Here is a 144,179-nt window from a genome sequence, read left to right on the forward strand (position 1 = left end):
TTTACTTTCCAAATGTTCTACCAAAATACTCTTCCTTTATGTTTCAGAGGAGGCTGGTCCATAGAGGCAGGGGAAAGAGGGAGATTAAAATATGTATTTTACAAAGTCCATTACTGACATTCTGATTAAAATTCTTTAACAGCGACACCTGCAGGGCAGTAAAGAAAGGGGTGTTGGGGGGGCAGAGGAAGACGCATCTTAGATCAATTTAATGTACTTTGTTTTCTTTCATACTATTCTGTTGTTGGACAAAACATGTAAAATGATGCTCCAATGGAGGACGTCCTCCCAAACCAATCAACACTCAGAATATTGCTTGGTTCCTGGACTGAATGTGCTGAAAATTTTTTGATACACAGCAAACAAGCAACATGTTCCAATATTCTGTATAATATATAATAAATACTTGTTTTTGTAAAAACAGCTTCAATAACTAAACGAAATGTTTGATGAATAAATCTGTGTAATATAATCTCTGCTTCAATTTCCTCTGATTTAATGAGTTTTTTATGTTTCATGTTCTCCACACTTCCACTGGTAACCCAATGTTTGACGTCACATTGCTATGAATTATGGGTAATTCCCTCGGGCAAAGTCTGCAGAAATGCAGTCTTACGGAAAGAGTGCATAAAGGGCTAGAAAATGTCTGCAAGAGAGCCCTCAAACACTGTTAAAAGTGCATTATGCATGAGGGTTATTTTTCTACAAATCCTATTTTCCGGGGTCACTACCAGGCTAATGTGATTAAATAAAGCCATTGTAAGGTCAAGTGTTGCCAACAACACATTTTCAGTTAATGCAGGCAGAGTTCTGGGACAATGAGATGCTTCAGTGGATTTCTATAACTACAGTTAAGTGGCCTTGCTCAACTCTATTTCTTTTTCAATTTGTTGTTTTTTGCAACGTTTTCAACGGCCGCTTCATCCCATAGGTGCTGCGACTTTACACTGCCTCCATTTCTTTGTTTGCTTTTCCACAGACAGAGACAGGTAGAGAGGGAGGGAGGACTCAGGGAAGAAGAAGAAAAGCTCACGGATAAAGCACTTGTCATCCGGAGGGATATTATTTCAAGTTGTCAGAATCCCAATGATCTGTGAAGGGACATGTCTATATTTCATTGAGGTTTTGACAGAGGAAGCCAACAGGCATTTTATGTTTGCTGTAAAAAAAAAAAAAACACTCTCTCGCATGAGCTCCACTTTCTTTCTTCATTATATCTATTTTGTTTTCTCAGATACAGCTGACAGATCTAGATTGTCTATACTACTTAATGAATAGTGTGATAGAAGGAGGGCGTTTTAGCTGTGCAGGAAGGTTTCTGTTACAGATATAATTGCAAAATAACTGAAATTGGAGCTTAGAGGTTTCTCATATAACAACAGCTATATGCAAATAACTGTTACTGTCTGGTTTGACCTGAACTGTAAGAAAAGCTGTCATTCAGGGATGTGTACGCTGAAGTGCCTTTCAAAAAACCTTGGTCTAATTCTGTTAATGTTCTGGCAAACATTGTGCTGTCCTAACATGTTCAAACTACAAAAAGTTGGCTTGGGAAAGAATCAGTTTACCCAAATCCCCAAATAACAATTCTTATTTACAATAGCACCATGTAGTTTTAGTATTGATAGGATATGAATGAAAGTTTAACTGTGAGAATCAGACTCTGCGTTACAAAGACCAGGTTCTTCCCTCAAAAATGATCTTGAAAGGCTGACTACAAAAACACCAGCTGCAGTGGCATTTTACACGCAAATTTAATTTAGTCGTGTCATCAAGTTGGTGATGGAATTAACATTAATTAGCTACAGCTGGTGTCATCTTCTACTGGCTCCATGTGTCATTTTAACCGGTGAAAGTGAGAGTCAGCACGGCTAAAGATGAGAAGATGCTACCTGAATGTTTTGTTCACCACTTTCTTTTTTTGATAAGCAAGACGGAAAGATAGGCTGACAGCATTTGTACCCTTGGAGATGGCCACTTGAGGCAGGCTCTAAAAGCGAGTGGATTCCCACAGGCCTCTGTGTTAAAATGCAAAAAGAGCAGAAATAAACATGATTACAGCCTGGTACAAGAAACGGCCTCTATAGCTTATATCCCCATTCATGACAACTGTACGGGGTGAACTTTTAAATGTTTCCTCTGCTTGAATAATGACAAATGACGGCCATCTTGTGATTGATAGATCGCTACCGGGGCATTATTTAGCATTTGGCTTTACTAAATGACACTATTGTTTTGTTTGCCAAATATCATCCCAATTAAGATCACAGTTAACATGAATTAGGATATATATATATAGGATATATATAAAGGCTGTGGCACATTAACATGAATTAGGATATATAAGTTAGCTAGCTAGTGCTAGTGTTAGCTGGTAACTTAGCGCTTGTTATGGTAACAATGCTCGGCCTCACTCTTCCCCAGCTCAACGCTCTCGTTCAATATGTCATTTCTGGCTTAAAAAAAACAAGATGGAGATGGCAAAAATGTCAAACTCAAGGTTTCAAAACGGTAGTCCACAAACCAGTGGGTGACCAGTGGGTGACCAGTGGGTGACTGTTGGCCTGAACTACTTTTTTACCACTTAATTAACTTTCCCTTACATTACTGAATGATTCTGCACCAACAATAGTAATTGTCTGTACCAGCTGTTGAACATCCATCTGATCTCTAAATGTGCAAAGAGAAATTTCAGAGCCTCCGTTATGCACAATATTAATTCCGAGCCATGATTGGACTCGCTGAAGTGGCCTGAAGGGAGTTGGAGGCGACACTCTGCACTCCAGTGGGCAGATGGCGTTGAGGAGGCCGGAGGCAGCAACACACACTGACAAACTCACACTTACATGCGTGCACAAGTGACACACGAGCAGGCGCACACACACACATAATGACCCCTCTGAATCCACCACCACACCAAACACAGTGCTTCATCCACTGGGTGAGAATGAATGGTTCATTGGATTAGCTATCAGTCAACCACCAGAGTATCTCTCCACATGTGAAGCCAAGGACTGGCGGTCAGACGGGCAGTGAGAGTTGGCTCGGCTCTCTGTTGACGCCTGTGGGACGACATTAAGAGGCCTCCACTTCATCCACCGCACGCTCGGCAAACCAGGCAGTCACTGCATTAGTTCACATCTTGACTTGAAGAACAGCAGTCACCCCAGGCAGCAGCACTCAGGTCGTCCCCGTCTGCAACCAAGTTTTTGTTTTGTATCATTGTAATAATGTCAGTACCTCAATTTTAAGAGTATCGCAAAAATAAGTAAAATTGAGTATGGGGTAAAAATTCAACCACAACCTATAAGCATCACAGAATAAACGAAATGATAAATGCAAAACAGAAGCTTTATCAACACCTAGGTGGCAAAAAAGGATGGAAATAAGTAGCTTATATATATATATGACACTAATTAGAATATGAAAATGCTGTATGTAGCCCATTTAAACAATGCTTTATGGAGCAGGTTGTAGTCCATTCACGCTCTACATATTAGAATAAACAAGTAAATAGAATGACAACTAAGGCCATTATTAGTTCAAACCAACAATAGTCACATCCTCACAAGGCTCCCTGGTAGCTAGCGCTGATGCTATAAATGTCCAGAGTCTCTCCTCCAAAAAAAGAGATGGGTGATGTCCATGTATCCCTTCTGTCCAAAATTCAGCCTGCTTTTTAGTTCATCCTTATTTCCCAAAGAAAAAGCTTTGTGTTACAACATGTCCTCTGTGTTTTGCTGGGTCAACCTTAATGTCATTAACGATGAAAACATGCAGTACGACATTTACTTTAATTACAGCTGACACTTAACATGTCCGTTTCCTTTTGACTTTCATCTTCCTTCGACTTTCTTGGCACTAGTGAGATACATAGAAGTTGTTTTTCAGATTACTTTTTCTGCCTGAAATCTTACCCAGTTGTTTGATAGATATTTCATTGGTATTAATGGTAGCTTTGGAAGATGCCCCCGCTGGGTTCTTGCCGTCTGCCTGCCTACTTTGATGGATTACGTCTGTTATTTTCGTCTCGTTTGTCAGAGATGAGCTAAAAGCCGGGGAAAGACTCTGGCTTTTTAAAAATAGTATACTGTCTATCTAAAGCTGTTCTGAGTAAACTGCCTCTTGTAAAGACAGAGAGAGAAATATATAGAGATGGACACAAAGGAAAAACGGAAAAACAAAAAGAAAGATTAAGTTGAGAGCTGACAACGAAGTGGGAATGTATCTTTCTCCACAGGCACTCAAACTCTATAATGAAGAGTTGTCAAAAGCTCCTTCCTCTCGGTACATTAGCTGCTAACATAACTTTGACAATATTATAAACAAAACAACGTAACTTGCTAAAAAAACAGGACATGCACTGACATCTCGGGCTGGGTACTTCTTCAAGTGCTGAATGTTTAACACCAATAAAGCAGCAATAAACCATTATATTTTCAATAACCAGAAACAAGGGGGAAGAGGCCGTTCATGCCATTCCAAAATTTCATTCATTAGGTATTTCATTACATTACCAATCATATCACGATATTCCACAACATGGGATTTAACATTTTACACAGTAAAAAACAAAACGTGCACTTTATATTGAGTTCAGGGGATATTCACCTGGAATCTGACATATGTCATCATACTATATTGATTCTCATCTACCTCCATCTACAATAAGAAATATTACAAACTGTTAGGGGGATTTAAAAGATATCATCAGAAAGATGGTGAAGCAGACAAGTGAAACCATCAAGTTTTCCATATTTAACCAGAAGCTGAGTGAAATGACTCATAACTGCTTTCAGAGTCTCTCTGTCTCCCTCTTCATTAGGTCTTCTCCTTGCTCAGGTCGACAGGGACACATACTAACCAGATGTCCCACGTCATATCAAGAAAACATGTTTTATGAGGGGAGCGGCACTATTCCAAACTTCTGAGGACATCATATTTTTTCTGGTAAATGTTTGAAAGTTTAGCCGATATGGCCACATTTAAAGAGAATGCCTGGAGAGTGACTTTACTCCCAATCTGCCGTCTGAATCAATGACTGCCAGACACATCTGCTAGCAAAAACTCTCTTCTTCATCATAATAGATTTGACATAAAACTTAACAAGCTGACTCTGGAAGAATGGTAAAAGGAATCTTTTATAGATTATATTTTAAGAGAAGGATTTGACAGCTCTGCTCTGTCTTTTCTCCATTAACACCAGGAGCAAGAGATTTTATGGTGTGTTTTGTTCGGCCACTCTCACAGATGACTTGAACAGGTGCTGATTAAACGGACGCCTCTTCGGCCCAGAAGCATCACTTTCGATAATCTCTTAAACACAGCACACACTGCTTCTTTTTACGTGGGGCGTTAAAATAGTTATCCATCTGGAAAATTGAGTATTCATTTAGTACTTCAACTTTCTTCTCTCAATACTCTTAAGAAGTATAATCCAGTCCTATGGAGTCATTTTTGATAATAACAAACCTGCTACCTACAATTCTTTAAATTTAAAAAATGATATTCTGGTTACCATTATTTGGCCACTTTCCACAGAGTGGTATCTCATTTTAGAAACGTTTTATGGATTGGAGTCTCTCTCTAGTATTTCATTTTGGACATAAAGTGGTGTTTTGCTGTGCCACAAATTTAAGTAAAGAGTGCTCCTTCTTTGGCTTATTGTGTATGAATTTAAATCTCCTCTAAAATGACCTTTGCATTCAGATTGAACACATCCCAATTACTATGAATCAATGAATAGTCAATTAAAAGATGATTATACAGTGGAACTGCTTATAGGGATTTCGGTTATAGTGATTCACAGATTACATGGACCAAAAAGCTTGAGACAGAATCATTCCTATACAAATGCTGTTTAAATAAGTTGTCTTTTTATACATGACAACATAAGGAGAAAACATGTTAAAACTACGCTAGGCAAACATTAATAATTCATTGAGCTTCACTCCATTGATGCTTTTCCTCTTCTTCACCCAATCTGCTCTCTGGCTGACTATCTGAGGCTGGTGCTGCGTGCACATAGAAATCATGACGGGAAAAGAAAGTCAATTTCCCTCAATGGAAGAGTGGGTTTATTATGTCTGGTCAGTAAATGCCCCCAAAGTCATGAGATCCCCGGGGCTAAGTCGACTAGGACTAAACCACTGCTGGAACAGATCACCAAGTTTGTGGTCCCAAGCAGCCACTTGACAAAGTATAAAAGGGCAATAAAAATCCCCCTAACTATCTGTGATTTATTTGTCGAAAAAGTGCTGAATGAGGAAACCGCGGCTCATTTGTCTCAGATAAAATCACTACTGAAGGAAAACATGAGGGCATTAAAGAGTTTAGAGTAAGACGATCCACTCCACCGGCCACACAAGTTAACAAACAGATGGTCCAAGGTTCATTTCACAAAATCAATACAACTCCTCCAATGATGTTGTTATTTCAAATGGCATTAAAGATGTTTGTTTAATGAATGGATAGCTTCAGTTCTTTGGAGTGAGTTGGTTATATTTCAGGCTCAATAAAACGAAATGTGGCACTTGCTTGTCAGTAACACGTCCACACAAATTCAATATGATGCACAATCTGCTCAAAAACATGATTTACTTCACCATGTTAGTTGCTTAGTGACTCAAATGCCACACAGGTAATGCACTGAATGTCAGACTGCTCAAGTGCAGCTGCTCACTGGACCGCAGAGGAGGACTTGGTAGCTCTAAAAGTGATGATATGACAAAGGACAGGGGTGAGCAAGTGTGCTAAAAATGTATTTTGTAGCTTTGAATATCAACGACAAAACGCATTAAATGTTTATATGGACAGTATGAAAATTGAGCATTTCACACATTAGATTTTTTATATTTATGCCAATTCAGTCAAGTGTAAAACGTTTGAAATAAACATGCTGTCTTCAGATCACATAACATGCTGTGTGCATAAAGTGAGAGTGAAAGTCATTCCCATGCAGGCAATACTTGTGTGGAGAAGACGAGAAGTTTGGCACAAATCTTGCTGTGGAGGTTAAAGGATGTAGTGGAGGTTTAAAACCAACTCTTAGTTTCATTCATAAATCATGATCACATTACTTATATCTGAAAAAGGTTTTCTTTTGTTATGTTATCTAGATTTCCAATTTTGTGCTTATTTCAGAAGTTTTGTGACACTGTGATGGCAATACACATTAATGTTGCTCTCCATGTCTACGCAGCAGCATATAGGGAAAAGATCAGGGTGTTTATCTAATGCTGCTTTGCAGCAAAAGCGAGATTAGGCAATTTATATTCAGTTCCCCTTATGTAGCATTTCAGGATGATGAGAAGGAAGCCAGCTTAAAGATGATATATGTAGGGAATACTCTGTGTGTTTATGATGCATTGGGGGGGTTTCTAAGATGGCATTTACAAAAGTATGTATAAATCATATTAAACTCTGTATTCTGCATTAGAGGTAAAGCTCGATGCAGAATGCCTAGAGTCTAATTTTATGTCTCAAATTATACATTTTCTTCACAAAGCCTTTGTAAGAATCAGCAAACACCAGCACCAGTCTGCACACAAAAACACAGGAATAGGGATGCTAACTTTAATTATTTTTCTGAACGAACCAACCCTGTGGTGAAGTGCCTAGTCAGCGTGTCAGCTGCACAACCAGGTTAAATCCATCATTTACCACCAGCATCCATGATGTTGTGTGCGTTATTGTGGATTGCTAGCCTGGCATAACATCAGCAAGTGTCTGGTCTAGACGACGATTGTAAAGTCAGCCTCGCCTTTATGGCTGTAAACGTAGCGGTGCAGTGTGTGTACAGCTTATTTGTCGGTGAATAAATGCTACCACTCTCAAAGACCCAAATCAAGTTCTTGTGTCTTGCTTTCCAGCCACAAGTTGATGAAAGTGAACGGGATCAGCCCCCCCTTTTTTTTCAGCCTGAAGTCACTCAATGACATCCTAACTCCATTACAAAAACAGATGAACACACTGCTGCACTAGCAGTCAGGCAAACAGAAAAGTCGAGCATACAGTTGCATTTCTCTGCACAGAGGGAGGCCATCTATAGCTTCTCTTGTCAAGGGGAATGAAAAGGCAGCCGGATGTCAGGATGAAAACAATGACAGCTGCACTCTGCAATTACCTGGAAGATCAACAAGAACCCATTTACGGAGACACCCCGCTGGGTCGTACCATTATTCCTCCTGTCAAGACATATGCCGCCGGGACTACCCATTATTGCCTCTGCCATCGGGGGAAGTCACATACACAATAGTCCAAGATGAAAGCAGTAGATTACAGACACCATGTTTGTCAGGGTACCTGTGATATCGTCTGAGACACACATACATACACACACACTAACAGCCTGGTGTGGAGAAATGTTGTGAAGTGACTAACATGTCTTCTACTGCAGAGATCCTCATCTGTACACTGTAGAAAACACGTTACATGGAACAGAGATGTTGAGAAGAACTAATAAAACAAGTATATTCAGTATTAAAATGATATATTGGGTGTTAAAAACATACTGAAGGATGAATATTAGAGGTGCAACAGATCATAAATCTCACGGTTCGAGTCATATCAAGGATCGGTGTCACAGATCGGATCGGCACAAAAGAAAAAAGGGAGCAAATCTAACTTTTAGAGATCCCCTATCACGTTTTTTGCAGCTGTTACTAATTGCTGATCATTGATGATCCATATTGGCAGATATAGATCCCTGTGTTTGATTATAGCAGCTTGTAAACAAGGCTCCAAACTATTTTTCTTTTGCCACTGTCCCAAAAATCATTTCAGACGCTCTGAAGTCAGTAAACCATCAAAACTTCTGAATGTTATCCTTTTACTTTGTTATAGTCATCTATAGTTTTTTTTCTTCTTCATTTAAATGAGTAGGAAATAAAAGATTGTATTTTTATAGATGAAAACAAATCTTGTCATCAGTAGTTTTAATGATGTATTATAAGCTGCCAAAAAAAAGAAAAAGCATGAAATATACTGAATATTGGAGGATAACGTTGTCAGTAAAATTTTATATCACTGTGGGATGGTTAACATTAAACTGTGTAATTAATCCGCGGTTCACATGCGTGCCAAACCGTGATGGAGGAGTCGTACTCTGCTACACCACTAATGAATATGTTATCTGCATTCATTTTTATAAGTCAGGCTAATTTTAAATCAAGTAATTTAAGTGTTTCTACTTGGGTGATTTCAAAAAAACTGGAGGAACAGGTTATTTTTAGAGCTAATTCTTTTTCATACCGGCTACATTATAGCTCACTTAAGGAGTTAATTGCACAAGTACATGATCATGCATTAGGCTGTGAGCTCTGTCAAACCTGCTCGAGTGTGCAGCAGTACTACGGCTGGCCGGATCCAAAGGAAACACTTCAGATCAACGTGGCTGCTGCTGAAGTCCAGCTCTGTCTACGCAGCCAGTAGACGAGGAGTGACACCGTGTCCACACAGGCTGGGGGCGGCTGTGGCGTAGTGGAGAGTAGTTCTCCAATCAGAGGGGTCGGGGGTTCGATACCCGGCTTCGGCAGTCGATGTGTCCTTGGGCAAGACACTTAACCCCAAGTTGCTCCTGAAGGCCATCGGTGTGGACTGGATGATGAATGTTAGTTAGAGTCTGATGGTGGCACCTTGCATGGTAGCCTGTCATCAGTGTGTGAATGGGTGAATGATATGTAATATACTACTGACTGTAAGTCGCTTTGGATAAAAGCGTCTGCTAAATGACTGTAATGTAATGTAATGAGAAATGAAAGCAGCACATTAGCAGCTCAGCAGTTTCAGTCCTTCACAGGTGTCTACACAGAATGAATACATGATGACAATGCTTATATGCCCCCTGACTGTTTATCATGCGTAGAAAACCCAACGGCAGACTCAGTCAACATGTTATCAGACTATCAGTCCTGCTGAATCAACAGTGGAAGTCTAGCAAGTCTGAAAAAACTGATATCGGTCAGGGTTCAACATTAAGTTTCTCAGTCAAGTCATGGCAGGAAAATAAATCCACTTATCTTACATAACATCTGGAAAGACAACATATTTCTGTGTTCAAAGTAAGGACTTGAAGTTAACCGCTCCTAGCAACAGCTACATGACACAAATTAGCACAGTGTGAGACTGAAAGAACAAAGTGAAATGAAATGTTAATTCAGTCTGAATACCAGGCATGTCTGATCGCACCATTATGTTAAACTTAATGATCCTCTAACAGGTTTTATCAGAATGTCACTCTGCAAGTCTAACAGGCTAAATGGTCGAAACCCACTCACATCTTATTCAAAGTCTGGACTGACTAATGAAAAGAAATCTGCGTCTGATCTCATCTAATGGTCCTCCAACCAGCATGCAGTCGTCAGTGTCAGATACTGGAGCAAGCAGTGAGTCATGCACCTCAACTGTGTGTCTTTGGTTTAAAGGAGTGGGATTAACACTGAGCACCTATATATATATATATATATATTTATATATATATTTATCTGCCTTTGACCTTTTCACATCAGTGGTGGCCAGCACATATTGAACCTGAATCCTGTATGCGTGTTTGATCAATGCTCTGCACGTCACACCTGAGCCGACTTCTCAGCGTGGGAGGAGAAGAAAGCAGATAAAGAGATGACTTCAGTTTACGTTGTTAACATGCTGCTGACCAGAAGAAAAGTTCAGTTATGACTCTTTTTTACTATTTGGTTCTAAGAAGACTAAAGAACAATGTAATTCACACTCACACTGGGCAGAGACAACATACATATATATATATAGTCAGTTTTGAAATCATCTTTAACGTTCTTCGAGTAGATGGCTGGCCTAATCTGGCTGTTTGGGTCACATCTTTATTTCTTACAGAAAGGGGCATTTAAATAAATACAAACGCTGAAGGATCACAATGGAGAGTAGCCTGACATTTAGAGCGTAGGAGGCACTTCACTTCCAACTGGAGTTTGCTGTGCTCTCAGTTCGAGACAGTCTTTCAAAAAGCAAATTTGCCAACGAGACAACCGAGCTGGCAGCGAGCGGAGGAAGCCCTACTGCTGAGTGGTGACACCCTTCATCCTTCAAGCTCCAAACACTGATTACTCACCTCTCTGGATGTGCTTACCCTCAGCTTGTTGTGTGCTTACAAATCTTGCAGATTGCAACTTTTTACTTTCTACTTACCTAGCATTTTGTAGTTGCTGAACTTCCATAAGTAAAACATCAAACACATACTGTCTCTAATGTGGTATCTTAAAGAGCACTGCAGAAACACCCAAAAGGGATCGGGAAGAAGTTCCTGTGCTGATGATTTTTCATGGATTGACTTATATGAACACCACAGAAAGAGCTGGTTACCTCTAATGTGCTCAACTAAAGACAGAGACATGAATCACAATGTGTTTAGACTCACCACTGCCAAAACCTCTGCGCTGGAAGGACATCAGGTAACCCAAACTCCACAACATAAACAAGCTACTTAAGGAATCCATGTTAATAACATTTACAAGCCTTGAGTTACTTCCAATTAACCAATTTGATCCATTACAAACCAAAAACATGCAGCAAAATAAACGTTTCCACTGTGGTTTGGGAGTGGTGGAATGTCACGTATATGAATGTGAATGGAACCTGGATCTTAAAAGGTTAGAAGAAAACAAAACAATACAAAACAGCTTAAGATACTCAGGATCCAGAGACCACTAAATACAGAACTAAATCCTAGTCTATTTGTGGGCCAATAAAACTGTTCAACTCAAACTCCTGGTTGACAGGAAAACCTAAACAACAAAGGCGAACAAACGTTTAATCTTGAACAGAAACCTTTTCTGCTTCTACTGAAGGTCTGACTTTTACTTCACCTGTTGACTGCTAATTATTCAACAGGGTGATACAAGGAAATGTTTTTTGTGGTATGCCTATTGTGAGGCAATCTTGATCAATTGCTAAAATATCAATACTGTTCGTTCAAGTGGAATGCAAGGACTCACAATAGGCCTGTGCACGTACATTCAGGCAGAGACAAAGGCAGGGAAAGCTTCTAATGACAGTCTGATGACGAATCACAGAAATAAGGGGGAGTAGGTGATTTATTTGTGTGTTGAAAAAAAAAAAATATATATATATATATATATAAAACAAATGAGTTGGAATTTGTTTGTTTCTTTTTAACAGATGGGGAAAGACATCATGGTGATTTATTGTATCTGTAATGCTCGCAAACAGACACATGTAGAGAAACAAATGCACACCGCCCACAAACTCTCAAAAGAAAACCTATTCCGACTATCATTATTTAGGATAATTACTGAACTTCAACCAACACACATACAAAAGAAATCAGTCTCTTGTGTTAAGAGCAGCTAAAAAAATCCAGTTTCTGTCGTGATTAAAATGTCTGGAAAAATCATTTCTCTCCACACATAAAAAAAAAAACCCCACATCTAACCTGATTAATGATTAAAAACACTTTCCACACAAACAGCAGCTGATGAACAGTAAAACTAAAAAAAGACTTAAAAAGTTCATAAACACATTCCTTTTTTTAACAATCCACTGTGAATTAGCGCTGATGGTTGAGTCAGCCAGGTATTCCAGTCGATCTTTAAATGACTCACTCTGAAGTTTCAGTAAATCTATTTCCAGCTAGATAAGTGTTAAGACCAGAACCATGCAATTATAACAGAGTACACAGATAGAATATGCAAAAGTATGTAAAGTATCTTGTTCCTCACTTCAGGCACAAACTTGAGACCTTTTTATTTATTTCTACACCACATAAAAAGAATAAGTCAAATTTCCACACAAGTGAGCACTGAGTTTCTGTCCAAGATCTCCGTCAGGCATGACTGCAATCTGCATCTCTAGTGAACTCGAAGAGTTTGCAGATCTGTTTGTTTTGTATGATTTCAGGTTTGTATTTGACAACATTTAGTGTTTTTTACAACTTGACCAATATTTGTACTGCTACCTAATGGCTTCTTCTATATTCTGTGATGAGATGCATGGTCATCATCACCATCATCATCATCATCATCATCATCATCATCACCACAGTTTGAAAGGTACAGTGGGATGACAACACAGACAGAAGGAGAGTGACTTCATCCTCTGCTCAGATAGACATTACACCACTATATCTTTAATTGCAAAAAGTTCTTTGCTGCTATCTTGATGTTCAGAATATAATATACAGCTCCTTTAAGTGAAACGGAAGGCGGTTGAATGATTTAGAGAGTTCCTGTATATCCTTATCATACAACCTTATGTCAAAACAGCCGGCTGCACCCAGTATGTATGATTTTCCAAAGATGCTGATGATTTACTGTGAACTTTATATTCCACTTCATGGTTTTATCTGATGCTTTCTCTGCCGTTTAGAGGTGCTGTGGATTCATGTTGTTTTCATTTGGCAGGAATAAAATGCACTCTTTCACTGATCTTGTGAGTTGCTGTTGTTTCCGTTCTATCATTACAAAATAAAAAAAATTAAATAAAACATACCAAAAGTTTTTGAAGTCTCTGCAAGGCAGGCCGTGGTGGAAACCTCTCACGAAACCATTCATGTTGTGTCTCTCCTTGGATTTGCAGTCATCAGACATAATCCATTCATTATGTATCAATTCCTGTGGACAGAAAGGATTTTTGGTTTTAGTCAAATGGCAGACATTGCATCACAGAAAACAAATACAGTGTCTTGTTAAGATTTTTAATATTCAACCTAGCTTTGCATGGCTCAAATGTGACACAGTCGTGAGGACACTCCTTTGGTAATCCTGTGAGCTTCGATCAGACGTTGGACTGAAGGAGCAGTGCTTGATTCAGACTTGAGTCTTGAATCTGATGACATAAGATATTGGAATAACTTGGGGGATATCACTCCCAAGCCCAAAGATTAAAAGTTGTGTTAAAGAAAAATGTGCAGTGATTGAAAAATTATTGAAAATATTAAATCTATACAATACATATTGAGACATAAACGTGCAGTGACAGTAGTGTGATTAATAGCAGAGTCATCAAGTCGATGATGACTGATTAAGTCGTGGAACAGTACAGTGTGTGTCTGAATTCAAATACAAATGTACTATAAATATGAATTAGAATATGATGCAAAAATAAGATTATATTAACATAATATATTATAATTGATATATAAAAAATTAAGAATGGGATATGATATATAGTATAAGGAGAAAGGTATACAACATTACTTCAATCAATCCAACAGTAGCCAATCACCACCTGAGTTGGACAACAGATGATATCTTTAATTAGCACATTCAAATTTAAAGACTTTGATAATATCAACACAAGATAAGATAAGATAAGATAATCCTTTATTAGTCCCGCAGCGGGGAAATTTGCAGGCTTACAGCAGCATAGAGTAAAGTGCACACAAGAGACATAGTAAAGAAAGACAAGATTAAAAAAAATAAAAATAAAATAAAAAACCAAGTATTATAAATAAGCAATAAAAACAGTAGAAAAACAACAATAACTGAAATATAATATTTACAGACAGAAAAAACTGTCTGTAAATATTATATTTCAGTTATTGTTGTTGTTAATGCCAAACATTCAGTTCAGAATTAACATATGATTGCAATGGAATTTATTCACATTGGCATGACAAAGCAGGCAATGCATAAAGTGTAATTAATAACATTAATATCCAAATTTAATTCCCATGCTGGCTCCCTTCAATTGTTTACAGGCACATTTATGTTAATGCATCTGTGCTATAATTAACTAAATGTGTTTCAGGTCAGAAAGTATCACCATATTCCCACAAAAGCATTAACTTTGTTGTAGGAAATAAAATGAGCTTTAATTTGACGTTTTTACGTTTGAAAAGCAACGTGGAAGATTTGCACTTGATTTACGACATGTGGGTCTGACTTACGTTAGTGGCGTAAACTCCGTATTCTTACGTAACGCTACGTTTCTTTTAATCTTACGTAAGCAACTGTACTTCCGTTTTTGTTTTTTTTTTCATATTTACATGGTGATTTAAGTTTTTTATTAAGCTCACGTTTCATTATAACATGACTGACCCATTTATTTAACTCATCAGTCAAACTTTCTTTAAACTTTTACGTAACATCCTCCGTAGTTTGACTAAGTGACGTCACGTTACGTTACGTTACGTTGCGTAACTGAAACTGCACGTAAAGCAGATGGCATTCTGGGTAAGCCCATTGGTCAGGGCTCGTCCAATCAGATCCCTCGAAGGCTGCAACCTTTTTTTAAATAATGAACTTGCATAGAAATGCATTATTAATGTATATTATTATAAAATATTAACGTTATCAAAATAAATTAAAATTATAATTATTTGTTGGAGATTTATATAAAATATATTTATTGATAAATAAATAAAAAGCCATTTCTAATTATTCACTTTGCATTGATAAGTAGAAGAAAACAAGTACTTCATAAATGAGGGGCATAAATCAAAATGATAAGAAATCAGATGAGAGATTTCCCCACAAAATGTTTCTGTTGTCTGACTAGAGTACATATTTTAATCAAGTTATGAAATCATTCATAAACCAAACAAAGGAGGGTTTACTATTTCTCCACTTGCTATGATGTATTTGATATTTACCCATTAGATCGATCATTTTACATGTGACAGAAATAGATGAGTGTAAAATATCCATATTATAAATTTGAGAAATGTCAAAAGTGGGAAGGTCATTTACCTTAAGTTATAACAAAGTATGTGTATCAAACCCAAAACCTTTTTGACGCAGGCTATGACAAAAACATTATTTTTATGTTTCGTCTGCCATGTTACAAAAGATAACATCAGCCGGAAATTATAAGAAATAAAGAAAAAACAAGTGGTAATTTGTTTTTGTTTATTATGTTTTTATCCTGTTGGGAAGCAGGGTTTATATTCCACCCTACTATTTCTACAATGTTAAAAGCATTACTACAAGTCTTATCCCTTTGGAGCCAATAGAGTCCAATAGGATCTACTTCTTTATTATGTTCCAACAAGATATTCTTGCACACAGAATAATAGCTTCTGTCAACAGTAAAAGGACTCCAGGGGTTCTTCTATACTGTATATCCAAGCCCACACTGGGCAAAAGGCTACACTTATAGATACACATACAGAGAACATAACAATAAGAAAGCAATAGGGAACCAGAATACGAGTCAGTGGGCTATAGTGAAAACATATCAAAGAAATGAACATTAGAAGTAAGAGAAGACAACAAGGGAGGAGTCTCTTGAGTCAAAAACATCACCACAATGTCAAAAACATTCTCTCAAATCATTTTCAATGGTGCACTTTGTCTGTTTTGGCTTTCTGTACTTGCATCAGGAGATATAAAGTAAAGTGCAGGCATCAGCTGGCCTCCACAAGCACAAGGCTCTCTGACATGTTGGATTGGTGGTGTGTGTGCTGGGGTTAAACATGCCTTACAATTGTTGTTCTTGAGAAAAGAGCCACAGTTTCAACAACACAACCAGACCCAGCTTGAGAGTTCTTGTTTTCCCTTTTTGAGAAAATGAAAAATGACGATGTTGGACATGAACCTATTCCCAGAGGGAAATGGAAGGTGAGGTTGAAGTGGAGCTGTGAGAGCTGGAGAGGCAACTCCCTACGCTGAAATCAATCTGAGAGGAAACTGAGAGTCTGAATCAAATTGATTTCTTCTTTTCACTTTGAGGGGGACAGAAAAAATCACTTTCAACGAATGAGACGGAACGGAGAAGAAGGGAATACTTTAGTTTTAGAAAACTAATACAATACAAATTTTGGTAAGTCTTTTTCTAAACAAATTTCATGTATCTCAAATATGTCTTCATGTGAGAAAATCATTGCTTTTGGTATGTATTCATATATATATATATTTCCTGCGGTTACAGTTTTGAATTTAGTAAATCAATTAGTTGGATATTAAGTTTTACAGAGACTTATACTCGCCCAACACTCTTGCAAATAGACATTTTGAGTGAAAATCCATTTAACACTTTGGGCTAGAAATGAAAAGGCTTTGTGTGGATGAAGGGATAATGGCCCGCTGACAGTCTGTCTGATGGACTAGCAGAGAATGTAGATTGCCTCTGCTTTTAGCTCACACGGGAAGCTGCCGGGGCTGTTTCCATCAGATGTTTATTTAAGAAGGATGAAACCGTGTCTCAGAGGATATTCAGATCTCCTTGAAAATAAATTACACTTTGTCCGTCAGGTATCCGGATGGCTCTTCTGTCACATCACACTTTCAACTGTTGTTTAAATTCAAAGGCATGCAGAGAACGGGAAACAGTATCCAAATGTGGACAAACTGAACACCATAAACACCAGAAGAGGAGCTCATTGGCACCAAGAGCACTCAGTTTAAAGTCAACATGGAGGTGTATAAAGGTAATAAAAAAAAGGCTTTTTGTCTCACAATAAACCAGAGATTAAGTGCTGATAAGTGAGGCCTTAATAGAGACACAGAAGAAGATGAATCGATGGATGATAAAGCAGCCTTTACTTGGTCAAGTGGAGAGCAAATGGGGTTCTTCAACAAGAGATCAGTCCAAACAAGCAACAGCACAACGGGACTGAAGGGAGCAGGTCAAACACAAAGATATAGGAGCTCTCTAGTGACACCTGCTGGACAGGTGAGGAACGACAAAAGGGTAACTTGCAGTAAACTACGGATAAAAACAGTTAGTACTTACATTTATTTTTTTAATAATGTTATATCAAGATCACGAGTTGATCTGGAGATAATTAACCTGTTGTCATTAGAAAGAAAAAGGTCGTTTTCTCCGTATTAACTACAATGTTTGGGTCAAATCAGCCGATACTAAATGCATTTAAAAGTTTCAAAATCCAGCAGACAGTGATGGACTTGGCGATGTCAGAGGAGGGATTCAAGTGTGAGTATACGCCCGGTTTTCAAAATAAGATGTTAACAAGGGTTTATACAAAATACATATATTGAAATAGGAACAAAAAGGCTGTGATTACAAACTGCAAACTGTGAGGATCAGGTGGATTTTCAGGGGATAGCTCTCTAGTGACAGCTGCTGGACAGGTGTGGAACAACAGGGTCTGAAAAGACAGGACGGTAAAAATAAAAGTTCCTTGTAGTAGCTTTATGTCAAAGTCTGCATTAGTATGAGTCATCTCAGAGGGGCAGTTTTGTCAAATAGAGCAAACCGCCTCCTCATGCATGTTGTTCTGTGTCTTGCAGGTGGCTCTCCATAATAACAAAGATAGCATGTGGTGTGTGGATGAGGAACAAGTGTTGCCATGAATGCTTGACACGCAATCGACCGACAGTTCTCATGAGTGAAAACAAACAAAGACACCTGCTCCTAAACACTTGAACACATTTTGGTAGCCTTTACAGGGTCAGTGTCAGTTATTGGATTTAAACAGGTGGAGATTGATTAAAGGACTTTTTCTTTAATCAACTAATACAAACTGGTTTCTGCTGCATTTGTCACTATGCAGATCAGATTTGAAGGGAAAATCTCCTGAAAGCTTTAAGGCACAAATTTGAAAAAAGACACTTTTAAGGTCAAACGGAGGTAAAGGTTTCAGGGATTCTGACATTGGCACATCATTCAAACCGATAATGCCAATTTGAGTTCTGAAATCCCTCATGTAGGATGTTCCGATCAGTGTGAAAGATACACGCTGTGGCTTGACTTCAAGCTGTATCATGATTTATTAGCGTGGTGTCTGTTCCCTTGACAGTCTGTCGCTGCCACAGACGAGGAGCAGTCAGAGAGCTGTCCTCCATCTGTAACCACATTAAGCTCTCGTCAGGAAGGATTTTTTCTTCCTAATTGAATTGACTCGATGTGTGGGCTGGCTGCTGCGCTAACTTCACCATCTCCGTCTGCCCGTGTCTCTAAGTCTCGACATCTTCTCTGTTGATCTTGCTTTTGCTGGTTATGTCGCTGTCTCTCCTCTTTTTAATGAGGAATACAGAAATGCTTCTTGACAAAAGAAAATACAAGAAATAGAGCAAGATATATAAATATACATTTTTTCCAGTGCCTACCTGGTGAGTTAAAATTTAATTCCAAGTTTAATTTTGGGAAATAAATCAACTTCGTACTTTATTTAGTTTTAGTTTAGTTTATTTGCACAATTGAGAAACATAAAAAACCTAACATTGATAAATGATATTACAGTGCAGGAAGAGGCAGACAGCCCGCTGGGCTTATTTGAAGCCTCCACCAATATAATATTTTTAAAAAATCACAATACTATTAGATCACATCATCCTTTTTGCAGCATCCATGCTGCTTCTTCTCAGCAGCCAACTCTTAAATCAGACATTTCTTTAGCGGGTGATTTACATGATACATGTAAAATTGTACTTCATGCATGTTGCATCAGTCTTATTTCTGAGGCAAAGCATGATGTAATTATATATTAAATATAGTGAACAAGCAAGGCCCTATTAAAGTACCATAGGCCCCAACGCCAAGTACCCGTTACTCAACCTTATGGCCTCAGAATGAGAGGAATCTGCTCGGAGACGACTCTCCACGTCATATGAGGCAAACTCACCTGACCAGATGGATTTCAGTAACTCGTTAAAGTGAGAAGATGTCCAGATGTTTCATCCTGAAACATGCAATGACAACACACTTTTAAAAATTGCAACAACTGACATCCTCCTACCATTTAAACAGCCTGTTTTTATCTATTTTTTGAATAACTTCATTGCAATACAGCAGAGAAAACGGGTCAGTAATGTTTGTCTTCTAAACCTTAAAATCCATAACGACTATAATCTGTCAGAGGTTGAAACTCTTCAAACATGCAATAAGTGAAACCTCACACTTGTCAGCATATTTATTCCAAAACACAGCAAAATACCAAAAGAAAGAAAAAAGTACTGCCCTTGATGACGTGTGTTTCACCGAGGAGATCCATCATGCAGGTTTTTCTATCGACGCTCTGCAGAAATTACAGTCTGTGGAGATTAATAGAACCCGACTGAGCTGAATCCAAAAGCTGCTGCCGAAGCAAAGTGAGGCTGAACTTCAAAGTCAAGGTCACTACCAGTCCAATAATGAGGAATATATATATATGTGTGTTTATTGTTTATAAGTTTGGCGCTTTATTATTCATGACAGTATGTGCATGTGTTTACGTGAATGTTTATCTGTGTGTGTGTGTGTGTGTGAACATACGTTGGCGTGGGTCGCAGTGTTGCAGCTCTCTGACTTGTTTGTTTCTCATTTTCAACACAGAAACCAATAGATTTTGATTTCTCCGTTTCCTTCTGGAGCATCCCTGCTGACCAGCAATTTACAGCTTCACCTCAACTGTCAATAAAAAACAGAAAAACAGGAAGCAGTCGCACAAAGTTCAGCCAAATGCCAAGCCAATAAATTCGGAAGATATTCTATCATAAAAAAAATAGTTATTTTCTTTTCCCTGCCTTGAAGTCCTTTATCCATTTATTCAATCCAACACTCTGTCAGGGGCTTTTCCTAATGCCAACTGATCCGAGATGTCTAGACACTGAAGGATTACGCAACTATCAACTATAACTTAACACAAATACTTATGACTTCACCAGTGAAATGGAACGAAAAGACCCATTTGATTATCTTAAGCCAGACTTCATCGCTTTAGTCCCCTATGCAAAATCTCCAACTACTGAGGAAACACATTTACTGCTGCAGTTTGGACAGTGTCTAATGTGTCACAGCAAGAGTAAGGGAGGATATGTGTAAACGCATACGAGGGATATAGTATCTAAAGATAATTTACCTAACAAAGAAGTCGGGTCAGGGGCGAAAAAAAATTAAAAGAGGCATGTTCATCATGTTTTCTCCACTGGAAGGTCACCCTGGAGGGTACTTAATCATGTTTTCTCCACCCAAAGGGCATCCTAGAGGGCACTGTATCACGTCTTCTCCACACGACGGGCATCTCTTTTCATTTTCTCCACTGAAAGGCCACCGTAGAGGGCACTTTGTCATGTTTTCACTACTGGAAGGGCAACTTGGAGGACATTTCATCAAATTTTCTCCACTGGAAGGTCACCCTGGAGGGAACTATATCATGTTTTCTCCATTTTAAGGCACCCTACAGAACACTTCTTTACATTTCTTTCACATTGGCCCACAGCAGAGCACATAATCATGTTTCATCTACTACATAGGGGCATCCAAGACGGCACTTGCTGTATTTCTTTTTTTGGCATGCAGCCAGCTATTTTTGTATCTTCTTCCCAACACAATGAGGCTTCCTAAAAAAAGAAGCCTTTTAGTTTGAATAACCTCCTGACTGTTACTCCTTAACGTAACTGTTCTTGCTATGACACACTGCCGAGGCTTCCAGGAATAAACACATCACTATGTTGTTTGTTGTATCTGCTATATATTTGTACGGAACATTTCAGCCGGCCTGTATGTGTCACTAGCAGGTTTTAGAGTTTTTACAAGTTGTTTTCAGAGGATGCATTCAGCCACATATTTTCAACTATTCATCTAAGGAATAAATCTGCTTCCATTTTAACTGCTGCACTGTTTACACCAGCCATGTGACAGCTCAGTCTTCAGCTCTCATTTATGAGCCATAACTGTGGATCGAAAGCCTATTTCCGTGCATGCACTAAGCCTATTTTTTCTGTCTTCCATATAAAACTGCAGGAAAGCCAATAATTCAGATTTTTATTCCACTATGATTATTACCCAATGGCTAGAGGGAGGAAGAAACTTTTCTCTTTCAAACCACTGCACACCTCAGGACAATACCTCTAAAACATGCAGATAAACGGATGGAAGACTCAAAACATGCAATAAACGTTGTCCCACAAGTATATTGTGGGGATCCATTTCCAATCTGATCTAAATGGTTTTTCTCTCGTTTGTTTATGACTTAAAAACAGGTAAAAAAAAGTTTTGCCAAGATAATTTTTCCAAGTTACTTTGATATAGGTATTTTCAGCAAAAATGCTAAACATTTACTTTTTTCTTCACAAATGTTTCTGCTTTCTATATTTCATTTAATAAAATTGTAAATTTAATTTAAATAATTAATGTAAAGGTTGACTGAAAAAATATATATAAATACTCTCAATCAAAAATCAATACAATTAAAAAAAAAAGCCCTAAGCATGAGATTTCTTCTCACCAAGTCCACAGAGAGCAATATCAAAAAAAAAAGAAAATTATAAAAATGATAATTTGACATGTGAGTGATTAACACAAAGAGTGAGACAAATCTGAGACTGAGTATCTCTGCTAAGAAGAAGCCCTGTAATGTGCTTTATCTTTAAGAGTATTTCTTTTCTTAATCTTCCTGAGTGCCTTCAGTGTTTCACTTACAAAACAGGAAGCAGGCAGAAAGAGAGAGCGCGGATTAAGTGTGAGCGTTTCTAATGACGCTTTCACTGCTACCGACGACACAAAGAAAGTCAACACCAGGATTAGCAACATCTCTTTAATCTTTAATTAGCCTTTATCAGAACTGTCACATAGCAACAGAAAAAAGTCAAACACATTTCAGCTCCCTGAAAGAGAAGCTTTTTTATGTTCTTTTCATACATGAAAATACCCATTTTGTTCTGTCAAAATAAATACTGAAGAGTTTTATAAAAGTTTTTTTTTTTGTGTGTCTCCTTTGGACAGTTTGTGGGAGTATTTTTTTTTTCTTCTTTATATACACATTCATGCTGTAAGCTTCAAAACATAAATGAATAAATTAAAAAAAGAGATGGAGGGGATACAGAGCAGGAATGACATGGAATACAACGCAGGAAGTTGCACAAACGGCAGCCACTGTCAAAATCCTGCTGCACATTTATATTTATATACTTCTATCTTTAAAAATAAGGTTTCAAACTAGTCCTGTATCTTGTTAATCCAAGCAAGAGCCTCTCAGTTAGAAGTACTGCTTCAAATATGTAATAAAGTAAGATTTAGACAGTGGCTGCATCTGAGACGTTCTGCAACGGACATTGAAGAAGAAGGCAGGTAAGATATTAAAAACATGACAGGCTTTTTCATTTAGCAAATAAAAAAGGCAAAGAGACTGTGCTGAGAACTTCCGTACCAAATATTACCTGCGTGGTGACATGAAGTCTATAATCCAGCATTTGAAAAAAGTCGCACATGTGCAAAAATGAATAAAACCATAAACCCTTGTTTACTGGTTTTGTTTTTGCAGAAATATTAAACCATCAACTACAGGAACAGTTTCCAAAAAAAAAAGATGGAGATGAATTGAACAGACACACTATATTATGATTCTGGGATATTTAGGAGGCAAAAGGCTTTCAAAAGGCTACAGATTCTGCTCAAGGTCAAAAGAAACAGAATGGATTTTTAATGGAATTCAAACCGAGCTTCCACCCTCCTGATTCCTCCAACAATGCAACCTACTGAAAGAGAACTTTAATGTTGTATTTAGATGGTCTGTATTAGTGGCAGTGCTGCGTTTTTGGCTCCAAACCCTCCTTCTGCTTTGAATAAATAAATGAGATCCAGAGAACTCTTCCAGTTGACCACAGCTCACCTCCGGCACTCTGAGCTCACTCCAACTTTGTGCATTGATTCCCGCTGGAGAGCAACATAAAGCAACAGGTATAAACAGGCATAAAGCTAATGAACCGAGGGGTTTGAGGACTGGCGATGGATTCTTCACAGGTGGACGGATGCTCTGGCTGTGTTTTTGAAGTAGTGAAGAAAAAAATATAGATTTTTAACTTGAAAGTATTTCCATTTACGGCAGGGGGTGGGTTTTTCTTCTGGCTTCTCTCGGTCTCACTTGGTTTTAAAAAGCTACATGACCCCTTTGAATCTCTCCGATCATTCATAACTCGAGCTCTGGATGATGTTTTTGTATCTGGTGATGTGTTTGGTACATCTCCAAAAATGTCTTCCATTTTGGCTCATTAAATTCATCATGGTGTGCGCGCTTGACTTTCCTAATTTTAGACCAGTTGAGGAGCTTCCCACACAGGCACACACACACTCACACACACACACACACACACACACACACACACACACACACACACACACACACACACACACACACACACACACACACACACACACACACACACACACACACACACACACACACGAAAAAACATCTCCACACAAGAATGGACATACACACTGCCTGGCATTCAGCGTACACAGATGTCATGGAAACTGCAGCCGTGGAAGTGGGTGGCTATTGAACAGCAAAGCGAGGAAGAAAAAATGGGCAGAATATAGGAAAAACAAAAAAAATGCATGACACTCAAGCCCCAAAGTCTGTCTCCTTTTATACTTATGGAAAAACAACAAACAGATGTTTGTTTGAAAAGATGTTTGTGGGTTTAAAGATGCTGAAAACATGAATTTTGATTGCTTATTAAAAAAAAGGCTGAATTTGCAACCTCATAGGACTGAAAACGTCTCTGTGGAACTGAGTTTTATTTAATTTATATTCTGCAGTCTTTGTTTATGGAGGCTGTGGCTTCACTCTGCAGACGGAGGTCATGTTAATGAAGGACAGAGTGAAGGACACAAGGAAACTACACCATCAGCATGTGCAGTTAATGCTACTAGAATACAAAACTCTGAAGAAAAGTTGACCAAATAAAGGCCCTGTGATGGTGGTTTTAGAGTAAATTGCTGTGGAGGAAGAATCAAACATGTAAAAATATTTGAATTTATAAATAATTCATGATTCTTTCTCTCGTTGCTCACTGATTTTAATCTCCATTTCTACAATGTTGGACATCCAAAATCATCAGGACGTTAACGCAAATTTATTCTGGGAGCAAAACATATATTAGGACACTTTTAGTGAAGCAGACTGCAAGTTAACCAATGAAAGCCGGAGTGAAATGAGAAATTACTATTCAATATTTTTATCTACAAGTTTCACAGTTAACTGATATAAGTAAACAAGTTTTAGCTTTTGTAATTTAATATGAAAAAGCATTTTTATTATCCAGGAAAAAATAAGTGCTATGACAGATTTCAAACAAACTTTAAAACGTTTCCTCCGTAATGGGAAAAGTTTCAAGATGAATATGGATGAATTAGGGGGAACATATCAATTGGTAACTGGTTCTTATGCATAATTTGCACAGTTTAATATTAAAATAGATCATCTAGAACTTAATTATCTTAAAACATTGGATATATAAAGGAAAATAAATAATATTCAATGAACCGACAAATTAAAAAACTCTATTTGCCCTCATAACTTCATAAAAAATATCATAACTATACTAAATTGATCCTTCCTCAAATCACAAAAAAGGGCCTGTGCTTTAATTACAGTCAATCAAAAACAAAGAAATGCTTATACTTGTTGATCGGAGAGTAGAGAGCATTTGAAATTATCTGTCTGCTGTTTGATGTTGAAAAATGTATTTGTACTGCCTACAAAACTAAGGCGGCCACTAACATTACAACATGTAGAGGATTTTTTCTCGAGTTTTTCACGAGTCAACGGCAGAATGCAAAAGCAGCTTTTCCAAGAATGTCACAGAGATAAAGCATCTTAAATTAGCACTTGAAATAATTGACTTTTATACAAGAATTTTTTAATTTTCACGAATTATTTGTATACATATGTAAATTGAGAAAGAAGACTTCAAGTTTGCATGATTTTTTAATGACCTATATTCACTGTCACACTGTCACACTAAGCAAAATTGTTGCACTGACACAACTGAAAAACCAGCTTTAGTTTAGTCTCCTCAAACAGCATCAAGTTGAAGATAATCATCTGAACTGGATATATTTCATATTGCAATGGAATATGGGCAGAACGGGAATGATTTTGACATTTGAGAGCTTACTGTTTTCCATGCTTGGAATGTCTAATGTCAACACCATGATGAAGTGAAGACCGTTTGGATCGTAAGATGACATTTAATTAAATTTATTCCGAATCAACTTGTATAAAAACAGAATATCCGTAGACATCTGTTTTGACCTCCCCCTGATAAAACACCAGCCCGTTACTTGGTGGGATGTCGGGTCACCAGAGCCTGGAGTGTCTTTGAGGAAAACACTGAATCCCAGAGAGATTGAAAATGATTCTGCATCCAAAATTATTACTTGGAGTATCAAACGCACCACTTGTATGCTTCAAAAGCAGTCTGTTTAAAGAGCGTTTCCCTTCTTCAGACAGGCTGAAGTCTGGATTCCAATTCTCATAGCAGGAAACTGTATCAAAACACCCACAGATACATCTCAAAACACTCCACCTTTCTGTTGTTGAGCAACATCCCGACACCACATTTTGCAAAGAACTAACTCTGGATACTTTGGATCATTCTGATCATACCGAGCCATTCAGGTTGTCACAGCAAGCAGCTTATTAGACCCATATTTTGTAATAGTTTGTTTTTTTGCTGCGACCTCTAGTGGCCGTAGCAATCATGACCACAAAGTCCACACGGGGAAGTTCAAGCTGGATGGATGGGTCAAAGAAAAAACGTGACTTTCACCCAGGAGGTCGTTGTTCGTGTCCCGCGTGACACCAACATTCTAAATCCATGTCACATTGGCTACTTACGTACATAACAGACGTACTTAATTTATTCCAGACCATGTTTTTTTCTGAAACCTAACCAAGTAATTCTCTTTCATAACATTGAATAGAAAGGTCATATATGTTAATCTGGGAGTCATTGGCAAAAAATCTAAATTTTTTTAGTTATGAGGACATTTTGGAGCAAAGAGCTGGATTATAGTGCAGATGCTTGAGACCTTTATGTGGACATTTTAAAAACTTTCAGTCAATCGTAGCCGAATAATCAAGCTGATTAATGAAACTACAAACATCTCATCGCAGTTGAAGCCTTCAGGAGGTGAATGATACTCCAAAGACAGATTTTGGATGAGTGTCTCTCAAAAACTCATGAATGTTCATGTGTTGCTCAAGGACACTTCAGCAAGATGAACAGCTTCCTGCTGATGAAAATAAACGCTTGTACAATACATAAACTGGCATTGCCGACATTTATGTTGAAAATTGTACACGGCCCCTTAAAAATAACAAAAATAAATACATGTTTATATTACAAAATATAGATTTTGAGCTCTTATGTAGCATTGAAATGTCATTAAGTTTGACTTGCTAGTCTCATAAACTCATGTCTTCTGACTGGCAGATGATGGTAAAGAACTGAAGCAAACTGAACTATGAATCATGTCTGATGGTCTGACTGCAGAAGCTGACCCTCCTCTCGATCTTTCTTTGGCTGGTCTTGGATGTGTGATGCTAATATTTATGTATCTGGAGTTACATGAGAGCTGGTGTCGTATTTGAAGTCTCAGATTGGATATTTCCTCTAAACTGTGACTTTCTAAATTGGATCAATGGGCTCGTCTCTGCAGGGACTTGTAATTACCTCAATATGCCCAGTGCTTTTTTGTTTTAGTCTCCATGCCAGTGACTCAGTGCTCAACTGTGCTTTCGACCGATTAACTGATTAGAGAGGGCTCTGTTTGTTCCTATTCAACTCTTTTTGGAAGGTTCACCTCTGTTGCTGTGCCCGCTTTGGCTCTGGAAGACACAATGACTATATTTCATTGCTGTCCTCTGTGTGATAACTGTGTGATTTAAAAAATGAATAACAGCTTTGCTTTAAAGCCGAGGTTGGCAACATTGGAGAAACCTGCAAGAGTAAGCCAGATTTTGAAACTGCCCAACTACTAACACCCAGCCCAGCGGCTGATGATTAACAATGAAAGCAGCTAGCAGCAGTAGATAAAAAAAGTAATTAAATCAAGTGAGAAAGTAGCCAACACTGACAGCTCGGACATCCAGGCTTCCCTCCAAGACCCTCTCTACATAATGAAATAAATGGACTCAGAGCATTTTGTCTATTGATTGCCAAAGAGAATTTCAACAAATATAACAATAAAGTGTTTTATTACCTTCCCTAGTTATATACTCAATAACAACGCACCAGTGAAATAATCCAATAGTTTTTAAAGATTTTTTTAAATTTATTGAAATCTGCACCCATAAAGAAGAATCTGTTATCTATAAACTGAAATTCACAGAATTTCGAGATGCATGGTCTTCACTGAACAGCAAACATTTCTGCATATTTGTGCATACAATCCGTAGAGTGTTGGGTAGCAACATTTTGTTGGGTTTTAAACAACCTTTCCATTACCCGATCTCTGAAGCTGTATTGATTGGAGAAACACTCCACAGTAAGCGGACAGACACACAGCCCTGACATATGTCATAAGTTTTTGAAGTTTGGTATTTCTCATGTTTAGCCATCAGTAGTGTATTTGCACATCCAGCAGACACAAAGAAACGTTTTCATGAATCTTAAGTTGTGTTTGTCCACCTGATGATCTGATGACTCTGCTTTTAGATCTGCTTAGGTCTCCTCCAACTGCTGAGAAATATATCTGGTTCTAGATGCTGCGTCTTACTGCTGTTTAGTGCTCGGGCAGGAAGCTTAATGTTGGTTTATTAGAGTTTGATCACTGAAAACAGACAAATGCAACTGAGTTCAATAAAGAAAAGGAGAAGGATGCATTATGGGTAAAGCTAAAGAGTTGGCTTTAGTGTTCTCCATGTCCATGAGATGATCAAATGGAAACATTTCCGGTCCATTCTTTGAAGTGGCCTTGGAGGTTGGCAGAGACGGAGGGAATAAATGGCGTGTCCAGATGAAAGCGGGAGCAACACAGCGTGCGTGGGATGATGGGAAAAGAGTTTCATACATGCGACCGTCACACATCAGGACATGTACACACACACTCACAGTCACACTTCTTTGAAAACATGCATCGCCATGGACACTCATCACAAACGCTCGTAATTATCGCGCTCAGACATCTTCACAACGTTGAATCATTCATGAGAAGCTTTTTTGTGTTTTGATCCTCTAACTTTTCCTGCAGACGGAGCCTCGTGGAGTGAGGAACACGGAGCGTGAGCTAGCAGCCTCTGTAATAATGCACTTTGACAGTTTAGGTTGGGATTTAACGCAGCCTTGCAAACACATTTTCCTTTTTCAGCTTAGTGAGGATTTTGCAAAGCCGGGAAAACTTCCACCTGTGAGACGGACAGGTTCTTAAGCTCTGTGTCAAGGCTAAAAAAAACAAACATGTGATGTTTAGCAAAATAAATATTCTTCTATAATCTTCCTCTTTTTATGAATTTAATTTGTTTGAAAAGCTCATTTCTGCCATCTTATTATGTTCATTCTCCAAGGAACAACCTTCTCAAATCTATTGTCAATCTTTCTGACTTTGTACCGGAAAGAAAACAACAGGGAGCATCATATAATAATCACAAATAAGACCTCTGTATGTAATATCAAAATAGCTTTGGCAACATAATTCACCTCCACGACTCCCAGTCAGTCATTAATCACGTCTCGCGCTGTGAAATTATCCTACACATTCCAGCAAAGCTGCCGGTTCCTCCACGAGACAAGCAGAGCTTCACAGATCGCTACCAGCGTTGACCTGCTGGTGGGTTCGCAGTCGCGTTCTGGCTCTGATTCAGTTGGACTGGGACAGCTCGGGCCCCGCAGACAGAAACGGCATCAGAAAGACAGAGAACTGGTTTAGTTCCAGTCCAATAGATCCCCCTCCCCAACCTTTAAAAGCCCACAGGATGAGTTTCAACTGAACTTTAAAAAGTCACATTCCTCGCCTGGATCCCTGAAGTCCCACCGGGACTCTGTTTTTTTTTTTAGGAGATCTGCTGGATTTGTAGCATCTGATATCAGCTGTTGAGGGCTGCGGTGTGTTTTCCGTGGCCCCCTGAGGCGGCGGTGTGAGAGCCGAGGTCATTAGAGATGTGACTGAGGAGTCGTCGTGGGTCACAAGCAGGACTCGTGGGACTCTGTGACGGTGTGCAGAGACTTCTTCTTCTGCTCCGTGTGGTTCCCGTTCTGAAGGACAGAATACCTGAGAAAAAAGGACAAAAAGTTGCATGAAAATAATTGTTAGTTGCAGCTCTAAGGACACATTTAAAAAAAGACAATTTATATGAATACTGACAGTGGTCAATTATGATGCTATGGTTGCATCTATCTTATTAATACTGCAGACAATTTTGTCTTGATTTTTGCACAGTAAGAACCAGTTGCTGTAATAAAACTATTGAAATGTCATGTTTTAGACAAATAGTGTTTTGGCCAAATGAACCTCCAAAGAAAAAACACCAAAAGTTTTACACGATAAAGTCAAAGTGCACATTCAGCAAAGTCAACAGAAACTCATTTGGCAGCCATAATGGGTCTCATTTGTAAACAGCAATATCGACTTCGCAGCATTGAATGAGAAGAATGCAAGTATCCACGTATGCATGTGTGTGTGTGTGTGTGTTGGGGATATGTACAGCTAATGATTAGGTACATTCTGTGTATGTGTGGGCACCACAGAGGCCTCACCACGGGCTAAAACCATTACGAGCTGTTTACACAAACACCCTGACCGAGGACACTTCCTGCTGCCAAACTGGCCGTGAAATTCACCTTCCAGACAGCCTCGAACATTTAGGGGCTTTTCAGAAGGAAACGGGCTGCGGATCCTCGACAGAGCGGAAACCCAAAATTGATGCCACATTGCGGCGTTAAACTCCTCAGCTGGTCTCTCTGCGGTTCTGGGAGTGTGACGTTGATGCCGCCTTTGCTCCTCGGTGGAAACAAAGATGTCGCAGGAGAGCAGGGGGGAGTTATTGATGACTATTTCTATTGATCTTGCATTAAGTAAATCCCAGTCTAGCTAATCAAACATTTTCTGATGAAGTGGTGAGATATGGTCTTTGAAGCTCACGTATTGGTGCTTTGCTGCATTAATCGTCACGGTTTCAAAACTAAAGAGCTTGATGCTTCACAACACTGAAATGATGCTATAAATGATGCTCCCATCTGTGAAGTGATTTTACAACACAGCAAATGGTGTTTCTAGGAAAGGGGATATGGCAAAAAAAATCTCAGCAACATCAAAAAGCATCAACTTTCATGCTGTCATCTGCTAATTATTGCTGTGATTTTTAAGGACCTTTTTGAAGTTTGATCACCTAAAATCTAGTCAGTTCATCCTTAAATCCGGGCCAAGGATGCCAAATCTAAAGAAATTTCATGCAGGTGTTTTTGTACGTTTTGTACATGTGGACTGACGGACAACCTGAAAACATAATGTCTTCAGCCGTCCTTAAAGCACGGAGCCCTAAAAAAATGTGTTGTGTGTGGTCACAGTCACCTTTGACCTTTCAGTTCATCCCTGAGTCCAGGTGGACATTTGTGCCACATTTGAAGAAACTTCCTCCAAGCATTTCTGAGATTTAGTGTTTACAATCTGAAAAATATAATGTCTATACAACCTCGGCTGTGTTTTTTTCTTAAAAGCTGATATTTTTGTTCTGTTGTCATGGTTTTCACAAAATGCATAACTTAAATTTCAACATTAACAGAATGCTTTTAATTATAAATGTCCCTGTTTTTTAGGTGTTTTTTCATAATGTCTTTTTAAAATTATCGCCAGCACAAGCAGAGGTGGATGTTGTTTGACACAAATAATTCATTTACACCTTATTATCATCATTAAATTGCTTAATAAATCCTGGTTGTGCTATGAAATATCAATATTAAACAATAAACCAACCCTGAACTTTTGTTCTGAGTTTTTATGTTAGAGCTGCATCAATATTCAGTGTACATAGATGAACATGAAATGATGATTCAAAACTATATAAACATTTTCTGGTACATGTAACCAGCCTGTATCTTCATATAAAGATACATTTAAATGATATGTCATATAAAGTAAACCAGATGGAAGTGTAAAGCTCTATTTCTCCTCCATAATAATCCCTAAATTAGGTGAAAGGATGAAAGCCTGAAAACAAAAAAAGCCTCATTAAAAAGCACAAACTCTTAACATGAAAGCAAGTTAAGAACACAGTGAAATCTGATGTGATATTCAGAAACATTTATAATAACGTACAGGAAACGTCAAACTGTAAGTGCGTGCTCATTTGGGGCATTTGTTTTGTCATTTTCATACTTGGATCAAATGAATATTTTTGCGAGGGACATGTGGTCACGTTCATTCTGTGTTTACTCGAGGTTTTGTTTGTACACAGCTGAGCCAACAGGCCAACTGGCAGAGCCGGAGACAGGATGGAGATCTGTTTAATGAGGCCAGGGGAGAGAGCGACAGACGGCCCGGATCACCAGCAGACTAAACATTTATGCATATTTTGGGCAGCAATGTGGCAAACATTCATCTTTGTAAAGTGCCCTTGAGCAAGACGTTGACTGCTGCATGTCAGACCCTGACGTCTGAAGGAAGAATGGAAAAGAGTTCTCAATGAAGATTAATTTGGTGTAATTTAACATTAAATATGTATTCTAGTTGGCAAAGTACAAACACTGTCTATCACACTATGAAAGCTGATAAATATCAGTTTACATTTTGCTTGTTGTTTGCCATCTGGGTTTCATTCTCCAAGAAACTGAACGCAAAAAAAAGGAAGCCAATGTTAAAACTCTGTCTCCTCCAAAATGAAGTTTTATACAACTAAATTACATTGCAGAAATGCAACAAAACTTCTTGGTTAAGTTTGGTTTTTTGCATAAAAAGATATTTACTTTTGTTAAAATATTCAAGTAACGGACATAAATTAAAATAAGTCAACGTTGTGTTTTGGTTTCACGCAGCACACAAACAGTGGTCTCCTGGGAGAAAGTCTTGTCTTTGTTTGACTCACCAATCGACCCTCAACCTCCTCACTTATGAAAAGCTATGAACTGACAAATATTTCCCATCATTTCTTTACTCAGTTAAAGACTTGAAGAGTGACTTTGGGATTTATAATGTATTTAAAAATGATTTTATTCAGTTTTGTCACATGTAATAACCTGCTTTTATAAGGTTTAAAGACATCACACATGAACTGCACCAGACATTTTAAGTAGAGATGGATTTTAAATCGCTGTAGAACATTGATATCATCTAGAAGTATAGGATGAAGAAGCTAAACACACGGGAAGGTGGTGCTAGTTTCTGTGGAATTAATGAGGACTCGATAACAAAAAATAATCATTGTTGTGTGAGATTAAACGCCACAGTCTGACCTCTGATCCTGGATATTCTACACACATTGAATATGAGGTGGATAACACTAGTAGTGAGTGATATAATAAACAGTCTCATGTTCCAGTATTTCACCCCTAAACTTTCTCAGCGCTGAGGATAAAAACCTTACAGTGCTCTGACTCCACTGGATTAACCTGAGAATTAACCTCTGCTAATGAACACGGTGCTGATACAGTGAAGAGAACTTGTCCTCGCTGTCCGAAGGAGATTTTCATTCTTTAAAAAACAAAGTAAGACAGAAAGCTTTGCCAAGGTTAAATTACAGGTTAATACCTTCTCAAATAAGAAGATTTCAGTATTAAATGTCCACCTGGAGGGATTTCTGTTCTCCATTCTTTTACACAGAGATGTAAACGAAAATAGCGCCCAGTTATATTCTAGCAGTTATTGTTTATTATCACAAATGGATTTTTACAGCCTTATCATAATTAACCGTTTTACTTTCATTTCACCAGGATATTTTCTAACTATACACTGTTGACATCCTGGGAAATGATGCAAACCAATGAGTCGGACTGCTTCATGGTAAAACAGGATTTCTGCAAGTACCTTGATTTATCAGGTATTCAATTCACTGGATACTTATTACAAAATATATCAAAATATCTGAATGTCCACATACTTATGTGGACTTTTCATCCAGTTTTTTTTCCTGGTTTGGACCATTTTTCTTGTAACGTGACGCACCAGATGGTTTGTCATCTGAGAAGTGGTCAAAACTGTTTGGAAAAAGGCCGGCACTTTATAAAAAAAGACTTGGTAGACGAATGGAAAAACAATCTGTCCATCAAACTCTTGCCGAAAGCCAATCGAGAGAAGAACGGAAACAACCATCTCCATCGAGAAAAGCCTTCAGAGTCGTTCTTCGCTCTTCTTTCAATGAAAAGAAATCTAGGTTTCATACATAATTGATGCTTTTACAGCATCAATGCTAAGGCCTTCAGGAGTCGTCATTCAGCTCCAGTTCAGAAAACATTTGTCAGAGCACATTGATGATAACTTTGGGTCAAAATAAAGTCCTTCCCTTGCCTCACATGTTACTGAAAGACAGGTTTCTTGGGATTTATGATACCGTTAAATCAATATTTTGTGATAGAAAATGACATTTACTTTACCAGAAGCTTTTGTAACAAACTCTAACACTGGCCTGCAAACAATAGAACAACTTTTGTCACAGAACAAATTCCTGACTCTGCATGATTGACAGGAGAAATGTAACCGCATGTTTTTGTCGCCCATTTTCTCCACAAGAGCTTCAATCATCCACTTCGACAGCTTTTGGGCTGCCAACACCCCCCCACACACTCTCTGTCACTCACCCTCTCTTCACTCCCTCTCATTACACACTCGGCCTCCCTCTCCACTTCTTCTGATGATCCCACTCAGTCTTTTCTGTCTGAAGTGAAATAATTGATCATCACAATCAGGAAGCCTTTTCCATCCATCTTTCTTTCTTTCTTTCTTTCTTTCTTTCTTTCTTTTCTTGTGCTCTGTGTCGGGGGTCTCTTTCTGTCCAGGTCACCAATCTACCACAACAAGTTTCCAGTTTCAGCCACTCGAGGCAAAAATAAAACACCCGACTGAGAAACGAGAGCTCACTACCCGTTGTGATGCTGATGAGAGGAGAGGAGAGGAGAGAAGAGGAAGGATGAACACAATAGACTGGAATTTGAATAGAAAGGAGATTACGCAACACTGAGGGAATGAGTATGAAATTTTATGTAAAAATGATTCAAAGTTTACACCCTCGAGGAAAGTTTGCTTGTAGCTCAGCAACAAAAAAACATGAATGTTGGCAACAGCAGCATTATTTCTTAAACTTTCCCAAATAAAGAGAAAAACCTCAATGTTTGCACTCCTTTGACCTTGAAGGAGCGGTTTGTTTGCAACCTGAAGATCCCACCAAAAGGTGCCGAGGTAAGCAAAAAGCATCCCGAGTCTTTGCTGCAAAACAAATTACTGGAGGTAAGTGTCATCACCTCAATTACAGAGAGAGTGAGTAAGGTTTTTTCTGTTGGGACGAGGACAAGGAAATTGGGCAGAAAGAGGAGCAGAAATAATTTAATACAGAAGTCGTTCGGGGAGATTTAATGTTTGCAATATTTTGCCCCCGTGAGGAAAGTTCATAGCCATGTTCAAAGTCATGACGTCTTTTCAAGAATAAGATAAAAAATAAAACTCCAAAAAGAAAGGAGTATGTTTATTGGGACTCCAGAGTCCAAACATTCGAAACGATTAACCAAAAGCTGGTCGGCGCTGAGGCAACATTGCTGACTCCAGGTCTGCTGAAGGAATCACAAATTTGGCCTTTCATGGGATTAAAATCTTTGCCGGCTAGTTTTCTTTCTCTGCTGCTGGATGAGGCTGGTCTGGAGACACGTCAGAGAGAATCAGGGAGAGCTCAGAGAGTTTTAGCCGCGGCCAAAGAAACCCAATCTGCGGCGGGCAAATAGAAACAGAGGTGGTGGGGGGGGGTTGAATTGACGGAGGAATGCGGCCGCACAGATCGTGTTGTTTCCACAGTGATGGAGCACCACGAACATTTCATATATGGTCAGAGGAATGGAGGTGGGAGGTTAGGGAATGAGAAACTGCTGTGGAGTGTGAGGCGACCAATGACAAGTTTTGGAATTTTTCTCAAAACTTTGCAAAAAAGGTTATTGAAGAAGGCTTGTGACCGAAAGCTAGCGGCATCAAAATCCCACAGCAGATAAAACAAGTAGGTAATAAAAAAACAGAATCAAAGATTATTTCTGAAGCTGACGTGTGTGACATCCGGTAAATGTATCTAGCCTGTACTCATGAGAACAGTTCAAGGATGGTCTTTTGGTGACATTGAAGGCTGTGCCCTTGGTGCACAAGAAAGTCGCCTAGTTAGTTTCCTCTAAAGCTAATTCAGACGCCATTTAGAAAATGACGCTTCCATAAACTCCCATCAGTTTGTCTTTGTGATCCCCGATTCAGCTTTGAATTCCTCGCTGCAAACTTTGGGAAATTTAGTGGCTAAAAAGGTATGTCTGATCTTCCAGTACTGCTCCACATTTCGGTACAACAAATTCAGACAAAGAAGTATCAAAAAAATGACATTCAACTGGTGATGAAACAATCTCAACTTAATACTGATACCTCTTTATGACCTTTATAAGTAAACGAGAATATTAGTTATTCTTAATGCCTGTCATTGATCTGATTCTCCACTAAATCAGACAAAACTATGGCAAGCAGGTTCACCAGAAAACCAAGGAGAACCAGAACCAGGACTTAGCGGGAATGACTGTTGGACCCCGCTGCGGTAAAATGAGACGTTTTCTAAAGCGACATTGGTGCTCGGAAACAAAACCGCTTTGTCCACAGGGACCGCCACAATCAAAAGAACATTAAAGTTCCTCGTAGTAGCTTTAAAACATTTTTTTTAATTAAGTCACCTCTCTCTGGATTGGTATTTTAAAGAACCTCATCAACAAACTGAATGTGACATGTTTCCTCTTGCAGGTTATTAAAATACATAAAACAAAGGAAGGTGATTATTTGGAGCTCAGAGTTGAATACACTGCTGAGAGGACAGCTCCTCTGAGCCTGACTATACTGAGCGGGCCACTACTTTAGCTAACCAGCATATAAAACACCACAGTCTGCTCCACCAGCTTCCATCTTTAGGATCTAACGACAGCCAGCTTCCTCCTCTGAGCCGGGTGGGATTAGACGGCAGAGCAGAGCTTGTAAAGCGTCCCTCCCTGCAAACAGAAAAGGTCCTTCCCTTTTCTGTCACAGCGATAGCACCTGTCATTTCAGGCCTAACAAGGCCTCTCCGGGTTCACACCAGGTCACCCAACCACAGCACAGAGGTATCAACAGAATGCTGTGATCGTATGTGTTTTCCTTCCTTTCTCTTTTCTACGTGATAATAGGTTTTAGCAATTCTGAGAGCAGCGAGGGGGATGGAGCTGTTAGAAGACGGCTTAATCTGAAATGGACCTCGCACCGATAACAGGGACGCTACACAGTCAACGTGATTGGCTCAAAGTAAAGACGTGTTTTTATAGGAGGAGGACTGGTGGCATGTGGACTTCTATTCTGAAGTCCACATGAATATGTCAGACCTCTCTTTTCTTCAACTGTCTACTCTTCTATTTTGGTCTTCAAAAGAGTATCAAATACTCGCTCCCTGTAGGATGGAACTTGGCTCTTTGTGTACTTTGCTCCTTTGTTGAGGATAGAGGTATGCTTGGATTGACAGAAGTTAACAATAGATCCAAAAGACCACCCAAAAACCTGGCAAAAAATGTTGATTCTTACATTCAGTATGTTACAAATATTATAGCGATATTGTGACTCTGACTCATTCTTATAGTAAGCTCTAGAATCCATGTTCCTCATTTAAAGTCCTTCACAGAAAAATGTTCTCCTTCAACAAATAGAAAATGACACTATAAACATGTTTGACACATTTATAAGATAAGGACTAGTGGGTCCCATAACTTCATCTAAAGTGACTTACAAACACAGATGACTTTTATATCAACCAATAATAAGCATGAGTTGTCAGAGGTTGTAATCAAATGTTCTACAATGGAAACATATATCTATTTATCTGTAGCCAAATCAAATTAAACATTCACGAATATTTCTCTTTTGTATTAATGCTTTAAGACATAGTTTCTCCAGCCGTAGCTGCATACACAGCTTCTGTGTCATGCTATTCGATCCATTTAACTTGTTTAGAATCAAAGATTTTCAGTATTCAAGTATTCCTTGAAACATGTTCATGCATGCACCAACAAGTTCCCTTCTACGCTGCTATTGTTTCACTTTTGCGTACCACCATCATTATATGGATCGTGCTAAAATAGCAGAGAGGAGGAAGAATCTGTTTACAAAGTCAAAAATGTTGGACAATGTCAAAGATTTGATATCAAGATGTCAGCCATGTTAATCACCCAGATAATTGCTGGTATATATTTAATCGTTTTTATGCAAATTCAAAGAATACCCGACAGGAATGCACTACTGTTTTTGTTTGATTTTGTTTTGTCATGTTTTTCTTGTGTGCCAAATGACCCTGTTTTGCATAATTACAATCAATTATTATTGGATAACAGCAGATATCTTCTGTGTTAATAAGATATTTTTTTTCTGCACCCTCAACGCTTGTCTCTTTGCGGTGGGTCAGGAAGCATAAAAAGCCTTTTTGTTGTTGCTGAGAGTCTCCTCTCAGACGGCTGTAGGCGGACCGAGCTGACAGCAGCGAGGCTGAAAGCACTGAACCTCCTGCTCCGTATGTCTCAGAGCATTAAAACAGGCTTTAGCCTGGACACAAGCACTGAGGCATGAGAGTGAAGTACGCAGGCAGCAGGCCTGTTGGGAAGTCAACAAAACACACGCGTGCATGTGTGTGTGTGTGTGTGTGTGTGTGTGCATGTGGGCACACAAACTCGTCACAACACAAGTATCTGAGCTGAAACAAGCAGGATTCTTCTTCAAGAAAATACTGTCCCTAAAATACGTGTAAAGCAGCCTGATCCTCGAGGTAAATAGGGCCGTGGTTTGTGTGTGTGTGTGTGTGTGTGTGTGTGTGTGTGTGTGTGTGTGTGTGTGTGTGTTTTGAGAGAGTGATCCCAGTGCTGCAGGCTCTCAGTGGATCAGAGGTTTGATTATTTCTGGATGACTGACGCCTGCAATACACCATTCCTCGACAAATTGCTTACATGACTGGAATGAGGAGATATCACTACTGTGTGTGTGTGTGTGTGTGTGTGTGTGTGTTGTGTGTGTGTGTGTGTGTGTGTGTGTGTTTGACTGCAAGTGCACATCGTTTGTGTCATGTAAGTTGTGTATTTAAGACTTGACTACATTTGTGTGATAGACTTCAGGCTGCATGATACCATGAAGGTAGAGAGTCAATTATGCTTCTCAGCGAGATGTTTTTCTGACAGAAGATTTGTTTTTCTGTAGCTTTTCTGGCGGGAGAGAACATTCACACTCACTCTCTAATAGCTACACCGCCCGCGAGAGGTAAGCACAGAAGATTGCACAGACTGCATGCGGCAGGCCGGAGTCATCAGCATGAAGGGTCAAGGGTCAAGGGTCAAGCAGGTCCAGGAGCTGCTCTGTGTGCACTAACGGCTGCAGCCACTTCAGCTGCACAAGATCAGTTGTGTCTCTGTTGCATTCATTATTAATGTGCTTTTAATTTGCAGTGGTGGAAAGTAAGAAATAACATACATACATTTTGTACAATATTACACAACGACCATAGTTTTTGTGCTTTATAAACTGTTTATTGTAGTATTGTACTTTTTACTCCACTGCATACTTGCTTGTTACTTTTATGTAATATTACTTTGGTAAAATTTCTGTATAAGATAAACCTTATTTTGTTAGTTCTTCACTAGAGTTCATCCGCACAGACAAGCCACGATAGATATCGTCTTTTTAGGCTTTAAGACAAAAAGGTGTTTCATGAATGCTCATAAAAAATCATTCTTTTTTCTGACTGACTGGGGACAAACTCAACCATCAGGTTAGCGATGTAATTTGACTTTAAAAACTTGTTTTGTCGTGTTTTTGTAAATATCTCATGTTGTCCAGGGTCCTCTGGGTTTTAAATCTGCCATCAGTTCCTCTGTCAAACCTCAGACACAAGAAGAGACTGTTTGAATAATTTACAGATGCCCGTTGGCAGAGCTCTCCTCTGGTAGCCCTAAATGGTGGACATGCACACAAATTCACTCAAACACAGTCAGAAACACACATTTAAACGCTGTTCCTTATGTTAAATACTCCTATCACACATCAGGCAGACAAGAATAGACACACACATTTATGTCTAACAAAATACAGCCTGCACATATAAACCAAAGAAGGCCCAATAACAGCCTAATTTAACCCCTAAATAAATAACATGTGACCTTTAAACCATTAAAATAATGAAGCCCTTAAATTATTCTTTTCCAAGCTTAGAGAAATATTTTCTGAAAACTAAAATATATGAGCAAAAATGTATGAAGTTAAAGCTTAATCCTGTGCAAATCATAAATGGTAAACATTGTAAGAACTTGATAAGGATATATTGATAAACTGTGCAAAAGTCTTATGATAGAAAATAATGCTGAGGAGAGTTCTGTGTTGGAGGATAAGAGCTGAGGTTTGTCTGTGGTTACTATTGTTCATGTATGTAAAATAAACCCTCACAATGAGAGCAGGGACATCTGTCTCTGTTTGGACATATGCTGTCCCTCTGCATCCCATAATACTGTCCCTGCTGTTTGAACGAGACCAGCAGCTGACCAGCAGAGTTTAATCTGATCCCTGACATGTTGACCTGCTGGTGGAGAGGCCTGAGGACACCGATGTCAGTCCATCTGTCCGTCTGCTGGTCAGTCGGTCCTTCTGTTTCCAACTGAATATTACTTCCTTCAACATCGTGTATTTTTACATTTAATGTACAATATTTTTGTTCACTAATCTGTGTGCAATATAACTTTCTACTATTTTTTCAATATCATTGACAATATCTCTCTCAATATCATGCTGAATATTACTTTTCTATTTAAGTTTCCATTAGGCACGGGTGTTAGTATCACTTTGTATTTTCACTTTTTTTCATTTGTATTTTACTTTTTAGTTGATATTATTAAACTATTTATCTACCTCATTCTTATTGCTTTTGTGTTCTATTTTGCAAAGGTGTCAGTATTATTTATGTTACACTTAATAACTGTTATTCTATTGTTCATATGTTTATATTGTTATTCTATTGTTTTTTGTCTATTTATTCTTCTTTTTTGTAATCTTTATAGAAACTCTGGCACAAATATTTCCTTCAGGATTAACAAAATTCTATCTTATTTTATCTAATCTTATCTCAACATCGAAGTCTACCAAAACATTTTTTTTGTCATTGTATGTTTCTGGAATCCGCAGGACAAGTTGGATGTTGACTATTCTGAAACAAAAATATGTTTCATAAATACGTCTCATATCAGCCTCGTGGTAAACCTTGTGAAATGGTTGGTTAGGTTCAGGCAACAAAACCACTTTGTTTAGATTAGAAACTACAATTAACGACAACTCGTCAAGTTGCAGTTTGCATTTATGTCTGTCCAAAATATCCTCAATGGAGCTAATAATACTACTATTACATCATCATTTTATATCATAAAATATAACGTGTTGCTTTTTCTGGCCACTTGGCTGATGACCTATAATCAGTCTGAGTCACACAGACATAATCAGAAGAAGGAATTTGCTCAGTTGTCATGGAGATGATCACCAAATGAACAGAAACAAGTTGGTGCATCTCCTTGACAACTGAACAAACCTTTTCTGTCTCCCTGAGCTAAGAATGTGTTGTCAAACAATATCTCCGAGGTGCTTATGAATCTTCAAAACATCATTTACATTGTGTTTAGAGTATATTGTTCACTTTGTGCCCATGCTTTATAATATATTTAAATCAATCAAGAAACCAATGGATTGATAATACGTGCAAAGAAACACTGTTGTACTTCCTGCATGAACATGTCAACAACATAATCCTAATTTCAGTCTCACCAATTATCCCATTCATCTGAAGGCCATGTGACCAGTTGACAACCTCAGCTGAAGTCCCTTAAACCTGCATTCTCTCCACTGTCCACCAGGGGGCGACTCCTCTGGTTGTATAGAAGTCTATGAGAAAATGACTCTACTTCTCTCTTGATTTATTCCCTCAGTAAACATTGTAAACATGAGTTTATGGTCTCAATCTGTAGTTTCAAGTCTTCGTCAATACAGCATGATGTTCATTTAGTAAATGATGCTCCATTTAGAGTCAAACAGACCATAAAGCAGGGTATGCTTTAGGGCGGGGCTACTTTCAGATTGACAGGTCTCTAACAGAGCTTTGTCTGGGAGTTGTTCGTGTTTTCATACGGGACACCAACAGTGTCTCCTGGGTGAAAGTCCTGTGTTTGTTTGTCCAATTTATTCTCTTTGTTCAAAACTACTTTCAAATATTTCCAAAAATATTGTCCTGAATCTCATAATAAATATATGATATGTTTTGGAAAAACAGATGCATGTTTGGACTCGTTAACTTGACTCGTCAGCCCGGACAGACACATGCAGCAGCTGTGATTCACATATGGATCGTTTATGCTGAATTCATAGTGTGTGTTTGCAGATGTGATACAGATGCGTCTTTATTGTTTATTATCGTCTTTCATCTTGGCGGAGTTGACGGATTTGTGTTTGTCTTTGAGAGAGGACATAGAAGGACACAGACAGAGGAACAAACAGAGAACGAGAGAGAGAGAGACAGTGAAGTTAGCGAGGCAGCAACCCACACCAATTCAATTAGGAAGTGAAAATCCTTCATGACCAGTTTAATGTGGTTACTGATTGAGAACAGCTCTCGAGCCGCTGACTACAAATCAGTTTTCCTGGAGAAGGAGCAACGCGGAGACCCCTAAACGGCAATGAAACCGTTTATTTCACAGTAAGGTATATTATTTTTTCTGTCGTAAAGGAACACATCTTTTTTAGGGGAAAATGTCCCATTAATCACCTTGGCTGTTACACAATGTCACATCTAGATAATAGGGGTCAACCATGCGGCTCTACCAAAGTTTAAGAAACTTGACTTTTGGGCAGTTTTAATACTTTGTAGCTCAGTTATTTATGGAACTATTTCAGGTGAATAGACACACTTTGACCCTTTTCCACAGGCTCTTATCACCCACGCTACAGTAGAGAGCTGTCTTCTGGAAATTATGTTTCTATTGTGGCATCACTTTGTAGGAACATGCCATTGCAGCCCAGATTATGTCCTTTGGCAACTTTTTGGAAAGCACTTTGTACTGCACAAAATGTGTAGAGCGGTAAAAAGAGTGGAGGACTTTAACACATCCAGAGTCCTGTCTGTTGGTTTAGGCACTAAAACACTTTGGTTAAGGTGAGATAAGTGAAAGATTGTGGTTTCAGTTTAGCACTTCATGTGTGATGCTTCTGTGTTAAACCAAGACCATGAATTTTCTGAATCTATTAGAATGTTTGGTAATGCTTTAGTTGCTACTAGCAGATACACGTCAGTAAATAATGATGATGGGTCCAACAAACAGAGATCTTTCAGCCAGGAGACCACAGTTCACTGTGCAAAATGAGAAGTCAGTGTTGATGTATTTGTCACGTAACTTGATTACTTCAGCAACGGCAATTTCGTAGTTATATTAACCTAACCAAGAAGATTTGTTGCCTAAACCTAAATAAGTTTCCTGTGAAGCCGGTTCCTGTTAAAGTTTATATTTGAAAAAATTGTGTAATTAGTGTACGGCTTTTGTAAGAAAACGCACAAAAAAGGAGGAGTAATTTTTCGTAAGATATCATATGAACTCCCGTATGAGGATACGTTGCATTTGTACACGTCTGGTAATATTAAGACATTTTGTCTCTGTAGGATTTCACTTGTACTAAAGTTGACTCTCTCAGTCTGTCACTAAATGAGCTGAATGCTCCACTTCTCTCCTGTTCTGTTATTTCCCAGTAAAAAGACTTCAATAATGGATTCTCCATACAGATTCTTTACCACAGTCATCAGCACACATTAAAGTCCCACAGCAATAAAAGTCAGCATGCGTGGCCAGTGAAAATGAAAAACACACCCCAGTACCATTAAGAATAAAGACTCTAACAGCTCCTCCAGCAGCTTAACTCTCAGAGGGCTGAGAGAGACAAAAAACACACTTTGATGTACATTTACAGTGAAATGATATAGAAATATAGACCTACTGTTTTATGGTTATACTGTATATTGCTGTGAAATGAATGCTTTCTGGTTGTCATAACGCTTGCTCCCATAATCCCAACAGTCAAGTGCATCCTTTCACAGTAATTTACAACTAACTGCTAATTACTGTTAATTGTACAATATCTTGCAGCCAGTAATTTACTGTAATTTTACAGTAAACACGTACTTTCACGACAAGTATGCATAACAAGGTTGAGCAAAAACCACACGTGCAAATATGCATACATGTCAAACACACAACGGAAATCTGTCACTCAAATACAAACTACTACTACTACACATACACACGTACACACACGCACACACATTTCCTCAGTTCTGTCATATGCAAGGATTATAGTTATTACTAATTTAAACTGCCTTTGTGTTGCATAATTGAAACATTTAAATAAATAAAGATTTCTTACTCTAAAATTCTTCTTTTAAAAGCAGAATATTGCTTTTAGGGTTTTGCTTGTTTTTTATTTGACATAATCTATGTGTAGTTTTGCTCTTTGACATTCAACAAAGCTTCACAGTTGATAAACTCATTGTGTTTGACTTGGCATCCTTCCCAAGAACTCTGCAGAGAAAGTCAACTGAATGGGTTGGGACCCCACCAATGACAGCTCCTATGACAGTATGAGGGTGTCTCTGACGGCCCTGGTCTCTTCAGGGACAATGTCAGCTTCTCCTCTTTGAGTTCTGATAATATTTCAAATTTCTGGCACAAAGATATGTGAAGCGCTCAGCACTTTTCTTTCAACATGAAAATAAAAAGAAGCCTAGAAACTCCTGACTGACACATGACCTACTGTCTGCCAGTCAGAGAGGACCAGAGCTTATCAACATTACTCCCACACACCCTCATTCATAAACTGCCAGCACACGCAGAATCTCTACAGCTCAGGCTCAGCACCAAACTGTCCAAAGTTTGTGTTCTTGTCTTTGTCTTTCCTTCAAACATACTGTATGATGATTTATTCATCCACAGCAGCAGTAACACAAACATCAAAAGTTGTCATATCAAACTTTAAACCAATTAATCTCTGTCTGACTGTCAGCTTGTCTGTGTGTCCTTCGCATATCGCATGGAGAACAGTTTATCTGATCTGCTTCACACTTGGCAGTTGTATCGCTGAGGACCCAACGACGTGCAGTGTCAGATATGGTGCAATTTGGACACATGACACATTCATAGTAATAAAAAGCAGTGGGGGGCGGGGCTTCAGGGCTCCTTGGACTGAGTCGAGTATGTCGTTCGCAGTTCATTGATTTCATTTCTGCCAAAAAATTGAAGTGTTGCATTTCAAGCAGGCGGTTCAAAATGCCTATTTGCAGGTTAAATCTGTACAAAAATGTATTTATTCTATCCTCAATCAAAATATTAAATAGATACAAGTAGTAAAATAAAATAGGATTTTACTGGGGACTAATATAGTGTGTTTTGATTATTTATTATCTAGTTTTATCACAACTTGTTTTATTATTTGAAACTATTTTCTTTCATTACCTTCTATTATTAAAGAATTACTGTCTTGAACTTGACATTCGTATTTAAATGCATGTTTATACATGAGTATATGTATGGTCTATGTTTTATACGTGTATGTTGATTTGTGACAATGGCAAGTGTATTGTGTAAAGCAGCAGATTGGAGATCAAGACAAATTCCCTGCTGGACAATGAGCATATCTTATCTTATCTTATCTTAAGTTATCTTATTCAATGTGACAACCAAACTCTTCTTCACTCCCCTGCATGCAGTTGGCCTGTTTAAAAAGGTCAAACTGCCACGCCCCCCGTATGAAGCCTGCACTAGTGTTTAATAATTGTGTGTCCCTACAATCCCTGCTGGTCAACATTAAAGATGAGCAGAGTCCCTCAAGAAGACTTCCTCCACAGTGGTAGCTGGTCAGTTGAGTGCAGACAGCAGTACCATTTAAAGAGCTATGACAACGTTCACACTTATAGCTCTGAAAATGGCGCTGCCGTCCACAACAATCACAGGAGATGGCGGAAACGTCTTCGACAGGTTTGCAAACATTTAGACATTCATGTTCTGCATGTCAGCAGAAAGTCTGCGGGATAAAAAAAAAACAACCCTCTGTGTTTGTGAAAATGTAAGAAATGATGCTTCCTTTTAATTCTAACAAATACCCAGCATCCCTTTCTCAACTCCTGACACTCACAGTTTCAGTTTCATCAACCCACTACGAATTAATCTTTCATCATTAAGCAAATGAGTGTGTGTGTGTGTGTGTGTGTGTGTGTGTGTGTGTGTGTGTGTGTGTGTGTGTGTGTGTGTGTGTGTGTGTGTGTGTGTGTGTGTGTGTGTGTACAAGAGAGAGACATTATTGAAGTAAGTGACACAAGTCTGCTTTTGAATATGAATATACTGGATGTGTGTTTGCTTGTGTGAGTGTTCTCATGGATCTGCTATTTTAATAATCGAGGTAATTAGTCCTCAGCTTCCTGCCGGCAGCAACAAGCGTTCTCCGAAAGTAAACAATAAATTGTAATTTGCTTAATAAATGACCTGCATGAGTGTTTTTTAGATCTGATTCCTCCATCAGCAGGATACATTACATTACATTACATTACAGTCATTTAGCAGACGCTTTTATCCAAAGCGACTTACAGTCAGTAGTATGTTACATATCATTCACCCATTCACACACTGATGACAGGCTACCATCAAGGTGCCACCATCAGACTCTAACTAACATTCATCATCCAGTCCACACCGATGGCAAGCCTTCAGGAGCAACTTGGGGTTAAGTGTCTTGCCCAAGGACACATCGACTGCCGAAGCCGGGTTTCGGTTTAGGCTCATAAAGATGCTTCACAAGACAACATTTAGTCCATTTTAATGGAATTCTGCATTTCATTTGGGCTGTTGTTAACGCAGTAATTGTATTCTGGTGAGGAACAAAAAAAAAAAGTCTGAGAGCACTTGAGTGAGGTGGTATCGGACTGTTTCCAACAAACCCTAGTGTAGTTCTGTGCAGTGAGAAGATTATTCAACCCAGTTGCAGGAGTTGAAACACAACGCAGGCTGCCTGTGTTGGCATTTGCTGAGATGGACACAGGTAAACGTCAGGTTAACATGAGGAGGAGAGGACAGAGAACATCCAGAATATGCTTCATAAAGACTAGAAACAGAAGCTCTTTCTTAATTTATCCTCATTGTACTTTGCTGAGAATGGGAACAAACACTAAATGGCAAACATTTGGATGTAATTGCATGTAAATGTTTAAGATCCCTAAAAGTCATTATAAGACAAATGGTTCAAACACGCTCACACACCACAAGATCTCAGATAAATCAATTTAAAACAGAGTCTGTGTTTCATGCTCCATTCATTTAGGTGACTTGTTTTTCTGGATAATGTTCGCTCTGCTGTTTACAAAAGAAGATTAGAAAACAAATGTGAGTTTAGCATTGCATTCTGCTCTGCAGCCTTTCATGCACATCTCCACTATGATATGTAAAATGAATGGTGTTTTTGGACTGGAGAAAATGTTTCATTGTTTTAAGAACATGGTTAAAAGGCTGTGTTCACACCAAACTTAAAACAAACCCTTTGCATGTTTGTTCTCAGCCTCCAGTTCAGCATTTTTGCCTTCGCTATTTAGTTTTTTTTTGCAACCAGTGAACAGAAGTGACTGTTTGGACTGAGGGGGGAATGACGAAGAGACAAGGAATACGGCCAAATGACATATTATTTCAACTCAGGCAAGAACTTTGTGTGACGTTGTGTCTTGAATGCCTATCAGCATCGAGATTCTCTTCCTGTCGTCACTTCCACTGTGCTGATCGCTGAGGATTAATCTACATAAACACCTGACTTAAGAACAAAGCTTTTTGTCCCTAAAAACATGGTCCCCTTGTTGCCAGCCTGTTTTAGAAGGAGGAGGAAGAAGTAGTCCCTAGCTCAGAGGAATCAGGGCTTTTCAAATTTAAAAAGGAATGCAAATAGTTTTCTCATGAAAGCAGCATGATTGATTGTCATTACAACAGAGGTTCGCACTTTTTACACTGTGTGCCTCCAGTGTTACAATATTACAGATTCAAACCTCCATTTGTTTGCTGCATTGTGTCTGAGGATTCAGTACAGAAGAGACTCTCAGGTATAACACTTATTAGATTTGAGAATACCAACAGACAATATTTCGTATTTGTCCCAGTGTGAAATGTACAAATGAACACACACACACACACACACACACACACACACACACACACACACACACACACACACACACACACACACACACACACACACACACACACACACACATTTCAGTCAATAAACGCCGGGAGAAATCTATTTGTCAGAGCCGTGTGGTGGAGAAAAACTGTCAGCCTCATCTTCACTTCACACACTCTGCACCTCACAGCGTAAAGTAACGATCGAGCGAGTCATTCAGAAACATTATTCATCTTGGGAGCATTCAACGGCGTTTATGAAAGGAGAGTGCCTTTGAAAGAGACGTTCAAATTTGGAGAGTAGAAGTTGATTAAGAGCCTAAATTACTGCCGGCTTATGAGTTCCACGTAAACAAATAAGACCATTCATTACTCATTTTTTTCTTTTAGATGTCAAACAATCAGCTCTGAGCGGAAACGGGAAATCAGATGAACGGCCAGAGGAGATTAGCAGCCTGGTCACACACACACACACACACACACACACACACACACACACACACACACACACACACACACACACACACACACACACACACACAAACAAAATGATAGAAAGAGAAAAGAAGTATTAAAAAAATCAAAAGAAGAAAATATAATAAAAAACAAGAGAAAAGGGTGATGAAAACTCTTGTTTTTATGAATGAACCAGGAGGCGACCTCTGGTCTGAAGAATGAAGTGCAACAGTGCCAAAGTGTTAAATCTGCAGTTCCACAAATGGCCACTTGAGGGTGGCTCTATGTTAAAATGAACATTTCTGCAGAAGAAATGAACATGTTTACAGCCTGGTACAAGAAAGAATATGGAGACCACACAGGATTCCTAGAGTACTATTAATTTACTTATTGAAGCTAAATTACGTATGCATTCAGTTCATCAATCATGAACATGTAGAGGTGTAAGAAAACAAAGATAAACCAACCAAACCAAATAACCTAGAGAGCAGAAAAACACTACCTGCTCACGTACCCATATACTGTATATAGCTGAGCATTCACACCATCCCTCCTACTGAGTCACTCAACAGATCAGGAAAACGGACATTGGGAGAGATCCCTCCTCAGTTGCTCTTCATTAGGTTGTGGTTTTTCATTTTTATTCCCCTGTTAAAGATGTTTTCCTGATTTTTCACAAACCATCGGAACAAATCGAAAAAGATGCTGCAATCGCACAACATTGGCTTTAAAAAAAGGCATTTTTTAAACACTTGCTTCTTACAGAAACCACGTAGAAATTATGAATGTAAAAGATCAAGATGGGCTGCACGGTGGTGTAGTGGTGTAGCTTTTGTTCATTAATCTGTGTGGACTGCATTTTCTCCAGGTTCTCCGGCTTCCTCCCAATCATCAAGGCTGTCTCTATTTTACTATATCTATGCACCCATTGACAGCTGAAAGCATATTTGGATGTTGGAAGATGGATGAGATCAAGATTGTCTTTTGTTTTATTCACTGTGTCAAGTCATTTTACTATATCTATGCACATGAAACATATTTTGTTGTGTGAGTGTGTGTGTTTTTCTGTGTGTGTGTGTGTGTGTGTGTGTGTGTGTGTGAGGCTGCAGACTCACTTGATAGAGCCTTGAGACGCCCTACACACACAGCAGCTAGACAGGCACTGGCCTGGTGTTGCAGAACCAGAGCAGCAGCTTGGAGGCAGAGGAGCAGCCGCTGGAGAGACAGGAGGTGGGGGTGGAAGAGGAGGAGGAGGTGAGGAAGAGGAGGAGGAAGAAACAGAAAGGTAGAGGGAGGAAGAACAAAAAAAGGAAGAAACGGTAAAGGATGTACAGATTGGATAATGGATAGAAAGAACATAAAAGAAATTAGGCGAGCAGGAGATGAAAAAGAGGGCAGAGGAAATGAGAAGGAGGAAAAATAGTTAAGGATATGAAGGAATGTTAGGAGGAAATGTGGCAGGTTTAGCCAGTGACAGTAAATAAATCATAATGGTAAAGGAAAGGAATGAAAAAGGAGAAAGAAACGTAAGAAAATGTAAGGCAACAAAAGTGGGAAAAGGAAGGAAAGAAAAGAGAGAAAGATGGATGAAATAATGTGAACAGGAACGAAGAAAATGGGGTAAAAAGAAATGGGGTAAAGAAAAAAGTGGGGAAGTGGATAACCATGCAATTAATAAAGGGATGAATGGAAGAAGAGAGAATACAAATGAGACGAAGAAGGAAAGATATGAAACAGGAAATGAAAAGAAAGGGAAAAGATGAAACAATGGAAACAAAGAGGAAGGGTTGGAACAAAAGGAATGGAAGAAGCATACCATAGAAGGAAGAAAATAATAACGTTTGGTGGATAAATGAGAGGAGGAAGGAAAGAAATAATGAAAGGAAGTAAAAAGGGTCAAGAAGTGGGAGGAGCCAAAAGGGAGTGACATGAAGGAGAGAGAAAGGGAAAAACAAGGTTAGTTTACACCCAGACGACCCATCAGACATCAGGCAGGACTGTGTGTGTGTGTGTGTGTGTGTGTGTGTGTGTGTGTGTGTGTGTGTGTGTGTGTGTGTGTGTGTGTGTGTGTGTGTGAGTGTGTGTGTGTGTGTGTGTGTGTGTGTGAGTGTGTGTACAGTATGTGCATTAAAATACAAACAAACTGGGAGCAACAACTTTAAACAAAATTTGATTAAACTGTTGTCATGTATGGGCTGAAACATGGACAGATTCTCTTTAATGCAATGTATTCCTGATGTTCAGACGTATGGACTTAAAGGGACAGGCCGTCTCCTGCCTCTCACAACACTAAAGCATTGACTGTATATAAGAAGTGGACGTAGCATCATTTACTAAATGAACATCATGCTGTATTGAAGAAGACTTGAAACTAGAGATTGAGACCATAAACTCATGTTTACAATGTTTACTGAGGGAATAAATCAAGAGAGAAGTAGAGTCATTTTCTCATAGACTTCTATACAACCAGAGGAGTCGCCCCCTGGTGGACAGGAGAGAGAATGCAGGTTTAATGCACTTTTCAGAACCGGAGTAAGCCAACTGCTTCTGGTCATATAATGCTTCTGACTCCATATAAGAAATGAATGTCAATTCACAATCATTTACAGATCAATTTCACTCTGGAATTCTCTACATTTTTGTTTTGGAATTAGATCCTTTGGGTCTCTATTGTGTTTATTTTAGGTTTTCGTAAGTAGATATCTTTATTTTGATCACTATAAAACCTATATTTTATAAATAAGTCTCCACTAAGCTCAGAATAACAAACTGTGGAAGCAGAGCCAGAGAGAGAGCATGTGTGGAGCGTTAGCTGCAGTTGTTTGTCGTGAGCTTGTGTTTGAATGCAGATGACAGCATCAGAGCAGCGTTTAACCCGGCAGCCTGAGAGCAAGGCTTCCTGTTAGGATGTTTGATTCTGTTTATATCCGCAAGACAATGCAGTCCAGACACACACACACACACACACACACACACACACACACACACACACACACACACACACACACACACACACACACACACACACACACACACACACACACACACACACACACACACGGAACTGTAGACATACACACTGATGCAGGAAGAAATATAGACATTGGAATGAAAATGCAAATACATACACACATTCCATCTTTTCTCTTCCTCTCAGACAAACACACACCTGTTATCTCTGTCTCGTTTTTGTCTCGTGCATATGAATACACACATGCACATAAAGTTAACAAACAAACACACAGACACACAAACACACATACACATAAAGCTAACAAACAGTGTGTGTGTGTATTGCTTCAGATCAACAAACAGATGCCACACACACACACACTGAACACTGGTGGAAATGGGATTCAGTGATGGAGGCAAAAGCATTCAGGAGAAGAGATCTAGATGAGGAGAGAAAAAGGGAATGTGGGAAAGAAAAAGACAATGGTATTGGGACGAAACAAGAAGAGAGAGAGTTAAAGAGACAGAAAGAGAGAGAGAAGAAATGAAGGAGAAAAACAAGTGACTTTGATGTTAAAGACTCACAGAGGTTAGCCGCCAACTAATATTCAAAACACTGTTAAATAAAGGAAAGTAGTTTCATTGCCTGCATGGTTTGGTTAGCCTGAAGCCTCCAACTTTCAGCGCAGAGGTTCAAAACTCCTTTACTGTTGTATAATAAAGAATTAGTGGCATAAAAAACTCATGGCAGCTTACATTTGTCTGCATGAATACCAACCGTTTTAATAAAATTGTTATTTTTCTCTATCGAACTGTAAAAAGAGCAGATAAAATATGCTTGATTTTAACTATATCCTGTTTAATACTCTTGTGGTTCATCATTAAAGAAATAATTGACAGCTTGTATAGCACTTTAAAAGGCACAATGATCACTTGTGTCTATAATTAGCTACATTTATATCTGCATGTATTCCTGTCAGCGAGTGTTGACCCTTCGCTCCGACTCCCCTCCAGCCTCTTGCACACAGAACAAACAGAAAGCAGCGGGAGGCTGAGCAGCAGCCGTATATTTTCAGCCAAAAGGTAATATTCACAGCTGGAGAGAACTCAGTGAATAATGAAGAGAGGCTGCTGTTTGTTCCTCCATCTGAAACCCGACCCGCTGAATGTGTAAACATTTTTTTTTTACGCCCCTGAAACCCTTCAGACTGTCTGAGGACCTGAAACTTCCAGAGAGAGAACATCAGCCAACACATTTCCTGAGGTTATCTTTTTATTTTCCGTGGAGCGTTTGATTTACTTTTTGGTGGAAACATTTCCAATCAACCTGCCTCATCTACTGCATCTTCAGTTAGTGATTTCCCACCACGCCAAACATGCCGTTTTTTACTCAAAACTCAGTGTCTTGCGGCTGTATTGCATTCTGGTCTATTTCCTGCTCCCGTGGGTGTAACAAAAGAATCTCTTTGCCTCTCTGATGAGTGATTTCAACCTGAATAAACCATGGACTTTGTTACAAAATGGCAGCAGCAGAAACGAAGCCCGAAGTTTGATTCCAGGGGAAGAAAAATCTATTTAACAACAATAGGCAGTTAAACTAACTAGTAAGTACATTAGATTCCACAAAACTACATTCAATTTGCAGTCATTAATAGACAAATAGACAAAGCATTGATGTATCAAATTCCCTTTTCAAAGTTTAATAAGTAAAACCTGCTGGCACTAATCTTTGAGCCTATATTTCCACTTTTTTGTTGTGATTGATTGTCATGCCTTCTAAAAGATTGTATTAAATGCAAGTACATGTTGAACTAACTTCAACCAGCCTTTGGATTTGGATTTTGCATTTTGTTTGATTCATCATCTTCAACATGGAGCTCCAATGTGAGAGCAGAGCCTCAAACCAGCCCAATCTTTATAGAAGAAGCCCACATGTATATTTCCCGTCAGGAGAGCAGATTTCAACCATCGTCCCTGTAAAGTTTTGAGGCTGTACATGAGACTGATGTTCATGCCAGTTGCAGTCTCTGCCCCCACGGCTCTGAAATATCAGTAAGTTGGAATAAATGCAGCCTGTCAGCCTGACAAATGTGCTCTGCATATGTAGACGGTGCTGTCCGTGGTGCTGAAGTAGAAGGCAGATTTATAACTGTAGTTTCTGGCAGTTTTTTCTTGGATCTAAAATATATTCTCCAAACCATAACTAGCTGAAATACAGAAACATAAGAGTTCATGAGAACGAAACAAAGAAGGTCTGAAATGAACAAATCACCTTCTGTTTTAGTAGTATAACTAAGCACCAACAACCACGGTTACAATACTGAAAATCATCTCCACCAAGCCTCCTGGATGATCTCAAAATGCAAAAACAAATCACTTGCATGTACAAGGTACGTTTTGACGAGTGTTTTATCACCCAGCTATATGACGCAACATCTACCAACACGTTCTCATCCCAACTCGTCACATACTGACACTCTGTCAGACCCCTTGTTGTCTATTTTCTAATGAACCAGTGACACTTAAAAATGTGGTCATTTCAAACAAAAACACTTGCTTAGTACTGAGTTAGGTTTAGGAAAAAACATTATGGTTGGGCTAAAAATAAGTACGTAAATCAAATACAACATAAACAACACAATATATGTACGGCCAACCCGTCACAAACATGGCTAAAGTATAACTCAGTGTTTGACGCCGGAATAATAACTGGCTGGTATGAATCATTTGGATTCTGCACCAGACATTTTTGTTGATCAACCTCAATCCTGATTTGGATGACACCTCAAAAGATGGTACAAAAAGTTTGGCCAGTACAATCCTTTGTACTGGCCAAGTAAAAAGCATAAGTAGAAATCTACCTATATGCCCATAAATATTCTAATCATATGTTTCAGTACACTTCAGCCTTTTCTCCTCCACACACAATTTCTCGTCGCTGATAAATAAACATCATCATGTCTTCATTTAGGAAACTTTTGATGCTTTGATTGAAGAAGCTCTGATGTGAAACTCACTCATCTGAATCTATCCAAACCATTTTTCACATGAAAGTAATCTCTCTCTCTCTCTCTCTCTCTCTCTCTCTCTCTCTCTCTCTCTCTCTCTCTCTCTCTCTCTCCTAATGAGATGAGAAGATTAAATGAAATGAGCTAATTTTCCATCTGGTTGATGAGATGCTTAAAGTGCCAAATTGATTCCGTCTGAGAAGACAATTAACTTTTAATTGAAGTACAGAGCGCTTCAATGTTTCGGGTGTGTGTTTGTCAGGGAAGGAAAGTCTAAGAAACACGGAGAGAATCAGAGGAGCGTCTTTAAAAGCGTAGAGAGAAAGACATCCAGCACGTCTGCATTGTAAAGTCGATTACTCCCGTGTGTGTTTAACCAGCTGAGTGTTTTATTACAGGTCGGCTGAAAGAACAACAACATTCATGACGGCAGCAGCTCTGCGGGTGGTGCCTCGCTGCACACTGTCTGCTGCAGCAGCGTGTCACAGATGATGGAGGTGTCCAATTATGTCCACGCTTTGAAAACATTCCAACGTGAATTGTGTCGACTGTCATTTAAAGGATCCAGAATAAATATCGTCTTTGACAAACGCTGCTTTCCTTTGTACCTCGTTCTCGTACTCCTATCCATCTCATTTCCTCTCCTGTTTTTATTCACTCCTTCTTCTTTGTTCTTCTCCCCCCTCTCCTTCCCTTCCCTCTAATATCTCCTCACCCCTTCTTTCCCTTTGTTTCCCCTCTTTACCCGTCTTCACCTATCCACTTATATTCTTTTTGCCTCCTCTTCCTCTCCTTCTCCTTCTTCCTCTCCCACTCACTGTTGTTGTTTTACAGTCATTTTCTCTTATTTATATATATTTCCATTACTCTCCTCTTATTTCTTTCTTCCTTTCCTCTCTTACCTCCTTCTTCCTTTCCTGCTCTTCTGTCTTTCCTCTCCCCTTATTTCCCTCTTTATCCTCTTCTTTCTTTCTCACCTCTCCTTTTTACTTGCCTTTCATCTCCTTCTTTCTTTCCTATCCTTCTGTTCTTCCTCTCCTTTGTCTCTCCTCTTCCCCTTCCTTCTACATCTCATCTTCCTTCTTCTTGATTTTCTTGCTCATCTTTCCTCTCCTCTTTTACACTTTTTCTTTGCACATCTTCGACTCCTTCCTCTCTACTCTTCCCCTTTTTCTTCTTTCTCTCCTTCTTCTCTCACACTCTCCTCTCCTCCTCAGTGAATAATTGCTTGTTGATCACAGTTTGTTCTCTCAGCACCGACAGACTTCTGATATATGACTCCAATGAGACTGTAAACACTCAGTGTGTGTGTGTGTGTGTGTGTGTGTGTGTGTGTGTGTGTGTGTGTGTGTGTGTGTGTGTGTGTGTGTGTGTGTGTGTGTGTGTGTGTGTGTGTGTGTGTGTATAATGGACTGTGTTAATATGCCTTGGAGGATAAAGGTATTATGTGTCATGCTTTACTGGGCCACTGTTAACTGGCTCGTACATCACATTCAACCTGTATATCATCCAAACAGCTCTTCACACTTTGATGACTTTGTTCTTGGAGGAAACAGTCTGACTTACAGAACGTTTACCTCCATTAACAAAAACCTCCTCGCTCCCAACGCGTCAAATAATGCAGCTTGGTCATTGGCCCTTTGCTTCAAACTTCGAACCCCTCTAGGATCAGTTATGCATGTTTCATTTTCACTGTATAAACTTCACTGTTAGCTCAGCTAGGTTAAGGAAATGATTGTGGTTGGGTAGAACATAGATATGATGTTGTATCTTTAATTGTCTTGTATTTTTCAGTGTACAAAAGTATCGTTACAGATTATTTTAATGTGAAATTCTCACAATTATTTGTTCTCTTGTATTTGAGTTATTTGCAGTTTATTTGTGTACATTTGTTTTGTGTTTGTGTCTATGAATATTCACATGTATCCTCATGTTTGCATCAAATGTAGGATTGTAAGTAGGTTAGGTGGTATTCGTACTATAATGTATGTAATCACAGATGGAATTTCATATATCCTACTTTATGATTATCTCCAGCCTAAAAAGTCCAACAAAAGAGTCTAATTAATTGTGCATCAAGCTTTTTCACATACAGATCAAGTCATGTGGATGTATTCTTAAAAATAGGAAATGAATGAATGAATGAATGAATGAATGAATGAATGAATGAATGAATGAATGAATGAATGAATGTCAGTGTGTGTCCATCCTGGTTTAAATAAATGAATGAGGAATGAGTAAATACAATGAGTGGGTTTGTTTGTGTATTTTGTAGTTATTTTTCATTTTGTTAAGTTTTTCTGCATGGTGTTGTTTGTAGATTTGTTTTGTTGCTATGGTTACTCAAAATAATGTGTTCAACAGTAGTCCTCAATCACTGTGGGTGTATTGTTATGTAAGGCATCATACCAGAGAAGCTGTACACTGTGGAGCCACTAATCAAATTGAAAATATCCTCATTCTTTTATATTTATTTTTTGTTTATAAATTCTGATCTTGTTTTTTTTTTTATATCATGAAAAAAAGTTTCCTCCTCCTCATTTAAAGTCCTCAATATTTAGGGTTTACAATGCCACGCCAATATTGTTTTAAATCCGAAAAAGTTTTAAATTTGAGACCCTGTTTCCCTGTATTCTGCTACATTATCATCATATCATCGTTCATTAAAATACTTTTTCCTGCAATGAGAACCTTTAGAGAGCTCTCTCTCTCCCTCACAGGTTGTACTTATGCTCCAGAAATGAAACCGTCTGAAGGGAAATACTTGAATCTAATAGTTAAAAAAAAACTCTTCATGTGAATATCGACCAGGAAGAAACCAGGAAGATTCAGTGTGGAGATAAAGCTCCGTAAAAGTTGCATAGCTGGTTGTCAATTTGAATCACCGGCTGTGGAATGAGTAATGTGCTCGTTACCAAGTTGCCCTTGAGCAAAACGAAGTAAGCGTATCGTTTGCAGACGTTTCTCTTTCACACGCCCACAGCTGGATATTCTGCTGCGTACAGACACATCCACAGGTGGTCCGGACGATTCACAGTGTCATTTATGTCTCCTCCAGTACACTCTCTACAAATCACCACCGAGGTGATTTGTAGAGAGTGTACTGGAGGAAAAGGACTTCTTATTAATTCTCTGGCTTATGTAGAAAAGAGCAGAAGAGATTGTTTCTTTAGTTATTTGTTCATTCAAACTATATTGCCTAAAACTATATTTTCTTCATTTTATTAAATGGAATATCCACAACTTAATAAACACTTAAGAGCCAAAATCTATTCACACATGAAATGAGACTTTCTAGATTATCTTTTATTGTTTTATTTTATATTGTGGTTGGGATGTCTCAGAATGAGCTGTGGTGACAAGATGTTGTTCAGTATTGTTACATCTCTCATCTGCAGAGCCCTATAATTACTTTCTTTGTTGTGCTATCAAATATTATTACAATACATTTGTGGCTTCTGTTTTTTTTATTTTTACTCTCCAGTTGTTTCAATCACACTCAAAGCCGTAGAAAGAGCTGCAACAATAAGCTTCATCGCCAACATTTGTCGGTGAAAGTGTCGGCGATGCAAGTGATTGACAGCCTTTACCCTCAGGGAGCGTCATCACACACTAAGCTGAGAAGCGGAGGTCACCGAGGGTCAAACAGGAACAAACTCCAACCTGTGTAAACTGAGCGAGCTGCGTAATTGTTCTGTAACTGGACCGTTTCATGTTGGGTGGATTAAGTGACAAAATGTAGCGGTGTATGTTCTTTGTGCCGCACACAGACCTGACCCCTCGCAGTGAGAGAGCGAACCCGTCTCGCTTGTAGAAGACGGATGAGGAGAAATATGAGCCGTAGTTCATCACGGTGTGTGTGACTCAGACATGCTTTTAATCCCACCTTGGGTCTCGCTCCTGAGCTTCTCCTGTACCGTGCCAGTCGAAGGCGGAGCTGATATAACCCTGGCATTTTGAAAGCCATTAACCGCGTCAACACCGAACCCCCTCCACAGCCACCGCCACCGCCGCCGTCGGGCTGAAAGGCCTCGCTGTAATGGACCGTGGGATAAAGGTTACGTTAAACAGGGTCGTGCCCATAAACCCCCCCCCCCCCCCCCCCCGGGGAGATGCAGGGCCGCCTGTTAAAGACTGAATAGATGAGTGAAATCGAAGCACTCCTTTTTCTGCTTTCTGCACCTCCACCTCCGCTGCTCTATTTATAGGCGACATCACTTCCTGTTGTTGATCAATTACCTTTTGAAAACTGATTTTTGTGAAAGACATTAAACAGTGGGGGGGATCTGTCTCAAAGGTCGGACTTTGTTCGGTGAACCATCAAACAACAAGCCAAGAAGAAGATTGAAAATGTAATTTGTCTTTGCTTTATTTATTCTTATAGTTCATAATGGACAGATCCACTCTCCATCTGAGCTACAGCCACCACAGCAGGGCAGATGTGAAGGGAGAGTCATTTATCACTGGTTTCTGGACAGAGTCAGAGATCAGCACATTCTACTTCAACCTAGTGGCAAAATGTAGATAAATATATTTATTCAGCACCTTTTTTATTGAGCATCAACCTTCTGTTTATGTGTATCGCCAAAGGACTTGAAGTGTAAGTGAACACTCCAACTGCAAAGTGAGAGTGTATCTGTTGCCTGAAAGGTTTGAGTGAAGAGGTGTGGGTCCTTGACTCAAACTCAACTGTGGAGGGGGGGTGAAGTAAAATGAAGTATTTACAACAAGAAAAATGTTTTACATTTGAAGGTTTTTGCCAGCCTGCATTTCACCCCTAATGCATGCTGGGATATTCTCCATCATGTCACAGAAATACGAATAAATGTGTAATAATGTAGAAGACGGATGAATGGAAACATCCAGCAACACATAAGGTCCTGTACATTTATCCCCGCGGGCGTGGCAGTTGTAGTTGTATTATTATACAGCTACCTTATTATTCTGATATGTTAATTAGCCTGATGGCTTTTTAATAACACAGCTCATTCGTAAGCACTTAACATTGGAGTGCGGTGGTTTTTAATTAATCAAATTCACCATGACTGTGACTCTATGATAAGACATGCAATCTCATGCTGCCGCAGCGCTCAATTAACGAGCAAGCAGTTTAGTGTCACTTTCCAAACAATTGGGAAATCAGGATGCCATCTTTCCGCTGACTGTGCATTGTTAGTGAACAGCACGGCTAAAAGCACTTCATCCATAATACAAATAAATCATCCATCGTTATCATTTGTGCTCTCATGCAAAGAGAGACAGTGAGCTCCAATGACTCATCAAAATTAATACATGATTAACTGGATAAATTACCCAAACAAATTATAAACATTTCTGAACACGTTTTGTCCTTTCAAGAAGACTGCTGATGCGTACATTATTGCTTGTGAGCTGGACAAAGGGAGGGGAACAGTTTACATCCTCATATCTCAATCATCAGATGATTATTACCAACTGATGAACGCCATTGGCTTGGAGCAATTTTATGCCTGCAAAGATGAACGCCATTGGCTTGTGCAGAGCAAAAAACAACTCATTTGCATTCTGTATCTTCTACAATTATATGAAATTCCTGCTCAGCAATTAACTTGTGAGTAAAATGTAGTTGTAACTAGTATACATGATGGGGACAGAACTAATACCCAAGTTCTAGAAATGGTTAGGTCATAAGGTTTAGAGAGAGTTTTTGGTCACATTCATAAAAAATGTAAACTCTGCGCCATAAAAGAAAGGATAAGACCCAAGAAAACCACAAAAAGAATAATGTCCTATAACCATACTTGGGTTGTAATACACAAATATACAAGAAAGAGTAGAGTGGAATATGTAACTGTTAAACTGGCATCTCCTGATTAAATAAACCACAGACAACATCGATTAGGACCTCTGGGCGGGGGGGAATCCCCATCGCTGTTAGTGCCAAGGATCAATTCAGTGATCGGTGTCGGGATCAAAGCATTCTCCTCACCAGAGACACATTAATCCTGCTGATCTGTGTCTGCATCGACCACCTCAATGTCTTCATGTTCCTCAGACGTGTTAATCTCAGACTGCAGCTGTTTGTATGATCTTGTATTAGGAGAGTCTAATTAACCACCTGGGATATAGAAGTATGGACCTTTTTTTGCTTCACAAATTTCTCTTTTCGGCCTTTATCTGGTCCAAAATCTGCAGCACATGTTCTATTACAGTCTCTAATGGAGCTCGCTATCTCTTAGATCATCACAATTCATCAATGAAACATCTTAAAACACACTGTTTCTCTTTGGCCTTTTACTGTGAGTGTTTTGGGTGATTGCATTTTCATTGTTTACATATTCATGTATTCTGTTTCCGTTTATCGCTGTCCTGTAAACCCCAAGGGGCTGCAAGATTAATATGAGGGGATTGTTTACTTTGTGGCTTTCTCCGAAGTTTGCTTTCATATTGTGAAGTAATGAATATCATTATCTCTTAATGTCATTCCAATGTAACAATGAAACATGGATGTGTGCAACCTGTGCTAAGGGGTTACATAATGGTTCAAGAACCAAAGAAAGGAATAAAATTGAAGATGCTGTAGTCCCGCCCACATTGTTTTGATTGACATGTGACCTCTACAGCATGGAAACTCCACAGCCGTTAATGGAGACAACAAGTACAACAAACTGACAGCTGATTCCCACAATCTGATTACCTCACTTATCCCTGTTTCAACTGTCAAAGTCTACCAGTTAAAAGGAGGAAATGTTAAAAAATATTTTTAAATGAACCCAGACCAGCAGAGAGCAGGACTTTATATCTATTGTCTTCAGGTCTTCTGCGATGATGGGTTATCCTTTATGAGTATTTGGATGATACAAAACTAATTTCCTGATTTTGATACTTTGTGCTTTTGAAGTCATTCCAGCATTTAAATAAATGTCACTTTGAATTAACACTTCCAGTTATAAGAAAAAACAACTTGGCGGCTACCTCTGGTTCTTAAAAGTGAAGCCAATGCTTCAATGGGGGCGGCTGTGGCAACATGAGGTAGAGCGGTCTACCTCTGGTTCTTAAAGGTGAAGCCAATGCTTCATGTCTCAAAGCTGCATTCTCTCTACTGTCCATCAGGGGGCGACTCAGGGGGCTAATGTGAGCATTTAGTAAATGATGCTCCATTTAGAGTCAAATAGACCATAAAGCAGGGTATGCTTTAGGGCGGGGCTACCTTGTGATTGACAGGTCACTACCAGAGACGTATAAGGCATTTCTACGTCATTCCTCCACATTTCAAATATGGTAAGAAGCAATTACTGGTTGCAAAAAAGCAAGATGGCGACGGCCAAAATCCAAGATGTTGATCGACAAAATGCAGAACTTTAGGCTTCATAACGGCAGTCCACAAACCAATGGGTGACATCAAGATGACTACGTCCACTTCTGCGGGACTAATAAAGGATTATCTTATCTTATCTTATCTTATCTTATCTTATCTTATATTCAGTTGTATATTACAAATAATTTTGAGGAGACACATAACTCATTGATCAATTATTTATCAAACCCAGTGTTTGGTGCATAACTCAAGTTATGTTGGAGAAGTATTGGGTTTCTTGTTTAACATTTTTGTTACTCTGTGATCGAGTCTTCAGAACTTTCTGTAGAGGAAATAAGGTAAGAGGTGGGTTGAGTTTTCCTGCAGTAAAGTTATATCCATCCATTAAATCCTTTTTCTAAGACTTTTGTTCATGTTATCAATAACCTTTATGGACCTCAACCAACTGGAACAACAACACCATAGAACATTTCATGAGCAGTGATCTTCCTGACCCTGCAGGATGGAAAATTGCAAGCTGTCCAGTTAATCACGAGACTATTGGTATTGATTAAGAATCCTATCAGCCTCCCACTGATCATTATTTTTGTTCCAGGGTCCACTGGAGATATTTCTCTTTGAAGCCAGAGACGTGCTTTTACCATCAGTGAGACATGAGGGCCAAAGGGAAGCAGAGAGGACTCATAACTCATGGATCACATGTAGACAGTGAGAATATATCACTTTAATTGTCACTTTTATCTGTCTGCCTTGTGCTGTTGAATCATATTTGTTTGTGCAGCTATGAGCAAGTTTGTGTTTGTTAGAACATTCCTTCAAAAGCCTTGAATTCATGAACCTGTTCATGGAGTCCGACAATGCTTTTTATATCCACCTTAAGACCTGATTTTGTTCTTTGTCTTTTGATTGTGTTTAATCTGTTTATCCAATTCTTTGGGTATAATTTGTGTCCAAACTTGTTTCTATTTTTATCTTGTTTTATCTTTTTCCATGCACAGAATTAGTTTCAACTGTTTGTACGAGCAAGCTTGTATACATCTTTGTGAAATACTTTGGTGCAAAACGTCTTTGCTTTTAAAGTGCTATGTAAATGAATACAACTTAAACATTCCGTCTAAGGACTTCACAACATCCGGCTGTAAAGTCAGCCAAACTGAAACAGGCATATCGAGCAGTAAAGCTACTTTGAGGGATTAACGTTGCTGGAAATCCATTTATCTTTGTTTTATTTTGTTTACTTTAGTCAGTAGGGCTTACTGCTAAATTGCAACAACTTTATCATCATATTCAATGTGGCTTGTAGGTTTTGGTTGGTCGATAAAAGGATGAAAGCGGCACATCTGGCGTTTTCCACATGCTTTTTATATGCAACATATATATAACGGAGCACTGTGGAGTTCCTATCAACAGCACACAAGGAGATATAATGAGCGATATAATCAGCAGGTGTGCAGGTAAGTGTGTAGTGAATAACTGATATAAAGCACAACATTAAAGTCAAATATTCCTCGTAGATATTTTTCAGAAGTTATATACAGAAATGTCACCGGAAAGCAAACCCAACTTCTAATGACTTTCCTTATGTAAAGCGTGTTATTACATTTGTTGAAAACTCATAAACTGTCAGTGGGGGATATTGAACGCCATGAGTGTCCAACATTTCTCCTGAGACGAGCTTCGTTGACACTGCAGTCCTGCAGTCCAATCAATGAAATTTTGCTGAAATCTATTTCGAATCTGAACCGACTGTGTTTGTGGGAAAGGGAAGGGTTGAGACTTTAATACCTTTCTACATATTGGGTTTTAATTATAAACTGTATATAAGAAGTGGAAGTTTTCACTGTTACGTCACCCGTTGGTTTGTGGACCAACTGTTAGCATTTTAGCCGTCACTTTCTTGGTTTTCTGACCATCGGCATCTTGATTTCTTGCAACCAGAATTGACACAAAAAGGGTGGACGAACGAACTCTGAAGGAGACATTTTTATACGACCAAAATGTTACAATATACTTTCATAAGGTGAAAACATAAAACACAACACAAGTTGTAAGATGTAAATCCAGACAACTCCAAGAACGGACAATGCCATGGTAACAACCTGTCAATCACAAGGTAGCCCCGCCCTAGCGCATCCCCTGCTTTATGGTCTGTTTGACTCTAAATGGAGCATCATTTACTAAATGAACATCATGCTGTATTGAAGAAGACTTGAAACTAGAGATTGAGACCATAAACTCTACACATACAACAGTATGGTTCATTTTTTTATTTATCATTTAATCTAATCTCATCCTGGAAGAGGATGGAAATAAGCATGAAAAACACAGGGAATGTTGCTGCGATATTGTTGAAATGCCACTGACACAGGTCTAATATTAGATCACATCTGTTTTTGGTTAAACCCAATTCCTAATTTGAAGCAGAATTAAGGATTAAGAACACAGACAACCTTTGAAAACATCACAAATCCCTGGTGGTCTCCTGGTATTACTATTCCTGTGTGGATAAATGTAATTTTATTTCGGTAGTACTCACTTCTCAGTATAATAATGAGTGTACAGATGACTTCCATATGGACAGGCTCACATTAATAGCTTCCTTTCAATCCTCAGTAACAACTCTCTGGAGGTTGTCCAGAAATGTCAGAGTGGGATTGAAAATGTTGCGTTTACTGTCGGCAGAGCGGAGAGTAATTGGTCAGGGCTTCTGGTTGTTATAAACACACTCATTGATTTAATACAATGAGTCTCAGCGCCACGATGTCTCAGGATGTCAACACCATTTTAAATAAAAAAAGTACATATTCCACCTCGATATAATAAGAGCTATTTCAGTAGAAATGGCCCTGTTTGCGTCAAATCACTCAAAACAAATAGTTTCTAGAGCTCAAACACGAGTCTCAAACGATCTGCAGCATCAGCGTGCAAGATGATCATGTTTATGCAATAAATACTACTTGATAAAGTATTGTTTCAAGTATTTTAGATATACTTTTACACAGTCTTTCTATTTCAGAACATTTATGCAAGATCATTTTCTTTAGAAATACAGATCTAGTTATATCCAGTTACTTTACCATGGCTTCATCCACATTATAATAAAAGAAAAGGTGTTAATTCATTCCAGTCCTGTTCCAGTGATGTCTCCGCGTGAGGAGAAAACCTAGTTTGCAGGTGTGTGAATTGTCATTGCCGGTGTCTCAAGTCTCCAACACATTGTTCTTTTCTTTGAGGAGCTCATTGTAAACTGAAGTTAAGTCATCTCTGACCTTCATCAAGTGTTCTGGATGGTAAAGTAAGAAAAAGGACCTTTGCAGAAAAGTGTTACTGCGACTTGATAAGGTTACAGAAAGTGATTGATTCCCACTGAAAAGGCTGCTAACCTTAATGACTGTGTCATATAGAGAAAAAAGTTTAAACTGTGTGGTTTTGGTGTAAAAAGTTACATAATACGTTTAAATGAAACCTTTTGTTTCATTGCAGTTATGTTAAAAATCCTCCTTATAATGTCAGAGACATAAAGCCTTCAGGTCAGAGGAAGCAGAGGGGACTTAATGTGCTGAAATATTCCTTTTCATAAACGTTACTTAGACTACTTCCACAATTTATATAAATCTACAACGATGGACAAAGATGAAACTTTTGGTCAAAAGATCAAGAAGAATGTCCAAACACTTCAACCGTCTTCAGCAATAGAAGTCTGTCTCTATTGTGAGATATACTCACACTACAGGAGATGTGGTGTTTTTGCAGTCAGAATATCACAAACTTGTTCTTGGTTACTACTCTGTAGAAAGATGAAGCACTACTTGGGTCTAATGTGAGCAGGAGAATAAAGGAAAAAAAGAGGGGTTCTCTCGAAAGTCAGGGCAGACTGTTTTCTTTGGTAGAAAAAAAAAGGATTAAAAAGCTTCTTAAAGTGCCTATTCTAAATAAATGGAAAGAAACACTTGTGGCATTTTGTACTCAGTCAACCTCTACCACATGTTTATGTGCTTTAGCCAATTAGCAAATTGGTTCAAGCTCTGTTTTACATTCACATTGAGTCAATGTATTCTGACTCAAAAGGCAAATGCTAAAGCGAATGAACTATCTAAGAATTGAATATAGTATGTCAACTATTTACATACTGTTAAATCTCTACTCTGATTTATTATTATAAATATTATCTACCTCAGGACATAATGAGATCGGTCATGTGTGTGTGTGTGTGTGTGTGTGTCTGTGTGTGAGTGAGTGAGTTCGTGCGTGCATCTCTGTGTCTGTCCACAGCCAATATTGCATACTGTTGAACCAAACTGCATAATATTTTGGGTGCACATTTATGCCTGCATGCTCAAGGACATCTCCTGGTTTGCAGTGAACCACACTCTAAAAATCTTTTCTCGTATTCATTCAAGCAGTGGTCGTTGCAGACACGCCTGGTGCATATCTGCAGTCTACTGAGTGCACTTTCTAGTTTGTAAATTACTGAATATTTATTTTGCAATTAACACACCACTGTAGTGGAAAGAGGACAAAGACTGATAGATGCAGGCACATGGAGGAGAAGACAACCTAGTGGGGTCTCAGGGTTATCCCCACTCCTATGATGCTATAAATGATTCATACATTTCATATGTCTAAAACAAGATATACTACATACTGCGTTATACTAGATATGACATCATCTATTTAACCTTCTGAGCAATAACAAGGATTCTATGAAAAATAAGATGCTACATTCATCATTACTGACAATCCATAAGATCGTCCTATCCAATCGTAGGGACATGGGGGGAAAACATAGAGATTAAGTTTGCAATTGACCACTTCGAAGTACACGTTTTGCGTCAGACTCTTATCTCTGTGAAACACTTTCTATGTTTAGAAACTGTAATAGGTCGGGAGAATAATGAGGCAGGACTGGGAGGGTATTTGCAGAGATAAAGTCATCTCTAACACCCTCGAAAACAAATCATTTTATCACAATGCGCTGTTGCTACTTGCCATTTGACCCCGCTGAACATTATTCTGTAAATGTCTGCAGTAATTACTGTACGCAGGGCAGATGGAGGATAAATGTCTCCCTCTGTATTCTGTGAAATTACTACTGCAAGATCGATGGATAGAAAATATGAGAAACTGAAGAGAAAGTCACAGTTCAAGGTGACAAAAACAAGAAATACAAATGTGAGGATCTATAAACAAAATGTGTTTAGACCATTTCTGGAGCTTAAGGAATTAAAAGATTTCAAGAATAAAGAATGTAGCTATGTTGTTATAAGAAAAAATGACCCTGATACAACCTTGTTATTTGTATGTTGTAGGCCTACAACATTTTACTTTCAGGCCAATAGTGTGACATAAAAACAACAAATATGACCTTTTTGACACACACACTGCAACCATTACAACAGCACAAGACAACATGATTTCACTACATAAATTGTTTGGAAAAAACAGAAACTACTCTGAAACATAACGCAACATAACCTCAGCTAATAGAATACCTTTGCTTCCTTGAGTATAACTTCTTCTGTAGTTTTCAACAACTCCCTGCCTGGTAAACATGGAGCCAGACCGGAACACTTGAAATGATTAAGAGGACTTACTTGAGCACATGTGTGGAGCCGTTGATCTGCGTGGCTGTGCAGGGAGCGCCGGACCCCAGGATGGACGGCCTGCGGTACCTCTTCCTCCCGCAGCACAGGATGATGAGGAAGGCACGGCGGAAGGACTTGTTGAGGAAGGCGTAGAGGATGGGGTTCAGCATGGAGTTGATGTAGCCCAGCCACAGGCAGGCCACCCACAGCTTGTCTGGCACTGTGTAGTCTATAAAGGGGTCCACCACGTTGGTGACGAAGAACGGCGCCCAGCAGAGGCAGAAACACCCCATGATGATGCACAGAGTCTTTGCCGCCTTAGTCTCTGTTCGCATGCGGTGGTTGCGTTGCTGGTCAGAGTCCGTGCCGGCTCCTCCCGCCCGCTGCAGTATGCTGATCTGCAGGGCGTGTGCTCGGGCCGTGATGTAGATCCTCTGGTAGGCCAGCACCATGAGGACCAGAGGGATGTAGAAGGCCACCACGGAGCAGGTGAGGGCGTATGGCTTGTTCACCATGAAGACACAGGACGTGGAGTTGGTTCCTTCACTGTACTGCCTCTGCTCAATCTGGTGAAGGAAGTCACACCAGAGGAGACAGTCAGACCAGAAACTCAAGTCAAGATTCAGATGTGTTCATACAGCATCAATGAAACTTCTCTGCTCATAGCATTTTAAGCTATGATTAAACCGACCACCATTAAACAAATGAAACAAAGGACATCGTGGAAATATAATATAATATAATATAATATAATATAATATAATATAATATAATATAATATAATATAATATAATATAATTTATATAATATAAAATTCTGGTGTTCTTATTATAACTTTTAACATGTTTCTTGCATGAAGCCCAATGTCTGCTGCTGACACTTGATGTAACAAATCTTAATTATACATAGGCCCGTGAGGCTGTAATGGTCATTACAAATGAGAAAACAAACATTTCTGAATTGGAAAACCGAATTTGCCAAACTATAAAACAAAAACTTTTTTTTTTGTGAATTATACATCGTTTCCACATGCGCTGAGCTGCAGGACAGCTCATCCCTGACGTGAAACACCTCCAGACTTCACAGCAAACCACTTAAAATCACTCTTCAGCAGAGTCTCCACTAGCAGGCATCACGGCTCCTGAGGGAAAGGGAGGCTCTGCACGTCACCATTAATCACAGCAGGTCCCATCCCAGCTCTTTCCTCCACTATCATCTCACCTCTGTGGGTAAAAACTACGGCTCAGGGCAACGAGATGAATAACTCAGAGATCAATCCATACCTCTGAATGAAAGCAGCGTTCCCTTGCGTGTAAACTGAGGTTATTTTTATGAATGGGCTGACATGTTTAAGTGTTTTCATGTGACCGTTGAGTTTACGTCCGCTGCTGCAGGAATGTAAACAATGATAAGAGTATCATAAAAGTGTAAATAGGAGAAAATAAAATATCTGTTTTTATCTGTGCTTCACACAGGTACAGTTGACAGAGATCTCTCTCAGTGTTCATATTTCCTTTCTGTAAAATATGGATTTATTCCACTTAAGTCTTGCCAAAGTGCACATTGGAAGCAGTCCTTGTCACTCATTCTCCCTTAAATCTTTTGAGCCATGGAAAAAATGAAAAAAAAAAACGTTTTGTGAATCATCTCTGGAAAATCAAATAGATCTTCACATGCTTGAAGCTCAAGCATGTGAAGACACATCAAGCGAATGAGGAATTAAAAAATGTCCATTTGGTTTTTAATTGCAAAGGTCAAGACAGAGTATCTGCACATAAATCTGCTGAAAACAAAGAAACTTATTAATGTGTTTATCTGAAAATACTGAAAAAGCTTCTGCCGAACACTAGAATAATTACAATAAGAAACAGGCTTTCAAATTGGCAGCCTTATATAGTTTGCAAGAAACACCCATGGCTGAATAAAACACTGTAACCATAGCTACAGCAGAAGAAGGGCTGATAATCATGATCTGATAATAAGGTCTTTAAACAGTTTGCCATTTTATATTGTGACATCTAAATTAAATTAAGAGGCCATTAATAGATTATGATAAGCGGCTGGCAATGTCTGCCTTTGACTCATCAGTTCTTCATCGCACTGATGCAGAAATCCTGTGAATCCAAAGCAGTCCTCTCTTTAAACCGGAGATTTTGAAGAGAGAAATACCACTTCATTAGCAGATTGGCAAAAGTAAAAAATGTACATTAATCTGTCGTTTTGGTCTGAATTGATTTCTTAAGTGGATTAATCATTTTTTTAATAATTTATTTTATGCTGAATGACTTATTTCCTTGGGAACCAATCTAAACACCCATTGGTGTCATTATATTACATTACAGTCATTTAGCAGACGCTTTTATCCAAAGCGACTTACAGGAAGTGTATTCAACATAGGTATTCAAGAGAACTACTAGTCACCAGAAGTCATAAGTGCATCTCCTTTCTTAAACAAGCATCTTAAAGCATAAACCAGAGCAAAAGTATAGTGCAGAGGCAAATTATTAATTGCAACAGACTAATACGAATATAATAAGTGCTACAAACTACTACGAATAGGATAAGTGCAGTAAACGAATACGAATTCAATAAGTGCAACAACTAATACGAATGCAAATAAGTGCTACGAGGAAGGCTCAGGGTAGTACTTCCTATTATTGTGTTTTCCATTTTCAGCAGTAGAAACAATACTACAGTGTACTGTAGAAATACTTAGTCATCCTATTTTCCTGAATTGAAAAGTGCAAAAGTATTAGCATAAAAACATACTTCCTAAAAAAAAAAGTAAAAATACTCATTATGCAGGATCCCCCCTATTATAATGTTCCATAATTATTATTAATTATAGATGCATTAATATGTTCATAATGTTGATCTCACAGCTGGTAAGAGGTCATTATCATTACTCAATATAATGCTAGTAAAAACGTAGTAAAAGTGCAATATTTGCCTCTGAATTGTATTGAAGTAGAAGTATGAAGTAGCAAAAATGGAAATACTTGAGTAAAGTGCAAGCCTTAAAGTTATACTTGAAAATCTGTAACAGTTGACACGTTTTTTTTGTCATAAGTATAAGTCGTCATAGCGCCCAGTTTTAAAGTCATACTGGACAACAGCAGACTTTTTGACATGACCATTGTGATTTGGTGTGAAACCACAGACTGTGAACCCTGACCAACCAGAGCTGTGTATTCCAGAAGGCCTTAAAAAACAGCAGAAACCAGTAAAAGTAGACAGTGAGACCTGTATGCGGGTCTCTAGTGGATCCAGAGTTCTGGTTGTTTTGTTGAGTTTCTGGAGCCGCTGTTTGTGCCAGAAACTGACTGACTGCTCAGAATATTAAACAGCTCTAATTGGACCCAAAGAGAACAGAACTTTAGACCGCTGTTGTGCTGTAAACTTCTTTGTGTGTGTGTCTGTGTATGTGTGTGATGTGTGTGATGTGTTAGTCACTGCCAATGCTGCCAAAGACCAGTCAGCCAGTCCTCCTGGTGACAGTCAGCTCGGAAGCAACTTTCACTGGCGTGGAGATAAAGGCAGACAGGGGCGAGCAAGGTTAATGGTGGCTGGGGAGAGTCTCTCTCTCTCTCTCTCTCTCTCTCTCTCTCTCTCCTACACATTCATGTTGTCTTTGTCTGCACACTTGTTTTACTGTCTCTCTCCTCCTCTTCCTGCTTTACGTCCCATGGTCATTTCATTCAGAACAGTCATTCTGTCTTTAGTGACTGATTTCCTCCAACTTTTCATTCACAAATTTTCACAAAAAACCTCCTTTAAACTTTGATATGTTCAGCGATGTAATGCAACACAAAAAAGTTTCCCAGATATCACTCACTTCATATATTTTTGTTCAGGCAATTTTATATCATGTTTCTATTTTTTGAGCATTTGTTCTGTCTTTGTATAGTATTGAGGTGAGTAAAAAAAAATGATGTTGCATTTTTAGAAACAAAAGTAACAAACTCCTTCAAATTAAAAGCAGCGAGGATGCTGAAGAACAGAAGAATAACAAAATATAGAAGTAACAAAAAAGATATTAAATCAACCAAAGAGTCAAAAAAGTTAACAAAACTAAGAAAATATAAGTAATAAGTGAGTCTTGAGAAGTTCTTGAAAAATATGAACTGAATTGCATTATCTAATAGGTGAACTGTAAAGTTAAGAGGCAAATGCTGCGTCTACATTCATTTTAAGAGACTTTAAGTTACTATATGGACCCAATAATGCAGCAATGTTCTCAGGAGGCTTCAATGTGCCTAACTAAAAATGTAGATTGAATTCTCTACACTACTAGCAGCTATTGGAGAGAGGCCAACACTGGAGCGATGCACTTTGTCTTTGTTATAAAACAGGCTGCAGCATTTTTGAACCACCTGCAACAGCTTCTTGGCTGAAGCGAGAGAATAATGAATTAATCTAATCTAGTCGTGATGACACAAAAGCATGGATTCATTCCTCAGCACTTTTGGTTCCTTTATTACAACCAATGCAAAGCTCATAGCTAGTTTGAGACCGATGAAGTTGTAATTTTCATGTTACTTTTATGGCGCTAATGCTAATAGCTACTTTCATTGCAAAATAGTTGGCAACATTAGACTCAGTTTCTTGGTTGGTTACCTTTTAAAACTAGCTTACATTTGCTTGTTTCTACCTAACCTTTAATTGAGAAACCTCTTTTGGGGTTCTGTATCTACGTGTCTTTGTTTCCAGATAACGTGCTGTTTAACTAGCAAAAGTGGAGTTAGCCATAAAGGCCCTTAAAGCATATGAGCAATGCACTTAAGAACATGCTCTAAAGATCATTTAAATAAGACCGTTTCGATGATAAAATGACATAAACATGATTGTTGAAAGAACAGAAATTGCTGAAAGCTCCTCCGACCTTTGCACCTCTTTCTCTGCATTCTGTTTCATCTAAGCTTTAAGCACTCAACATGATCTAGAAGAAGTAGTCGATGTTTTGGATTCTCACACAGTCGTTCCTATCTTTTTTACCCTTTGAAACTAATCAATATCTTGCAGTTCAACTGATTGGTTTTTCCCTCTTGACTTGTTAATTTGAAGGATTTTTTGATGCTTGAGGGGAATAAAGTTTTTAATCGTTAACTACCTTGAACCAACATGTTTCCCTCTCACATTGATCCTCACCCCGGGTTGGTTGAAGATCTCTTCTAATACCTTCAAAGTTTATGCTTTTGCATTTTGCAGCAGACTATTTCTTCTAATCCCTCTCTCCCTCTCTCTCTCTCTCGCTCTCTGTATTCTAGCTTGCCTCTTATTTGGCATTCAACAAACCTCACTGCACAAACACTCATAGCACTGACTCATCTGTGAAATACTTTACATTTCCAGATGGTTATAAGGATAGAGCTTGACTCCATGACCGTGGTGTCAGTGACCTCGTCGTTCTGTTTCTGTCTGACGTGTTGATGTTGTTTCCATAGCAACATATGGAGTATTTCCTTCTTGTAAACAATACAAACTCCTCAGGAAAAGAATTTGTTTATCAGCACATTCTGATACTAATTGTCATTTATTTTTAATGGTTTCTTTTATTTCTATTGACTGTTCTTCGTTTTTTTTTCCCCTCCAGAGAGCTCAATTTTCACTTCACAGCAGTGTATTATGATCATAAACTTTCATATCCTGTGGAGATTTAGACTATTTTTGGCTCCATCCCCGTATAAAACCAACACCGACTGCTTAGTGAATCATTTCCCCCGGTTTGCACACACACACACATACACCGAAGGACTCACCAGGTGGTCGATGCCGATGCTGTTCCAGCCCTGCATGATGGGCAGGAAGGAGATGAAGGTGGGAATAACCCAGCAGCCACCGATCATCAGAGCCACTCTCATGGGCGTCATTTTGTTCCGGTAGACCAGAGGCTGGCAGCAGATAGCGTAGTACCTGTAGCCCAACGACAGAGAAGGGATAACCAATCAATACATCCATATACCAAGGGGAGGCAAAAGATACCCAAATAAAATACGACTTGTATATAAAATACAATTGCAAAAATGTAGCATCACTTTTATTCTCCTGTTTTCTTTTTTTTTTTTGCACTAAAATCTGCAACCAGACAAACACAAGGGCCATAAATGCAAAAAGGGCCACAGCTGAAATACCTCTTTATTTCTGGTGTTTTCTACTGTCACTCTCTCCCTTCTGTTTCTGTCTCTCGTGTCATTTTTAATGAGCCCTTTTGGCAAGAAAAGAGGGCGTCTGCTGCCAATGCATTTGCAAAAATATGCTAACCAAGAATAATTAAGAATAATTGTCTCTCAATCCGTCTCTCATCCTCTATCTTTGCCTATTTTTGAGAACATTTGATCTATTTTCATCCTCTCTCTTTTAACCTCCACCCTTCACTAAAGCCACCTTTTATCACTTTAAAACAATCAGCAGTTCTGTTGTCTTAAGTCAAAGTAAATGATGACAAGAGGTAAACAAATGTTCTGACATTATCACAGTCTAATGTCCTCTTCATGGGACTATTAGTCAGTAAATTGTCAATTGGCCTCGGCTGCTGCACCCCATCACTTGTCCTCCATGACAGTTATTAGTCCTGGAAGGTGGATGCAGATACACTCCGTCACCTTTCAGCATATATTAACAAGGTAATACATGACATGTTGGATACGTCCTTCCGTGGAAAACTTTCGTGTTTGATGCAAAGCTGACTACAGATAGACAAACTACACTTTTTTAAGGTGGATTTTTTCAAGCCTGCAAGAGAGTTTTTGTGCTCAAAATGTTTTTTTTCTACGTGGACTGTTCCTTTAAAGAACATTAAAAGTCTACAATCACTTTTCCCCAGATCTGTGTCTTCTATTGTCCACTTTCTTCCCATAATTACTGCACTCTCCCTATGTTTTTTACTTTGATACTTACAAGCCAAGCAGCTTAGTCTTTAACACCGAGTCTTTTGAAATGAATGAAACAAACCGGATTTTGCTTGTTTCCAGTGATCCATTACAGCGGGATTATAATAATGAACACTTCTTAAATTCCTATTTCTATTTGTATCCGTCTCATTCACTTTGTCACTTACTCATTACCAAACACACACATTTGCTCCGACTCTGACTTCGTCACCAGCAAGTGTCTGTATATGTGTGTGTCCAAAGTGATATCAAACAATGCAGCAGGAAACGGCATGCTGTTGGGCGGTGATAGCGCTGAGACGACGCTGGCTCTGAACGGCATGAATGGAATGGCACTGGTGATAGGGAAATACTATGAATGAGCGCCCGGGAGAGGGAGAAGGAGTGAGAGAGACAGAGCATGAAAAGAGAGGAAGAAGAGATAGACGGAAGAGAGAAAATGAACGGTAGCAAAGCCAAAAGGAGAAAAGAGGAAGAGGAAATTAGGAATTATAAAAGAAGAAAAGAAGTAGAGAAAAAAGATAGGAAACAGAGGAAGGAAGGGGAGGATAAAAAACAGAATGGGTGTCAGAAAAGAGAGAGAGAGTAAGAGAGAGAAAGGTATTAAACCCTATTAAAAGGGCAAATGACAGATGCTGCATTGCTTATTGTTACAAATCCTCAACATCTGCAATTTTACCTGGCCTGGTCAATGACTTTGTGTGTGTGTGTGTGTGTGTGTGTGTGTGTGTGTGTGTGTGTGTGTGTGTGTGTGTGTGTGTGTGTGTGTGTGTGTGTGTGTGTGTGTGTGTGTGTGTGTAGATACTGAGTGTTCATACCTGTTCCAGTGTGATAGGAAATGGATGAAGCAGACCAAGCGAGACACTAAGACCTCCATTACACTCTAGCCTGTTGTGTCTATGCGTGTGTGTGTGTGTGTGTGTGTGTGTGTGTGTGTGTGTGTGTGTGTGTGTGTGTGTGTGTGTGTGTGTGTGTGTGTGTGTGTGTGTATGTGTGTGTGTGTTTCTTGTACCTGCTACATAATGAGGTTCAAACGTTTTTAACGGACAGAGGACATTTTTGTGGGTCCTCACTTTTTCAAAGGTTTCTTTTAGAGTTAGACTTGGTTTTAGGATTCAGGTAGGTATTAGGATTAGGTTAAGGTGAGGGGCAAAGGAATGCAATACGTCAGTGAGGGTCCTCTTAAAGATAGATGTACAGGGATGTGTGTGTGTGTACCAGTGTGCCTTTGCATGTTGCAGATGTGCCACCATATGCTTCTATTTTGTAAGTGTTGATTACTCTCACTTTTTCTTTAATGCAATTGTTTTAAATTTAATCTGAATACATATATGATGTTTTTAATGCATTATGTAAAGCTATTTGATTTGGCTTTGTGAGTGAAATGTGCTTTGACCCATTTTAAAAAAAACCTCATCAGGTAATTTCCCTAATTTTAACTCTTGATCTTTAAAAATAATTAAAAAGATCCCGCAGACCCTCACAGGTGTTTTTAATGACTTTGGCTGATTAGACTTCTAGTGGATGGAGCTTTGCTTTGAACTCTATGACCTAACAAAAACGGTAACAATATAAATGGTCTTGTCCGTTCTATCTCCCAAAGTCTTCCTCTCCAGGGCAGCTCAGTTTACTCATTTTTATAACCCTTGCTTCTCCTCAGAGGGTTGACTGAACACTGTGCTGTGCAGCGGCAGTATTAAAGCTAATCCACTTCATCCCTATCGTCAGTCTCTGTTGATATTTCGCTGCCTCCCCCGCTATGGTCCTACCTCATTACCTACTTGCGGTGCGTGGCATTTCGCAGCCATCAGTAATTTGGAGAGGCTGTGTATACTGTGTGTGGTCTGCATGTGAAAAAGGTCAAGAGGCCCTTTCTGTTTGAATCGGCCAAATAGACGTGTTGAAAGGTTGCAAATGGATTCTTTAAGAGCGGATGGAGAGGCCTCAGAGTCTCCAACACAAGTATGAATTCTTACGATGTCTGAACTGAAATGCCCATACGCAAACATGCACAAAAGCACAGTATGCACACACACTCCTCAAAGCTTAAATACTTACAAAGAACCAATAGTATGCATAGATGCATGAAGGCACACACACACCAACCCGGGTCAGATTAGAAGCAGACGCAGCACGGTTGAATGACAGCGTGTCCTGACCGCGAGCACTTTAAATGGCCCCTGTTTCCTTTTGATCTACAAAACATTTCTCTCTGTTTATTTCTGACATTTTTATTCAGACATTATTTATATGGATGCTGGTTTCTGAGAACAGCCAAAACCCAAAGTATGTTGCCGTGTTCCACGTTCACACGCTGCTGCAGGACAATGGATTTTGTCTTTACGTTAAACAAAGCAGCTTTGTACAAATAGCATACTATGATACAATACTTTCACCTGCACCATCGATTGGAACATTTTTTTTCCTCTGTGCAGATTTCGTACTCACAGATGGAAATGTTTAGCTGTTTACTCCAATTTTGTCTGACAGCCAGCTGCTAGCGTATTTTGTAGAGATCATTAAACCATTGATAAAAATGACAATAGGTTTTGATGTGAGACTATTTTTTCAAACAACAAAATCAAAAACGGCTGATGCCAATCAGCTAATGAACGTCTGACCTCAGTTCTCTGCCTATCGCATCCTATAAGCTCCTTTATCAGGTGTCAGAAACAGATGAGGAACACGAGAGTTTACACTATAATCAGAGTGTGACGGCAAAAAAAAATAAGTCTGGGGGGAAAAATATACAATATTGTTGTTATAAGAAGTTAGTTTAGACTCTCTGTGATTACTTGGACACATTGAAGAATAGCTTGTGCATCACCTGCAACATCAAACTCTAGTTTAGCCAGCTGATCAGACTGATTAGATCCACCTGATGGAGCCAGGTGCATGCATTCAAATCCATCTAATTATATGTTAGGACAGAAGAGCAGCAGCAATTTGGTTTTCAGTGTAAATAATTAAGAACCACAGATTTAGGCCCAATAAACAGGGTCACAATGGGCTCTTTAGTGACACGTGCCTTACACTTCATTACTCTGACTAAACAGTGCTGCCTTATAATGTCAGTCATCAGCATCTGCTCGCTTTCTTTCAGAAGACTTTAATTAACGTTGACAGGTTTCGTTTTGTTTTTAGTTGCAATAATACGAGAGGTGGCTCAGTCTCGTGTGGAAGGGTGGCATCAAGGAAACAATGAAATGCAGAATAAATGCAGGCGCATGTTTTAAAGCAGGAAGCCATACTGGATTACATGCTTTGCTATCTTCAGTCCCTTATGTCTTTGCACTTGCTCGCTCTATTTCTCTTTCTATCTCTAAAGCTTTCTGTGATGCGTTTGCCTCTTGAGTGAAGGACTCTTCATCTCGGAGTCGTTCACATAACCGCTGTGATATAATATCTATCCCCTACTGACTCTTATCTCCTCTGCCTCTGTCTTTTCTTTTTTCTACATAAATCTATCGTCTCTTACTTTATCAACACAAGTCTTTATCACACTTTAAAGTCGCAGCATTGTTCATCCTGCATTCAAAATGTTAATATATCATATAATGATGATTTGCATTAGCATGTTGTATTAGCATGTTGCCTTACCACAGGGTAGGTTTGCTGTAAGGCCCCCAATAAGGCCCCACTCAGTGCACTCAATGCTTGTTTGTGTTCATGGAAAAAAGGCAACTGTCTTAAAACTAGATTTTGACAACACAGGAATGCAGGATAAGATAATCAACAGAGGCAACGGCCCGTTCATTCCTATGAAAGTTGCTCAGTGGCACAAACAAAAAAAGTTTGACTTCCAGTACAAAATTGTAATAATATTACCCAGATCTTCTGGCAATACGCATAATTACCCTCATAGAGCAAAACAATAGCGTTTCCTTAAACCCCGCCTCCCAGCACCTCGGTCCAGCCTTGTTCTCATTCACATGAACGGAAGAAGGAGAATAACTCTGGATTCAGCCATTAATGCATTCTAATTTATTTACTTAAATAAAAGTTATACGCTGATTTACAGACATGCTTTTACCAATAAAAGTCAATGTGGAAAAGTATTTTTGGGCCCAAAATAGGGCTTGGTCTGGACACAAACAAAATGTGTTTGATTACGTAAACCAATGATCATCACATGATCTAACTGCAAGAGTCCAGGTGCTGTGCAGGGAAACTTTTCAAACTAACTTTAACTTGGTTTAAATCAAATTGACAAAAACAACAAACACTGAACATGTTGTCCACTTTTCCTGGTCATCCAGCCTTTTTTTGTTGTTGCAAAAATAGCATTTGAGAAGTATACTTTTATTTAAAAACATATTTTGAACAGGGTTATAATGTTTCATATTTTGTATTTATGTAATCTGTATTTCCTTTGGCAAAAACAGCAAAACAAAACTTCAACAGTCAAAAAGTAATTTGGTTTGACAAATTAATATCTCTGCGTATGTTAGCTTCACTGAACTCCTTTGTGTTGGAGCATCCTCCTGGTAGCGGTTCTGGTATTTTTAGACTTAATTCATTTCCATTCAGCCCTTTTCAGCATCTTCAGCTGACGGTGGGTGAATGAGAAGCTTTATCCTGCAGCTGTTCACTTATTTTCTATATTCTCTCACTTTCTTTCTGTTTTCTTTTCCATTTCCCCTTCTTTTCTCTTGGCGTCCCTCTCTTTTCTTTCTCTTTCTCTGTCATATACACAAGCTTATGTTGTCTGTCAGCCAAATTCTTTCCAGCTGCCACTCTCTTGCTGCTTTCAGCTTGTTTGATAAAGTGTTTTGGCCGCAGTGACCTCTGACCTGCTTTAAGGTCTGATGAGATGTGGAAACATTAAAAGATTTGTCACAGAAATGAATGGTTCCCCATCATCCTGTAGTTAAAACGATCCAGTCAATTGATTTGGTAACAGTTATATAGCCTACACCTCCAAACCAACTGCATTATCACTTGGCAGAACTCAAGATGTACACAGTGAAGCTGAAACGCAACTTCATGCAACAAAGACGGAGTCTGTGTCGATGGTAAAAAAAAACCTCACTATAATTGTAAAATAATAACTATTGTAAAATAAATAAAATAAAGCCAATAAATCAAGTTTATAACAGTTTGTTAAATCCCCTGTTATTCCTGTCTGTACAAATAGTCTAGTTAAAATGAATGTATTGTAGTTTAATTTTCCCCAGGGAGATAATCATCTGGCCAACTGTGAGGGTGTAAAAAGAGGAATACATTTAATTAAAAATATATATTTTCTGTGTGTTAGTAAGCAATTTGATAAGACTGACTGAATTTCCTCAACAGCTAAAAATAATTAAAAATTCTCGCTTTGCTGCTTTAAAGGAAAGAGATGACTTTTTCCCCCCACGCCACGTCGTGTCTCTGTAATGCTCCGTCAACAGCTCAGCAGAGCATTCCTTTTTGGGTCAGGACATATTTTCTACATGCGGTGACAGTATTTGACAGCAGTAAAAAATAAATAAAATGCCAATGTGCTGGAAATGTTTGTCATTTTTTTGTTTTTCTCTAAATTCTTTTACAATATGTGTTCAGAGGTTTGTCATTGTTTCCGTCTGTGTTTATTCTCTTTCTCCTCCAGTGATGCAGTCAACAGATGCTTCCTTTTAGAGCTTCATTATTATAAAATACCATCGAAATTCGTTGTTTTCTTCCCTGGTCTGTTATTCAGTTTTATTCAAAATGCTGGAAGCTACAAATGACATCAGCAGCCTTCCTGAGCTTCCCCTCTATCCATCGAAAAAGCTTAAACATTATGGAAGTGATTTTTCCATCAGCGTTTCACTCAGTTTGTCACCAGGAGCTCTGAAAAACTTTTGGTTTGTGTTGCAGAGCAGAACCTTCTTTTCATTTTGTGCTATAAGTCATTCCAGCAAATCCCCATCTGATGATCCTCTTAGTGGTGGTATTGATCGTTGGTGAAAAGTAGATTAATCTCTCATAATGAATAAGCTATTGATTTGCTGGCAGGGAGAACAACACTCACAGTATGTGTATGTCTTTCTCATTGGAGGTAACTGAAATGTAATGTGATTATCAGGCTTTTAGGCAAATAGCTAGGTGAGGTTTTTTAGAAAGGGTATTTTAAAGTTACAAATTGGTATGAATACTGAATATTGTTTTTTCACCAGTCCTGGCTTGGTTTTACTAGACAAAGATGATTCCCTGTCACATTCTCACTGACTTTTAAACGGATACTGCGTAAGCTCCTCCGATAGACTTCAAAATGTGGTTTACGTGACGTGAGTTGAGTGAGAACGTTGAGTTACTATTTGGTTAGGTTTGGGCAACATTAATACTTAGTGAGTTTTGGAAAAAATCATTGTCAATTTACGTTAGTGTCAATGTATTTAAATAACAGAGTTTTGGTTTTACACAACACAAGAACAACGGTCTCCTGGGTGAAAGTCCTGTGCAGACTTTGACGCTTTTATATACTTTGTCACACGACTTCCTCTTTTACTCCCCCGTCACAAATACTATGTCTACTTGATGCAGTCATGTACATCCAACACTGGATGCTAGAGGTGTAAGAGGAGCGTCACAGTTTAGAGCCATTGACTGAGTTTCTGTATTTGACGAGTTGGGAGTAAGAATGGTTTGGATTTCCGGAGCTCCACGTCAAACTAAACATGTTGGGGTTCATTAACATAAATATTCTTAATCTACTCTGATTGTTCTGACAGAATTACTGGTCCTAAATGGTAAGGCTTCACACATAATATGGAATGAATGAATGGACACACAAGAAAGATGTATTCCACTTGGTTGTCTACATGGAAAGTGACAGTAACAGGCAACGAATCAGAAAGAGAGTCTGAGATAGAAGTTTGCCTGCTTTCCCACCTCTGAAAACCTTCACAATCTCTGCATCCAGACGCTGGATAAACCATATCCAATAAAAACATATCAGTTTCCCAGCACAACTTTTTCCCCTGGCGGGGGGAGATCGTAATCTTTTGCTTGATTTATGACCTCAAAAGGTTGGTGAAGCAATCAGGAGTGCAGCTTCAGGCTTCACCAACACTTAAATAAAACTCATAACTCTAAAATAAAAGTCAAGACAGAAAGCAAAACCGACTGTCACCGAGCCATGTTCAGATCCATGACAATTTGTGTTTGTTCTGGCAAATATTAGTATGCATGCTTCGTCTGTCTGTCTGCATGTCCTGCTTTCTGTGTTCATGAGTTATAGCTTCCTTCAGAGCAAAAAATGCCAAAAGCTGTCTGGAGGCTGAGACTTTGAACTAAAGATCTACCTGCACCATATGAGCATGACAGACTTCTTATACCATGCCCAAAACCTTCCATCCTAACGTTTTAATCTTACTTTGTCCAATAAATGTTTAAAGAATCCACAAGCGCAAGATAAAAATTGATCAGTCAGAAGATTAAGATGTTTCAGTGATTCCTTGCCTTGGGCATCTTGACGGTAGTGAATAAAGGAAGGAATGGATTCTTTGATCAATAATTCTACCTTGCCTTTTCCACAAGGCCAAGCATTGAAGGCATCGTGAAGGTTGAGGGAAGATAACGTTTCTGCCTTACTTTGTTGTTGTTGTCTATAAAGCTTTTTCAACCTCAAAGCCCGACAGTAACTTCAGACTCTCTTTTCATGTGTGGGGTTCAGGGGAAATGCATTTGCAGATTCCTACAAGAGCGGAGCCCTGGACAGATCCTTGAGGAACACCTTCGTAAAGGTTTCATGAGCTGAGGAAAAGCTGCACACTTGTGCAACTTCTAAAATAGCGTTGCTTTCCAACTGTATCAGTTGCTTTGCTCTTTTCAGTCTTTGTCATGTTGCAGTTTTGTTTTCAGCCTCCAATCTTTTTTCAATCTCTTAACTTTGTATCACTGGCTCTAAACAATCTATATTACATCATCAAAACTACTAATGCTGATATTTATTTTTTCATTAATAAAAACACAATGTTTTACTTCCTAATCATTGTTTTTTAAATGCAAATAACCACTATAGATGACTTTAACTATATAAAAATGTAACACAATTTTTGACATTTACACAGACTTTTGGGCCGTTTCAAATTTTTTTTCGGGATGATAAATATAGTCTATAGCCTTTAAGCAAGCTGCTATAAAACACAAAAACAACAACAAAAACAATCTGTACTGGCCAATATTGTTAATCTATGATCGGCAATCGGCCTCAGCAGCAACAAAAAACGTGATCAGGGCTTTTAAAAGTTATTTCTGCTCCCTCTTTTTCTGCTGATCCCATCCGTGACTCAAAACCTTGATACGATCTTTTGTGATCTGCTGCAATCCTCAAGAATATGCAGTGTGAATTGGCCCTTAAATCTCAAACAGTCTGGGGAAATCAAGATCTGTTTCCCTTCCTGCATGGTCAAGGTGCTCTCACCCAGGGCACTTAACCCCTGCTGTTCCTATGGAGCAACTCAGTAACTCTAATTAGCGTGTTTGCCCTGACTTAGGCCTCTGGGGCAGATCTGCCTCTCCGGCATCTTCCACTAGGATTGGCGGACTCCTGGGCCTAAACATGGGCCATCAACCCATGAACAGCCTGAGAGGTTGACAAGATACTTTCCAATGTTGCTCTATATTTATAATGCATGCTAAGCAGTTCTAGATATTTGGATGTGTTTTTTCCTACAGGCACCCATTGGTTAATTTCCATTCCATTAAAATCAATTCGCAGTCTCATGGAACTTTGCTAGAGTTGCAGAAACCATGCAAGGGTGAAATCTCCCTTTGGGGACTGGGTTGCACATGTCCCCTGTCACTTTCCAGTTTCACTTTCCAGTTTAACTATGTCCATGGTGTCCTGTTGTCAGATTCAAGAGAAGAGAAGCTTTGAGTTGATAGAAATGATAATACGCTCATGTCGGTCACCTTGAATTGCTACCGTGGGCTATCAGCAGCAAACTGTATGAGCAGGAGGGAGGGTCGTGTGTGCTAAAGGGACACAGAGGTTGATCTACCCCTCTGGTTGGTAAAACTTATTTGAAACAGAGATGTGGAAACTACTAATTAGCATTGAAAAAACTTTCAATGGTATCATGTTATTTAAGGAAAAGACATATTGAGCCCATTTGCCAGCGGTTATGACTGTGCAGAGGTCAGTAATGTGCACTGGTTTAATAAGGCTGCAAAATAGTTTTGCATGCAAACAAGCTTTTTCTTTCTCTGTGCTCTAAATCCACAAATCTTTGTTTGTGTGTCACCGTGATAGCATTTATCTTTGCATGCCAGATGAACTCCTAAACCGTGAAGAAGTTACGGATCCAAGTTCTGGTAATGAAGGAGGATTACAAAACAAATCCAGTGCTGAATCTGCCAAGACTTGTTTTAATCTTTACTGCATTTTGTTTTTGTTGTGCTGCCAGAATGTGGGTGTTTTTATGTGTTGGTTGGGTATTTAAAAAATATCCAGCAGAACATACAAGCAGATACACTCTGAGAGATAAAGTTAATCTGGGCTTTTCTTTCTTTTGCTGCAGCTGACTGAGTGACAGTTTTATTAGTTTGTTGTCTCATCCTGCAGTTTAACGTGAGGACAGACCGCCATGCTCTCTATCCGTCAGTCTGTCTTTTACTTTTAATACAACCACAAACATGATGAGAGTCTCTGTAATTACAGCTTGACAGTTTACAAGCTGCTCAACACATGAAAGTTTAACACTGAGATGCTGACTTTTACGACACCTGTTCTTACAATAATGGAATTTAAATTATGGCTTAAGAGCACCTTTCATTAATGATCACATTACTTTACCACCATTTTAATGAGAACTTTAATGAGCTGAGTGTGACTGCAGTCAATTTTTATTTTGAAATTGAATCTCTTCGATTTATTAGAGCAAATAATTATTCATGAGGAGAAGAATGTATGATAAATGGTACTTTAATTATGGTCTGCTATGCATTATGTATCAGTTGTGTGCACTTTCCTCTAATTTATTTGAAAAGTTTGGAAACATTTTTTTTTTTTTGCCTTTCTGAAAAATACTTTTGATGATTTTGTGACTTAATACTTGGCTGTGTTTGCTAAGGTGGTATAGTATGAAACTTACTTCATAGTTCATTAACAAATAATAATACAAGGAAATACAAAATAAATGCCCTGAAATAAATTAAAACAAGCTACAACAGTTGGAAAAGTAAAAGTGTGCTAAGACTGAAACAGAAATACAATACCAGATCGATCATTAAGATGTAGCATATGATAGCAGAAGCTTCTTTTAATTTATATTTTTTACAAAATAAGAGCATTTTATTACTATGAAAGCGTAAACAGAATATGTCATTGTTCCCCAACTTACCTACCAAATGTTTGTTTCAGCCAGTAATCTAACTTTTTTAAATTAGTTAATTTATTTTTGAAGACTCTTTTATTGGTTTTATGAAAAGTTGGTTATTTTAATTTCTTTATTTAAACATTTCTAATTGGCAGAGTTCATAGAGCACCACGTTGTTTGTATTGTGTGTTGTTTGTATATGTTTTGCATTGTCTAATTTGGAAAATTCTCTTAAGTTTGTGTGAGGATCAAAACACTTGTTCAACCTGCATCATTACTATACATGCCTCAGTGATTCCTGGTATTCTTACTGATGGTCCGTCTGCTTACTGAGAAGCAGTAAGAATAACAAGATGACGGAACAATATTTACTTATTTTACCTTAAAAGTTCCTAAGAATATATTCAGTGCAGCAATCCCTCGAGGCTGAATACATTTTTCATAAACTCTGACTTTCATAAACTTTTTCCTCAGCATCATTTGCTTGCTGTGTGAAAAACAACGACGGCAGCATATCTGAGTCATTTAATTGCTTTTCAACGCCAACAGATAACAAAACATTTGCTAAGAGAGGGGTTTAAAGGGGGGCGGTGTGTTCAAGGTAGTTCTCCAATCAGAGGGTCGGTGGTTCAATACCCGGCTTGGCAAAACATTTGCTGAGAGTGATCGACTAAAGGGGTTTGAGGTGATGAACAGAGCTTTTCCAAAGTGCTGGCGAGCTAACTAGCTAATGAGGGCTAACCTGCTACCAATCAGAAACTAGAATTCTCAAGATTTACACTGACCGCATAAACAGTCTGTGTTCTTCAGTGTGGCTGAATGAATAACTTTTATGCTGCTCTCTTGCAGTTTGAATTGTCCGTGAGGTTTATGTAGGCTGCTGTGCTGTCATTTCTCAGCTGCTGTAAATGCCGTGGTGTTGTTTTAGTCTCCTCTGTGTTGAGATGCGTTCCATCGGTCTGGCTGCAGAGGCAATAACAATAATTCATCCTGTCTACATCCTCACACGGTCCGTGCTAACAGTCTGGAGGTTCTCTCCCTCCAGTTAATATCAAAAGCTGTCAAAGTGAGAAGCATCACTTGAGTCAGATAAAATCACTCTGCTGCTACAGTACTCACCCTTACAAGAGATTCACTGACTAATGTTTCTGAACCAACGTCATGTGGTGGTAAGAAAGCTGTAAAGTAAATGTTCTACCATTAAATCTTTTTCGGGGTTTGCATACGAACAACTTTGGGGGGAAAAAGTTACTTTTGAAAGGTACTAGATACTATTTGGTTTGGTTTCTGTGCAACTTTTCTACCTTATCAAATCCTCTTCAAGTAAAACATTCTACAAAATTCTAGAAAATGCATCTATGTTTTTGGGGAATTGGACGGGTTTAGACTGCAAGCCTTGATTTACTGTAGATCCTGACGTTTCACCTGTAATGACTCATCTACACATCTGCACAGTAGCTGTGATTCAAACACTACATAATCAAAACCTACATCAGAGTTCCCAAGTAGCTCCAGGCCTCACACCGTACAAGGTAAGATGAGCGGTATGTCACGTCATTGAAGGCTATTGGTGTGATTCTATTGAGCAGAACATTGGAGGGATTTTTTATTACATATTTACAATTTAAAGTTTAGTTAAAACAACATAAAGTGAACTTGTGCTTTTTGACGAGGAAGTATAGCATTTCTTTTTTCATTTATTTATTAATTAAACATAATGCTCTGATGCTAGCTTTACTTCCTGCCATTGTTTTGGACTTTCCTGGGAATTTTCCTCTACATTTTCACACATTTTCCTCTGTCTTTGTCTAAAACACCAAGCCAGTGTTTTAGGATGTACATGTACTCACTCTTCCTACACTCCACCAGCCTTAAACGTCTCACCTGTCCAGGGCGATGCAGCACAGGTGCAGTATCGACGCGGTAGTCAGCAGGACATCCAGCGAGGTCCGGACCAGGCAGAAGGTCTCGCCGTAGATCCAGTGCTGGTGGACCAACTCGATGGCACCAAACGGCATCACCAGCACCGACACCAGCAGGTCGGCAAACGCCAGAGACACGATGAAGTAGTTGGTCTTGATTTTCCTGGTGGAGGAAAAAGAATGAGAGGAGGAGTTTAGACAAACAAATATCCATCATCATTCTGTTGTTAAACTACTTCTTGTGATCGATCAATCAATAATGAAGCATCAAGTATCAGGTTCATGACTGCTTTCTTATATTCACTAAGTGGTTTTGTTGCATAAACATAACATTTGTTTAGTTGCTTCATGTCTTCCTGACTGACTCGTCGCAGGCAGGAAAGATACTTTGAAATGACTTTGAAAGTTGAACATTTTTGTCCATGTACACTTATTAATAGATTAAAAACGTTGTGACTATTTCACAAACTTGTAGTGAGACCTTCAACTACGCACCTGTCAAGGATTGTGACTGCATCTTGCACACTTGCAATGGTATCGCTGTGACAAAAAATGTCCATAGACAGATAAACACCTAGCAAAGTACTCAAAACTGCTTCGGTGGTGTCTCCAGGAACACATTTTGTCAAGATGACACACAGACTCATAAGGTGAAAACAATACCACTGTCACAGTTAAAGCTGGTAATGGAAGATGTGCTCTTCCTCTATGCAAAGCTGTTTCTCAGAGATCGGCAGCTGAATTAAAAAATAATTATACTGTGGGGCAACAACAACCAATAACAGGTTTATTGTTTCTATGAAAAAGAGGAGTTTGTTTTTGAGGGATGTTTATAGAAAAAACAACAGAGCAGCTCCTGAGAGGTCTCTGTAATTATGAAAGCCAAAAACACAAAGAGCATCAGATTTTTCTTTCACATGTGCTCAATGTATGTTTTGAAAAACCAAATAGACACGTTTCAATTAAAACATCCTGCATGGAAATAAACACCAGGTTGGTTTATGTGGGTGTTTTTTTTTTATGTTTTTGTCATTTAGAAAATTGAGTCAGACATTCAATTTTCAACAACAAATACACATTTGTTAACTAAATAATTGGGACTGATAGGCATATTTTTCACATCATATTTATGTGTTTTTTTTTATAATGATTACAGCCAAAATAAGCTCAAAGCAACAACTTACTCACTGCAAAGTAACTCTTGAAACTTAGAAAATAATCAAGTTTATTTACTTATGTTCTTATACAGCAGATAGAAATCACAATTATATTACAAATATTAATTCTAAGTTCATCCTAAATTCGTTTAGTCCTGACCGAAGTTCTACCCCTACGAAAATAAATGCACTTTCATAAAGAGATATACAGCCCCCATAAGTAGGCGTTGGGTGTTGATGGGTGGATCTCAAAATACCAGACTTTCACCAAGGAGACCTCTGTTTGTAGCCTGTGTGAAAGTCATTCTGTAGAAAAAAGTTTTTTGTATATTTCTCATGTATCCTCCATACTTAAATAACACCAGTTCTGTAGTTAAATCAAACCAGACGTTGATTTATTTGTAACCTAACTTCCATATCTAAGAAATGGCACTTCCATAGTTATCTTAAGCCAGTTAGACAAAAAAGTTCTTCCACCTTTTGTGGCGACAGTTTGCGTTCGTCTCTTTCATGTTTGAACATGACAATGCCCCTGTGCACTAAGACAATTCCATGAAGAAATGTTTTTCCCAGCTTGTTGGTGAAGAACTTGACTGGCCTTCACAGAGCTCTGACCTTAAACCCCAAACAAAACACTGAGCCAAACAGAGGGGAAAAGCAAATCATTTTTTTTTAAAGAATCCATGAGAACAGGACAACAACAACAAAACAGAGAGGAAAAACAAACCATCCATCTCTCAATTCCCCTTGAGTGGGAGAAGGTGGACAGCGGAGTGATGACAAGTTGAGAAAAGTCATCAAAAGCTCAACTTGAAATGAGGTGAAACCACGGAGAGACAGAAAGAGATTAAGGTGGATTCATTCTGCAAACAGGTTGTTCATAATGACATAAACGAGCCTGGAGTCCACTTTGTTGTAACTAACAACCTGCAGAGTCTTTATCACTTTCTCTCTGATAAAAGTTGGTTTTCTTTATCGAAGCAATTCAGCTGTCACAAGCGAGGACCCGTGCTGTTACTCCAAAGTATTGCTGAGATAAAAAAATAAAAAAAAAGACAAACACTACAATAAAATGGACCCAAAGACATTTTTTACTTTCATATACTTCATTGATCTTCTCTTGTTAACAGCCAACTCAGGCTGGGATGGTCGTCAGAGAGTCCTGTAACTATGAAAGCACAGGTTTTAATCATGTAACACTGAATTTCTCTTTCTTTTGTTCATTTGCTAATTCTTCAAGTGACTGTTTTCTTATTGAACATCTGTAATATTGTGCATATGCAATATCACTTTGTTTTAGAGGAGCCAGTGGATGTCCAAATGTCCTTTCAGGTGAAGTACATCGTTTGCACTTATATGTGAGCAGATTCAGCAGAGCGCTCGAGTGCAGGGGAGAGGAAACGTTCTTATTTAAACCTAAATCTTTTTCTAAACCTAACCAAGTAGTTTTAATGCGTAAATTAACCCTAAAACTGAGTTTGGAAACTGTGCATTTCTGGGGAATTTTGAAAAGACATTATGCACGTTACACTTATAACACAGCATGTAGGGGACGTTAGACGGGAACCTATAGCACCATAGTTTGAAGCTTACAAAATCAATTTGTGTTAATTATTTGGCTTTTAGTAGCTTCTTTATTTCTGTCATACATTGCATTGTGGAACAATAGTATTATACCATTAAAAAAACAAAAAAAACATGTTTCTATGCAAGGTGACATTTGAAGCTGCACCTCATGCTGTTGTTTTTCCAACGTGAGGTTACTAACAACTCAAAACAAGGTTACATCTGATATATGTTCAATATGCAGCTGGGACACACAGATAGACAGACTATCTGTCACCCAAACACATGCATAAATACTCTCTATCTCTGACCCTCACTGTTTTGTATAAATCACTCATATTAATGAGTTATTGTCACATTAATCTATCAAAATCTGTCCAAAGGTGGTTGAAGGTATTGTTGGGTACAAAAACCTGTTGACTTGATGGACAACTTAGTCAGCTGATCAGTCAACCCGTTCTCACTCCCAACTCGTCAAATACCACCTCGATGTATTGATACCAACACACAGATGTAGTGTCCGTATAAGACGTACTAGGCTTTCATTTAACTCCAATGTAATATTGGGTCGGAGATGTGGTGGATGGGTCAAACAAACACAGGACTTTCACCCAGGAGACCATTGTTTGTGTCAAGTGTTAAACTAATAGTTAGTGTTGACTTATTTGTTCACGTCAGTCTTTAGTTTCTTTAGTCAAGAGAGAAGTCAGTCAGTCAAGTGAGCATCAACTACAATATTTTCCTAACTTTGTAGTTTTGTTACCTAAACCTAACTTCCTGTGTCACGTCCAAAACTGGCACTAGAGTAGGACCAGAACGTGTTGGATTAGTTGACTCATTAGTACGTCAGGATTTCAAATTAAAGTCAAGTGAATTTTATTGTAAAGAAAGACATCCTGACATGTAAGCAGTTAAATGGAGAGTAATGAGATTTGGCGATTCCTCCACCTCATCACCTGGTTTGTAAAGCCCTGCATCCACAGAGGAACCACCAACCAACCAGCTGACCAGTGACAGGGTCAGGTGGTCTGTCCTCCACGCTGTCTGCCGTGTGGACGGTCTGCGGTCTATAAATAGCGTCAGTGAGAGCGGGAGGCTGTGAGGGTTTTCCGTCTGCCTGTCACTAACCCAAACAGCCCCTTAAAAACAGGCTGTTAGTGCTGGAACCAAGCAGCTGTCTGCTGCAACACGTTAATCATGTCGGACATGCACACACATGTGTTCACATGCACGCACCGGAAAAACACACAAAACCACATGAATAGATGTATGAACGCAAGCGGAAACACACACATACTGTATCCTCAACCACACATACAACACACACACACACACACACACACACTGGCTGTAATTCAGGACAGTTTAGAATCCATTAACATACCCAGAGCGGGAGGCTTCGTGTTTAGTGAGGATGACATATCGTGTTTAGCTTAAAGTGCTAAGAATAAATAAACTGTATTAAAAGGGATTGTGTGACTGGGAGGTTGGTGTAATTTACAGACGCACGTGGTGACGCAGTAGATGGTATGGAAAGTAGAGGAGGAGATGTGAGGACATTTAAGAGTAAAAATACCACAAAAGGATGTAAATCATACATTCATTCATGCAACGGAAATGGAAATTCTTTAAATCCTGTATTACCAATTAGGTTAAAACCCCCTGCTTTCCTTTGTGAAGTTAAATACTGGGATTATAGCTTTTCAATTCAATTCAATTCAGTTTATTTTGTATAGCCCAGAATCACAAATTACAAATTTGCCTCAGAGGGCTTTACAATCTGTACACATGTGACATCCTCTGTCCTTCCCTCACATCGGCACAGGAAAAACTCCCCTAAAAACCCCTTTAACAGGGAGAAAAAAGGAAGAAACCTCTGGGAGAACGACAGAGGAGGGATCCTTCTCCCAGGATGGACAGAATGCAATAGATGTCATGTGTACAGAATGAGCAGCATAACAGAGATACAACACATTCAATGTATGTGACATAAATGATTCATATAATAAGACTACTATATATATATAGCTAAAACAATGATGCTGAAATATTGTCATGATGGCAATTTAGTTTAAAACTTTGTTAATTTGTCACTTCTCACGGTTGGTTGGGTGAATGTTAAAGCTAAAAACGTGTAAATGAAATGACCCTGAAGAAGTAAGAACAAAACAACTCTGCTGCCAATAAAAAGCATTAAGCTATTATTTTTTGTTTTTGTAAGATACTGCCTGAGGCGTTAAATGCCTCTGCAACAACATTGTGATTACCACAGCAGTGATTGGAAATGCTAATGACAATCTTCCTTTAATGCCTTTAAAGCCACTTCGAGTGGACTTTTGTATGTTCATTTTTATTCATGTGATTGTTGCATTCATTAAATTGCTCAGATTGGATTATTTTTCTTCCTTTCTTCCGTTCAAAAAAGATTACCCAGTGGCATTGGCATGGTGAATCCAAAGGGGTTGAGTATAGAGTTTCTTATTTTTTACGACTAATGCAGAACGTTTTCAACAAAAAGGCATCAATCAAAAGGTTACACAATGGAAATATGAGAAAAATTACAAAACCTATGTACCATAAAGCAATATGTATTGGTACTTATCACAATATAAAAGTAAATACTTAGCAGTAGATAGCAGTTTTAAATCACAAATATGCATTTGAAATGACAAAATACAAAGACCCTTGACTAAGATCCTGCAGCTCGCATGGTCGCCGGTAAATCACTGCCATGTCCCGTATAAACAGCATGCAGACTGTGTGGCAGCATGTGTCTGTGTGTGTGTGCATGTGTGTGTGTGTGTGTGTGTGTGTGTGTTTTGTTCCTTGTTCACACACACACACACACACACACACACACACACACACACACACACACACACACACGGCATGACACATTGAGAGTAACAAGAGGTGGTTGGTAAGAGTGGCTGTGTTTGTGTGGTAGGTATTGATGAGTGGTTTAGCACCCTGTGAATCACACTCTGCTGGTGTCAAAGGACTCTCTCTGGTAGTGTGTGTGTGTGTGTGTGTGTGTGTGTGTGTGTGTGTGTGTGTGTGTGTGTGTGTGTGTGTGTGTGTGTGTGTGTGTGTGTGTGTGAAATGCCGCTAAATGTGTCTTTCTTCTCCTGCAGAGACTTCACTTGTTGTTTAGTGTTTCTATGTAATAATATATATTTTGATTATTTCCCTGCATTGCTCTTAAATGTGACATGCTAACATTTAGCGTGTTTTGCTAACTTACCAACGTGTTATTTATTTGATTGCTAACTGACTGTTTGTCTATAAACCCTGTGTCTTCATATTCTCATACATTGGTTCTTATGATATGTTAGAAAAAAGGTAATCTTCATTTTTCATGCATTTGCCTACAAAAGTCCCGCATCATCTGTCAATTACAGTCTTTTCCATGTTCTGTCTTTAAAGGAAACAACTTAGTTAAAGAAACAATCTTGAAATATCTAGTTAGGTTTAGGCCAAAAAAAACTACTAAGTTAGATTTAGGAAAAGATCTTGTTTTGGGTTGAAATAACTACAGAATTGGCGTTAGTGAAGTACGGAAGTTATGAGACAAATAAATGAATGTTGACTACTAGTTTCAAACGGGGAACAAACAGCTCGTAGGCAGCAGCACCATGCACACTCTCAGATGCATCACTGAATACGTGCGTATGGGCGTCCACCTCCCATTCCTGCCATTTCTTCAACAACCTGATCTGTTTTGAAGATGTCATCTCATTGTCTTTCCTGCTTCCATAAATCTTGCACTAGGATCTTTGCACGAGTTGTTAAAGTCGGAGTCAGAGAGCCCAGAGGATCAAACTGACTGATTCCTCATTGTAAGCTGATGGTAAAAGATGGATCTGTTCTTGTATCCCAATTCACTTCATCAAGACATTTTTTCTATTCTCCATTCACAGTGGAGGCATGCGAGGAAAACAATATGTTTTATCCAAGAATTCAAGGTATAACGCTGTGAGAAATTGATAAACATGGAGTGTTTTTGTAGGAAGTATTCCTGCAATAAATAAGGTAAATTCAAAAATACTGACTGGCTGTTTCTTTAATGATTGACTGACCTAGAAACTGTCTGACAGGCTGACGGACGCTGTAAAAAAAACAACGGGCTGACTCTGCTGCTGAACAGTTCTGTTGTTTTTTAATGATGTGCTCAGAGTTATGCATTACATTTTGTCACAAACATGTTCACCCAAGGGATCCTCCGACTGAGCAGGAGGGTGTCTTTTTGTTTTTTTCGTGTGCATCTGCTATGTGTGTGTGTCTTTTTAATATTTGCATGTGAGTTAAAGGGTACCACGAATAAAGACAGTGGCTGTCTCTCTCAGTCTGTGTGTGCGTGTGTGTGTGTGTGTGTGTGTGTGTGTGTGTGTGTGTGTGTGTGTGTGTGTGTGTGTGTGTGTGTGTGTATTTCCCAGTGGACAGAAAGACAATGAGGCTGGGACAAACAATGGTGCCTGTGGTTATCGCTCTCTCCTCAGGGAGGTGAGACATCACAGCGGTGACTTTGTCACTCATCACTTTCGTTAAACACACACACACACACACACACACACACACACACACACACACACACACACACACACACACACACACACACACACACACACACACACACACACACCTGCTTTTAGTTTTTTGCATGCATTCATCGTTGATCCAACCCAACACACACATGTCAGCATCCAGAGGGACAAAGGTCACCCTGAGCTCTCATGGCGGGTGTCAAAAGAGAGACAGAGAGACAAAGAGAGAGAGTCCAACTATCAGAGAGACGGTAAAGATATAGAAAGAAAAGGAGGAGAGGAAGAGGAGAAGAAGAAGAAGAATGAATCATTGCGTTGACAGCGGCTCCCACCTGACCGTCCGTCCTCAGGATGACCTACCGGTTCCGACGTGTCCCAGACAGGGGTGCCGTTTGTCATGAGGCTCCACAGTCCACAGGAAAGGTATGTATATATATATAAATATAAATATATATATATATATATATATATATATATATATATACATATATATATATATATTCTTTCATTTCAATGCTGAAGTATATTGTGTTGTGATTCTGTGCTGCTTAGTTTCCCATAGAATCCACTTTCTGAACGTCTCTCTCTCTCTCTGTACTTCTCTTACACTCTCTCTCTCGTACAAACATCCTTTTTATATCTTTGTCTCACTGAAACAACCAAGGAGACACACATTCATTCTCAAAATACAGAACTTTGAAATAAGATAGTATTCTTTGAAATATAAAGAGTTGGAAGTTTGCTTTGAAAGGCGATGAAGCTCTGTCCCACCTGAGTTGTCTGTCCTTGCAGACGGCCACCATGACCAGCAGGTTTCCCAGGATGCTCATCAGCATGACCAGAGACAGGAAGCAGATCAGAGCTATCCGCTTTGGCATGCTGTCACTATGGAAACACCAAAACAAAAGAGAGACAAAACAACGACACATCAGTTCAGATCTGCAGAGAGAAACCTGACGCTGCAAGAAGCAGAAAAGTTAGTTCAGCTGCACTTAAGAGTTTTATGTTACCATCAATCCTTCTTTTTTCAGCCTATTTCACAAAGTGGAGCTGCATCAGCAAAAGAAATCCACTCCCACTAATGGCTTGAATCAACTTTTATAAATGAAGTGCAGGAATTGGTACAGTTAGAAAGAAAAATGTTTAATGAGACAGGGAAAGAAGATTATATTTAATAAAATGAGACATCTGATGCAACCCGACACTATTAACCTTTAATGGTGAATCTACACTAGTGACGTGTGATTATTCTTCTATATCCACAGCGAGATGACAAAAACAAGTCCAGTTTTTTTGTTGCTATCATGAAAATATCCGAGCTTGATCAGAGCAACAAGCCAAGCTACAAATGTAAAATCAGCAGCACAACCATCAGAGAGGTTTTCTGCTCTTTGTGATTGCTTAAAAAGCATCGTCAACATTTCACAGGAGGGATTACATTTCACATTAGTGGTTGATAAGTAACACATCAAGAAGGAACACGCTTCGTTAGCATGATTTGCAAAAATACGTATTTATTATACATTTTTTAGATATATATATTTTTTTTATAATTTCTTTGACTCAATCAAGATCAGTATTGTCACTATTTTTGTCAATCCAATTGTTCTTTGCGTGTTGACACAACACGCTCACAGGAAGATGACATCACCTTCCATAATTCAGCCTTCAAATCTCAAGATTGTCTTAATTTATGTTTTTCCCTGTTTGAATATCTTGAAAATCAAATGTGTGCAGCGATTCAGTGGTGTGGAAGCAGGCTTTTTTTTTTATTTTTTTTTACAGATATTCAAGCAATAAGTAAGCTTTATCTTGTATATTTAATTAAAAACTCAATAGGTCAGTACCTCCACTAAGCATCCACCTGTATTTGACCCTAGTTGTATCATAACGAGGTCCGAGACTAGAAGCTGAATATCAATCCTGTACATACAAAAATTATACACAAGAATGATTTAACTGTAATGACACAAAATACAACTTTTCATATTTCCAAATAATCCAGAAAGAAGTCCATACATTTTGATGCCAGCACACTTTTGCTAATATCTTATCTTTGAAATGTATAGAGGCCTTAAATGGAGTCATGTCATCACTGTAGGAAGTGCTGAAAGGCTAAAAACTCAACATCTTTGACACTGAACGATCATTCTAACAGAAGTCTTTGGCATATCATCCAGGGTGATTTACAATGAGACGATTTATTTCTTTCAAGGACTCCTCTTAGTCCAGTGTGAAGAAAACTGCGTAAAAGTTTCTATTTCCCTTCAGATTCCAGGCCAGATGGGTGCTTATTCACTATGCACCCCCAGGGCCTTTAATATATATAACCTTAATATATCTTAAGTCATAAAACTGCAGACGATGCATTTCTGCTCCTATACGTCTACTATAACCTTGGCAAGGCTTCAACAAAACGTCTCAAGGTACAAGAAAGTAGCCGGCAGGAGTTATGAATCGAAGCCCTCGGAGTGAGTTGTGTGGTTCAAGAGCCCCCTGAAAATGACTTGTTTAATCTCAGACTTGTTTGACATTGGTAATGCATTACAGTAATCCTCCAGAGGCTTGTGGTGTCTCGCACTTGAAGCCTTGACTTCAAGCCTGACACTGACTTTACACATCTCCATTACAGAAGCCAAATTTACATTTTCTTCTGCAACGTTTTTGTCCTGCAACTCCTCTGAAAAAGATTTTGGGGCAAAATATTTGTGTTTTTTACTTCTTGTCCACATTGTCTTCAACATGCTAATCCAGCGCCTCTGTGACTCACTGTGACTCACTGTGACTCACTGTGACTCTCTGTGACTCACTGTGACTCACTGTGACTCTCTGTGACTCACTGTGACTCACTGTGACTCTCTGTGACTCACTGTGACTCACTGTGACTCACTGTGACTCTCTGTGACTCACTGTGACTCACTGCTGAACGCCGTCCATATCCGCCAAATTATTTTACTCTCGCCATCTGAGGTTCAAACGCGAAAGTGATAGTTTGCAAATGAGGCTTGTTCTTTGATCAGTGGTGCCAACACACTAATCAGATCAAATGGGAACACTGACAGCTTCTTAACAGAAGCATCATTATCAAAAAAATGTTTAAAAGGCCTGTGTAAAACCACACTAATCTTCTTTGATCTTGAATTTGTCGGATACAAAGTCCGACCTTTTCCCCTGAACGAGACTTTGATATGCGTCTGATTGTAGTGGCGACCACCTTTTAACACAGCTGCCGGCATAACAGGCAGCATATAAATGTCCTCGCTAAAGGAAGAGCCTCGCCTCATTTGGGATTTCGACAAAACATGAGCTGCACCTTTGCTCTGTGCTTTCAGAACACACTCTTACTGATCATTCATTCTCAAACAACTTCTGATTCTAAAGCTGCTGGCATCTGCTACATAATCGTTGGGGAACAATTAAATAACTTTAGTTTTTTACCATACTTTGGTGTTTTTAACCTAACATCTCAATACACCTTATTTTTTTCCCTTCCTGTCCAGTGTAAATACACTTCTAGCTCTTATTCATCAACAGCATTGTAACCTGAAAGCTGCAGTACAACCGCAGTCCTCTACTGAGCTTTGATGGAAACCAGGAATAAAAGGTTGGAATTGTATGTTTCTGCAAACCACAGATACGTTAAGAGCAAGTATTGTATGACAACGAGCATTTATTGAAAGTTACGTGTTATAATAAGAAGGATGGTGGTGGATGGGTGGGTCAAAAAACTTCCACCCAGGTAACCAAAAGCGAACATTGACTTTACGCGTACTACGTAACTTTGTAATGCTTGTACCTAGCATAAGAAAGTAAGCTCAGGAAAGTCAGGATGGTATTTATTTATGTTATTTATTATTTGATCACAAACCATCATCTTTTCTTCTAACCCCAACCAAATAGTTTTGTTGCCTAGACCTTACCAATCGTTTCACATCATAAACCAATGTTTCTGGCGAGTGGATTGCTCAGTGCCACTTTAAGGGAATGTCTAAGGAAAGAAGATATATATTTTTTTCGGATCACACACCATAAATTGTCTGCTGTACAAAGTTCCATCTTATCACTGAATATCTACTGAACACTGTCATAGAAAGGAGCAAGATGTAATTAGGGACAACAAACGCACCCTATTCTTGATTCCTGTTGTTGTTCACATGAAAGATAACTGTGAAGAATGAAAAAGAGAGCTTGATAGAGACATCCAAACCCTGCATACATTTTCTCCTCTACAAACCTGGATAGTTACTGCATGTATAGTGGATACAATTGTCATAATGCCACGGTACCATTCATTATAGTTTTATTTATTTATTTTGGAAATGAGAAGTCAGTAGTGCTGTAAAGTCTAAAAAAGTCATACTATAGTATGTCTTAATTATTTTTAATTTAAAGTCATACTATAGTATGTCTTAATTATTTTTAATTTAAAGTCATACTATAGTATGTCCAAAAAAGTCCTAATACTGTACATTCCTCCACTGTAGGGCCAGAACAGAAGAAGTGCCTTAACCATCAGGTCATAGACATGTTTTGACGTGCACACCACCAAATCACTGGGTTTCCCTGATTACATGAATCTTAAGAGGTCAGATGTCAAGTCAACTTTATTTGTATAGATCACATAAATTGTCACAAATTGCCTTGCAGTAACCATTCCGAACCAGCTCGAATAAACGTCTCAAAAAGAGATTTTTAAGTGTGGAAAGTGTTTATCAAGATTTGATATCATTTTGTCTGTTGGATAAAATATTTAACTGGGTTATGCTATTATTCAGCATCATATAAATGTGCTATTTAACAAATAATGCATACAATTCTTCTGTAAGCTTCTGTATATTTAATGTGTGCTCAGCTTAGAAAACACAGTAGTGTGTTCTGACTGGGGCTCGATGCCACTGACAAATATGCTCTTTCAATCCACACCATGTGCTCTAAATTGATTTTCCAGATGTATGAAGAGTTGCTTTCTGCGTTCTTTCATTTGCTTTTAAATATGTGAGACTGTTGAAGAGATCGCAGCAAAGTAGAGCCAGAGGTAAAAACAGGAGAGGACTGAGAAAAACAGAAAAGTCGTAACTTTGTTGACATCTGATACACATGAACTTTGACCTGCAGCTAAGCTGAACTTCTGCTGAGCAATCAGCGAGCTATCAGCCCCAATTAAGGACAGATGAGGGTTGACTGGGGAAATACCTCCTCCTGACAAGAAGCTTTAAAAAGCTCCAATCTGTCACTGGACATCATGAAGACAAACTGCACACACATAACATCACCTTTCCTACGTGGTTTCTTAGGGTCTGAGTGATTTTGATGCCTCTGCTCAATGAGAGGCAAAATATTTTCAAAAATAAATGTGGAAAATGTAATCTCAGCTGTAACAGGAAGTGAAGAAATAAGTTACCTACTCTGCCTCAGAATATCTTCTGCATCACGGCCTTTGCAGCTATTCTTAAACCCTCAGAGCGGCTCCGTATCAGGTAGTGAACGAGCTGCTGAAGTGCTGCTGATTGGATATAAAGAGCCCCCTTTTTTTTTGTTTTTTCTTGATGATTGGCAGGCGGGAACCTCGGTGGTCCACACAGATGTTCTGGAAGAGTCGACACTGCAGACAGGGAGCTCGTTGTGTGTCTCGACTGAACGCATTACGTCAGCTGAGGTGAGCTGATTGCACAGAAGTCGTCACCTCTTTGGGGGCCTCTGCAACGTTACGGTGAATGTGGCGAAAGCTTTCACTACTGCATTCAAATGTGAAGCTTTAAAATGTCTCTTTTCTCCTCAAGTCAGAACAGAAGTGTGTTGTTTGTTTCACCTTTTTTTTTGACCTATTTTGTTTTGCAAATTTGTATCTGTCTGGGGAACATTTACAACCTGGTTTCACTCGCAATTCATCAAATACGGACACCGATGCATGAGGGTCCCTTTAGCATCTTTATGAGACCCACTGGACTTCCAATGAACTCCATTGTAAACCCATCTAAATCATTATCAGACGGTGAAATCACCTGACGTACTATAAAAAGCTAGAGCCGGTGGGAAGGGAGGCTGGATGGGTCAAACACATCGTGTCACGTTTGAAAAACCAAGTTTAAGATGTTATTTTACAGTAGTTTTTTTTATATGTGATGCCAAACTCTACGCTAGTTACTTATAAGGCATAATCACTTTACTAAAAAAAAATACTTATTTCAACCCAAACCTCAATCTTTTACTAAACCTTGCCGAGGACTTTTGGTGCACTAGTAAGCCTTGAAACAAAGTACACCTACGTTGGAAGTTTATTTTGAAAAGACACATATGCATGTAACGAGGGGAAAATGACCCAACATCCCTGACACTTCAAAAACTGACGCTATTAAAAAAACATTTGATTTAAAATAAAGAAACCTCACAAAAAGGGCTTTGGGGGACTAGTAGAATGCTAAATCAAGCAGAGTTGCGTGCACAGAGGACTTCTGAGCACTCAACTCCACATCCAGGCCTCATGCATCATTTAAGGTCTTCTCTCCTCTGCCTTCTCTGACAGTCCCAAAAAGTTCTCGTTCATCTGAGGACACGGCAGCATCAGGAAACGTCCTACGTCTGGATGAGAGGTCCTAGAGGAAAGCTGTTTCATAACAAGGGGGCAATTTAAAAGAGAGCCAACAGGGTCGGGTTTAGATGGCAATTATTGTCTGAGCATTTCTTAAGTAAGGAAACAGAAGGACGATCTCTGCAGAGAAGACGTGTACAAGTGAGTCATTGTGTCGTATCCATCGATCCAACATCCTTTCAGTTGACAAAGAAGCTGTGGTTGAATACATTTTCCATTTTAATGTAGTTTAACATACAGCTTTTCTTTTGCTATCTTTCAAGGTTGAGGCTTGTTATCCATCTAATGTAGGAGGATGATTCTTTAACCCACTTAAAACAGTCATTAATGGACATCTATTGGAATTTTCAAACAAACAAGAGTGTGTGTGTGCAGCAGTTCAGAGGTCTCGTGGATATTTCTTTAAAAAAAAAAGCTTTGGGTTTTATGTAACTCCCATCAGTTCAAATAATTTCATTTCTGAGAATTCATGCTTTTTTAATGAGTTTGATATAACGGATTGATGGCTGCATGATGAGCCGAAGCTGGTCTGAGGTGTGAATCAGAGCAGAAGTAAATTCAGAACATTGTCAGTCCAATTAAAATTAACCAACCAAAACAAACAACAACAACAAATTTGGAAGAGAACTGGTGTAAAGTGCTGATGCGTTATCAGGCACAATGAATGTTGGGAGTCGTAGTTGACCACTTTCCTTTATGTAAAACAGGATTATCATCAAAGAACCAGATATTCATCTTTTTTTGGAAATCTTTTGTACTGAGGTTTTTCAACCAAGTCTTGCCAAGCCTTGGAAGAGCCTACATTTTTTTATGCAGAAAATGAACGTGACTTTTACTTTTGGTTCTCTAGACACCTGAAATAACTCCTGCTCTCTAACTCTTTCGACATATTATTTACCTTCTAGATTTTATTTGTCTTGCTTCGTTTTGTTTGTCAGCAGGATTACCTTAAAACTACTGGCTCGATTTTCATGAAATTTGGAATGCTGTAGCACCGGCCTCTGAAGAGCCCATGAATCACTTATACACACATTATTTTTCACTCATAAAAATGGCCTTGGCAGAGATCTGTGCTCTCCAATCACCCTTCTAGTTATTAAGTGACTGGTTAGCAGCTCTATAAATCTTACTAAACCACATTTCTGTAATGGAGGATGTCCACTTGCTAACCCCAAAATGACCAGATCTCACCCATCCTAATCAGTCCACTCCCCCTCATTCCAGCCTGTTTTCTCTGTTCCTGCTCACCCAAACATGCCCACATCAGATACTTGCATCAGACCCAGTGTGTAAACATCTTATCAACAGGAAAGCTCTCAAATTTTACATTGTCTCTTATAAAAAAAAAAAAAATTATATATTTTGGCTGCAGCTGAGGGCCTAAGTGGGAATCCCTAATTGCAAACAATAGCTGTCTGGACACTAGCGTTCCCTCTCAGCAGGCAAAGACAAGCCTGCTATTATGCAGACTGGCACCAGAGGCCATGGGCTCCGTCTATACTGGTATCAAAACGCTGCTCCTCGGTGTCATAAACAAGGGACAATGTGTTGAAATAGACGGCTGGGTCATGAACAGGCCGAAAAAAGAGAATAATTATGCTTGAAAGCTGGGGAATAAAACTAAATTATGATTTCAGGTTGGTTCACTCAGCTTGAACATTTTGGCAGAGGACTTTTTTTATTCAGTGCATAGATGAGCACTCTCCCACATCTCTATTACTTTTCAAATTCACAGCTCAGTGATTTATGGTCATTGTATCAAATGAGATAAAAGAAAATCATATTTTAGAAACTCTTTCATGAACTTCAGTAAATGTTTTTTTTCACATCTGTATCCATCTAAAACCTCACACTTTTGGAAATATATTCATTTTGTTATGACAGGGACATAAAAATAAAACAATCACCAGAATGGAAACCATTCAAACCTAACACCTGTATGTAATCTTTTTAAATAAACTAAAAATTCCTACCAGCTCCAGATCAATAAATGAAACATCATTTATAGCCTTTTCGCTTCAAATCTGGAATCACACACTATTATAGATGTATCAAATTGCCAATCAAGTTTTGACGTGGTGTTTAAGTCACAGTGAAGGTGCCCGGCTCTACTGTCGGTCTGTGCTTTCCTCTTCTACCTGCCGTCTGTTTTTCTAGTCCCAGAAGATTATTTTTCTTTTTGACTCTGCAGCTGAGGTTGGCCTCTGAACGACAGGTTTCTATTTCTGCACTGAGCCCAGGGGTCAAACTGAAGTTTTGTTCCAATTAGGCTCTGTTTTCTTTACCTCACCTCAGACTGGGAGGTTTTCACAGCATAAAACAAGCGCAAGAGAGAAGCGGCAAAAAAGGTATGAAACAGAATCTGATTTAAAAGTGTCGGCGGTTAAAAAGCTCCGGAGAGCATTAAAGTGTTTTTGACGGTTCCAACAAATGTTATTCAAACCTGGTCGCTGCTTTCAGAGCTCGCAGTGGGATGAACATCGTGAGTGACATTTGGTCTGAAGGAAAACAACTGGCTTTATTAGTTTTTGGTTTGCCTTAGGGTGACTGGCTGCAGAGCGCTAATGAGGAGAAACTCTGGTTTTACACCAAGTCTTATTTTCATTGTCTTGTAATGAGAACACTTTACTCTACAAGTACATAATTGTGATCCGGGAAAAATAAAAAATAAAGGAAAACTGACAGCCAGACAATGAGACGGCTTGTGAACAAACCCCCGGGTTAGACCATTTTATTGGGGAGAGAAAACATAGATGGATAGTTAAATTATTTATGAAACTGTGCGTTGTAAACATTCATCCCATATAACAGACCAACCCGCTCTTCAACTTTGACCTACTGTTCTTGCCGTAGTTCTGTGCATGTTGTTTTTCGGTATAATGAGGGATTATGACAGCCCATTATTCCTCATTATTATATTTCCAATGTCCAGTCACAACTTTCAGTGCTAAGGACTGCTACGGCAAGGTGAGACGTAAGATTGTGGTTTAGCTCGTCTAACTTTCATGCAGGAGACCAGAGTTCATGTCCTGGCAAAGAGCTGCAGTTTGCCTTTTTATTAATGGCTACCATGATATGTCCCTAACTTACCCATACTCTAGATAGCATGCACAGATATTGCAGAAAGGCTGTAAGCTTGTAATGAATGTCACCATAAATGTATGCGGGTGCATTAGAGGATTGTCCATCATCAACCATAAATTGCACTCGCTTTCTGTTTTACTCGCTTTCTGTTTTACGATTATTGTGGTTCTGAATCAAAGTTCATTTCAGTCCATTTTTGTTTGAGGATCCAAAATCTTGACACCCCTCATGTTTACAACCAGTTTGATTGTCTGACTGCTCATATTTCTAATCCCTTTAGGACTTGGACGTCACCATGTTCCAACATCTCAGCTACAGTATTTAAAGCCTTTTAGTCAAGTTGTTTCACTGCCTGCATCACCAACATGTTCCAAAAGGCCTCCATGTCTAGAGATCTAACTGATCAATAATAAGTCCCGAAGCAAAAGCATGCAACAAAAGGAAAAACGACGTAGTAAAGCAAAGGTGATCTGACATTTACCAGCATGCATTCACAGGATACTTTGGTTGTGTTGACTGTTTGTACAAACAAAGCGTTCATCCGATATTTCACACAGCTAATCAAGTGTATTAAAGCTTGTATTTGGTCTCGTCATCAGGATTGTAAATGCCAAGCTATTGTAACTCCCTCAATTTCCCTGTGGCTCAGCACTTTAGTGACCTGGCTGTCGAAAAACCCAATAGGCCCCCTCCAGTGGTCTCAGAGCTTTTAACCTCCAGCAGTGATACAAAACAGAGTAAGTCTGAAACGGCATTGGCTCGAATCGCCTCTGATCGGCTCCAGCCATCAATTTCTGACAACTTCCCAAACGCCAATTCATCGATTCCGAGTTCAGGGTGTGCAAATGCAATGCTGTAATTGACCCAAATGCTGCAGCAAAAGGGGAGTGAAGCTTTCAACAAAATAGAGATGAAATACACACACAAGGAAAAATAGACAAAACCTGACAGTTTAGGCAGACATCTCTTTAAAAAGGGGAAAACACCATCTGCACCAGATGAATTGCACAAGAGAAGCGATCATTATCAACAGCGCACAATTGCAATCATTCAGTCATGTACACACACACACACACACCTTTTCACAGAGTCTATTCAGACACTCCTCAAACTCACACATACATGCATACACACATATTCATTTGTATGTCAATCACAACCCATTCACTTCCTCCATTTCAGCTTTTTCTCTTGGCGATGGAGCATCACCCATTCCTCTATAATGACTCTACCTTTCTCTTCCTCTCTCTCACACACACACACACACACACACACACACACACACACACACACACACACACACACACACACACACACACACACACACACACACACACACACACACACACACACACACAACCACAGCCCAAGTCTTTCCACAATGTTTCTACATTTCACAACTGAAACACATGCACACATGATCTGTCCATCAGCATACTAGTAACACCTCATTTCCCAAACATTTTGTCAAAGCCAGACTGAATTTTTATGGAAATCTTTTTACGTCTTTTCAGTCTAAACTTCGACAGAGGAAAGCATCCGATCGAGCATGCAGAAGATTCCTCCTGTTCATGTATTCAAATTCTGGAGTCACGTAAAGAAAAAACTTTTCACTTCACAGGAAGCGGAAAATTAAAACTCTGCATCAACAAACATCCACACCAATAGGAGAAGTTGGATATGGATTATGTTTCCCTGGCGTGTACCAGGAGCACGAACATGAGCGGTTTACAAATGTCTTTTTTGTGTTTTGTTTTTTTCAATATCAGCTGCAGTTCATGCCGGTAATACAAAATTCACATTGCTCATTTTGTTCTGTGGATATGCAGGAAGAGTTCCCTGAGTCAGTTTCAACTTCTAACAACTGGCAGTTGACTGACGAGCTCTTCTCCCTGTATCTCAGATGAATGTGCTGCTTCGTAAACTGTCCTTGAGTTTTGATTCATGTTTTGAAATCGGACAGACATAAAAGCTGTTTGGAATGAAATCAGTTTAAGATGATAAACCATGCTCAACTTCAGTAAATGTTCATAAAGATCAGAGTTGAGATGTTCCAAATTTGTAAAAATACGGAACAACTTGTCCACTGATTGGCTTCGTTCAGCTGCTTCATAGTCTGTTTGCTTTTTTTTCCAATTGGCTGGTTGGTGTCTGTTAAAATCACATTATGAAACATTTGCTGCATTTCAATAGCTTAATTATAGTTACCAGTTTCCATTGGTTGGCTGAATTTATCAGGAATTACCTAAATCTGAATCCCCGAAAATTGGCAATTATGTCTAACGGACCCAACCTGAGCTAATTAGCTTACAAACAAACAAAGCAAGATAACTCTGTCCATATTGCTTGTAAAAGACCCGATTAAAACTGTATACAAAAGGGAACAAGAGCCATGTTAAAAACAGTTGTGTATTTTAAAGGCTATCCATTACAATGTGTTTTTAATGGATTTAGAAGCTCATTCAGTAAACGACTTAAGATGCCTAAGATTAAGAATCTTTCTGCTGTTAATCATGTCAAATGGGTTTTTATGGTTTTATTTATTTGTTGTACTGTGTTATCTTTTTGTTATGTTGTTTGTTGACTGTATGAGTTGATTTGTAGAACAAATAAGTAGTCGATTAAGAAAGCTTTCCAACTAAACTGCTACAAGCCTGCTTTTAAGAAGATGCTTTGCTGCCATTTTGAGCTGCAAAAACAAAGAAACAGTAACATCCTGGTCTCTCTTTTCCCTGTTTCCAGTAAGTATTTCCTGATTTGTTTTAGGTAGACTCACCTTTGTCTCTTGTTTCACATCCTTCACTTATGTTTCCCTCCTGTGTGATTACCTTCTCCCCCCGGATTAGTTTCACCTGTGCCTCATTGTGTGTTTAGTCTCTGTGCTCTCCTTGTCTCTTGCCAGTTTGTGTTAGATATTCATAGTTAACATTCCAGCCTTTTGTTTCCACTTACTTCTAATTCCGAGTTAGTCCTTCCGTCTGTATATTGAGACTCATCCTGTAGCCTAGAGGTTTGGATTCCTTTTTCTGTTTTTGGACTGAACTTTTGTGTACAAAAGCCCTGTTTACCAGTAAGACTTTCTTACTCCATCTTCCCTGTATTAGTCTAACAGTCTAACAATTGAGTTCATTGTCTGTGGGCACCAGTGTGAAAGAAACAAAAGCTACTGACAAAAAACGATTTTCACAGAAGGCTTATTTTCCAACAAAATGAGGATTTCCTGTTTCCTAGACACATGTAATAGCTGAGCTCATTTCAGCAAATTGAAACTCATCTGCACTCCTGAGATGGTTTTGCCTGAACGCAATGCAACAACCCTGTCTTCCTGCATCGGACAGTTAATGATGCGTGACCAATGTTACGGGCAGCGAAGCACAATAAGTGTCCGCTAACCTCCCTGACTCTAAATACACCAGAGAGGGTTCAGAATAGAACAGAGCCTCAGAGTCAGGTGTGTGGCTCGGTGTGAAATCTGCCTGAGTAATTTAAGTTTGGGACATGCAGTTTGGTCTGCTACAATAAAATGCCAAATGTCTTATAATGGTAGAGAGAACTTTGCTGTTTGTTCTGGCATCATGTTGGCTAAAATGTTACATGCATGTAAACCCAACGGGCAATATTGAGTTCAGCAAAAAATAATAATAAAGGTCATATATATCCTACAATAAGTCCATTAATGTAAAAAAGCTCAAGGTCATGTTCATATATCGTACTATTGGTAGATAACAGGACACATTTAGTTTTTTTTTTACTTTTTCAATCCAGAATAAGTTCATTCAAATATTGCAAAAACTTAAAGTACAATAACCTCAGTCTTATTCTGACTGTTGGCCTTGCAGATTTTGCACATGTCACTCCTTTTGTTAAGATTCAGGAAACGCAAACTCCGTCAAAACAAACAAATGCTGGGCTACAAGCCAGCTAAAGCATTCCAAATCAACGTGTTTTTCACATAAATCATTCAAACAGTTCTCTGAGTCAGAACAAAAGTGAACACAGTAAGTAGCCCATTTCCCACTTCGCCTATATTTATATTGGTCAACAATATACGATTTACAAAGGACAATCAATGCAGTGCTGCAAAGACGGCTAAAGTAACATTCACTGTTGAATGGCTCGATACTAAGATCACTCTAGAATCACAGTTATTCTTTCAAGTTTGAGAAACATAAGAGTTTTGTTGCACTTGAACATTTAAATAAAGAGAAACTGCTTTATTTTTGCACTTAACTCATACTGCAAAACTTTCTCTTAGTGTCCCCTGAAAACTAAATACAAATAAGGATAAATTGAGAGTTAAACAAACACAGCAACTATCACACAAAAGGCCTTTCTCACAGCAGACATTTAGAAGAAAAGCTAATTACTAACAACACTACCGATGGCTCAGTTCTAAGGCCTATTGATGGCTCAGTCCAAGGCCAATGTTGATTTCAGCTTCAAAAAGTGTTTGGAGCAGTTAAAGCCAATTACAAAGAAGTGCTTCAACATCTTAAATGGTGACGTATTAAATCCTTACCATGCCCTCCTGCTAGATATAATCGCATCTTATTAATTGATCTCTTAACTAACCTGTGTATGTCACTCAGGTATGAAAACATGTCTTGTAACTGTTTGCTTTTTGCTTTTCAATTACCAGCAATGACTCACTGTGCCGGCTGCACAACAAAACTTGTGGAGGAAGACATGCAGTGGGTTCTATAAATACCGGTCGCTGGAAGAGGTCGGTAAAGGTCACAGATTAAATGCACCCTTTGAATGCGTAAGAAATAATGAGGCACATGCTTTTCTCCTCTATAGCTCCCATCCAACCTTCAATCTCGCCAAACAAACATGAGTCACAGTCCTTAATTCAGTCAGAAGTGAAAGAAGCAGGTAGGAAACTTTTCTTATTGACAGATTTATTTTGTTATTCATGCCCAAATTAGTGACAAAGAGAAGCGCTGTGATCACATGGGGGTATTTGTCTTCAGAATAATTTCTCAGAAGACACAAGGTGTGATTTTGGCAGCTTCCCACAAGCATCTTGAAGTAGAAACTAACACACAACAGGCCACTCGATATGAGTTCAGCCTCATCCAATTACTTCACAGGAGTTTCTCTGGTAGCACATCCATTTCCCCTCCAATTATCAATCATTCATTGTCCTCATCCTGATGTCGGCATTGCCTGTAATGAAACTGGAGGAATCTAGAAATGGGCAGCACCTGGGTCCGGTTTGGTACTGAGACGGCGTAACAACATGTAACCCACCAAACCTCCACATCCTCCCCTCCACCCACAGCTCCATCAGACAAAGACGTGCTTCAGAGGTGAGGCGAAATTACCAAATGACTCACGTCATGATTGACATCTCTTTCGATGGAAATTATCCCGTCATTACAAAGTCAAAGTCAATTTCGAACCAACTGGCAGCACTTTATGAGTCAGAACTGTCAGATTTCAGTGTGAACTCTGCATTCGTGCTCGCTGTTGACGCTTTGCCAAATTGGAAGCAGAAGAAATCCTCCCACTGAAAGAATTTTTATGAGTTAGATCAATGAAACTCTGTCAGTCGCCCATGTTAGTGGCTCTCTGAGGCTGTACGCCATTGTTCTCACTACCAGATGATGCTGAAACCAACGCAGAAGAACCTTTTAGAGTCTGAATGTAACGCATCGAGCATTCAGGTAACTGCAGCGTAAACCCATTGGCTTCATTGTTAGACTCAGAGTTTTTGCTCCAGGATGTGAGGACTTAGTATGAAGACCCCACATAGAATTTGAGAGTAAGAAATTAACACATTTCAACCAGAAGAGGGTTGCTTGTATCCCAAAGTTATTTTGAGGTTACATAAGCGATTATGGGACTTGTTTTCAGTACTTACTGTATGCAGCGTACGTTTCTGTACTTATTTTAAGCCCAACCATGATGTTTTTCCTAAACCTTTTGGAAAACATTTACATACAGCGGCATTGACAGTAATGTCACAACCACAATCACAATATTTCTTTGATGTGGAAGTTGGGTAATGCATCATTCCATGATGTTCAATTTTAGTCTCGTAAAATGTAGTTTTTGTTGAGGAAAAATACAGTTATTTGAAGGGGAGAGGGAAGAATTTAAGTGTGTGCGTGTTTGTAAGCACTAACCCCTCTGATTCCATATTATTAAGCTTAAGCGTTGTTGTTTCTTTCACACAGAGAAAAGTCACTGTTTGTGACAGATAGAGTTATATAAATAAAATCTCTAATATAAGCTCAAACCCACAGCGAGTGACAATGTGTGCAACAGTAGAATACTTTTTAAAGTCCAAAACAAACACAACACGGTTAGCGGGCATGACTCAGATAAACACAGTGTTCTTTACATACCGACATACTGACTGGAAATGTGCTTAGGGCCCCTGGAGGGATTCAAGCTGGTGACGGCAGCAGTTAAACACTAGTTTGGGTTGCCTGGCAACATGTTTTGACTGAGTGTAAGTGAATCTGCTTTTGTTTGGTCCTCATCACACCAGCAGAGAGATGCTCGGACCGGCCTGGTGATTGGTGTCACACAGTAAAGTCTTTGACATGTGGAGAGCGTTGAACAAATGCCATTTATTTTCAACCTTTTTACCGAATGATTGCTGAACATAATTACGTTAGTAGCCATCTGTCCTGTAACGGTAATATTAGACAGTAGAACGTAAACACAACTCTAAACTCTAAACCTCTCATGGTGGCAGTGGCTCTTAATCAACCTCTCTCTTCTTTAATAATGAGAATACCACAGATGTCTTTTCCTGTCATAGCTATATGGAAAGAGTTCAACTGTATTAGCAGTTTATCAAAAAACAGTGTTAAAGAGTGATGTACATGTTGTTTAATCGCCACTTGTTAGTACAAAATGTAAAACTAAAATCAATTTGCAACTTAACAGGTCAGGTTCGATGTTTTGTAGTCACATATTGCATTACTTCCTGTTGGTACAAAAAAGTAAGTTAGCTAAATATTACCTGTTTACAGAAGCATAAGGTAGAACTATGAGTGAACTATGCAATTTGGACACCGCTGCAGGGATGAGTCCAAAAACACAGAAATGAGTCAGTACTTTTGAATTTCTGGTGTCCTCATCTTGAAGTCACTGACTTGTTTTAATACATTTTGGTCGGATGCCTGAAATAATGTCTGTGTATAACAAACTGAAGAGACTGGTAACGTCTTGCTCTACGATATACAGTAAGTGAGTATATATCGCTCTTGTGAATTTAGAAGCTTAAACGTGTCTTAAAAAGCTTCTAAATGAGACGACTAAACGTCCTCACTAGAACACTAGTCCTCCTTTAGCTTACTGTTGGTGACGTGAAGTCATGTGACCGTGGTGGAGTTCCTTCATAGCCTAACGTTAGACTTTTGCTGATTGTATTCACATTTAAAAATCATAAAAGTGGAGTTCATTTGTACTGATTATATTGCTTAACAAACTGTGTTAAGTATCATAAATGATTGTTTGCGACAGAGACTTGAAATAATCCCAAAATCCTGTTGGCTTTTTGTCGTTGCTATAAAATGACGTCGTCCCTGCAGCTCTCTATAAGTGGAGCAAAACTTCCCCACTGCACTTCATGCCTTTCATTAATCCCTCTTTTACAAACAATATTAGGAGTCGTCTATTCATATTGCAAGCTTATTAGTCATATCCTGCTTTACTTGTTTGTAAAATTCAACAAAGACGTCCCAATTATCTTGTCAGGGTAAAACATCTACAGATCTTATGAACAGACTGACATCCCGTCAAGCCTTCACGTCAAAACAACTCAATTTTAGACATCTAGTATCAAATCAGTACAAATGATACGATGCCTACACAATATATCCCACACTTGTTCCATAACTTACTGTCTCACTCAACTTAAAAACATGTCTTTAAGTTGTATGGTAGGCGGAGATGAGCTGAAACTGTGTAATTAGTCTGCTAGATCCTGGATTGAAATCTGCACAATGACCTGATTCCACCCTCTCCCAAGTCTTTCTTACTGCTCTCCACAACTGATAACAAAAAAAGCTAAATATGAAGAAGAATGAATGAAATATTTTGAGAATTTGAGTGATAGCAAACTTTGAAAAGTTCTGTTTTATGTTCAAAAGCACTGTAATGCAGCAGGATCCAGAGTATAATACTACATTTAATCCACAGCAGAGCCAGTGTGCTGTGTGTATATCTCTCTCCTGTTGGATCTGGGTATATTTTGGGACTTTAGGAGGTTTTGGAGTCTTCTGCCTGGGGATGGATGTCCGCCAAAGCTCTTAAGCTCTGGGATGAGTGCAATATTACGTAATCATTTTCGCTAAAGGGATTCCCGTACTGGATTCAGTGAGCTCAGAAAAGTAAGTAAGTAAGTGTACATCAAAGAGTTAGAGACACTGAGACAGTTAAAAAAGGGGAAAGAGAGACAGAAATGAAAAGTCAAGCAGACATAAAAGGTACATAAGAAGAAATAGAGAGAAGTTGAGGTGATAAGACGTCAAAATCTCACTGTGGTATGACTGACTCAAGTTAATCCATCACTCTGTGTCATCACATATGATGAACTCAGACAGGCCTTTAAAGATCAGGGTCAAACAAAAAGGAAAAAACTCCTTTACACTGCTGACGCTGGTGAGCACAACAAACACAGAGATGAGCTTCCCTGAGATGGCTTCTGACAGTTTGGGCAAGATTTCTTCTTATTGCATGTGTGTGTCCATCTGTGTCGCTCTCAGAACAAATTACAGAGCAGAACTGCTCACTAACACAGCTTTTTAACAAATGTGTATCCAAAATATGAGAGAAACAAGCCTTTTGTGTGCGTAGGGAATGTTTTGGATCTTTTATTTTAACTCTTGACAAACAGAAGCAATAATATGTTTGAAATTTTTGTTTTGTGTAAATTAACAGCAGAAAAACTACATTTTGCCCAATTTTAATCTTGACATCTGAATTTTTTTGACTTATATGTCACCAAACGGGAATACTTCATGGCTTTGTAGCAATCAATTGCTCCTAATGTATGTTGTATGTTAAGCTTTCCAAAGGAATTCTCTCACTTTCCTTTAATTCAAGAACTGTATGTCTGTGTTACAGGAATAATTTAAAACCACAGCATTTTACTTTGGGTGAGAAAATAAGGTTTTTTAATGATTCGAGCTAACTGACCCTTTTACATTAAGACAAAAGTTTTGAGTGCCGACAGTTAATACGTACCGGATTAAGTTGGTCTGGAGACAAACTAGCGTTGTGCTGTTAGCTGCTGTTTTAAATGAACCACATGAAAGCTTCCTCCTCATCTCTTCTCCACCATGAGGCATTATTCTGATTTATAGTTACAATTCATTTTATCCAATCACTGACTTTGTTTGTGTCTGATTCCCTCCAGCGGCACCTCCTCGCCTGCTGTCTTTGTTCTAGTGTCAAATTTACTGTGTTAATGGGACAAATTAACTTTCACCGACGAACACCCACGCTCACGCACACAAACACACACACACACACACACACACACACACACACACACACACACACACACACACACACACACACACACACACACACACACACACACACACACACACGTGCCCTAATGAGTCAGTTTCCTGCAAAGATCCACTGATTCCACACACACCACATATTCGTATAACTCTGTTTGTGAGGAATCTTCATTCATATCTGACCTGCAGTGGACTTCTTCTCTTCAAAGTCCTGCAGCCCTGCAGGGTGTAATCTGGTGATCCAACCCACTTTGGTTGGTTGTTATTTTATCATATAGCACAAAGCCAACATCTTGCCAGTTCTTAACAGAGAGACAAAAAACACACTAAACACTAACTTGGGCCAGGCAAACCTGAAATGTCTTTTGATGCTTGTTCTTCCCTTTTTTTAAAAATTTTTTTATGTCTTCTTCATTTGAGATAGTTCAACACAAAAGCACATATTTGGGATAAACTAATAACCATCAGTCAGAGATGCACATTAATGCAGAAACAGTTAGAAGATACAGTCCAACCCCTTACTGTGAACATACTCCAGAGCTCCACAGTATCAAACTTTGTCCTTTACATCTTAAAATAATACCAATTCACATGAAAGTGTCAATAAGCTTTAGAGCAGGTAGAGAGTGCATCACTACTTGGTACAGAGACATGACACTAATCCAGAAGCACTTTGTATGGTGCATCTTGAAGACCGCCGTGACAGCAGAGCTTCTCTGCGGAGTAGGGTTGGGCGGGTGTCAGCAAGACCGCCGTGACAAAGCAGAGCGGTAGGTTTCGAGCCCCCCCCCCCCTCTCCTCGTAGCAGTGAGTGAATACGGCAGGTCAGCGCTACATAGTGTGTTTCCACCTGTGCCAGATAACTTCAATTACAATTTGCAGAGCTTCTCTGCGGAGCCTGATCCCTCCTGACATCCCCACACTGCAGCTCCACTCTGGAGTGTGTACCAGACTAAAATGCCACTTTGCTGGCTAAAAGCCGCATCGCAAGAAAAAGCCCAGAATTTTAAACAGGCAAGATGTAGAGGCAGAAACAGCCGTCCTCATTAAAAACAGGCATGTTTGATTATTAATGAGTCAAGATCTGAGCATTTTTCATTCCGAGCATAAAAGAGAAACAGTGACACAAACATAATGTGTGAGATGTTTTACTGTTTACATTAAAAAGGAGATACATGTCAATGTGTGTGACAGCTATCTTTGTGAGGACCAGTGTAAGCTTTAGACATTCAGAGTGAGGACATCTTGGAAAGTGAGGACATTTAGGCCAGTCATCACTTCTTCAAATGCCTGTTTAAGGGATCAGAGGTTTAAAGGTTCAGATTAGAGTTTAGTTAAGGTTTAGTTGTTATGGTTAAGGTAAGGGGCTAGTGAATGCTTAATGTCAATGACTGTCTTCACCATAGAAATAAAGCAGGGGAGAATTGGCATTGAACGTTATTTGTGGTCATTTGGCGACTGCAAAAGAAAATGATGATTGTTGTTAGTATTTATGGTGACAACACACATCAATGGGGCCTTTAAGTTTTTAGACGGCTCACCGGGAAGTAAGCGGACACAGCCCGTAAACAGCGGGTTGGCTAGTCAGCTTGTCCGTCTCTGATGCGGCGAGGAGTGAGGTAATACATCAAGTGAGAAGTATAGTTCAGTTTTTTTTTTTCAACAAGCAGACTTCTTTTTGCAACTAGTGGAATCGCTCCCTGATGGCCATCAGAAAGAATGCAGATTTAGGGCACTTTTCAGAACCAGCGGTTTCCACCTGGTAGTTTTATAGTATTGGTAGTATTATTACTGCTCCATGTATATTCAGACAAACAAAAACTATTCATCAGTTTAAGAATGTGACCAGCAAACTACTGTCTGTGATCTAGTTGCTCACATTTGTTCTTTTGTAAGATGACTGATCAGAGCAGGAGACCATAAGACCTCAGTCTCTTGCTCAAGGACACTTTAGCAGACTCTTGTAAAATGGTTTAACAGATTGGGGAAATGAGTCTTAATTTGGGGTCAATATCAAAGCCGCTCTTTCCACGACAGAGGAGACAAAGTTTTGTCACTTAAAAAAAGTGCTTTCAGGGCAAAAAAATACAACTCTGAGACAAATGACTGTGCGTCCTTTTGAGACCGTTGTTATAAACATGGGCTGCTCCATGCTCTGTTAAGTATGCCAAACCAAAATCTGTTTGTACTTATACTTACATAAGCTTGACTATGCACAGTGCTGATTGGTTGTCATCCACATCCTGCTTCACATGAACGCTATCACACCGAGGTCAAAGACGCTGTGTGCACAAGGCTATTTCCAACTTCCACAGGTAGGCATAAATGTTGACTCGCCCTGTTTGACCTTGTGAAGATATGATCCATCACCCACCAGAGCACAGTCTATTGTCAGTCATAAGCGTTTAGTGATTGATGACATGTGTCAGACTTTGGTGAGCTACGTGAACCTGTTTTTTTTCATGCTGGGATAAAAATGGTGGACTTTCCTATTCAAGTAAATATCCTTAAATGATTGTATAAAAAGGTCAACTGGCCTCACAACAATTTTGACTTCTGAAATCAAATCTTTGTTGATTTTAGGCTGGGATAAATGCACAGAACAGTGATCTTCCATTTTTTTGATTTAGTCTTTCACATCTCCACATTTTCCAAAAAACAAGGAGCAATCTGGAACTCAAACAAACAGCGATGTGTAAGGTTTTATTGGACTGCTTGTCAAAGACACGTACTTCAGGTGTGTTTCCATAGCATCACTCAAACTTAGAGAAACATGTAAGCATAGCTGAAGCCCCAGTTCTTCAATTACCTAAACTGAAACAAAAGTCTAACTGGTCTGAGTCTTCTTATAATATCTTAAAAAGATTGAAACAAAGAGGGAGAAAGTCTGTGTCGGCCAGGTAGGAGGGTAGATTGGGTGAGTCAAACAAACACAGGACTATCACCCAGGAGACCAATGTTCTTGTCCCACAATCTCTTTTAAATCACTTCTTAAAACACATTTTTAAAAGAATGGCTTTTATGTGATGTCGTCGTTTAAATTTTACGTTTTCATTTGGTCTGATATTCGTTTACTATATTTTACCTATTTCACTTGATTGTATTTATTTTGTTCATTTATTTGATTGTCACTTGTTATTTCATTTTGTTTCTTAGTTTAGTTTTATCCTAACGATTGTTCTTAATGTTTCTTCTATTGCACTGTTTTGCTGGCTTGTCTGTCGAAGCACTTTGTAAACCTTGTTTTTAAAAGGTGCTATATAAATAAAGTTATTATTATTATTATTATTATTATTATTATTATTATTATTATTGAATAATTAAACCATAGTTTTATTAAGTAACTTCCGTTCTTTACTAAAGCCAGACCAAGATCTTTTACTAAGCCTGTTTTGTGTGTAAGTAAACCTAAAAACTAAGTAAACCTGTCTGGCATTTATTTTGGTGAATAGGATGTCTTGATGAAACATTGCACCTACTTCCCAGTTCGTTCTCCTCAATGCACAGGCTTGTAAACAATATCAGATGTGGAGGGATTTGACTTGATGTTACCGCTGTAAAAAAAAAAGTAACTTGGAACTGACAAATAGACCAAATTCCAGTTAAATGCTCATGTTGTTTTGGCTTACATGTAGCAGCGGTATATTTTCTGTGTAAGTGTAAGTTACATTATTTTCTTTACCGCAAAAGCTCATTTTATATGTATTTCTTGTCTCTCTGCATGTAGATATAGATAATGTATGATTGGTGTTTTCACAGATAGAATGCGTCACATCTACTTTTTTAGGCAACCAAAATTGTTACAATTAACTTTCATGAAGTGAAAAGTTAAAATATAAGAAAAAAAACAACAACCTGTCAATCACAAGGTAGCCCCGCCCCTAAAGCATCCCCTGCTTTATGGTCTGTTTGACTCTAAATGGAGCATCATTTACTAAATGAACATCATGCTGTATTGAAGAAGACTTGAAACTAGAGATTGAGACCATAAACTCATGTTTACAATGTTTACTGAGGGAATAAATCAAGAGAGAAGTAGAGTCATTTTCTCATAGACTTCTATACAACCAGAGGAGTCGCCCCCTGATGGACAGGAGAGAGAATGCACGTTGAAGACACTTCAGCATGGGCTTCAATATTCAGAACCGGAGGTAGCTGCCGTTAGTCAGACTGACTCATGATGAGGATGGAGGGAACATCACTGGCTTATGAGAGCTCTGTTTTTAATTCAGAAAAGCTATAATTTCTGAAAACATCAAGCAAAATGTCATTGAGTGTAGTTCAAAAGATTAGTTTTAATAGATAATGAATATGTTTGGTTTTGATTAAAAGAGAAAGTTGAAAAGATTTCTCTTGCACAAATTAAGGGGATACATTGAAGATTTAATCATCCATTCAAAACACCAAATTGGATGTTTTGACAAGGTAGGTGTGTTACTGATGTCCTTTTAGACAACATTTGGGTGCATTTGGAGACATTTTTTCCTTACTTGTATTCATTGTGATTATGTTTATTTCAAGAAACAAAAACACTACCTCACTGCTCAGATCTTGACTTTGTTTCATATTGGTCTTTGCCACCAGGACGAGCCCTTTTTAATGTATCATGTATTTTCTTATTGATTTTGTTGTAATCTTTGCTAAATAAATGACTTATCACCTTTCCAAATAGTAACACCTAACCACAGTTTCCATGTAGCTTCTTTAAAGAAGCCCCGATCTAATTTACATATTCTGTAGAGAAAAAGTTCAACTAAATATTTGGAGGATATTCATTTATAAATTGAGTTTTGCATATCCTGTGTGTGTATCCTGCAGCTGTACATTTTCACCAATCCATTCCAGACAGCAGCTTTAATCAGCGGTGTGGAGACGTTTTGTCTAAAACCACAACACAGGAACCCAAAGCCACCAGCAGTGTTTCTCCATTTCCATCCACATCATTAAAATAAAATTTAAAAAAAGTCTGTTTGTGTGTATGTGTGTCTATACAATCTTATCTCATTAATTGGTCTTAGTTTTAGCTACACAAATGAATGCCCTATGGCACCAACAAGGATTTATAAAATGCAAGATTCATTTGTTAGTTCTAAATAGTTTAGCAAAACTGGGTTTAAAATTAAGCAGAACTCTGTTGCACAATTAAAAACAAATCTCCATTTAGTAAATCAAACTTTAAACTCAAATTAAAAAGAGTTTAATCAATTTGATGCCTGATTACCCATAAAAAAAATACAGGTATATGTACATTGTATGTGTAAGTAGGCTATAAAAGAAGGGGCTGCGCTTTATTCCTTTAGAAAACTTTACATTGTTTGGCAGCTATCTAGCAAAATAAAACTTAACTGATGTTTAAAAGAGAGTTTTAAATGTAATCTTTCCTAATTTCAAGCTGGTTTTGAAGTTTGGTGCAACATGATTTAAACAACATAATAGATGATTTATGCAGGTTTAAAAATGAACCCTTGTCGGTGCAACCAAGCCTGAAACTTGTACATCTCCAACAATATCAATCGATACGTATCCACATAATCTTGAATCAGGAAGAATAAAGTTAAAAAAATATTCTGCGTAGGGGGAAGCCGAGATGGGTCTAAAATACTTCTAACGTTATTTGCACCCAAACCACAATATTTTCCTGAACATAACTCGTAACATATCATACGAACTGGAAAGTGGAAATCTGTGTGTGTGTGTGTGTGTGTGTGTGTGTGTGTGTGTGAGTGAATAAGATCATAAACACTCTCTGCAGACTTCTTTAGCATGTGTGTATCAAAGAGAACGGCTCTGTGTGAAAACACTGGGCAGACTTTAGCTCAGAGCCACTTGTCAGCACAAATTAGCTAATTGTTCTGCACTTAAACGAGCTGCATGAAACATGACAAATTTGTTTTGATGGAGAAGCTGGCAAAGAAACAAGAATCTTCCCACCGTCCTTTTCAGTCTCATTTCATGATTATTCATCTGTGTTTTAAAACAACGCGACTAAAGTTGAAATCTTCTCTGCATAACAATCAGGAGGGACATTTTGGGAAATATACAATGACTGAAGAAGTTCCACTTTCTTCTTTTTCCTGCTCTTGTTCTTGTACTGGTGCTCCAGAAGGAACATGCAGCTTTCTCTGTTTGATAAATGGCATTAAGAGTCTTGTGTCTGGTGAGGGATGAAAGCCGGGAAATGAGGATTAAAGTAAAATGCACAAGCCCTCACATTTTATTCACACTATCTACTGAATGTAGAAGCTGAAATTCAAGATTTTTAAAAGGGGAATGTGTTCTAGAAATTGAACATTTGAACTGTTCTTTCAGTGTCTCTCTCAGCAAACTGCACAATTGAGTCAATGAGGCTTTGCAGTGTCTTGTGGGTTTTCTTCTACTTTACAGTATATGTGTTTGTTTTCATTCCATCCAATCCTGTTAAAGGAGTCATTTCATCCATTGTTAATAAAAGTGCAACTTTGACAACAAAATGTATTGTCTTTTGAAAAAAATCTTTGAAAACTTTGAGCCTTTATATGTACCTTTACCGTCCCCTCAATGCTGGCCACACCCAGGGTGAATATGTGTGAAGGAGATGCCATGAGTTGTGCGAAAGAACAGGCGGACTGAGAATCTTGCAGGATGTTTGTTGTTTTCCGAAAGCAGAGGATCAAAGAGCGGGCGGGGGGGGCTTTAGAGGCTGAACCGGCACGCGCCTGGAAGTGCTATCAGTGACAGATGGGATGATTCACCTTGTCAGGCATGAATGGAAACGAGTCAGAAACACTGTATAATGGCTAACAAACACCCACACACACACACACACACACACACACACACACACACACACACACACACACACACACACACACACACAAAACCCAACTCCTGTCCATCTAGGAGGAAGACAGATTCAGAGGCTTGACAGATGTCAGTTTTGGGGGGATTTTGACAGCATCGTTTGAGTTCTTCGATTTAGATATGATCCTGCGAAAGTTGAATGACAACCTAGGCATCGTTGCTTTCAGTGCCTCAGATGTGTGTGTGTGTGTGTGTGTGTGTGTGTGTGTGTGTGTGTGTGTGTGTGTGTGTGTGTGTGTGTGTGTGTGTGTGTGTGTGTGTGTGTGTGTGTGTGTGTGTGCACGCTCAGCCTCATGCATTAGCAAATGCTTATTTATTTTTGTGTGAATGGAGGATTTCTTATTGAGATTACGTAAGCCGCTGCTGAATGAATTATTCAGTCAAAAAAAGCTGTGTGTTCTGCGTCGGCTGCCAAGTCTGCACTCTGCAACAGAGCCACCAAACGGCAGAAGTAGAGCTTGAATGGAGGGATAGAAAAAGAAAGAATAAACTCAGATTGTGCTTCCACCGCTGCTGCAAAGAACCAATGTGTCAACATTGTGTACGGGTGGCCTAACGTGATGGGTGATGAATGGATCCATGAAGGATGCAGAGGGTACGGAGAGCAAACGCTGCCACGCCCATTGTTAAAAAAAAGGCACTATCATCACCTCGAGGCCGATGTTTACGCTACTTATCCGTCTCTTGCTATGCCCATGAATGGATGGCAAGGAAGAAAAAAAACATAAATAAAGAGCAGAGTGAACTGAACGAGCGAGCAAACAAAAGAATGAGGGGGGCAAACAATCGAGACACGTACTGTAACAACACGAGCGGAGACAGAGGCGACCTGCTTCCTTCACTCGCTCTGTTTGGTTTCACGCTGTCTGAAACGTCCCTGTTGAAAGCAATCATCCGGAAAACAGGATCTGTCACAGGACACCTGAGGAGGCGAGGAGAGGGAAGGTACACCGCAGAGAGAGAGAGAGGGAGAGCCGATTCGAGGAGAGGGGAAAGGAGAAGCTGGCTGCTATCTGATCGCTGTGAGCCTCACTGACTGCTTGGTATTGACTTATGGCTGGAGCATGCGGGCTTGTTCTGGGATGGTCACACTGCGAAAAAGTCCCTGACATGAGCTATTACGTAGCAGGATGTGTTGTGCCATGTGAAATATAAGTGTTAAAGATAGCTACAGTGTATCAGCAGAGGCATTCTTCTTTCATGGCTGGTGAGGTTTCAGGGTCTTCTTCAAGGGCAGCTGATGCTCGCTGAAACTTGTGCAGCGTTGTCTCTCATCCCAGCAGCGAGTGGAAGACCTCGGGTCTTTCTCATCTCTCGATTTTGTGCCTCCTCAATTCTCAGGCTTGTGACCATGAACTTTATCTCAGTGCTGCATCTTGAAGGATGAACCAGTTTCTGAAATGCATCTCAAGCAGGTAGCTACCTCCAGTTCTGCAGGGTGAAGCCAATGGGGAAGTTTCTTAAAACTTGCATTCTCTCTCCTGACCAGTAGGGGACGACTCCTCCAAAAATAAGTCTGGTTGTATAGAAGTCTATGAGAAAATGACTCTACTTCTCTCTTGATTGATTCCCTCAGTAAACATTGTAAACATGAGTTTATGGTCTCAATCTCTAGTTTCAAGTCTTCTTCAATACAGCATGATGTTCATTTAGTAAATGATGCTCCATTTAGAGTCAAACAGACCATAAAGCAGGGGATGCTTTAGGGCGGGCTTAATGTGATTGACAGGTCTCTGTTTCTACCAGATCTGTACACATTCTCTGTGCATCACTCCTCCATATTCCAAATATGGTAACTTCTGTTCATTGGTTGCAAAAAACAACAACATGGTAAAGGCCAAAATCCAAGATGGTGACGTCGAAATCACCAAACTCAAGGCTTCATAGCATCAGTCCACAAACCAATGGGTGACGCCACGATGACTACGTCCACTTTCTATATCCAGTCTATGATCTCGAGAGGTGAGGACGTTTACAGGATGAGCAATACGGGACTTTTCATTCAAACAGTTGTGGTGCTTCACACAAGAAAGCTTTTGTAAAACAAAGAGTTAGATTTTTGACTGTGCCCACCATTTAATCAACCATAAACACAGACAAGGGACAGAGGCACCATTTGAATGTACAAATCCTATATTTAGATTTAAATACTAGATGTGCAGAGCGATTGGGATACTTTGCATCTTTGGCGGAACTTGAGCAAATTCTAAATGTTCAGCTCTAACTTCCTCTTTCTATGACTCAAACCTGCACTGAGAGATAAACCAAATAAACGCCTGAAGAAAGATCAATTTTAGATAAAGGATGTGCAGCAGACATCACTGGGTCCCTTTGTTTCAGTTCAACAGTGAGTCGTGATGGAAAGACAGTGTCTGCTCCACCTGCATTAAGCCACGCATACATTACTGTAAATATGTCATGTTGACTGAGTGTAAAACTGGAGCACTGCAAACACAGCAGCACATGCTGGAAATGTGTACCAATCGTTAAATATTTGGTTTGTATCAAACCTTGTAAAGATGAAAGATATACAATACCTAAAATTGCACAATGTCAGACTGGTTTCATCAAGCACAAGTAGCTAAACCTACCAAACAAATAATGTGCAAACACGTGCATATACCATGAAATGTTTTTATTTCAACCCAAACTACGATCTTTTCCTAAATAAGTAGTTTTGTTGCCTTAACCTAACTGAGTTGTGTCCTGTGAAGACAGAAGTTTATTTTGAAAGAGCGCATGTTAGGAACAGGAGTAACTTTTTAAGATATAAGAACAGTTGTATGAGGATAAGTTCCAAAAGTAAAGATACGCTTCAGACAATGTCCATGATCAATGTTCACACATATCCAAATGGTTGACTCAAGCTGCTTTGAAAATGTAAACAGTATGTGTAAACTCAATATATGGTTTTAGGAGAAAAAACATAATTTGTGCTATAATCTCAAACTGCCTCCAAACATAATTCTGGTTAATTTAAATGTTCAAAATTCCTTGCAAGAAATGGATCATACATCTGGCAGCTTAACTGATGTTAAAAGATGTGACTGTGGATCATTGTAGCCAGAGGACAAATGTTAAAGGAGCGATAAGACCGCAATGTGATGCCATAACGCCTTCACATGCAATGTTTCCACTAATTAAGAAATCGTGGGTTGAAGATTAAGAATTATAATAACGTGTTAATTTAGCATTAAAATGATCTTCCAATAATTAAAAAATCTTGTTTTTTATATTTATACAAAGTTTATTCTATAGAAAGTTATTATTCTTCGAATTCATCACACTGTCTGCTTGTTTTAACAAATGATCTGTCATTCTGATGAAATATATGAAAGTGTGTCAGTCGATGTGACGACATGGCTTAACATATGTGACAGTAGGATGTATGTATATATGTATATATGTATATATGAATGTATGTATGTAGGGCGCTGCGTGGGCCGGTGTGACACTGAGTCATAAATCATTCTGTTCCAGCAGGTCAGAGCTGTTTCTCTTAAGACATCTCGAGGCTCCGTATTACTGCCATCAACCGGATCCCATTCATAATGTCACAACACAAAACTGGGTCGTGTTTGGTAACTTTATAGCTCGTCTTACTACTCTTGTTAAAACTTGTAGCTTCCACATTAATCCTCTAATTCTGGCCTTTTACCAGACAACACATCCTGCTACCTTCCCCAAGACAACAACATCATTTGCCCATTCTATTACAGCAGCAAATTAAAAGTTTACTTTTCTACTTTTTTTCATTAAATTTAATGGGCTGATAGGCCTCTGGTGAAAAATTGGTAATTTTTAATTGCTTTATTTATTTGTGGCAGTAAAATAATTTACATTCTTACCCATGTCATGAATATGTTTTTATGTTCATCACAATTTTTTACACGCTATCCATTATCCATTATGATTAGCATTCCAAATTAGCCATATGCCTACATCTACATTGTACGCATAACTTTTTTGCACAGAAATGGGTCATAAATTGTCTATATGTTTTTTTTTTTTTTCAATCAAACTACCTTTATACAGAAAATAACTTAATCAGTGAAAGAGTTTGGCAACTTGCTGAGTTTCTTTTGCCATTTATTTGGCCAGTAGCAGCTGGCAGTCGCTCAGTAACTTTATGCCTTTCGGCTCATCAGCTCCGCTAACAGTCCTCATCCATTACGCCATCAATGTTGCCTGACCGTGATTGAATTATACTATTTCAATAAAAGATATCGCCAAAACAAGATCAATCCGGGGCAACTTATAAGGAGCAATAATTTGTAATTTGTAGTGATTTCTCATAAAATGTCTGGACATCCATCAGCAATGGAACTGAGTAGTGACACTAAAAGGTGACATGACAATTTGTGTCGGAGTAAAGGGGTTTCTGTATGTTATCAATAACAAAATTGCCTCATCTCATTCTTGAAGTACTGTCAATGTGCTCATGTTGTGTCTTTGTCGCTCTATGCATCTTTTTCTCTGTTAGTGTCTGTGAGTCAAAGCATCAGGGAAAGACTAGTCCGACTGCGCCTTCACAGTGATGATTGAAGAAAACACAAAATCTCTCTCTTACCCTTCGGGCTAAAGAGAAGTTCGCCATGAGGAGGAAGCTATAAAATGACTCTTTACATTCCAAAGCAGTGCAAGAAGACCACCCAGCAGCTTCAGCAGGATCTCTGTTTCAATCAAACCAACCAGCCTGAGGGCAAGATAACTACAGAGGCAGGGAGCGGTGCAGTAAAAAGCTGAGCCACAAATCTGACGATGAGCTTGCCCTTGAAGAAGAAATCAGGGCAGTCAATTAGTTTTGGATCTCCAGACCTCTGAGACTGATTCATTAAACAACGCAGCATCTATCTTTGTGCACCAACACTTTAATAAGACACTTATTGTATATTTCATTCCGTCCCGTACTGTCTTTTTTTCCCCACAGATTACAGAGTTTCTAATCTGTTGTACTTGTCACTCAGCATTGATGGTCAAGAATGTTTTTGAACGGTCCGGTCGACAGGAACAAATGTTGGCATTAAATGTTTCTATAAACTTGGGATACGTTGAAGGTTGAAGTTTTTATAAAGGGATAGTGACGTATTACAAATTGCAACGTGCAAAGTGACAGAGTATATCGAGCGACTGTTATTGAAAGTTAAGTGTTATAATGACGATCAAAAATATGTGACTTTCACCCAGGAGACCACTGTTGGTGTCCTGTGCAAAACCTAAACATTGTCAAGCTTGTTAAATGACATACATACGAAATACAAATAGTTACTTTGAATGTCGCGTTATCACTTCTTTTCATACTGAACCAAGTAGTTTAGTTGTCTAAACCTACCCAATAATTTCACAACATTAATCACGTGGAATGTTGGTTTCTGCAAGCATGATACAAGGCTGATATTTAACGAATTCATGAAATGTATTTTTGCTTTAGAATTGTCCACATTCAACGCACCCGATGGCCAGCCTCATGAAAAATAAAGACTTTGGAAAATGCACTATGAACAAGAAGGAAAGTGTCCCCAGTGGAAATCTGAACAAACTCCATCAGATACACTGATGCCACTGAAGGTCACATTTATTATATAACAGTCTATTATTTTTTTTAAAACAGGAATACTAAATGTTATAAGTTTGTATCTGATTACCAATTTTTTTTTATGTGTTGTGCATCAAACCATGTGATGCAGGAAGTGTTGCATCACAAATACAGCGATTATTCTAAAAATGTAGATTAGTTCTTACCTCTCACTGACAAGCTCCTCCATCACCGGCATCTGGCCTGCAGCGCTGACATTCATGTAACCATAAATGCAGAGAGTCCCTGCAGACACAAGATCACAGTTAGCAAACTCACATAATCACGTACGTTATTATAGGCTGAACTTTTAATCACCAATACAAAACAGTTCATGCTGTCAGCAGACTCGGTAGATTACATTATCATAAACGTATCAAACCAAATCTGAATTATGCAAATGCAGCAATTTTCTTTGACATTTCACGTCTAATGGCAATTGGCCGGCACTGCGTGTGCTCTAATGTGCAGTAATCTTGGATTTAGTAAAAGGTAGACTGACTTTAAATTTGTTTACCCTGAACTGCCTTTCAAAACTGGCTCTTCATATTAAATTCAAAGCCCCAGGGCCTAGCAGAACCTTAAAGACAAACATAAAAACACAGCTATTTGTGGCCTTGTCTTTCATGTGGAGGGTGGAATATTTCCCAAGAGATCTCCTGGTTAAGTACAGGTGAGTAAGTAAAGCAATAAATAAACAAACAGGTTTCAATTCAGCAGTTTGAGGTTGCTTCTGAGCCTCAATGTGATAACCACACAGTAACCAATGCTGTAAAGTGGAAGTAATGTTTCCACCAGGTGAAGTGTAAGAAAAAAACCAAAGCTTAAAGGGAAGAGAGAATTCCAGTAGCTTTCATAATCACATCTTTATTGGATTGAATACCCATGTATTGTTACATACAACTATTGGATTTTACTATTATGATCTTTTGTATCTCAAACTAGTGCAATGTGAAAAAAAGATTACTCCAACCTGGGTTACAGCATTAATCAATAACTTTTAGTTTTGTGAAATAAAACAAACATCATTCTCAAAATTGAGACAATCTTGGATAGCCGGTGAGAGAAAATAATGTGAAGTGAGGGTGTAACTGCCAACAACCATTCTTATTTATACTTCATATTACTTTTTCACCGAAACAGTGATATGAAGTATATATGACTGTTGAGTGAGTGTCCATCTTTCTGCGACCCTGCAGGCGGGATGCACAGTGAAGGTCGGCCTGAAGGAGAGGTCAGCCGGAGACCGAGGAGGATCAGGACCTGCAGACCTACCCCCTACATAACTAAACCCATTGTGCTTCAGCCATATGGGCAGCTGTCAGAACCAGTTCCTCATGTGGACATTTAAAGCAAAGGCGCCTCTGCACGAATCCAACAGCAGACGAACAAAATCCTTATATCATCTACGTTATGAATAATTCCACAAAGGGCAGCGCCTCAGACAACGAGGCTATGAGCATGTTGTCTCATGCAGCATTCATTCATTTTCTGTTATAAAATGTTGAATAACGCAGGAGGAAAACATAGCTAATGTCACACATACATTAAGAGCATAATCTTCTTACACAGTGTTCATTGTGACTCTCACACACACACAGACACACACTGATGCACAAGACCAAGCAAACATGCAACTATGTAAACATTGACTTCTATTACATCATGGATTACTCTCCAACAGATGGGATATGTTCAAGATGCTTAACACACACACACACACACACACACACACACACACACACACACACACACACACACACACACACACACACACACACACACACACACACACACACACACACACACACACACACAAATTAACACACAAACACACACTGGACTGCATACTTGGAGTCTACTGTTATATATTATATATTTACAGCTATGACTTTAGACTTCTAGAATCCCCTAAAAGTTTCTACATACAGAAACTGAGGACATTTATTATTACTAATAATATTGTCATTTTGAGATATCAGACCTTCATTTTGTCATAATGACTAAGCCAACCATAATTTGCTCTTTTTACCTCCCAAAACAGTTGCTATTTTCACATCTCTCTAAATCCACGATTCAATTTGACTTACGATGTTATGGTCACAAGTCAATTCACTGAGGGCTCTGCCATTGTAAGAGTATGGAGTGGTCATGATTCATGAAGATCATCAGATCATTGGTTTTCTGTCCTGACAACTTTCATTCACATTTTGTAATCCCTCTTTAAAACAACTGGCTCCAGGATATACAGAATGACATCTTCTCCATTGGTTGAGAGTCTCTAAATCTTCTGCAGCCCACACACTGAAGGTTTCCTGTCAACGAAGCATTTGTTGTTTGCATAACTGACATGGGAAGACAAATGTTGCCACACTGCTGACTTCAGGGAACCAGGAAGATTTTACAGCTCTCTTGTTTCTCAGTCATCTCTGACTCTGACAGAGGCCAGGGTGTCTCCCAAAGTGCAACCCCAGGCTACCAGTGAGCTCGATGCACTGTCTTTGTAGTGATTGTCTTTTGTTTTTGGGACAACAGCTGTTATGCATGGGAGGAGAGGAAAACAAGAATGGGAGAATCACCAAGCCCGTTTTGACCAATTAAAAGCTCATTTCAATCCATCTGCAATCTGCAACCCACAGTGCAACACTATCTAAAAGTCACAGGCTCTCACTCACTCTATTAAAAGAAAATTTGCGAATATGTAAATGGGTTGTCCGAAAATATATCACACTCTCTTTTCCCATACACACAACTTTAGTGTCTCTATTATCATTGTATATCTGTACATCATGCTGTCCTTCCATTTGACCTTGAAGACAAGGACGCGGCAGAGCAAAAAGTACGAGGATTAGGGATTAAAGATGAGGATTAAAGAAGCAGACCTTCATAAAATCGGCCTCTATTTGTTATCTTTGTTATCTATAATCATAATAATCATAATCAGCAGTATCTTTTGATAACAGTTTTAAATTATTAAGAGATCCACAAGCGAAGCTTTAGGATATAGACCTAATGTTATTAACACAAAACCATGTTTCCACGGCTCAATTTGCTAATATGAAGAGATGAGGTCCAGAGGTTGCTGGAAATAAAAGTTCAAAGGTCAGCTGTATAGACTGTTTGAGCACAATGACTTCTGAAAGTGTCCTGGTGAATAATCTTCATGTACAGCTTCATGTATGTTCCTGTCGGGAGGCTTTATCCTCAAATACGTATAAACTCCTACTAAAGGAGATGGCCTTTGCAGACAAGGGTGTAAAGGATTGTGCAAATCCATACAATGTACCACACAATAATGTTTGTACTTATAGATATGGATTCAGAAGATAAGGTGCTTTGGACAGAAGTGTCTTCCAAATGGCACAAAGTCCATTCACATGCATGCATTTAAGCTTTAATCATACATGTAGAGGGTGAAGCTCTAATATTTACATATTGGGAGAAGATGGTTTAAAAGGCAAATCACAGTAAAGCTTATTAAATATACGGCATTGTATATTAAATATTTCATCATCAAGTACAGCTTGAGACTTATTATGGAAACCTCATGTACCAAATATGTGAAGTTGAAGTAGAAAAATGTGAATATATGAAGATTTCTTCTTTCCTTTATTAACATATTTTAAATGGCGTTTGGTTGCCTGTAGTGGATTTAATATTTTAGTATTTTATCATCTTATATTACTTAAACGATTGTTACTGCACATATTATGATATTGCCCTGTATTTTTCTATTGCCATTTATTGTTGTTTTTGTTGCTTTTGCTGATGTCATCTTACTCGCTGTTGTTTTGCCCTTTACTCGCTTGCACAGCACTTTTGTCAACTCTGGTTGATTTTTTAACTTGCTCTTCAAAAAAAACTGCAGTGTTTATGAAATGGGGCAAAGAAATAAACTTGCCTTTAGATTGACCTTTGACCTTGAGATGCATGAGAATTTGAACTTTTTCTTAAGTGCTGTTGTATAAAACCTATACCTATATGTTTACCATCCTCACATGCACTGGCTAAGTCTCCATCACACAAAATCTGTTTCCCCACCTTCTTCCTACACGTGTACAAAGTAAGGTCGTTGCACCAGTGTAACCAAACATTCATTAATCCAGAACAGATTATTATATCATCATGAGACTGATTTGCCACTAGTCTGAAATCTCCTTGGCACCGTCTTCGGCTCTCGGCGGGCCTGCTAACTCTGTTCTATAATAGACACAGTCGGGGAGGTGAGTCGAGCTGAACGCATGACAGCGCTAATGGACGCGGCCGCTGAGAGGGCTTACTGCAGTCTGTCGGCTCTCATCCAGTCACACAGAGAGCAGGGGAAGGCCAAATACAAGGGAAATCATCACAGTTTGAGAAACTAATGGAGCAAAGCGAAAGAAAGAATCGCAGAAGAATGAAAAAAAAAGAGGAGGAAGAAAAGACAAGACATGATACGGAAAATTGCTGAATTTTCATGCACTGCCAATCCGGCGACTCAGACTAAACTGATTCTGGGCCGATGCATGAAAACATAACAGTGGAGGTGGAAAGAAAACTCAGGTAAGCTCCTACTCCAGTAATGATGCCGGGGCTTCTTTTCTGTTTATGCTGCTGCAGCGGGAAACATCATTAAAGTTTGCTCTTGCACAGCATTATGGGTACATCCTGATATCAACAGAAGCCGTGGCAACAAACAACGGCAGAGTCGCTAGAAAAAAAAGCATAGCATGCAGGCTGTTAAAGTGGACAATAATATTCTGTCAAGAGGTTTATTCGTGGCTACATGAATGGGAAACTCAGCTGCAGGGAATCAGAAGTGCCTCATAGCTGTTTGACATTACAGATGTGAACCAGAGCTCAGCCAACAGCCCAGTTAACGTACATTAATGTAAACACAGCCGCTGATAATGTGAGAACGTGTCAATGGTTGTGTTTACTAGTAGAAATTAGAACGACGTTTGGTCCAAATGGAGCTGAAGTCTGTTTACTCGGTGTCTGCGTCTCCCTGTACTCATTAAGAAAAGCCACTGACAGAACATTACTGTCAGCAGACCGAAGCTCATAAAAGATTTAGAGTTCAGCCACCAGCGGCCCCCCGGTTTTGGAGAGAAGTGTGAATGGAGTCATGGCGGGTTGTTCCTGTGTTGATGCGACAGTCCCACCCTGGGAGTATTTTAAACCCGGTCCGCTCCAACTGACAAAGACAGACAAACTAAGTGCAGAGGTCTGGAGAAGGGGATCCAAGATGCATGTGCACATCCACCACTATAGTCACAAAATGTTATTTGTTGAAAATAATACCAATGGAAAATCAATTAGGAGCCTTTTTTCCTGCTGGACACACAAATGAAATGCATCCACATGACTAAGCAACAGTCAGAGCAAGTGAAGTAGTATTTATTTATCCAAAAAGTCACATAATGGCAGGCGGAAGGGGAGATGAATGGATCCAACAAAAGTTTCAACCACGAGACCGTTGTGGTTGAGGTTTTGTTGCCTAAACCTAAAGTTCATTTTGTTGCCTAAACCCAACTGTACGTAGTCATTTTAAGCCCAACCATTATGTTTTTTCAAATCCTAACTAAGTGGTTTTGTTGTCAAAACTAAAGTCCATTTTGTTGCCTGGACCCACATTTACATAGTTATTTAAAGCCCAAACATGATGGTTAAAAAAGAAATGACGAAGTGGTTTTATTGCCTAAACATAACTACTGTTTTTTAACTTATGTCGGCCCCAAAAAAAGTTGATTTGAGCGACACGAAAAATACGAACAATTCATGTCCTGTGCACAAAACCAATAGATTTCTTTTTTTGACTATTTCATGAACAGCCATGAGACTGTGGTTGCACATCAGTTTGACGCATTCCTTAATGATGCTACAAAAATATATACTTTTTTACTATATTGCTTAAACCATTCAAATTCTTGTCATTTGAACCTTGTGAAGTAAGAAAAGATTGATGACATGGTTTGACTTGAGTGAAACCTGAGTATGAGTTTGTGTCTATAACTGTAAATTCCTGGTTCTGATGCTATTGTTGGACCATATTTACTGTCTGTGACTCCAATTACGCATGAATGGCAAAGAAACAACAGTATATTGACAAAACTTCTTGTTACTTTTTCATTTTTAAGGACCATAATGGCAAATAAATGACAAAATACCAATGGAAAATAGTTCCAGTTTGTCACACGACTTGCAAATTGGACACTACAGTGACACAGCCTGGCTCTGTTAATGCGCTCCAACTGACCTTTTGCAGGATCCTTTCATTATTTAGGAGCGTAGATCTCTGATTGATTAACACTATCAGTTACAACATAGTAGAGTCGGTTGGCAAGCTGAATTATCAATAAAAAGTTTGGTGTTTTTCACATTTAAAGAAAAATCCGACAACATAACGGGAGACATGGAATGTGAGTGAATACAAACAACAGAGGCAGACACATCCAGACCAGCAGACACCTCCAGACGGACTGACTGAAGCATCGTGTTTGTTCAACTGTGTGGTGGAGAAGGTTCAGCTCTCCTGAGGTTCAGCCAAAGAATTCCAGTAAAGGTCGGGCAAATCTGTAAAACTAAGCTCCAGTGAGCTGTTGGCGCAGTAGCCCTCCTGCAGGAAACAAACTAAGCACCATGAAAAACACATAAGGAACTATTTATATGTATATATATATATATTTGCAATGAACGGCATATAGATAGCTTTGGAACCATAAGGGTGGTGTTATGATGCTCTTATGTTTGTTAAAATAAAGACCATATTTTTTACACTCTGCCTCTTGTGGCTTTAGCAGTTAAAACGGGATTAATGAAGGATGTTAGGAGACGTCCCTGTTGTGGGACTAATAAATTATTATCTTATTTTTTAATAAAAAATGATGTGCTCCCTCCTCCATTACACCTGCCTGCCTGTTGTGCAGTCCAGTATGATGGCAAGTCTTGAAATAGTCACAAAATGCAATCTATTGGTTTCGTCTACGTGGACATTAATTGTCAGTTCTTTTGCCTGTTGCCTGAAAATAATGCAGATTGAAGGGCGATGATGAGCCTTTTTCCTGATGGGTGGATGGGTCGAACAAACACTGGACTTTTATTGATGCATTTTTATTGCCCTGATGTTTTTCCTAAACCTATCTAATTGGTTTTGTTGCCATTTTCTTTTACGTAATGTCTTCCAAAAAGAGAGTGGTGGCAAAAAAAAAGACAATTTGTGTCCCTGTACACAAAAGCAATAGTTAGCGTTTCCTGACTTTTTCACAAACTGCCATGAGACTCTGTTGTGTTGTGAGTGTGTTTCCTCCCTCTTTCTCCCTCTCCTGCTCACCTGGCCACAGTCTGAAATCAACACAGCTGTCAGCCAATCATGCCTGCTCCTCTCCTCTACTAAAACTGCTCAAATTGCTGACGCCAAATTGTTATGCCAATCAAAGTTTGTCAATGTGCAACGCTTCCAGTTCTTTAACTTGCTTAGCTTGTGGTAAATGGACTGTACTTGTATAGCGCTTTTCTAGTCTTCCGACCACTCAAAGCACTTTTACATTACTAATCATTCACCCTTTCATACCCATTCATACACTGATGACTGGGGCTACCATGCAACGTGCCACCTGCCCATCAGGGTCTCTCTAATCATTCACACCCATTCATACACCGATGGCACAGCTTTCATTTCCAGATTCACTCTGCCAATGCTTTCTCCCCTGAAGTTTTTTTCAAAGAGATATTGCCAACCCAGCCTCCATTTTACCTACCTGTAACCTTGTGAATGTTGATTACTTCTATATACCTCAATATCCCTTTAATTCTTGGCCACACATATCAATAAACACATTGAATACCAACTATTTCCTCCAGTTATGTTTTCCCAACATAGATATAAACCACTAAGAGAAGAAAAAACATAATAAAACCCACTGAAAATGACTTGCTTTAGCCTGTTTTAAGCCTAAACTCCACAGAAAGTTAATTTCATCTGCCTTTAGCCGGCCCAGTCAAACCAGTTTCTTCTTTATTCCAAAGAATTACAACCATTCTACATATTGACTCCAGTAAAGAAAAAACTGTTAAGCTTCTTAACTTTATTTAAATCACATTTAACCCAACTGCTGCAAAGATGCAATTTAAGAGCACTTCAATTACCTTTGCTACAGCAGATGGAGGCAGTATAGACCAGAAGAGATGTATTTTAATGATATTTACAGTTGACCCAGGATTGGATAATACAACTAAATTTTATTTATTTGAGGATAAACTGTATTTCGTAAAAGTACACACTGGTGTTCTGCTCTTATTAATTAAGTATAAAAACAGTAGTAAACTATTTCAAACATGCGTAGCGTGAAGATTGCTCTGCCAGATTCACTTTAAAGAGACAAAACAGACACACACTCTCTTACACACACACAGACAGGCGACCTTTCAGCTGGCTCCATATGTGTTTAGGCACGTCCACATGGGAAACACACACTGGATGTGTTCGGAGGGGCTTTACCACGAATGCAGCCTTAACTAATGGTTTAACCAGAGGGTTCGCATGGCGTTCGTGCCAGACTGTTAGAGTGCAGCTGTTACCGACCGGTGAGGTGTGTGCCCGCTGGGTCACACACACGTTCATGTTTATACCCCCATGTGGAGACCATAACTCTGACCAGCCCACAACAGGACACATACGTCCAACCTTCAACCTGAAACTAAGGAGAGATGACACACCAGCGGGATTCATTTTTTGGGAATGCCATTATATTCTTCCTAACTGCTGTTTATGTCATGAGTAGTTTCTCCCAGAATGGGAATGTTATGCACTAAAAAAATCAACATCATTCTTTATTTTGAGCATTGATGATTTTTCTGAGCTTTCGCCGCACAAATAAAGGCATCAACCATTCAGGTTATGCAGAACAGACATATTCAAAAATACAGTGTGAACCAAGACAGCAAACTTTACCAATTTAACTCTTTTTGCTCTTACCTTTCACAGTAAAAGCCCTCGACATATAAACTTTTACATCTGTTTACCAGAGAACTCAATTCAAAAAATTCTTAACACATAAAACCAACTCTAAAACAGTCCTTTGAGGATGCTCAAACAACTGTCTTCATGTTCTGAAATGCCGTCACAATCACTGAATGGAACTCAAATTGGTTCTCACAAAAAAGCACACACAAGGTCTATAATAAAAAGACATACTGCGTGAGGTTTTTCTGTATTATGATATTGATGTGTATTGTGACATGAGTAGGAACTTTTTTACTCAGCGACCATCTACAGAGGAACACACACACACACACACACTTCAGACAGATGGACGGGAGCTAATCAGCAGATGATGTATAGACGGACCACACACAAACCTAGACCTCCACCACAGCTGCACAATCGTGTAGATGTGTAGTTTTTATCATAATAAATTGCAGGTGTTTTCGGCACACAGACACAAATCCCTTGTTCTTTGGGCCATAAACCAAGTTTATATAAAATATGATCAAGTTTGATTAGATAGAGAAATCCCAATATTTTCTTAGAGGGCTTTACAATCTCACTTAAAAATTACATTTATTTCTTGGAGAAAAATAAAATAAACCAAATAAATGGATTTTTCAGATATTCAGCCAAGAACATACAAAAACAAACCAATAAATAAACAAACAGGACATACAACTACTGGGTGGAAATAAAAGGGGATTAAAAAAAAAAGATTTAAAAATCCTCATTTCCTGAATTTCTCAGATTAAGTTTTGCAGGGGATGTGGACTGTATGAGAGACAAAGAGCTCACACGTTTTTCCAGAAAGACTTATGATCCAATCACATCAGAATACATAAATCAACAGGAGCGAGAAGCTCTTTTTAAATCATGAGCTCCGAGTCACAAAGTGTTCTTACTCATAGGACCACACTCAGAGGAAAAGCAGCGTGAGTCTTATACAGTTTTATTTCATAATACGTTTAATACATTTTGGTTTTGATTATACATTGTCACATTTCTTAAACAGCCTGTTTTGTTAAACTCCTGCCAGGCTTCATAATTTTGAAATTTTAACACCAAAATGTCAGTATAATATCAAACATGGAGCCTTCTTACCCCAAAAACATGCACACTGGCTTCGAAATATACAATATTTAGTTTTGGAGGCTCCCCCTGCCAAAAATGTCATTAAAAAAGGGATATTTTTTTTTTTGTTGGCCGAATGGTCATGCAATTCCTGTTTCAGCAGTTTCTCTTAACTAACAATACAGTTCTGGAGAAACATTAAATCCTTTGTTGGGGGGGATGTGGAGATAAACTTTTCTCTAAAGATAATGCCGGAGCAACAGAAGGAGATTAAAATGTGAGCAGACATCTGGGACTTTAATCTAATTAGTAATAAAGCACATGCAATCAGCTGAGAATGTGAATTTGTGATCTGAAATTTAATTTAGGCAAAGAAGTTTAGAGTCTACCAGACCTGATGATGATAATGAAGAAAAAGAAGAACTAAGATATAAAAAATATGATATCTCTTATTCTGCTGCACTTTTCTTTCAGCTAAGTCCTATTCTAAGAAATGGATTCTAAGAAATGGAGAAAAAAAAATGGGTAGTTCCTGTTTGATACGTAACTAGCTGTTAGTTAAGAACAGATGTTACATTAAAAAAACTACGGTAACATGAGTCATCATTGACTCAGTTTCACACCAAGGACATGAACAGCGGTCTCCTGGGTGAAAGTCCTGTGCTTGTTTGACTCCTTTCATTAGTGACCTTCAGGTTTAAGTTTCCCTGCTTTTCATCCTCCATGCAGCAGCCTGGTATCCTTTACATTTCCTCACACCAGAAGGGAGTCCTACAGTGCTAATGCTTCGGAGTCAAGCTCCATGACCGACACACGCCACAGCTTCGGTACTTTCATGCGCAACGGGTGTCAAACTGCCTTAATGAGATGAGTCGAATGACATTTAGGTCATGGAAATGCTTCCTTTCCTAATTTTCTCTGCACTTTACCACTCTAATGAATTTTTCAACATTGCACATTGGGCAAACACACGGAAGAACCGAAGCCTTAAGATTACACACGATACAACACTGAATTCACCACCTCCTAAGATATTGACTATACACTTGTTTTGTATGGCATAACTCTTGTGTGTAAATGAAATACAGTTATTACAGCTAATGATATTTTTGTGATATTATAAGCTCAATTAGTGGTTATTTTTTATGTTAACATCGACTGAATATGATAGGAAATTGCCTCTAGTGTTAAACTAATTGTATGATAATTTTGTTTCTTTGATCTTATAGGTTTCAAGGACAGGCAGTAGAAAGTAAAGACTACCTTGTGAATAAAAACTAGATATTTTATTTCTCAGGAGCTGGTGGAGACCAAACCGGAGCTAAAAGGAGAGTAAATATTGGACTTTAAGTCATCAAGCGCACACAAACATGACTAAACATGATGATAATTTCTCTCTGAGTCTGCTGGATGTGGAAATAGACAACCTTGACTGTATGTTAAGGGTTTGTCTTAATGTAGATGTATACTTTTGTCAGTAGAGACATGTACATTTACATACATTTTAGCAATTTCTCACATTTATACAAGAATAGGCTTGATTTAACTAAATGCTAAGTTGCAAATACATCACAGGTGTACATAATATTTGAAACGTCAGACTCTGTGTGAAAGAGCTTTAATTCTGATTACAGTAGAATGAAATGAATGCCTTTGGCATGGAATGACATTTCTAGGATTTGTCTTTTGGAAGCAAACCAAACACTGCATGAATGAAAAAGACAACAAGAAGCTGTTCTCTGCTGTTATAATGTTAATTTCCTGTAAAAAGAATATAGCGTTTACAAGAAATGAACCCCATAAAAGATGTTACTATCATTAATATTCGTCAGAAGCAGTGTTTGTAATGATCCAGCTGTGTGGTTTTGTCCCCCACACCATCTGTTGCCGGTCTCCTCACTGAGAAGCCCATTAATCCTCAGTACAGAACTCACTGTTGAGGGAGCCGGACCCGGTCAGGGGCCAATGAACTCCACCAGGACCTCTGACAGTGAGATCAATCCCCAAACTGTGAATCTATTCTAGGGAATCCCCACTGGGTGAGACTTCTCTGGACATGGAGCAGAAGGAAAACACTCCTGAGCTCGTCTGCCAACTGTTTCTACAAATTATAAAGCAAATATAAAACTGAATATGTTGTGGGTGGAAACATAATGGCATGGGAGAACCAGAACCAGGGCTGAGTGGGGCAGACTGTCAGACGGTCAGTAAATTTCCCCACTGCGGGATTGATAAAGGATTATTTTAGTAAAATTAGAGCTTAAACACTTACATTTTTGTCCACAGGGACCGCCAAAATCAACATGAAATAAAAAAGTTCCTAGTTGCAGCTTTAAACAAGTTAAGAGTAGACGTGAAACATTCACTCTACAATATTTGAATAGTTATAAATATGAAATAATAACAGTTATAATCTCTGAGTGATATGAATCAAGGGGACATAAATTAAATTCTCTGTTTGTAGAATTATTATTTTGTGTATGTTCAGGAATCATTTTTCAGATTGCATACTTTTGGTGTAAATTAAAATACTTACAAAACAAAAAACATAAATCTGTGTACACTTGATTCCTGTAAAGGGAGATCAGCACTTTTGGTTGGTTTACCTTCCACTGGTTTGACGCCAACTAGACAGAATGCACTTTGTAGATTTTATTTATGCTTTGAACACAACTCGATTACATTCTTCATTCAGACACAGGTCACGTCCTTATTACAGCCGCCATCATTTATATAAATCTTTAAAGGTGTTTTGCCTTTGGCTGCAATATTCACTAAGGATGCCAAAGAACCCATCCAAGTCCTGTGCAAGCAGTTTAGAAAACATGCTGATCCGTCCAACAACAACACCTTCTGTGCAAACTGACCAAAGGTGGAGTGGATTAGATGAGAAATTTTCTATTAAAGTAATAGTTTATTTCCACTATGCTCAAATTATTTGCTTAAATATTACAAAAGTTCTGTATATGAGTTGAAAAAAAAGGAATTTCCACAACGAATAGTTTATGATAACCTTTGATATATGATATGATAAGAGCTAGCAGCCTCAAGTCAAATAGAGTTTGAAGTGGAATAAGATAATAATTTAATTAATGCATGAAGCCTGTATGAGTAAGTGTTCAAATTTGACATTTTCTTTTAATTTAGCAAAGTGTAATTGTTTTTTAAATGGACAGATTGTGGAAAAAACAATAACTCTAAAAACAAGTAAAATACAGCATCATCTTGAGCAATTTTTTGTAGTTAAACAAGCAAACTAGCATTGGAAAAAGGTAACTTTAAAACACTATCTGACCCTTATCTATAAAAAAAGAGCAGGCTTCATATAAGCAAGAAAACTATCAAAAAAACACATCTTAAAACTGTTCCTGTATTGACAAAATCTCAAAATGTCTACTCTTTGCAACTCACAACTTTCATTAGCAAGAGATGGCGCTCATATTCTCACCCTTTTATTTTTAATCTTTATTGGTTGATGGAGTTGCTCAAACTCAGTCAGTGTGAGATTTAGTGGAAAGACTAGCAAGTGGGCCATGATTTAAGATATGTTTTGTCAAACTATATAAGATTTCCTTTAAATAATCTCAATTTATGAGATAAAATCTTAATACTGGACCATTGATGGGAACTTAAACGTTGAGTTGATACATGAATTATCTTGCTTCTTTACGCTTGAAGGCAAGGACTTTGCTAATCACCATTCAGTGTTAGGGGGAAAATGCTTGTTCCTAGTTCAGGACATGCTGATTCAAATCTGCACTCTGTCTACTCAAGGGGGGGGTTAAAGTTTGTCCTTGCCAGCTTCTATCCTCACGCCAGCTGCCGTCCTACCTTGAATTCCTCCCTTCTGTTTCAATTCCCGCCAATTATCTGGCTGCTCCTGTGTTCTCGGGGGCCCCTCCAACCAAAACCCTCATTACTCACAACTTCCCATTCGCCGTGTTTTTAAGGAGCAACAGCAATTACCCTTTAGACATCTGGATAGAGCTGCTCTTGAGAGAAACTCAAGAGCAGCACACAGATGACTGCGCTCGGTTTTCATTTGACAGGGGTAATCTAATTTGCCTGCCTGTTGGCGATGGGCAGTTAGGCTCCCAACTGCGTGGTTCTCCAGACGGGGTACTTCACTGTGACCGAGTGGTCCAACCCCGTAAATCAAGACGTAACGTCAGTCTGGCAGCATGAGGACACCCTTCTCCTGCAACAACGAAAACGAGGACAAACACTTCTGTACCTCTTGATTAATTTTCCAATTGAATTTAAATGCTCATTTGAATTTGATGGCAGTCTTGGGACTCTTCTTTCTCTCTCTCTCTCTCAAATGCAAGATGGATGCCTCCACTTTATTTCTTGTATTCCTGTTTCTGTAAAGCTTCAACAAATGCACGGCTGAGCTAAACCAGCAGTCGGAGAGCTACGCCCAAATTGCCTAATTGATAACGATGAACTTCCGGTGGTCTCTGGATTCAAGAACACTGTGCAGCTGAGATAGTCTATTTACTCTCCACGGATTAAATCCAGCAAGGCATTATAGGTATTTTCATTTGCATACTCCACCCAAACTGCTACTTGAGGTTCATTAAGGTATCGATCCAGGACTCGGAATGAGGGCTTGAATCATTCATTTGTGTTATAATGGTGGAGAGAGGAGGAAAAATGTAAGGGACAGGGGAAAGTAAGGGAGATGAGAAGGAAAAAAAGAGAAGATGATAAATATCAAACACCAAAAAAAGATTTAGAAAGGAAAAAATATATGAAACAAGATTTTTGGACCTTGACCAGAGTTATTTTACTGCATGTCTCATCCTGTTATCGATTCCTAATAGCAGCTGATAGTGGGTGGTATTTCAGGGGTACTTGCCCAGCTTAATGTCAGTATGGTCTCAGTTCAAGGCCTCTGACTAAAAATAAACCCTATAAAAAGAAAACCTAGTAAAGAAGAGAGGAAGGAAACATAAGAGCCAGCTACTTAAAGATGAACTCCCTCATTCTTTTCTCTTTTGCTTCTTGACTTTTATTAATTTCTTTCCAGTTACGTAAAGGAACATTTGACTCACCAGTTTCATGGCTAAGATCTGCAGATTGTGGCGACACCACTCGACACTCCTTTGCAAAAGTCCAACATGTCAAGAAACACAAGATTAATGAAGCTTCAGCTTGAGTGTCCTTTGCACTGTGACACTACACGTGCAGACACAATAAATACAGTGAGGCAACGAGGAACCAGGAAGTAGCTCTGCAGGGTCAAATGGGTGTTTTGGTCATTTGAGAACTGGTCTTTGTTTTCACTTCCCTAAAGTGATTTCATAAGTTGTTTAACGATTGAATATTCCCACCAATGTTATGCCCCTACCTCAACATCCATATCTGCAGGAAATCTGGTCTAATGAGTTTAGTCCAGCGGTTCTGAAACCTTTCAGAGCTTGTACCACACTTAACCAAACAAAATGTCCCTACTACCACCTCCCACTGCAGATTGGTGACTGTGACTGTTAATCTCAGATTGATGTATTCAGCACGGTAACACCTTTTCTCAATTTGCTCAAAGTGTTGCAAGAAGTGATGCAAGAAGAGGAAGTGCTCAGCTGCATAACTGCCTACTCCTCTTTAGCATGAAGATCAGCTGACTATGAATTGTTAAGGCGTTCTGCTCCAATCAACGGCTGCAGAGTTGGAATTCGACTGCGCATAGCTAACGCTAACGTTAGGCTACTAGTTCAGGCTACATCAGACGTCATGTTCAACCAAATTGTAATTCTTAAATATCTAAATGATTACAAACTGCTTTTTGCATCATTGTAAAAGTCAGGTGCATATGGAATGAATACGTTCACTGGTCTAGTCTAAATTAAAGCAGAAAAATGCTTTGGGGAGTCTAATCTCGAAGCTACAGTTCATGCTTTGACACTGGATGACCAAGAGTGTCATGTGTGCTTGCACTTTCCATGTTTTGATCTTTTAGAAAGGCTTTCATTCTGTTGTGGAGACAAAAGCACTCCCAGTAAATTAAACTTGCATGAATTTGGATAAAAATAAATCTAAACAGACGGGGGAGTTTTCTTACGGAAGCCTGGTTTTATCTCTAGGCTTTTTAGTAGAGATTGTGATCATATACAAAAGGATAGCCCACACATGATTAGTGTATTTTCATGAGGTATATTGACACTGTCTGTTAATGTTTGACTCAAGCTTTAACTGAAAATCCTTGCATCAGAGTAGAAAGTTGAAACTAATAGTTGATTAAACTCTGGAGAGAAAAGTAATCGTGACAATTTTGATAATCAATCATTCTAATCATCATCACATCATCAAAAATAATGAAAAAAGACCAACAAAATGTATTTGTCATGTTTCATTTAAACTGAATATCTTTAGGTTTTGGTCTGTTGGTCTAACAATATGTAATTCAAGACACTAACTTGGGCTCGGTGTAGTTGACGATTTAATTGATTGATAATCGTTAGCTGCAGTCCTTAGACGGGGGGTATTACTGAGGAAAGGAACCCTCAACACTTGATAATGTCAGTTCACACTGTGAGCAGAAGGAGACGTCTGAGAGGGGGTAATAAAACGTCAGCTGGAATTTAGTTCGGATATTGGCTTGAACTGAATGTCAGAACACTCAATAACACAAGTAATCAGGAGTGGTCCCTGTGCGCTGAGTAGTCATCAAAAACTGACCTTTCAATACTGACTGACTGACTGACTCTCTGTCTGTCTGTCTGCTAACAGTGTCTGTCTGTCCACAGGAACTCTCAGGGTGACTCACATGAGATTGCAATAGCAAAAAGCCATAAAAACCTGCTGGACTGTCCAAAGAGCACCTGGAGAGAGTGACTCACAACTCTATAACCTCTGCTACTGAATACACACAGACACACACACACACACACACACACACACACACACACAGACAGACACACACACACACACACACACATAACCTTGGACTTCTATCTTTGTGAGGACACTCATTGACATAATGCATTCCCTAGCCCTCTTACCATAACCTTAACCAAAACCGAATACTGACCTGAACCCTAAAGTCAATCCTGAACTTCACAAGTCCGTCCCAAAGCGGGGACCGGCCAAAATGTCCTCACTTCCCGAAAATGTCCTGACTCAGACGGTCCAAAACTCAAATAGGTCCTCAAAAAGATAGCTGTACAAGTTCACACATACACACACACACACACACACACACACACACACACACACACACACACACACACACACACACACACACACACACACACACACACACACACACACACACTAACTGATAGCAAAATCAAACGAAAAAACACACACCTTTCAAACATCGGGCCGAAAACTTAAATGGATGCTCAAAAGCAAAGTCTTTTAAGCATCAGCAAAGTAATGGGGAATATAAAAAAGAGAAGAAGAAGAAAACATGCGGAGGACAAATGGGCAAAGTACTAATGATAATTTAACACAGCACTCCAGAGAGTCTCGATTATGTAATGAGCCTCCTTGAGTTCAAATACAAACACAGAGACAAACACATATTTAATATGGTTTAATAAGGAGATGCACTTATGACTTCTGGTGACTAGTAGTTCTCTTGAATACCTATGTTGAATACACTTCCTGTAAGTCGCTTTGGATAAAAGCGTCTGCTAAATGACTGTAATGTAATGTAATGTAATGTAATGTAATACCCTGAGGGCAAACAGCAAAATGTCATATCATTGCTGCAGGTGTCAGGCCTGCAGGGGGCGCTGCAGACAAAATACTGCTTTAATACTATTAAAAAAAAGTGTTCTGTTTCTCAAATATGGGAAATAACAAGTCCAGTAACCTCAGACTCCCTGGTATTCCCAAAATAATAAATGCTCTAACAGGGAAACAGCGCTATAAAAAATAGGAACACCATCAATCTTCCTGATCACTGAAACAACAAGTTGCCAAAACACATCAGACTCACATCCAGGTGGTTTAAGGATTTGCTTTTAGGTATGGCGTCTTCAAATTGTGCAGCGTTGGACTAAGCTAGAGAAAAACATTGTTGTGTGGCATTTGTTAAATCAAAATGTCAAGTGCTACTCAGTTAGACTAAACCAAGTAACTCTATAACCGTAATCTTTTGAGATATGCAAAGACACAATAGTTGAACATGTAAAAAGGAAATTAAGTTCAGACAAGAGAGACTATTTATTACAGAAAGGTAAGATCATTAATAGTCTGCAGCTATGCTAGCAGCTCTGTAAGGCTCTACTTAGGCACGGTGATGTTTTTTTATTTATTGTAATATTTACATCAGTGATGTTTCCAATAGAGATTCACTGAGGTAAATTCAACAAAAATGCTGCGCCAAAGCTTGTGGGCCTCGATAGCAAATGCATTATGAAACCCTTAATGAGTAGTTCTGTCAATAATTGAAAAAAGATATACTTAATTTTCAAGAGAAATTACTCTTTCTAGACTTTAGCTCTGTTTCATTATGTTAGGGCTTTTCATGATGCTCTCACGGAGCAAACTGAAAGTAATTTAACGTCTTCTACTCCCACACTGGTAATCATTAACCTGAAAGAAGACGAGGATTAGGCATTCATTTGAACCTTTCAAACAGGAAGTCAACGCAATCAGTCCCTCGCATATATGACTTAAAATCAACCACTAAAATTGTATGCTTTCAATTTTTAAAATGTTGTTTCCGATAAACCATATTTTTGTTATTTTAAACTAATCTTAGGTACAGAAAGCTGACAGAGAAGAATCTACAGAATAACAATGTTCAATGTTTCAAAGCAGAATGAATCAGTTTATTACATAGGAAAGCAATCACTCCCAGTCAGACCACCAACCTTTAACAAATAACTTTATG

At 38.8% G+C, this 144,179-nt stretch overlaps 1 protein-coding gene across 1 annotated transcript; it reads right to left on the reverse strand.

The window, feature by feature from the left end:
* Positions 1 to 29,740: 29,740 nt before the first annotated feature.
* Positions 29,741 to 106,219, reverse strand: htr4 (5-hydroxytryptamine receptor 4). Its single transcript, XM_054597892.1, has 6 exons — positions 106,163 to 106,219; positions 94,485 to 94,598; positions 86,409 to 86,609; positions 73,108 to 73,261; positions 67,358 to 67,914; positions 29,741 to 29,874 (listed from the first exon to the last, which is right to left on the reverse strand). Exons 2-6 carry the CDS (start codon positions 94,589 to 94,591, stop codon positions 29,787 to 29,789), a joined length of 1,107 nt encoding a protein of 368 aa, XP_054453867.1. The 5' UTR covers positions 94,592 to 94,598; positions 106,163 to 106,219; the 3' UTR covers positions 29,741 to 29,786.
* Positions 106,220 to 144,179: the final 37,960 nt, after the last annotated feature.

Source organism: Anoplopoma fimbria, chromosome 4 (assembly GCF_027596085.1).
Source record: "Anoplopoma fimbria isolate UVic2021 breed Golden Eagle Sablefish chromosome 4, Afim_UVic_2022, whole genome shotgun sequence".
Taxonomy (NCBI): domain Eukaryota; kingdom Metazoa; phylum Chordata; class Actinopteri; order Perciformes; family Anoplopomatidae; genus Anoplopoma; species Anoplopoma fimbria.

Bases quoted from the DNA above. Each gene is read 5' to 3' on its own strand.
- htr4 (XM_054597892.1), bottom strand. From the start codon at position 94,591: ATGCCAAAGCGGATAGCTCTGATCTGCTTCCTGTCTCTGGTCATGCTG. The intron at 86,610-94,484 runs GTGGGACAGAGC...TTCCTCCACCAG, and splicing joins TGCAAGGACAGACAACTCAG to GAAAATCAAGACCAACTACT. The intron at 29,875-67,357 runs GTAAGTCCTCTT...CTTTTTTCTCAG, and splicing joins GGCTCCACACATGTGCTCAA to GTATTCTGTCCTTCAGAACG.